This window comes from Sparus aurata, chromosome 16, assembly GCF_900880675.1.
Source record: "Sparus aurata chromosome 16, fSpaAur1.1, whole genome shotgun sequence".
Lineage (NCBI taxonomy): Eukaryota > Metazoa > Chordata > Actinopteri > Spariformes > Sparidae > Sparus > Sparus aurata.
The window spans coordinates 18,424,945-18,551,323 of record NC_044202.1 but is presented as its reverse complement, the minus strand read 5'-3'; the positions used below and the strand labels follow the sequence as shown (position 1 = coordinate 18,551,323).

The 126,379-nt window shown below is 44.7% G+C and overlaps 3 protein-coding genes across 8 annotated transcripts; 2 read left to right on the top strand and 1 right to left on the bottom strand.

Moving 5' to 3' along the window:
* The first annotated feature begins 17,164 nt into the window (after positions 1-17,164).
* tiam2a (TIAM Rac1 associated GEF 2a) lies at positions 17,165-91,932 on the top strand. Of its 5 annotated transcripts, none has more exons than XM_030443375.1 (27): positions 17,165-17,358; positions 40,103-40,203; positions 41,431-42,603; positions 46,619-47,072; positions 47,591-47,763; positions 48,671-48,895; positions 52,805-52,990; positions 53,259-53,402; positions 57,138-57,194; positions 62,633-62,809; positions 63,367-63,471; positions 63,565-63,643; positions 63,791-63,880; positions 63,976-64,194; positions 67,545-67,639; positions 79,532-79,753; positions 81,279-81,347; positions 82,368-82,493; positions 83,002-83,110; positions 85,390-85,569; positions 85,840-85,958; positions 86,524-86,632; positions 87,367-87,425; positions 87,543-87,645; positions 87,986-88,079; positions 89,362-89,516; positions 89,828-90,510. In XM_030443375.1, exons 3-27 carry the CDS (start codon positions 41,437-41,439, stop codon positions 90,508-90,510), a joined length of 5,199 nt encoding a protein of 1,732 aa, XP_030299235.1. In that variant the 5' UTR covers positions 17,165-17,358; positions 40,103-40,203; positions 41,431-41,436. The 5 variants fall into 5 exon arrangements, with proteins under 5 accessions (XP_030299235.1, XP_030299237.1, XP_030299236.1 ...); XM_030443377.1 differs by lacking the exon at positions 17,165-17,358 and adding an exon at positions 36,065-36,085; XM_030443376.1 differs by lacking the exon at positions 17,165-17,358 and adding an exon at positions 36,102-36,245.
* A 3,053-nt stretch (positions 91,933-94,985) lies between these two features.
* tfb1m (transcription factor B1, mitochondrial) lies at positions 94,986-122,295 on the bottom strand. Its single transcript, XM_030443386.1, has 8 exons — positions 122,171-122,295; positions 120,852-120,998; positions 120,142-120,293; positions 119,824-119,932; positions 119,587-119,738; positions 118,471-118,590; positions 97,005-97,132; positions 94,986-95,985 (listed from the first exon to the last, which is right to left on the bottom strand). The coding sequence occupies exons 2-8, from the start codon at positions 120,982-120,984 to the stop codon at positions 95,709-95,711; spliced, it is 1,071 nt and encodes a 356-aa protein (XP_030299246.1). The 5' UTR covers positions 120,985-120,998; positions 122,171-122,295; the 3' UTR covers positions 94,986-95,708.
* On the top strand, positions 104,341-109,424 carry LOC115597466 (claudin-20). Of its 2 annotated transcripts, none has more exons than XM_030443388.1 (2): positions 104,341-104,622; positions 105,344-109,424. In XM_030443388.1, exon 2 carries the CDS (start codon positions 105,529-105,531, stop codon positions 106,258-106,260), a length of 732 nt encoding a protein of 243 aa, XP_030299248.1. In that variant the 5' UTR covers positions 104,341-104,622; positions 105,344-105,528; the 3' UTR covers positions 106,261-109,424. The 2 variants fall into 2 exon arrangements, with proteins under 2 accessions (XP_030299248.1, XP_030299249.1); XM_030443389.1 differs by lacking the exon at positions 104,341-104,622 and adding an exon at positions 104,652-104,942.
* Positions 122,296-126,379: the final 4,084 nt, after the last annotated feature.

Genomic DNA, 126,379 nt, shown 5'->3' with positions numbered 1-126,379 from the left:
CGTATTAGCTGCTTACATGGCTACAAATAACAATTGTAAATTCTATGTGGTTCATTGTCACATCAGATGACCACAATGCACAAGATCTCACAAACAGACTTAAAGGCACAGTTCGCTCCAAATTTAAGGTTCTCGTTATCATCTACCCAGCCTCATGCTGACGGAAAGTCAGGCAAAGTTTCCTCACAGGAGCTTCACGGCAGAATAGTGTCGCAACCCTGAGATCCCAAATATAAAAATGTTATTTACACCATTTTTTAAACCAAAATTTGCAATGTAGCTACTCGGCTAAAAGTGCTAGCGTCCAGTCCATTTGAAGCGGGTGCAGAAGTTCGGCTGGTCATAGTTGGTGTAAATAACGTCCTTTAGTTTGGGATTCGGGAGACTTGGATCTCCATCTCAGCATCTACGTCGGTTGTCAAGAGTATGTGTGTTTTATTATATAGCCAATTATAATGTTTACTTCATCACAAAGGCTAAACATTGAAACTGAATTTTGTACCACAGCTTTTGCTTTAATAGTTTGGTCTTCTGCTAGCCTGGATGTAGTCCTCTTATCATTTGCGTCAATCTGAGGCACACCAGCGATGGTATCGGGTTCATCAGATCCAGACTCGTTTCTAGATAATGCTGCAGAGTGGCGCTCCACTTTCGTTTTGTTTTTGAAGGTGGCAACTTGGCTCATTTTGTCCTCAACTTTCATGAGCATATTTCACTGCTTCCTCTCTTGGGGCGGAAAGAAAAAAATTGGATGGCAAGTGCTTTTCTTTTTTACTCCATGCCAGGAGCAGGAGGAGAAAGAGCCTGTGTTTGCCAAGTCAGTGTGTATTTGCATACTGAGGAGGTGTTTGCGTGTGTTATCAGTGGTTTACATGCCTGTCACTGGATATCTTTTCCTACACACAACTAACTGTGTGTATGTGTGTGTGTATTGGCAGCGTGTCAGCAGCGCCACAATGCAACTAGAATTAAACCCATTAGAGCAAACATGGTTTACACAGGCAGAGACATTCACAATTTCAGAATTGATGTCTACAACTCTTGTCTCTGTTAACATGGTAACATTGTCCCTAATCTTCCCCCGTTAGTGGCCCCATTTTCAAATCACAAACATCGGCAAACATGCATCATCTGTTTACACGCGACTATCTGCGCAGAAACGTCTTGTTTTCCCAAAAGCGGGCTGCCTCAGTCTCATTAGATAAACTCTGCCGGTGCTCCTGCTCCTCGTCTCGAAACCTGTCTTTCGCTCGCTGCGGGTTGAGCGCGGGGTCACGGGAGGTCTAAGGTCACGCGGGGAGAGAGCCATGGAGAGGGTAGTCAAGGTGACGACGACGAGCAGGCAAACACCTGTCCTGATTTTTCCGCGAGGAACCCAGTCGTGATTTGCAGCAGGGGCAGGGCGGGTGTTGTGTGTTTGTGTGTAATCTGGGTGACAGGGGAGCTTATTAAATCTGCCAACACAAAACGAGGAGTGTGTGTGTGTGTGTGTGTGTGTGTGTGTGTGTGTGTGTGTGTGTGTGTGTGTGTTTGGGGGTGGGGGGCGATGCTGAGCAAGCAATGTGGGCGATTGACAGCGCAGCACTTTGTGCCTGCAAATGGGGGTGGGGGGGGGCTGGACATGAAATGTATCAGTAAAGACAGGCAGGTACAGGCTGCAGCCCCCCGCTGTCTGACTTCAAATCAGCCCTTTGCTCATTACAGTGGCCACGTGCACACACTGCAGTCATACACACTCAATTTTCCCTGATTATGAAGTCCCTCATTCTCTGCAGTCACAGAGGGTGTGTGATAAAGCCTCACACACACACACACACACACACACACTCACTCACACATTCACACAGCCTTATTACGTAGCAGACATTTTATATCCCCTTTGTTTCTCATGCGGTCTGTGTCGCCTCCATTCACATGTCTGTCATCGTTTGGAAAGAAGACCTTATAAAAAAAAAAAAAAAAAAGCGTGTTATTAAAGGCTGAGTCAGCGCCTTCCTGCAGATGTGACACCTGGTTTCATCAACCCGGCAAAACAAGCCTCATTGTTTCCATTAGGTGCCACAGTGAGTGTGCGTCTACCTGCCCACACTTGAGACTCCATTTGCACCCCTCCCACCCTCCAAAAAAAAAGCAGTTTCCTTTGCTCCCCCCTCTTTGCAGCTAGCTGGTAATTAGCCCCGAAGCCCTCCTCGCTGTCTGCCTGTTTGTTTACGGTGGTGAGAGGCAGATTCCCCTCCTGAGAGTTGAAGGCGTCGCTGCGCTCAAGAGACGGAGCAGACGATGTCAAATTAAAAAAGATAGGAAATTCCTGACTCACCAGAATCATGCAGGAACGGAGGAGGAGGAGGGTAATAGGAGGAAGTTGACAGATTTGTAGGGATCAAGGTACTCTGATCAAACCCGGTGGTGTCTTTTACTGATGCTTGTTTTTTTCCTAACCGTGTTTACCACTCCATATCAGCCGTTTGAAATAGACTTGACTGACTTGGACTCCCAGAATTGAGAGAGAGAGAAAAAAAAAAGACTTTTTAAAAAATTCAACAGCATCGTCTATTTCCAGACACAATGTTCCATTTTACTGTGGGTTATCCACAGAACACACTGTCAACTGCTTCCACAGACTATTTAAGTGTAAATGAGCTCTAATGAAAGCAAAAATGTTGATTTTATTTTATGCAAATTGGCCCAAAGAATTAGACAGGATAATAAGAAAGCCTCTGGAACAGAAGGGAGGCGGTATAATGTAAGACAGATGTCAAAGTGGAGAAATTGTTTTAGACTTTTTTTTTAATTATTTTTTTGCCGTTCTACATTTTAAAGTTAATGACACTGTGTTGTGTTTAAGGTTAGGGAGACTGGCATCATGCCGCAGTGCTCTAATTGCAGGAGTCGGAACAAAAACTTGCGGAAGACTCTTTTCTAAAGACACGCTGGTTTTGACCTTGATAACTTATAATGTAGTGTTAATGTATTTGTATGTTAATATAACGTATATGTTAATTTTTCCGTGAAAAAGTACACATTCTCTGATTCCAGGTTCTTAAATGTGAATATATTTTGGTGTCTTTCCTCCTGTTTGACAGTAAACTGAATGTCTCGGGGTTGAGGATGAAACACTGATCAACATTTTTCACCATTTTCTGACATTTTATAGACCAAACATCTTATCGATTAGTGGAGAAAAATAATCGACAGCTTAACTGACAGTGAAAATAATCATTTGCAGCCCTAGTATTAATCTGGAAGAACCCCTAATTTTAGAATTGTTTAGCACACAACAAACAGTTTGTGTATTTTCTTAAAACTGTTTTCTTTCTGTCGGCTCCGACTCCAACAGACTGTCCATTACAGTACAGAAGAGAGGCCCTCGTCAAAATGCTGTTTCCGACATCCGTCCTATCAGTGGCTAATATTAACATTTTTGGATACAAGAGAAAGGCTGGAAATGAATATATAATCCCCCTAATTCTTACCGTAGCTTTGAAGAAAATAATTGCAGAGCAAAATATCACAATCTTATCTTTATATTTTATTGAGTCCCAGAAATCAAGTTTTTTGTTTCTTGCAAAAATTTAAGACAATTTTTAAATGAGTCAAGTTAATCTCTGCAGTTTGAGTACAAATAAACTCGTCTCCTGAAGTTAAATCAAACAAGTATAGTTTTTTTTTTATTCAAGTGTAGAGTTGTACTTTATTCTGTCTTGTCTCAAGATGCTTATTCTTGGAAAAGTCCTGAAATAAAGCAAAACGTAGCCATGAATGAGCGGAGTCATCCCCCAGTCAGACCCACTCACACAATGTATTCCTGTTTCCTCAAGGAAAATGAGGCCCTACAGCGAAATCTGACTGTTAATCATGCTTTTTTTTGGTTATAAATACATTCTTTTTCAGTTGGACACCATCTTTAGACACACAGGAAGTCCTTAAAAGTGACATTAAATTGAAGTTTTTCTGTAAAACATATTAAAGAGGAAACCCCTCGTCTTCCCTCACAGAAGAGTAGAGCCAGTGTCCTGCTCACAAGTAGTTAACCCCGCGTCAAGCGTCTTAGACCTCCCTCCTGCCGCTCATACAATCTGTCGAGTGTGTGTGTGTGTGTAACAGTGTGTGTGTGTGTGACTTTGTCAATATCACCCATGAGGGTTCCCCTGCTACCCCGCTGAAGCGGATTAAACATTCATGATCATGTTTATTAATGACCAGCAGGCATTAGGGATCTCCGGGCTGTCACACACATATACACACATAAGCAAACGCACTTCACACACATTTGCACTTTCTCTTACAATCTTCCTTCCTATTCTCACACAACCCCTGTGTTATTATCCCACCCACGCGTATCGGATACGCCGGCACGCTTTCTCTCTTGATCTCATACACCTACACACTCTCACACAGAGAGATAACACATTTCTTTAATTCGGTAATAAGGCCTGAAGTTTTGTGTGTGTGTGCGTGTATGTAATATGGATCCGCTGGCTAGTTGAATAGAAACAGAACAGATTTCCTGTCTCCGCGTCTCTCTGGACTGCCGTTCTGAGCTCTCCCGGGGGTGGAGGGATGGACTGAGGACCTCGCTGAGAACATCTGTGACGGCTGGCCCCAGCAGAGACCGCAGTGTGACAGGGCCTATCCACAGCAGATGTCCACCAGTGTGAGTGTGAGAGAGACAGTGTGTGTGTGTGTGTGTGTGTCGTGTAATCAGGGTTGAGAAAGTCCATGACCCAGAGAAATTGTAGAGGAAATGCTCTCACAGTCTCTTCCTTCCTGTCGCTTCTTTTCCTTTCCTGTCGTGGTGGTAAATGAACAGGTGGGTAAGAGGTGACCGACAGCAGCTGATCATCCTATAATTATTATAAAATCAAATATTTCCAACCTCGTCTCCTTCGTCTCCTTTCCCCTCCACCCCCACGGCCCCTTCAAGTCAGGGACCATTTGTCGTCTTTTCCGAATGATATAAAAACTATACATGCTTTGCCCCGCAGCCCCTGCAAATGAAATGACAAATGAGTGATGAGCAGAGGAGCGCTGATGCTGCACTCCTCACGTCGCCCCCTCTGACTCTCTACATCTCTCTTTCCCCCCTTCTTCCTATCCTTACATGCTTTCTCCCTCATTATTCTTCCGCACTGCTTCCTCCCCTTATCCTTTCTTATTCCTCTGGCCTCCCACCTCTCTGCTCCGCTCTCCATCCTCCCCTCCTGTTTTTTCGTACTCCTTTCCCAGTGAAGCGTGTCGTAGTCTGCTCAGATTCCCTGGTAACTGAGCCCTCTCAGTGGGAGCTGCAGCCTGGTTCATGAAACTAAACTAAAAATGCAGTTTAAAAAAAGAAGTCGAAGGCTATTTTTAGGTCTTATTTCCGTCTTGAGCAGAGAGGTTATAGAGGGCAGTGAATTACCCTTCAAACTGGAGGGGAATTAACCTGAATTCAACCTTTAAGGAGGGAAATCGCAATCATCTTCACAAAATGACAGCATGTTCTTGGTCGGACTACTCCGAACACACTTTTTATGTTGTGTTTAAAAATCAAAAAGTTCAAAACAGAGAGGTTTTAGTAATTTTTGAGCAATTTTGTGGTGATGATGTCAACCTCGCATTGCTTTAAAGGGGCAATATGTAAGAGTTGGCCACCAGTTCATACTCCAAACAAGCAGAGGGCAGCATATCACTGTAGCTGCCGTTAGCTAATTAGCTTGATGAGCCATGCATTCGGTGGGCCAGACTGGGAGCTTGGAGCACCGGGGAGCTGTTGGTGATTACATTGCAAACGCGGGACTGTTGGGCTGGAACTGGCTGTTGCTAGCTGGTTAGCATGCTAACTTCAGAATATATCTCTAACATAACACATAGACGTTGTAACCAAACCAAATCCAAACTATTATTTCTTCACATTCGGTTGATAATTTTCTTTTGTGTTTTTAACTAGAGTTCATACATATTGTCCCTTTGACCTCCTTTCTTGAAGACTGTGTACTTCTACATGCGAGGTTGTATCTGAGATAGTCTTGCTTTTTTTTTTATTTGGAGAAAAAACAGAAACAGCACTTCACTGTGAAAATGTCAGTCCTCTCACTTTGGATAATGATGCATTCGCAGCACAGTGTGTGCTAAAGAGAAAGAGAATGCCAGGGCTAATGACATGTCAGAGAGACATGGATGAGTTTAGAATGTGCACTGATGTCAGACAATAGACACAACGAGAGCTCTGCCTGTACAGCATAATGCAGTACAGCATCCCTGCTGCCTTTGTGGAGCTATTTAGGGTTTGAAGAAGAGAAGCAGCGCAACATTGATATTGGAGTTAGATGTCAAACCAAACTTGGTGCCATTGAACACTGGAAACAAATGCCACTACAAAAAAATAAGCATAACAAGATTGTATACAAAGTGTTTTTTGTTTGCAAAAGTGAACATTTGCTGCTTTGATTTCTAGAAATAAGACGTGCCAAAAAAAAACTCCCTATGTCTCACTGAAATGTGAGGTGATTTTGTTTTATAGTTTTATAGAGTGTTATTATGCACATATTTGATATTCAACTATTAAATCAGTATAAAGGCTTGATATAGATGCTGAGTATTTGAAAATTAGGGCTGTAGTGATATCAGATCTTCACTAAATGGTTATGGTGGACAAACAAATTCACAAAAACAAGAAAATTGCTATATATTCGTCTTTAACTTTGGTTGCTGTGTGGTTTTTTTTGTATTTTGGAAAATAGATTACCCTTAAATATGAGTGTAGGGATGTGCAGAGTCTGTAGTTGTAACTTCAAAAAACAAAGTACAAAAACAAACATTCAATGACTAATGGAAAGGCAAACCAAACACTCAACATCTATCATCTGCACTGGATTATTCACACAATATTATAATATGAGAGTTATCAACACAATATCAATATTTCATTTTTTAAATATCCCGGTCAATTTGAATATCATGACACCGCAACACCTCTATCCATAAAATGAAAGCTAAATTCAGAGCAGGAACGGTGAATAATGATGTCGGTGGGGGAGAGCAGAGGAGTGTCAGAGGGGTAAGTGCAGAGGATTTGACAGGGTGAAGGAGGGCAATTGAAGCTAATGAGTAAGCACACAGTCTGCTCCAACCTGTTTGGCCTCCACCCTTTCTCTTTCTCTACCCCGTCTTATTCCTCCCCCAATGCTTGGAGTGTCACGAGGGACACCGGGGAGAAAATGAGAAACATGAATCTGGCACTCTCGAGCGTGTGAGCAAGGTGGACCCGGTCAGACCAGACCATTCTTGGCCGGGGTGGGGGGGGGGATAAAGTGGAGAGGGCGGAGAGGGTAGTCGGGGAGTAGACAGAGGATGTGGGAGTGGGAAGAGTAATAGAGTTGTCTGGTGAACAGACATTCATTTAAAAATAATTTAATGGATAATTCCTCTTAATTTCAACTTGGACCTTATTTTCATAGTTTTGGTGCCATGCCAACACTGAGCAGGTATGAGTGAGTGCAAATATACATAACAACCCAGGAGGTGGACAAAATAAGACAAACACTTCATATGAAACAACTTTCATCATCACATATATATCATCACATCATCGTAATTACTAGGCTGGATACACAGCAAAGTAACCAATGTACCAATTAGTGGTGCACATCAGCTGTTTAAGAGGTCTGACAATCGCTTTTTAATGGATGCTTTGTGGCTAATATTATATGGGATGTGGATTCATACGTTTTTAAAATTGAATAGGAGCCTTATATAGCTGATGCAGCCACCATTTATATTTGGAGCCGGTTCAGTTGAGTAGCTGTGTTTTAATCTGCTGTTCGGTTCAACCGATGAAAACACAATTTGCATCTACGCGAGACTCATCTGCCGCTAGAAAGCCTAATTTCGTTCACTGTTAAGATGTATCCACCTACACGCATTCATTTGACACAGTGTGATCTATGCTGCGTTAATGTGGAGTCCCAGATACATATGATTTGACTGGTAAATTAACTCTGCCAAACGTCAAACTGCTAAATAAAGATCCACTGACACAAGTCAAACTTTGTCAGCGGGAACAAATACTTTGAATAAAAAATGTAAATCTGTAGTAGAGCGCTAGAAAGCTATTAGTTCAAAATAATGCAGGCCCAGAGCCACAGTGAGAAAAAGGATGAGTCGGATTAACCTGCTGTGAGGTCTGAGGGCTCAATAATGAGCTGGTGGGCTCCTTAAAACCCCTGTTCCTTCCCCTCTTTGCATTTAATATATAAATTTGTATATGCTATAACACTTGCCCCAGGTTAACTGTGTGTGTAAACTTACTTGAATTACATTAATTAAGAAAAATGCTAAATATAGGGAGCTTGAAAGAAGAACTTTTAGTTTATTTAGCACAAACTAGTCGTCTGAAGCTTTCAGGGTTGAGGTTCTGGGTGCTGCAGCAGTTGCCCACGTTGCTTCCCATGACCCTCCCAAATAACCAGACCTTAACAACATTAAATGTGGAGCCTTTCCTTCGAATCGAAAGCTCCAATATCCTGTTACCCCGCAGTTCAGGATTTGTACACTACAAGGCACCACAAGTCGACACAAAGCTCCTTTAAACCGGAACTCTATTAGTGTTTCAGTTATTTTGTCCACCACCTGTACATGCAAAAAAAACCCAAAACACTGCAAGTTGCCCGCTGAGTAATAGATGCTCTGCCCTTTTCTGTGGAGCGGTTACCCTCATGCGCACAGTTCGATGTCGAATCCAGCCCACATGCGCGCAGGCACACACACACACACACACACACACATACACACACACAGAGCGCAGGAGAGCACACAGGAGAACTAATCCGATTTCACAGCCCAAATGAAAAGAGTCTCACATGCACACATCCATTAGCTATTATTAGCTAAATAGGCTAATAGGTAAACACACACACACAAAGGGGCTGCTGTCGAAAGACACAAACACCAGGGGAGACCAGCTGCTACAAAATGGAAACGTGTTGAGTGCTTTTTTCTTTTGTTCGCAGCTCTCCCACATGTCCAGGAAGCAAGGCTTGTAAAATGGGTTTAAATATTAATCTCACTTTAACTCAATAGCTTAGAATTGATGCTCGATGGATATGGGACATTTTGAGTCTGGTCAAATTGACCAGTTGTCTCAAAGGTCTGCTTGAAAAACGGAACATAACAACATTTGTATGTATGTATGTATGAAACTTTTCACGATGGACTAACTGAGGCGTTTGGACAGTGTTGTGCTGTCAGTTCAATTAAGATCAGGACAAGGCTGTTCATGTCAGCACTGACTCTGAGCCTGTTTACACCTGGTGTAACATGCACATGCGTTTTGAGCGGCCACTTGAGATCGTATTTCACTTCCCCGCTCTATATGCAAATAAACAAGCTCATCTGTTTTTGTTTTGCAAAACCATGCAGTGGTGTATTTAGAACTGGCGGCCCAACGGCTTTAGTTATATCAGACCGCCCCCAAAACATGTGTTTTCTAAGGGACATTCACATCTTTACTTAAAGTTCCTTTCATTTGCCTCAGAAGTCAGAGCTGGGAATCATGTCGAGTTGACTGTGTTCCAGTACGAGTGAGAATACCAGTTCACGCCGGGGTAGCCGTTGTAAGTCCTTGTTAGCTATACCAGTTGATAACAATGGTCCCCTTGTGATTGGATATCCATAGACGCATGTCAATGCTCGTTGTAGACAGCTTCTTTGGTAGCATCCAGTACGAGATTCCACACATTGAACCTGCTGCCCCACAGACTGATGTAGTTAGCTAATGGTGTCCTCCTTGGCCCTGCAAGTAATGTTTGGTTACAGGTAGTAAGCTAGTTAGCCAGACATGCTAACAACTGTGGCACACGTTTGCCATTTTTATCCATTCCTTATTCTTTTGCTCTTGTTTTTTTAAGACTAAAGAAGACACCTGCCCGACTGCACACCACTTCACGTCAGAAAAAGTCAAAAACTTGACAGATCTGCGCTAATAACTTAAGTTCATTCCAAAGGAGACCTTGAGATCCGCTTAAGAGCCTCAAACACAGACACACACTTGGAAATATAAGCTTACCAGTACACAAACTAATCCATTGTTACCAGGCTAGCTTCTACAGCCCCTGTAAACAAACCAGTCCAGACAGTTTGAGGGGGAAGTATCAGCTTTCCACTAACAGCTCCAGGTCATTCAATTTCCTACTTCGTTTAAAAACCTGAGCTTCCAGACGGACAACCGCCTCGCTTGGGTTTGGGTGGTGGTGCTCTGCGTCGCACTGGTAGGCGATGATTTTGTGGGAAACTGCATGGTGAGTGTTTCTAATTAAGAAAGTGAAATGAGCAGATTTTAACAAGGTGATTTTAACAGCACGGCGCTCTGCTCCCTTCACATGGGTGTGAAAGTGCTTCTCAGCGGGGAGCGAGGAGGTAATGGGTGTGGGAACGTTACTTTAGTGGGCTGGCGGAGGGACAGTCGCGGTTTCTAATGAAGCAATAGGCCTATTTGTTTCTAACGCATTGGGGTTACCCTGGGGGTCCTTATGGGCCAGAAATATCACTGCCGCAGCTACATGAAGTGGTGAAAAAAGAAATTACGTGGTTGCAATTAAAAGAATGTAATTAACATGTCTGTTATTCCCAGCCTTTAGCTTTCTTCTCCAAGTTGAACTGTGTGGCTTGTTTTCAGTTTGTGTGTTGGCCCCTTATTGAATTAGAATAAGGAGAGTTTAGCCTCTGCACGGCCCAATACAAATCACATGGCACTTCAGAGTGAATGATTGCATTTGCCTCATTGGAATCAGCCCTCGCCATTTGTTACTGAATAGAGCTTTTGAGTTTCAACGTACGTTTGTTGCCTTGTAATACGTTATTCTCGTTTGACTCAATTCAAGCGTATGATAACTCAATTAGGTGTCCTTGTGTTTGCTCCGGATTCCCCTCCGCTGGCCTCTGGCTGTGAGGCTGCGGTTGAAGTCATTTGACCAGGAGTGAAGAGATTTGAAGCGGCTTAAACTGTCTGTCCAGCCCAGAGCTACAGGCCTCTTCCTTATTCTCTGTCTGTGAGTCTATAAAAGACGGCGCTTGTCCGGTCCTGATCTTTCTTTCATGGAGTAATCTCCCCACAGTCACTCAATCATTTATATCCTTTTTTCCTCTCTCATGTGGGATATATTTGGCAACTTACATTCTCTCAACTTTGTCATTGTCAAATCTGCCCTACATTCACGTAAAAAAAAAAAGATGTAAAAATGGGCGCACTGGTGTTTTCTTGGGAGCATTTTTAGACTGTGGTCTGATGTCATGCTGACCACACATCCAGCTGTCCAACATCGGCCCATCAGTCATATTTTCTCTCCCCGTGTTTGACGTGGTACGGTGCAACTGTGTGCCATTCTTGACAAGGCATGGTGGGAAGACAAACCTGTTTTTTCTTGTCAGTCGCTGCAGATTCACCAGAGAGAAGATCTAGGCAGATGGATGTTTCGGAGCTAATGTCGGTGGGCAATGGTGCCTGAGAGGAATTGGTAAAAGCTGGAAATTCCGTGCAGATAAAACATAGGGGGCTTAAAGAGATAAAGAAAAGACTGTTGTTCACTGAGATGTATGTGTGTAGCACTGGAGCCTAAAGGGATCTATAGAACAGATTTCACTATTTCGCACAACAGATGCTCACATGTACCAACGAAGCTTCTCTGAGTGAGCAAGCATTAGGTTAGACCGTCGACTGCACGTACTGTATGTTCAGTGAACATGTTGGGTTGATGGAGTGCACATACTGTTCTGCATGAAACATGAAAAATGACAGATGGGCAAGGTTTATATATATACACACATAGACCCCGAAGGAGCTAAATCATCATCATCATCCTTTATTTAAAGCAACATTATGTAGGAATTTTGTGCAATTTTCATCGTTTTTGAGTGTAGCACAACTGTCGGGAATACAAATCTTGCGTTTTGTAATTTGTAAGACATAACGTAGCATTTTGTGCCAGCTACAAACAAAACTCAGCATGTCGTTACTGTGTTACGTCTTTATAACTTTGCGTCTTGGAGTAAACATTCATGCTCATGCACATTTTTGCCACGTGGCGGTCAAAGTATGCACAAGTGTTGCACACAGCTCAGAACAGTAACAGCACGCCAAGCTGATGTAACCTAAACTAGAGACAATAACACCTGGCTATAACATGCCACTAGTTAAACCCCTGTAAAAATGGGCTGACTTTTCTCATGATCAGCGTCTTTGCTCTTCACCGCTGTCACGATAACCATAGACGTGCTGTGTGTTTTACGCACTGTGATGCTTCCTGCTCACAGAAGTTACATAGAACTGGAACAAGCAATAGATGGTTGGAGTGGCAGAGACTGATACACCAGTAACGCAAGTCACTGATACATTACATATGATCAAATATGTGTTCAATACATGCATAATATATACACAACACGGACCATCCACAACAGAACCAGCTGAAGAAGGATTGTAGAGTCATGGCCAAATCTACCATTGTGATTGTATTCTTGTTGCATTGTTCTCTGTGGGTTGTAACCACTTCAGCCAAAGGCAGTTTTTCCATTGTCAAGATTTAACTTCTATTGGTAACAACAACAAAAACAAAGATTATGAAAGAGAAATCAAAATATTGTGTTGCGCAAAATCATCTCTGCTTTGTCATCTTGTCAAATTCTGCGTGATCCCCCCCAGAGGTCTAGGAACTGCTTACGGTCTATTTTTGTTTGATCCAATTCTCCTTAATTGCTGCACAATTTGGTAACAATTTTGTTTTTGTTTTAGATTTTTTTTGCGTTCATCTTTCAGCAATCCTGCACAATGTGGGATCATTTACACCGAACCTGTGTGGGATTCATCTCCAGAAGCGATCGTGCTGACTGACTGATGTAGTCTTGTTAATCCCTGGTTTATTTGTTAGTGAGGTGCGGATATCCTCTAACGACCGCGTTGAGCTTACCTTGAAATTAATCAATTGAGAGTAATGATCGTCAGTAGATGGAACAGGCAATCAGTCAGAGAGGGGAAAATGGCCTTCTCCGACATGATTTTCAACACCTCATGCAGACACGGTGGCCTCGGGTGCCAGTGTGGTCTTTTAATTTACCAGCGCCGGGGCTTATTTTCCACAGGTGCAGCCCCACTTTCCCATTTTTCTAGCTTTATCCTTGTTTTACAGTCCCATCCTCCCATTCATCAAATGGCTGTCTCAATCCTTTCTCCACACACAGGGACACAAAACCCTAATTCAAGTCCCCAATCGGTCACACCCATGTGATAGTTTCTTCACCTCGGGCTCAAGCAATCAACAGCTCAGGCACACCGAGTCCCCCACCTGCTTGTCTTCCCCTCTCTCAGTAATGACATATCTGTGTGGCAGACAAGGCAGTCAGACAGACAGATGATGCCGCGCGTGGGGGACAGATCTATCACGTATGTGGTTTCCCACTCTAATACATCCATACAGGTTTATTTATCCTCTGATAGCAGACACAGGCCGCTCTATCAAACATCCATCTGCTCGGTCAGACGGATTTATTTCTGCACATTACAAAAACTATGGATGACGCTGCTACTGAGTAGTTTTCACAGGTCTACAGTGCAGGGAATTCATTCGGAAAGCGGGTCGGTCTTTTTTGCCTTATACTAATGAAATCACTTGTACAGGAAGGTAAATCAGGGGCTTTAAGTGCTCAGTCCGTCCTTTAAAGACCCCGCACAATGCCGGCGCGAGAGGTCGGCTGCTGTGGCGCGCTGTTCACTCGTTGTCGTCATTGATTTCTCATTAGTTAGGCCCTCAGGAGTCTGCGAGCTATCACTTGGATCAGATCTGTCGCGTTCAATTAAAAGCCTTTTTTCCAAAATGGCCTGGCTTTTTCATGCCGTATCACCACTCTATCGCCTTTTTGTCTATTGCGTGGGCTGCTTGCTGTCGACTCTTTGTGGACGTGGATGCTTTTAACGTCGGCTGCTGTATTTAGAAACAAGTAAGGAGTTGTTTCAGGGTGTGGTTGGAGTGTCTGATTATAGCTCTCCCTTGTTTCTCCCTCACGCACACACCTTACGATAACCCTTTCCTTTTGTATTCTGGACGCACGAAAACCATCCTCCCCTCCAGACAGACCGCAGAGCGCCTTCCACACCAGCCTGCCAGCCTTTGCAACAACAGTATGAGACAATTTTCTCCCAGCCACAGTGAGCCATAGGACTACATGACAAATGAGCGTGGTAATAGCATGTGGACACTGGACAGGACGACGCTCACACAGGGGTAATAATGGCTGCATCGCACTGTATGATGAAATAGTGAGCGAACCACTTAGCAGGGAATCTCACCTTCCATCTCCAACTCTCACACACACATAGAACCACTATCAGGACCCTATTAGAGTGGTCCCAGACAAGATTGCTGGACTGCGGGTGCTGAGAAGGCTCTCGGGTGCTAATGAGTGTGTGCACACGTGTGTGAGCCCGAAACTGCCTGACTATGTATAGAATATTTGTTTTGCGTCAGCAGGAAAAAAAAAAAAAGAAAGAAAAGAAAATGCTGGCTGAGCTTGCTGTTTCTCTACCCCCGGTTGTGTTTTAAAGCAAAAAAAAAAAAAAAAGAAAAAAAAATGGCAATACCGATGCCAACGCCATCACTGATCCTCGACCAGTTCGTCTGTGAGTTCATGGGAAAGCCCTGGCGGGGTTGTTGTCCTGTGTCAGGCCGACAGACAGACAGCCAGAGATGATGGGTGGCAGGATGTCTGTCAGAGCCAATTATGTTTAATGAGATGCGGAGTGACCAGAGCCCCTGAAAACTGCCAGATGACACAGGGAGCCTCTATGTGGTCTGAATATATCCAGAATGCTGCAGTGAACAACATTACATACTGGGTGGGGATGCGAAGCACGTCACCGGTAACACTGATGACATTCTCTCGGTGGATTACTGCAGTAATTGTAGTCCAACATTTTTTGTTTTTCTGGACAAATAATCTGATCTACATCCTGGGTTACATCTCCATTTTTCATGTCCTCTCACAGCCACATTTCCCCGTATTCCGTTACACTCCTGAAGACGCATAACATGATTTCAAAACAATATCCTCGGCTTACCGGAGCTGAATACCCTGCGGCTAGCTAAAAGTAAAGGGGCACGAGAGGCTGCTTGTTGTGTAGACAGATATAAATTGATGTACGGTCAAAGCAGCAGCGCAGCACAGAAATAGGCAGAAGGGAAACAGGAACGTCTCCATTCGGACCACACCGCAGCAGCTGTAAACGGGCTGATATGCAGATTAGACCGGTCTGGCCTGGGCCGACACGCCCGGGCCAAAGAGCCACGTTACGAAACACGAGGCCGGATTATGGTTCTCGGGCGTTGCGAGGGAGATTGCGGTAAAGGAAGGGCCGGTTATCGCGACTGTCTTATCAGGGAGGGGGAGCATTTGGATGCGGGCGACTGAGAACGTCAGAGATGGATGAATACTCGAAATGTGAGGTCCAAGAACAACAATGACAGTTCTCGTCTGAGGAAAACAAACCTGTTTGCTATCACCGCTGCTTATCAGCTCATTAGTCCATGCGACAGACAGGGTTGTCGATGTTATGCAAAATATGCTCACCTTGTTCCCCCTTCCGAGCGAACCAGCTGGCTGAGAAGCAAAGGGAAGGAAGCTTTACAGGTCAAGGGCCAAAAACACAAATAGACTCCCACAGGACACAGATCCAAATTCAATAGTAGTTTATCGCAAGGACGCCTAATTAATACTGAATTATAAGTGGTTAAAACTCCACTTAGATATACTGTCTGTGCAAACTTTAAGTGAGTAAAGAAGTGGAGTTGAACTTTTTTCTGTAACAATTAAAATACAAACCTTATTGGGTGCTATTAAATCGATGATGCCATTCAGAACCTTGTCTGAAGCTCCAATTATAGTTTTCCATGTCTGTCTTTGCATGTTCCGCATGTACTGACAAATATAATGTGAACTTGTACTCGTAGCACACATCAGTTTAGTGTTTATAAAACCACTGTCTGTTGGCGAAATCCACGCCTCGATCCAGGTACTTCAGCTTTTAGTATTGCCCATAAATTCTGGAGACGCACAAGAGACAGATTACAAAAAAAAAGGTTAAACTCGAAGCAGCATAGGTTGAGATATCCTGACTTTAAGACCCTGTTACGGCTCGAGCTCCAAAAACACAGCATTTCCCGCAATCCTTCCTCATAAATGTGTACTTCATTTAAAACCTGAAGCCTCAGTTTGTAAAGCAGACTTTCTCCTAAAATATGAAAAGCACAGTTTCTGCCGCCAAAACAAACAAAAGACATAGTTTGATAATGTCGCGAAGTAGCGTGGGATCACGGAAGTTGTTGCCTTCATCGTAAAACAACCAGAACTGCCAGTGAAAGACCAACCTAGGCGACTCCGGCCAGGTGAGGTCATGCGTTAAAGTTTTATTCACGTTACTGACAGTCACATGCAATGGCGAATATTTCACTTCACCGTTGGGGCGGGGGGCAATAAACAGAAAAACATCTCAAGAGTAATTCTTGAAGGGGTGAGCCCTGAACCTGGGGAATTTTCTAATTGTCGCAACGAAACCAGGTGTTTTTACCGAGACCTTGACACATCTACAGCTGTGCTTGCGGCGACTGACACAGGGAGCTACTTTAAGTCGAAAACACTTTTTGTGCTTGAACCCAAAACACTGTGACAAGAGAAAAATAGTTGTATAAAGTTAACATTTGCAAAATATACTTACCATGCTCCACAGAGACAGGTGTGTCAGGTGCAGGTTGATTGGCAGCGGACCAAACCACTGTGAGTCATATGAGGGGGAATGACTTAAAAACTCATCATTCTGCATCTTTAATCAGCACAAGTGTTTTAATCGCATTGTAAATACACACGTTAGAATGTAGAAACGTTTCATATAAAATATTTCAAGTGAAACACGCACAAACTTTATCTCATTTCCCCGAGGACCCTCTCATCCCCGCAAGGGACCTCCTACAGGTCCACGAACCAGTGTTTGGGAACCCCCGGTTCACCCGTGTTTTAGCGTACATTTAGGTATACTTTAACTAATCTCCCACTATAATCCTTGCTGTGGTAAAGAACACGGCCATCCCCCCCCTCTGTGTGTCCGTCGGAAGGAGGAGTTTATTAACCCCACAGTGTCTGGGAGGAGCCCGCAGTCTCTTGGCGCTCCGTCCCAGGAACGTACTGTGTGGAGACAGCGGAACCGTGGAAGTACGCTCCCAGAAAATCCGATTTATTGTATGTTTCTGTCAAACACAATACCCTTGCGATCAGCGGCCGCGAAGAGGGGAGGGAAACGCGAACACCGCGCGAAGTATGTGTTACCAGAGGAAACAGTAGCCGGTAAGTTACAAGCGAACTTATACCTCAAGTCACGTTGCATTTAAAGGTCTCCGTTCGTTCCTGTGCGCGCGCTTTGTCCGCCGCGACACCTAAACGCATCACTAATAAGGATATCTGCCTGAAAAGTTTGTCTGTGTGAAACAAAAGTTTGTGGATGTGTGCGCATTCATCGCTCCAGCGACTTTCTCATTGGTTGTTGTGAGTAGTAAATCTGAGTAGTGCAGCAGCTGTGACTGGAATCTTTTCCCTGCGAAGACATGTGATTGTCGTGTTGTCGGTGATTATAATTGCTTTCACTGAGAGAGTACACACCAGGGGCAACTGTGTTAAAAGTGGTGATTCATCCGTGTGTGTTTTCCCAGAGAGACAGAGAGTGACCTCGCCCTTTATCTTTATTATAATCAGATATTAAAAACTGTCTGTTCCCTCATTAGAATGCAGTACCCTTTTTATGAAGCCTTTTGTGCAAAGTAACACCTAATTTGGTGTGATAAATAAAATTAAATTGCACCCTGTCACCATGCTCAGCCTTTAGGAATTAATTAAAACTCCATGCCAAAGGTATTCGGGTGTCGTTCCACGGACACAATGGATCACTTGAGTGTGTGGATGTTGGACATGTAGCCCACAGCAGTGTCACACACGCTGCTTATTGCCTCTCTTTCTTCCTCCTGATTTATGAACTGAGCGATTGGGAGCATAGGCCATTCCACTAAATGCCCGATCATGTTCGGCTGTTGTGTTGAGAGTGTGATTTACCATCAGATTGTATTGTTGTTTGGCCGTGTGCTGGGGTGGAAGGGCTGGGAGGGTGACAAAAGGGTCCCGGGACCCCTGGAGTGAGGGGGCAAACAGAGCAAATGTACCCATGGAGCAGGAGGGGAAGGGCCCCGGCATGCCTTTTGGGATCTCTGTCATGGAAACCCACACGCGAAGGTGTCTGTCTGACTGTCCTGCTACCTTTGCACACTGCTGAGGAGGGCTGTAATAATAAAAACACGGGCTAATGTTTGACTCACAGAGGCTGGCTGGTCTGCTCATTGATCTGTCTGAGGGCTCTTGGTGAAGTTCAACCTCGAGGAAGTGTATATTTTACTGCTAATGAATGTGACTAATGATTATTTAATGATGGATTAGAAAGGAGTAAACCGTTTCTAATCATTTACTTGGATCATTTTCAACCAGGAAATAGACTGAGCCCAACATGAGTGCAAGAGAAAAGAATGCCTTCCGGTTATTTTCCTGGAGAGGGAGCATGCCCTGAGATTGGTTTATACTTCGTCCTCCTGCCTGTTTAGTAGACTATACAGGAATAGTAACTTAGGTAATTGCTGTTGCTCTCATGTGTGAACCCTGCTTTTCTTTTCTTTTTCTTTTTTTTTGTCTTTTTTTGGTAATCAGCAACAGAATCGCAGGGTCAGAAACCGTGGCACCACATACATATTTTCGCTCTTGTGGTTCAAATTTTTGTGGCGGAAAAATCCTCGACCACGAGGAACGTTATGTTTTTACTATTCTGTTTTTCCCCGGGCTGGGACGGGGTCTCGACCCAGAGTGACGCTGATTGAGTGTGACCTGTAATTTCCTTTTAATGAAAAAAAAAAAAACGTGTGATTTTGCCTGTTCAGTCTTTCTCCTTTCTGATACAAGTTGAGAGTTATGCCTCTCAGCTGGCAGGACTGTCAGTTGTCAGTTGTTTACCAGTGACAAAAGGGAAATGTAATGCTCTCTCCTGGGTGGCTCAGAGTTGCTTCACAGGGCTCATCGCCTCTCTGATTTAAGTCGAAGGGCTCATGAGGCGGTGACATCATTACCACAGGAACCTCCCAGCTCCACGAAACAATGTGTTTTGAAGTCAGATAAACAGTGTGTAACTTTGCGGCGTTATGTAAAAAAAAAAAAAGAACAATTGACTGTTGTGGAAAAATGACTCATCTTGTCATTGATGCTCTGTGAGAACAGCAACTTTTCCACAAGTGAGAAACTCTGCTCTCTGGAGCCCGTTTGGACGGCTGTGTGTGTGAGTGCCCGTCGCCGTTAATTCTGAAGTGCTCGCCGAGAAACGCCAATGTTTCATGTCCTCTCCGCTGCACATTTTTCTCCATATAAGGTGGCGTGCATGTGACTTATCAGGCATGGGTAACATCTGTGCTTATTGTCACACGGGGATGAAGGCCTTTTACTGTCTCTAGGTAGAGAGGCACTGCAGGGGGAAAACCACAGGAGCTCCACATGACTGGTGCATCTCCTAGACAGGAGGATTTGAAGTGGATCAAATTGAGATCAGCGAAAACCTACTCTCTGTGAAATGAAATGTCCTTTTCGAGGCCTTTCTGTTTCAGCGCAGGCCAGTCCAGTCAGGCGGGCATAATGGTGGCCTGTATGTTTCTATTTCTTACTTCTGTGGTTGAGATTATATTTGGCTTTCAAAGTGTTTGCTGGTAGCGTACGGCCAGCAGTGTCTGGAGTGGTTGCTATAAAAAGCAGGTGAACTAAAAGCTGGTGTTGACAGCATCTTGGCGGAGACCTCTCATTTGCTCCCAGCACTCACCGAGACGCCAACTGAAAGAGACATGACTGACTTTGACCTAAACCTACGTCTAACCCTTCCGGGTGCACAGAACTACAGGTCGAAGAGCGATCGCCAACAGAAGAGGGACATACCCATCCTGAGTTTTAAAAATAATGTCTACTCTGTGGCTAAAAAAAAACAGCCAAAAAGAGTCGCCTCGTCTTGCATTATTCAGACATTCTGAATTTAAGTTATTTTGCCGTGGCCACTGCGCTGGTGGACACACACACACACACACACAAACACAGACACACACACACTCTCATCCAGTACAAGGGATTTGTTCAGTCAGCTCCACTTTGTGTATCGGCTCCAACACGAGATCCCTTTGCTCGACTGCACAAGCAGGAACCTCCTGTCCAGCGCAGCAGAGCGACGTGGTGAACCGATGGCGCCCATTCATGCTATCCTTCACAGCCAAGACTCCTGGGCCTTTGAGGAGATTAATGCATAAGTCTAAATTGAATTGCACTCATTCTGGGTCACCTGCAAAGAATGACCTGTAAGCTTTGCGAAGAAAATGAAGATTTAACTGTTGGCGGCTGCTTTAGCAATGTATCAAATGAGGTATCTGATTAAGAGTTACCGTGCAGATGGTCAGGGTGTTGTGATGGTGAAGAAGGGAGCGAGGTGGCTCTTAAACAGCACCGGACGACTTTCCTTGTGATCAAGACTTTCATTTAACTCCAACGAAAAAACTGCAAGACATGCCATTACCACTATTTTATTGATGGTCATATAAATCGTAGGGCGAGTGGTGCACATAAGGCAAAAAGCCCCCAGGGCGGCACTTGAGTAGCAGTGCATGTAATTCCTGTAAGCTTACCAGACGGGGTACAGTACTTCAGTCTGGAGCAGGTGCTGCCTCAGCAATTCGAACTCGAACGAGTGATTTACAAGCCGTGAAAATACAAGAAGAGGTTTGATTATCAAAATGTATGAACAATGAGGTGTAGGGGACAAGGAGTATTGGATACAGAAGCTGTATGCTGCTGTATTGATCTGCATGCGGGACTTGATTTCTTGAATCCAGCTGCTGCAGAGAACCCTGTTGGGTGTGTGTGATCTTTTATGCTCAAAGCGTATTCTTTCAGCACGTTGCTGCTGAGTAAAATTCAGCCTTTTGATTATGAATCCATGCTGGAAAAAGTCATGTTGCATCATGTCTCTGCTCTGTGCCCTAGTCTGTATGTATTATTTGAGTTTCTGATATCTTCTTCCGAGATGAAGAGGCATGTGTTGCCACAACCAACAGCCCCGTTCATATGGAAATACCTCATCCTGCACCCCCTCTCATTATATCTAAGCCTGCTCACCGGTCAATCCTCATAACAATACAAATTGTGATTGATCTGACCTACCTTGGTCCGGTAGCCAAAAGGTCTCAGACGATCCTTGCCCTATTGGAAGTGCAAACACAGCTGGTGCTACAGGCCAAAGTGCTCGCTGCTTGGATGTTCCGTTGGCGCCATGTGTCTTGCGTCGTCCCCATGATGGATGGAGCAAATTCTGGGTACACATTTACTCCAGCACATCCCACCTGCTCGTCAGTGGGTGGAGATTGACTCTCTCATTGTCTCAGATGAAAGCTAGAAGGCCCAACCTCTTCTGATGTGTTTTTCTAAAGCACCCTAAGCTAGGCAATTGATTCTGCTAATATATTCAGCGTGATCTGTTAAATAATCAAAGCTGTGCTCATCTCTTTGAACTGTGCGGTATTAATTGTGTCAGATCCCTTTGCTTATAATTTAGATAACAAATTTCTCCACAGCCGTAGCCTTATCCATACTCTGTCACGATAGGACTCTTTTGAAAGACGATAAATCTTAATACCACACAGTTACAAAAAGCAGATGGCAAAGAGAGTCGGGATGTGCATAAATCCACCACCGACCACATATGGATCTGACTCAGCAATAAGACCATTCATCATTGTCTACCTTTACCAATCATATATCACTCATCACAACACAAAATTGCTATAACTTTGCAGTCTTGCAAGATATTGCTGTTGTTTCCCGTCTTTTGCGTCCCAGGTAGCTCGCTCCACTGAGCTGTGTTAGACACGACGCACCCTTATCTGCACCCTTTCCTGGGCTTTGTGACAGACGCGAAGTGCTTTGGAGGGTCTTTGGCAGCCGTTGTGTTCGTGTTATGTTGAGGAACATTTTCAGGCTCATTAGCACTCCTTCCCCTATCCAGCCCCCTCCCTGCTCCAACAGTCGGTGGGTTTGATCTCCGAGCAAGATAAGCTCTTTTCTCCACTTCTCAGTCTCCGGGCCTTGTCATGTTGGTTCAGTCATTTGGCATCCGGCCAGTGTAAACAGAGACCAGGTCCTGATTGTTTTAGGTCGCTGGCAATCCTGGCATCCACTCAGTGAACATGCTCAATTAAAGCTTTCGTGAAAATCCTTTTCTCCAAAGAGGTAAATGTATCCAAGTAACCTCTTTCCTTGGGTGATATCATCGTTGAGGCATATCTGGCTGACGGGCCCTTGGCAGTCAGAAGGAAAAGCTACTGAGCGAAGGAACTAATTGTAAAGAATGTCAAGAAAAGAGCAAAGAAACAATAGTTGTTGGGACATTTTATCAGTTTCATCTGTTTTTGCAGTCTACGCCTTTTGTAAAAGCAGCAAAATAGTACAATATGCTTTACATCCTCAATGTAAGGAAGCCAAGGGGTCTATTGGCCAGCCTGCAGTCTGTGTGTGGCCTTGCTTATTTTTACGGCACCCTCTGGATGCCCAGGGATCGACTAGCCCCTCTCCATTTCTCAGTATGGTCAACTTGGGTTTCCTCATCGCACAGAAACTTCCAACTTCTCTGCTCTGCTAGCGCCAAGACATGATCTGTTCTTGGCTGTTACATAAGAGCTATTTAACCCAGGGTTCGCTCTGTTTCTGGCCCAGGGGGAACAACTTGCTCACTCTGCCTGGCCAGCGCTCCATGCCACCCTGACTGTAAAGTCCACGCCTCGATCGGTTTTCACAGTTTATGGGCGCAGGTGCAAAGGCAGGTGCGAAGGACTTTCTAGAAATTTCTACCCGGCAGGTCTTGGCCAAACGAACATTGAGAATGGAAACCTTTTTTAGACCAATGTGTGTCTTACTAATTTCCGTTGCCTTCCAGTTCTAGCACATTTTTTCCACCGACTCTGGGCCAACAAAATTACACATGGGCAAAGCCTTTTATACAAAGTCAGGAAGGTCAGTCTTATCGCTGGAAGGTTCCCTCATTGGGCTGATGTTAAGTCAAGCAGATAACACAGAGTGCAGGTCGCTGCTCAGCTTGTTGCAACCTGGGAGAGTCCTGCAATATTAATGCGTCTTCTTCCTCCAATGGGGTTCCTGCAGATGCCACCAGACTCTCATATGTCCCACTTTTTAAAATGTTTAGCAGTCTTGTCGAGGTGGGTTTACCTAGCTGTCAGAGGATGATTAAAACTCGACACTCTCAGAGGCTCAACGCAATGTTACTGAATCTTTGAACCCGATGGTATCATATTAGAGCGCAGGTGGAGGAGTCTGCCAGGCTGCTGTGAACACCGCAACAGACACATGTGAGCTGTGGGTACAGAGGATTCCAGAGGCTATTAATGGTATTCGACATTCAACTGTCATTGGAGGAGACGACTCCTAATTTGTGTCCTGCTCAAACCTAATGTTATTAAATGTGCCGGAGCCGAGACAGTGAATCTCATGGTTTATAGACTCCCACGGTAGTGGAGCTGGTTCGTCTGTCCAAGCACTACTACTTTGATCCAGAAAAGGTTATCAGGGGGTGAACAGTACAATAAGATTAAGCGATGCAGCCAGACAGAGTTGTTTTTAACCTTGTGAGAGAGCCAGGCTAGCTGTTTCCTCGTGTTGTTAGTCTTAATGCTAAGCTAAGTTAGCATTTCAGAGTATTTGGAGTATTTCCAAAAAAATGTTGTGAACACACATTTTCTTATTAAATCACACAAATGGGTTTAGATATTCTGAGAACTACAACACCAAAGCAGCCATCAGATGATCACGACTTGGACTGTGGTGAGACTTTGTGACCTCGCCTTTCCCTATGTCCTACACGTGATCCTTTACACCACGGCTAGGGCAGTATTGGTCACCTCACCCAGCCTCTCAAACCTCCCTGGTGGCGTGAAACACTCAACGGGACCATTGTTGGCGTTTCCACGTGGATCTCCTTGGATGTGGGTGATGTGAACGATGTGTGAGCGTGCAGTGTCTACAGTTTAGACTGGCGCTCTGTGGTATAAAGGGGGAACGACTGACTCACAACTACAAGGGATGTGCGTATCCTGTGTGTGCGCTTACTAGAAAATCACTGCTGAAGCATGCAAGACCACTGTGGCACACATGTCGAAAAGCAGCACCTTTTCTTGCATTCTTTCTTGCTGAATAACAACAACTCACAGTGTGTTACACGGCGTAACCCCTTGAAAGCCTTCATCCTCCATGTTGATGGAGTAGCTGTGTGTGAACCGCCTGTTGGTCTTGATCTTATCTGCTTTCATGGCAGGATTCCTGCTACCTAATCAAAGGGGGGGGGGGGGGGGGGGAAGAACCTTCCCAGAGATGTTGCTTTTTTCTACATCCATTGCCCTTTTATATACTCATTGATATTCGCCTCACATTTGACAGGATCTGGTGTAAAGTGAATGCGTACAGTGGTGGTGAAGTCATTCATTATAAATCATTCCCCCTTTGGAGGGTGAAATCATTTATTCACAGTCTCATGAGGTTAGTGATCCAAGGAGCACGCCCTGACTGGTGACTAATATGTTGTGTCACTCAGCCCGCTGACATGAACTGGATACACTTTGGTGTCTAGGTTTATTGCAATTCATCTCCTCTGTGAATACAAACAAGCACTAGAAAGCTTAATTCCCGCTCTGCCTTTCGGTGTCTACGCGCAGCTTGGACACTGAATGGCGGCTTTCATCTCGGATTGCCAATTTCCTCACTCCAAATGTCTGTTTCTGCAAAAGAATGACTTTAATAACTGGAGCTATTTTCCAAAAGTTATTTTGAAAACCATCCCTGTCTCTTTAGGCGCTCGTCCTGCTCCTCGGTAGTAATTTTCTGTGTGTGTGAGCGAGCGGTTTGTCTCCAGCGGCAAGCCCTGTGGTCTGCTCGCGTGGAGAAATCGGCCTCACTGGAAACTCGTGGTTGCCTTTTTTTTTTTTTTTTTTATTCTAATAACAATATTATACAGTGCATAGGTTCATGCTGGCATGCCCAGGCTTATACTAATAATAACAATGTCGAGAAGTGCCAGGAACTGGGGTTTCCTGACAGTTGGGATGATTTTTACAGTTCAAGGAGCCCGAGTAAAAGCTCTACTTATGCAGTCATGTTGTATTATTAGCCTCATGCATCATTTCTCTCTGCGTTTTTTTTTATCCCTTTCACTCGATGAATCATATGTTCTGGTCATGAAATTTTGAATTAACAAGTGGTAATTAACACACATCAACCTTTTGTTTTTCATTGGCCTGCACAGCACTTAATTGGCCCCTAAGAGAAACTTAGCCATTAGTGTGTGTGTGTGTGTTTAAGGGTGGGTGGGGGGGGTGTCAGCTAAGTGCTCATGTTTGGTCCCAGACATGCATGCTGCTTTTGCTAATCATGCTATCATACAGTGCCACAGGCTTCTTTCTCAAAGCCAACAAATATTTTAACAAGCTGGAGGAAGACTGCACTCATTCTTTCCGATGTTTTACCAGCACGCATATCATCATCGCTTAATGTCTGGGCTTTTTTGGCAAGCTGCGCAGTAAGCTCTGGCTAGCCACAGGAGTCCATGGCCAAGATACATTAACATACAGCATGAAAAATGTTTAAAAAAAAAAACAAAACAGTTCTCTATATGCTGTGTGCAGGGGAACATCCGGGCCACTTTGATGTGACACAAAATAGCCTCACAGTCTCTGCAGACAAGTCGGATCAGGTCGGGTGGTTTAAACCACCATGCCTCTGTGGTCATTATTGTTGTTGAAAGTGGGCCGCAGTGCAAGAGTCTTTGCACAGTCAGATTGACAGAAGGACACCACGTTCCTTATTATCCATCCGGGGTGGCGCCGTGTTCTCTTCATCCTCCAGCAGTCGGATATACTGTGAAATTTCTCGCTTTCCCCGGCAACTTCCTTTGCGCCTTTCTTATCATACCTTCCTCCCAGTGGGTGCGGGTGAGAACAGTTGCCGCATCGCAACCCGTAATGAGAGAAACAGTGGATGGTTTGTAGTCAGCCGTTTGCCTCAAGGGTTAAGTATCCATCTTCATTCCCTCTAAGCCCACCCCTGCTTAGGAGGAGAAGGCTGTGAATAAATACCACCCTTGTCCGCTCATAATGGAACAGCTTGACCTCCCGTGACCTCTGCTGGTTGGAGCATCTGCCTGTCGATTTCACCAGCCCGTCCTGTGGGACATCGCCGGGCTGTCGCATCTGCCCATGGGCTGTAATTCAATTGGTCGAGAAATTTATTTTTAAGGAATGAAAAAATTAAGCACTGGCCTATAATTTTTCGGAGAGACAAAAGAAGCCTGTCAGCTGGAATATGCTGTTGATTTATGGTTTGTAATTGTGCGAAAGTACTTGTTTCTTTTCCGGGCACCGTGCATGACGACTGCATAATGAGCGCCGTCCTCATTGGCATTCTTGGGCCTCCCTATATGGATGGGATAATAACGAGGTTGGCAGAGGCCTTAATTTAATCGTGTCGGTAAAGGCGGTGCACATGTGGCACAGCTGCTAGCGCTTAACCGAGGCTTGCCATGCCCTTAGATGAGGTGCCATTCGGTGTCCGCGCTGGCTTGTTTCTGCTCTATCAGTCTGCATGAGCCGCATTCCACAGTGAAAAGGCTCCGCAGAGCTGGACAAAGGAGTTTGTTCTGCGAAGATTTGCCTGTGACTTTTCTACCACAATCGAATAAGCTCACGTGCCTCCGCGTGACTAGAGAAACTGGTTTAGGTGTTTTCCTTGCAGCCGGCACAGGTCAGCCTTTGTTGTTGCGCTTATTTAACTTTCCCACTTAAACAGTGTGCTGCCCGAGCGCTTTGTACAGCACCTGTTCTGGATTACAGGTCGATAACGGCTCCCGGCTAATTTCTTGTGATAATTCAACGGTGAAATCTAATCTCGCCTCTGCCATTTGGGCTCCGGGAAATACACGCCACAATGTCAAGAGTCAGAATCTCTTTCTACCTCAAATGGAAAAATCATGTACATACTTCGACGTGTGCATCACCGAGGACATTTTCACACAACATTCTGCTTATTCCAGTGAATTGCATTTTTAACCTATGACACAGTTTGGCGACAGGAACTAGGTCATGTGTTGTGAATTGTCTGAGCATCTGCTGGGAAAAGAGGCAGAAGACATGCAAAGCGGTGTTGACACATGTGCACCGCAGGTATTGAACCTGCAGCGCCTGTGTTAAACCTGTTTGTGGTTGTTGCGCTCCCCTCTGCGTGATTTGTCCGTCCAGTGTGGCCTAATTTCTCACTCTTAAAGGAGCACTATGTAGTTTTTGAAGAAATTTTAATCAAGAAAGATTTTTTTTAATGTCTGAAAGTAAAAAAAACAAACTCAAACTGTTGTTTTCATGACTTAAAGGCCTACATAATTTCATACTATTTTGACTTTTTAAATATTTGGCGGACCCTGCCACCTTTCGAGCTTCAAACATTGTTCTGGGGACCTTATTTTCCCCTGAGAGCAACTTGTTTTTTTCAGTTATGGGAAAAATAAATATATGGAGTTTGTATTATTATCGTAAATATTATTAGTTTGAATTTCTTCTACAAAACGACACAGTGCCATTTTATTATCAAGACTGGTCCAGATATGTGACATGATGTATGAAGTGGATCAAGGGCTCAGGGAACCCAGAAAAAAAATCACATCATCATTTCTGTATTTTTTTCAGTGAATTAAGTGGATTGCAGAAATTCCCATTCCCACTAAAATCATCCCTTTATCACAATATTTGTCAAAACAATTGCGGTCCTATATTTTGCATTATGGTTCTGCCCTTCTGTGTGTGTGCATAGTTGCCATCCTGCGCATCCTACGCAGTTATTCAAAAAGCCTGCAGAATGCACACATCCACAACCAGTAGCTGTAGCGCTGAGTAAAACTTCTGTGTGTACGTCCTACTGTGTCCGTGTGTGTTTGCGCCTGGCTCCTCACCAGCTGTCTCACCCATCATCAGCTCTCTCAGGATTCTGAGCAGACGGTCCAGCTCATATTTCCCGTCTCCTATCTGCGCTGTAAGTCAGCTCTGGACAGTAACAGATACTGTATATTAAGCCAGCGGGGCTTGAAGCCGCAATAAAACAAATTGTTTTGGTTAATGATAACAGGGGCGATAGTTTCTCCTGCTTTTCCTGTAAAAGTGCGATTGCACTGAGCTGGTCTTATTTCATAACTTGTTTATTGCTCCGGGAATTTGCCCACCTTTGATCAGCAGCCAGCTCAGTAGAGAATATTACTTACTCTCCCTCCTTCATGGAGAGCCAGTAGCTGTGAGCGGCTTTACGTCAGAGGATGGTTACTTTATGTGGAGATTTACATGAGCTCGCTCTGCCTGTGAGCTCAGAAGTGAGTTTACGAAAGCTGTGCTATAAGTGGAAAGATTCCTCTTTCATGCACTACATGTATGTAAACATGTATATAGGCCTCAGGTAGAGCAGGACTCGTCTAAACAGCGGCGATTTCCCCTGATGGATGGTTTATTCAGGCGTCCAGACTGTGGCCCTGTGTTTACAGGGCTCTGATGTAGGTCCACGACCTCATGCTGACAACCCCACCGCCTTTATCCTACCATCTACAGCTTGGTCGCCTGGCTCCACTCGGCTCAGCCTGGGACGAGGATGTATGCTTGTCTCACACAGACCCAACAGTGCGAGCAGAATACTAAAGCCTCTCTGGTGAATCATCACTTTAATTTTCATTTTAAACAGAAACAAACTGCATTCCTGCGATGTAAAATGCATTTGTGATGCAGTTTGGAAAAGAAAGGTCATTCCTGAAGAGGAAAGCGGTGCTGAAATGGGTTTTTAACAAGTTAATCCACTGTTCTGGTAGAGAGGGATAATCCTGATTGTTCATAGTTTAGTCTCACTTTTTTGATTTCCTTGAGTGTCAGCATTTAAAGCATGTTGTCACTGAGTTATCTCCTGCTAACAAGGAAGCTTTAGATGGTATTCTCACCAGGTAAAAGCCATCCTGAGCACTTAACAGAGGCCATTTCTCAGACCTGCCAGTGTGGTAAAAGAATGGCTTTAATATAGACTGTAATTACCTCAGGTAATGGCCTCTAAAGGCTAAGTGAGCATCAGCTCTTTTGTTAACCTTGAACAAGATGAACAAAACCACCAGACAGGCCCAGACTGGTCTGACCAGCTCTAACAGAGTTAAAGGGGGAGTGCATAGTTTTGAGGTAATGATAAAAACTCGGAAATATTCATGTTTCCCATCACTGAATAAACGAGCTGTTCTCAGAGGAAAATAAGGTCCCCAGAAAACGGTTTAAAACTAGAAAGGTGGCAGGGTCCGCCACATGTAAACAAACAACCAAAAGAAAAACGGTATGAAACTGTGTTGTCTTTTTAAGATCAGGTTGTTTTATGCAGTTTATTCAGCCATGAAAACAATAGAGTTTGTATATTTAGTTTGTTTAGACTCATAAAGATCTTTCTCTTCTAATTAAAGTTTCATCCCCAAAATTACATGGAGCACCTTTTAAAGCATTATTGTGGCTTTCGCCTGTCCGTTTGTAACAGTGTACTTCAGCTTCAGCAAACATGTCCGTGATGTGCACAATGTGGAGAAAGTGTTGAGCCAATACCAGCAAGCACTATGACCCCCGTCCTTGCCTAATTTCGTCATTCTCACCTGCTTATCATGGTCATTGTTTACTCCTGCTATCCGTCAGATGGTGTCCCGACCTGCGCCGTCAACAGAGTAGCGCTCATGAATCCAATCAGAGCGAGCTGACTGATTCATGTTCTGTTTGGCCTGACTGTGATCTACACTTTGGCCCTTAATAGGCTATAAAAGCAGAGACATTGCCAGTTGGAGCTCTAGTTTACCATGAACATATGGCTCGCCTTGGCTTGGGGAGATAACATTTAAATTACCATATCCATTAGCGTCAACCTGTCCTGATCCATCAGCATGGACGGTGCCAACAGATTTCTGGGTAAAGTTTTATTCATGCAGCGGGCAGAAGTGGCTGCGGGGCTTGTGAGGAGTGGGGCTCTACACCCGGGGTTGGGGGTGGGGTGGGGGGCCACAAGGGCAAGCTCCCTCTGGCGTCAGAGCTCCTCAAGAATGCAGAGAGGGATTAATGCTCGTCTGCGGCAGTGATGGATGAGACCTGGAGCCACACACACACACACAGACATACATACATATATATATACACCCACAGGGCTGCATCTGGATGCAGACTGTTTAGCCCTCCCCTGCAGCAGTACCTGCCAGCTTAGCAGGTGTGTGTGTGGTTTGGGTGTGTTGTCTGCTGGGATAAAGCCAGACTTGGTTGTTTGCCCTACTACCCCAGATAGACCTGTATTCACCAGCCGGATGTCATTTTGAGTGGAAGGCGCAGCTTTTCATCACACTAGTTCACGTCTGGGGCACTCTGATTTGGTTTTGTCCTTTTCGAATCGCAGATGAATCAATTTCTGCTCCCTCAATAGATTTCTTTCCTTCCTGTTGAGTCCAGTGATTGATGCCGCGTTGTGTGTTTTGCGGTTTCCACCGTGTACGTGCGACTTCTTCTTTCTTTTCGAGCCCATCGATTACTCCACACGCACGCGTCTCCCCGCTCCCGAATCCCCAGTTACCTCATTGTTTCACTGAAAAACCTCTGGTGCTTCTGCGTGACCTCCAGCAGCTGGCTCGTGTGACTGATATTGCACTGCAATGGTCAATGATCTCTGATGGATCACCTTAGGGAGGCTGGAGTGTGTCTCACATGACTTGCCGCAGTACACTACAGTGGCTATTGCTATGGTAATAAGTGAGCGAGTCGCTAGCTGATCGTATTAATCACCAGAGCTCACGCCGCCGAGCATGTGACAGATTATCCTGCAGCTAACAAAGGACAGCCGCAGTCACTTCCAGTGGCGATAATACAGTTTGCAGATGGGTTTAATGCCGGTGTATTATGCAGGCGTTTGCACAAAACTACACAAAGTCACTGTGAGCGATGCAACAATAGTTGAGGAGGAGGAAAAAGGTTTTGTCTTTACGGTACAGACGCCCTGAAGGTTAACAGCAAAAGTCGTCGTTCTTTTCTCTTCTCCCCCTCTCAAAGGCACTTTCCTCTCCGTATCTCTTATCGGTCGTGAGATAATTAGGTGCATCTCCTTCCCCTTTTGTGCGTGGAAGTGGCCGTGCTTCGCCCCGTCTTCCTGGGCAGGGCTCGACGTGTGCTTGTTCTCCCCGCAGCCTTGGGTTGTCTTATCTGTGCCCGTGGCTGTTAAAGACACTCGGCATTATTCTTACGCACTGCCTGTCACTCATTCGATTACTTCTACTCTCACCTCCAGGCGTTTTCTTTGCAACTCTGCGGCTTGAATACTGAGGCTCTGTTTGCATTAGCTCTGCTTTGATTAGACTAAGTGACAATGGTAAGACGCTGAGAAACACTAGGCTGAGATGCAGCACAGATGTTGAAGTGTGTGTGGGTGTGTGTGAGAGATGATTGCACCAGGAAATAAATCCAGCTAATTTGTGGGAATATCAGTCAATCTGAAAGACAGATAGTGTCGCTCTGAAGTTCTGAACCACATGCTGAGTGAGTGTGTGTGTATGTGTGTGTGTGTGTGTGTGTGTGTGTATTGCCTTTGTTTCTTCACAGGTTTAACCCTCAAAACGACCTTCTTCTGTCTATTAAGCAGCTTAATTAGCAGAGAAGCTGATGAAAAGCTGATTCGCACCTGCAGTCTTCCAGCTGTTTGCTGGATCTCTCACACACACACACACACACACACACACACACACATACACACACACACACACGCATCTTTTTTTTTTGAGAGAGCTGTTAACCTATTCCGCCGTCCACCATTCAAAAAAAAAAAAAGCTTGTGCACATTCAGTCACATACACACTCTCAGGCAGCAGATGGATGCTGACACCCCCTTGAGGATGTTTGGAGTCGGTGTCTGCGCTAAACAAAGCAACAGAACACGTTGGCACCACATTTCTCATTTTCATTTTTTTTCTTTTTCGCTTGCTGCTGTCAGCACAGAACGAACCCTCTGGTGCTGTCCTGTCGCGCACACACACGCACACACCACCCTCCTTTTGTTTGCAGCAGAGAGCCTGCACGCGCCTTGACATATCCCGGTTCATTTAAAGTCGTGTCGGACTTTCCGCGTATCGGTCTGCCTTGTCTGACAGGAGCTCCAATCTGTAGAAAATGAACTGAACTGACAGCAGCGGGGGGCTTGCAGAAAATAGAGATTTCACTGTATGGGACAGAGGGATGAGGAGGCGGAGACGGAGGAAGGAGGATGGATGGTGGGAGGGATAACCTTTTGAATGATTTGAATGTCACAGAACGCAAGAGAGACATTTCCAATATTTGAATTTCACTTTTGTAATTTAGATCTGTGTATTTTGCGTTCTTCGTTTTTGGAAAGACACCTTCAAATGTAAACTTTTTAATCATTTGACCGATTTTTATAATGCAGAGACTGTTCAGTTTAAAAAAATATTTGGGTTCCTCCACAATATAACCCCCTGGTAATTGAAATGTTGAAGAGGTGGCGCGGGTTCAAGGGTGAGACCAACGAACAAAGGACGTGACCTTTCACCCCCACTTAAAGCGTCCCAGCTTAAGTGAATTCCATCAGTCCACGCCCCCACTCCCTCCGACCATCTCGTTATCATTTTCTAATTTCGAAGCCCTTGATATTTAAATCCATGTTCATGTATGAGGCACTGTACTAATGTCTGCTAAAATGTGCAATTAAGAGCAATTTATTTCCCTCCGACAGACGTTTTCATTCTCAAATTGCCGCAGACTGCAGTCCCCAGTGAGCGGGATAATCAATGGCATCAAACCATAAGCGGCCTCCAGCTATGAGAGTGGCTCCATCATGCTGTTTAGGAGGGGGACAAGAAATATTAGCATGCCGACTGAAAACCCATATTTCTCCCCCTGACTCTTCCCAGACTCCTTTTCTCCACCACATTCATCAGCCCAGTCCCATGAGTATCACTCGACTAGTTTTTCATTGGGAATGGATAATTGCAAGTAATCCGTCTGAGATTAAGTGTGACATAAATTATGTACTTTATGTGAAAAAAAGGAATAATTTACAAGGAAAGTTAAGGTGTCAACTGTACCACTTTCAGGTTAACACATAAATGGAATGCATCTATCTGAGACGCCTGAAGACAGAAAGTGCTGTGCTCACACCGTTCAAAAGTGCAGTATGCAACGGTGAAAGGAAAAAAAGTCTATAGAGTCTCATTCCCCAGGTCTTTGACGAGACTCAACTATCAAATATCACTCTCCAGAATAGCTGATACCCTGAAACACCCCAGAGCAACACGAAAATTAATAGAAAACAAGAAAAAACTGCCAAAGTGCAGGGTTTTTGCAGATACAGACAACTCCACACTCTTCAAGGGGGTCATAAGTGCTGATATAGTATTTTCCTTTGGAGTCTATGCATTGTTTTTTCAACTAAATCTGGCATGGTATAGTTTAAAAAGATCGCTTTAAAAAAGGACAATGAAAAGTAAGATGAATCTTTTAATTAAAAATTAGAATTTTTATTTTTACAAATTATATGTGTGTGTGTGTGTATATATATATGTATATATATATATATATATATATATAAACTCACATTATTTTATATCAGTTGTCAAAAGTGTAGTAGATAGTTTGGCTGTGAATCGTCCAATCGCTAACTTGACTTATCGTTCTAGCACATGAAGTCTATCACCATAGTTCATCCTTAGGGGAACATGAATTTGTGCAAGAAAACGTTATGCTAATTTTATTACAATTGTTGAGACGTTTTGTGAAAAACTACTAATGTGACTCTCTTGGTGGCACTTGGTGGAAAAATTGTGATCACCAAAGTCGGTAAGATTCATCCTCTGGAGATCATAAACGACTTTCTTGAAAATGCCCAGAAATGCAGAAGTGCTGTGGGCCTTGTACACTCTTTTATCTTTTACTTTCAGCCATTATGGGAGTTGCTTTATTAACTAATGTGGGTTTCCCGGCAGTATTTCTTTAATAGACTTGGATTTTGTCACACTGCCATTATTGGGCAGAGAGGCCATCGGGGATCATCTCGACTTCTGTATCAGTTGGAATTCTTGTTGTTTGAAAGCTTTATCCCAAAGCAAAGCTCTGCTGATAACCTCTTTGAAACCTTAGTCGCCGCACACACAACAGTAGTACTCCCATTTTCCCAGCCTGTTTAATATGCCTATCCCTGGTATTTCCTGTGCGTTCCTGTGTAAGGTACACCCGCGCATTATGACATATCAGCACCAATAATTATCATGATGTAATGTGATGCGACCTTCAGCTTTCCACTTTCCCGTTCGGGCATCAGTTCAGCAGTTGAAGCCAAATGACTTTGAGTTGTGTGGATGAGTCAGCTGCCCAAAGCCTGGATGTAGAGGGATTTAATTTGGCTCCTGAGAGCTTGTTTGGGCCTTAATTGATCTTAATTAGGGGTCAGATCATTTGGCCGTGTGGAATTAGACTCAGCACCTGCTCCGTATGAATATGCATCATGGCGACCCGCCCACCCTGCCTCCTTCTCCTTTTTCCAGCGCCTCACTCTTTTCAGTGTGTTGTTGACCAACCTTTTAGCTGCCTCCATCTAAAGCCAGACAAAGGGCTTTGAGAGGAGCTCAGGCTAGCCCACGATGACTATTGTGTTGTTAACAATGTTGTTTAGCCCCAGTGAACGCCGCTAATGTTGTGTCCTGGGGCTGATGTCTCTGTCAAGCACCAGCAGGCTGATGGAAGACTATTCTACAGCTGCTCATACAGCACGGCATGGTCATGACTTTGAATAGCCATTCAGACCGAGATGAATTTCTAGAGAAGAACTAATTCGAGCATTCTAGTTTCATCGGCATTCATCTTTTCCATTTGTAGGAGTGGTAATAATGTTCGCTCAGTTCCTCTGGGATAAACAACTGGCTCGCGATGAGAGTTGGGAGCAGCTTTAGAAGCAGCCTCGTCCAGTTCTGATGCCGTGCTGTGTTCTGGTGTGGCTTTCTGAATGGGTCCAGTTCGACTGCGCGACCACAGTTATGTGAACCATAGTCAAATGGAGGCATGCATGTGTTTTTAGACCGACGGCGGTCTCAAGTTCGTCTCCGCCGGGATGAGGCTTAGTCACAACACTTTTTTCAGAATTGTTTCTAATTCCAGGGAAGGTTTTTGACTCATTTTCTTTTAATTTGCTGCTCAAAATGAGCTGCACATTTGCTCCCGCTGGCACCGAGAAACTTTCAAACAGCTTAGCTATGTCCCTAACTCTGCTCCTCCTGAGTAATTTCCTCTGTGGCCCTGCTCTTTTTCACACAACGCCTCTGTCTTCACTCAATGGACTTTTTTCTTCCTTTCTGGCTCGCACGCTTACTCGTGCATACACATATATACACACACACTTTCTCTCTCTTTCTTCCTATCTCCCCAGTAGCTGTCTGCCTCCCCGGCCTCCTCCTTGGGTCATTGTGGTATTTAGGGTCAGACAAGAGCCCCAGTCATTGCGCCCTCCCCTGTGCCTCCCAGGCAGCGCTGCAGCCAACTTACGCCAGCTTGTCTGGCCCAATCGCCTCAAACAGCTATGGAAAACCGCCTTGGCTGCACCGGAGCCCCTGCATCCTCCTCCTAGCCAACGGAAAAGCAGGATATAGGAAAAACAACACGGTGGAGTAGTGGAGCTTTTTTCTTTTTGCAAGGGAGACGTTCCTTAATGGATGAGAGCTATAAAACATCTTTACTTCTCTTTTTGAGAGAGCTCCTCTGTGGAGAACTTTTTCCTCTCGGCGCTCCGTTACCTAGGGTTACCCCAGGAGGATTTTGATTTGCTGCTGCTACTGAAAGCCAGGCGGGAGTTTCCACGTGTCCTCCAGTGCGTCTGGGTGCGTGAGTCAGATTGCCGGCGTGTCTGTGTGTGTATGTTGCTTTAAGACACAACTAGCCTTCACAGGGAGAATCCACTCTGAGATCAGAGAACTCCAGCTCGATTTCTCCTGTGCACGCTGTTCAAAGAGCTCTTAGATTAAAGCCGGGGCCACAGAGGTAAGGGCTCTGTGTTTTATCTTCCTCTGCCTTTGTTTCCCCTATTTACTGGATTAAGAGGAGGCTTCGGGTGAAGAGCATTGTGTTTCCCATTGTCCAGATCCACAGGTGTGAGTTACACTCTGTGTTTGCATGCGTGAGTGCTGAGATGTTTCCATCTGCGTCTGTTAGATAGCAGTTAGTGTTTTTAGTTTTTATCTCAAGTGCTGTAAAAGCCTGCCGCATGTAGTCCTGTGAATGAAGACACAACAAAGTGACCTCTTTACAATCACAGCCTTTACCACTCCTGCTGCTGTGCCTCAGCATTTTATGCATGTCTCGTGTTCACTCATGAGAATAACTCAGTTTGACTAACTTCACCGCTTTTGTCTAAACTTTGTCTCACATGTTAAAGTTGCTGGATGCGTCCTCGCTCAGTGGGCGCGCATTTTATGAAAGTGTTTTGTGAAACATTTTCCTGGCATCGCTCTGGAATGACAGTGGCATACGTGTATAAATCTTTCAAGAAGGCTGCCATGTCATTTTTGGTCCGGAGCCAGGCGCGGAGCTTCTAAATGTATAATGAAAAAGTCCGAAAGACACTTAACAAGCACTGTGATGGATGTTTGGTGGCTTTGGCTGAATCCGCCACACAGTAATATGGGCTTTCAGCGGGTGATTCATGGAACGACATTTCTCCTCATAAGCAAACAACCGCAGGATGCTTTAAATCTGGTTCATATGACAAAAGCTCAGCAGGAGACGGCCTACTCTTTGACTCCACTGCTGTCTTTTTCTTCACTTCCTGTTGTTGTTTTTGTATCGCAGAAGAACTTGTGGGGTTGCTTTGCATTAGTTTGAATTGAAAGCCCCGTCCACGAGAGGGAAACTTTAAGCCCGCTGCTCCTTTAAGAGCTCAGTTGTCACAGGGCCAGAGGAAAGTGATAAGAGACAAGTCCCATGGGCTGTGATTTGACAGGAGGAAGGCTGTGTGATAGTGTTAACAGTCACTACCAATAACAAATGAGCTCATGGTTCCTAAATCACAGCAGGATTGAAAAGGCACGAAACGCGTTGGCACTTTATTTATGGAGGAGATTATTATAGCCACTTTTATTTATTTTGCGTTGTTGATGTATGAAGTCTTCCATCAGAACCACACAGAGCATTGTTCCACACGTCGGCCTATATTCTTAAACAGTGTCGCTCTACTAAATGCACTCTCCTGGGAAATCAGTGTAAAAAAAGTCCTGCAAGATTTCCTGTATCTCGAAGATTTTATGGCAGAGTAGACTTAAAAACTGCACCAGCAGCATCATGGTAGTACTGTGTTGGTTCTCTGGGGGATCGCCCTGCATTTTCACACTGCTGTGTCAATAGTTTGTTCATGGGCATGTGGGTCAGAGTAGCAAATGTAGTTCTTCAGCCTCTTGTAGCTTCTCTTCAACAAATGCACGGCGGTCTTCATGTAGGAAAAAGTAACTTCCTTAACATGCTGCCGTCATGTAACTACTGTGTTTATACCAATGTCGAGGTGTGGCCCATTCCTCAAGATCCAGACCCGAGACGTACAGGGTGCCAGACTAAACATGAAGCTTGAGTGGGAGTCATCCAGGGGCAGCCGGAGAAGAATGCCAGGTCACGGGGTGTGTCGAGGAGTGTTGGGGTGGCAGTGGTCCCTTGGCCCCTCAGCAGATGGCCTGTAGGAAACCTATTGACGAGAACAGAGGACTGAAGGGGAAGAGGGAGGGGAGAGTTCAGACCGGGCGCAGTGGTTCGCAGCTAAAAGGAAGACTTGTCTTGTTGTTCTCCCGAAAACAGTCGCACAATACTCCAGTTCAAGTCTCGGCAGAAGGCAAACGTGTGTGTCTTTAGGTTTGTGTGTTGGCACGCCTTTGAGCCTTTCATACCCGCGGTCTCGCTCTGTGTGAATAAACGTCTGCGAGAAAAGCGTCAGTGGTGGCGTTTTAAAAGGACGCAGTCACGGTGACATGTTCGACAAGCGGCTTTATGCTGACTCCGAGTGTTGTCGGCAGCTGCTTCCTTGGCCTTTACTCAACAGAGAGCATTGTTTAGTAGCTATTCATTCACGTAGAGGGACCTACAATCATTTTAGATTCCACTTTATAGCTTCTGGATGCGAGAGGAACTTCAAAACATACCTCTCTGCTTGCTAGTCTTACAGGGATGCCAACATATCCCAAGTGTCAGGTGGTGTAAGCATAGTAAGAATTGTAGACATGGATGTGAAGGGAAAATGGGGAATTGAGTGAGAAAATGTATCAGTTTTCCAACAGATTTTGAGGGCGAAAGAAGGCGAGTTTGAGTCGGACCAGGCTTGGCTTTGGAAGCCCCAGCCGAACTGGAATGACAAAGCTGGAAATTATTTGTGCGGTGATATCGGCAGGAAACTGCTTGGAAAGGTGCATTCAGAGTCATTTCTCTCAGTAGCACTACTGCATCTATTCAGTATTGTCTCCATCTGCTTCACTCTTTAGCTCATGAGGACTGAAGCCAGTGTTTAGTTAATCCTCTGATCAGCTCGGAGTGATGGTTCAAGTTCATTACCAGGCCTGCATGTCTGCGGCCAAGTTTCCACTGTACTTTTCAAGTGCTACTTTTTTACACACAGTTTAAACAAGGAGAGAATAATTTCCTTGTGTGGCTCCTTGTCATGTTTGATTTTCTTTTGGTAGCATTAGTCTGGATCCTCGCCCTGCTCGTGAACTTTGGGATCCAGCGCCTCGTGTGCTTTAAAATATTTAAGCTCCCAGGAATTTCCGTCCCAACCCTATGCATTAAACACACTCGTTTACAGTAGTCCATTTACTCAGTCAGCCAACACTGTTTAATCTCACCTTACAGTCAAGGTGCATCCAAGCAAGAGCAGATAAACTCTTAATGCTGCAGATCACTTAATCCTGAAGGTTAGGCCTCTTGGCAGGCGGGGGTTGGTGGTTACACTGTAACCTTACACATGCTCTACGTGTGCTGCAGGGCTTAGTGGAGTTAGCACTATTTGAAAGTCTCCCTGGAGTGTGCGCTACACGCATGTAAGTGGGTTATATTACATACACAGGACAGAGTCACGCTGCTTCTCAGAAGATGCCCGGTGCCTCCGTAAAGAGCCCTCCTCAGCCGTTTCTGGTTTTGGATCCTGCCCCCGGACAAATTTGGCAGCGAGTAGTGAAAAAAAAAGGAGCAAGCTGGGATTCCAAGGTTCAAAAATAAACAGACGGGTAAACTGTAGCCGGCTTTCAAAAACTTTCCCAACACGGATCAAAGACGACGTCATTTACTTGTGGGGAGGTGGAAAAATGCTACTAATGTTTGGTTTGGATGCTCGATTGAGGAGAGCTGGACTTCGGAGGTGGAGCAAATTTTTTAAGCTAGTCATAGTGTAACGCCAGGGTGGCACTACTGTACTGAGCCGTCTTGTGTCGCACGGAGCTCGGTTGATGTGATTCTACAGGGGACTATGCTGGAGTGAAGCTCGTTGGAATTATTCAATACTTTATGGCCGCATAGTTGTTGAGCGGAAATGTTTTCATCCCCGGCATGTTGGCTGATGAATTTTTTTGCAAACCTGCCAGTAAGAACGGTACTAGTTTTGTGTTTTTCCAGATACAGAAAATCTCAAACTACCACAAGTAAGACAGTCACAGATGCTGTCTCAGTGTTGCACTCGCTCTGTTAATCCCAGTGAGAAACAAGTAGTGCTGCCTTTCAAACAGTGTCCTCCCCGAAAAGCTTGGGATTAGGTATCCTTCATAACAGGCCCACCTGTTGCCAAACATGGAACTCATTACACGTGGTAAAATTACAGTCTTTGTCGAAAGAGACCAAGCACTAAATCAACTTCCCTCTGTGTGTTTCAGATGAGCGAGGCAACGACGGAATCACTGGTTTATTTTTGAGAAATGAGGCGGAGGGAATCTCGCACATAGAAACTCCAATCTGAGAAGAGACGTTCAGACAGGTGAGTCAAAGAACGCTGGCCTTTATGTCTGTGTTATTATACCATGTTGATGATGATTAACCCTGAATTCAAAATGTGTGTGATGTGAGACTTGTCATAGATTTGGGATATTGTGACATGGCATCAGTGTTGCCTTTTCCTAGGTTTTAAGGTCTGCATTACATAAAAGTGATGCAATTTTCGGAACTTACCAGACTGTTCGACCCACGTAGTCATTTTATCCACATTTTTGAAGATAATTAATCAAAAGTCTCCCAATATTATCATAATATCAATATTGAGGTGGTCGAAAAAACTGTAATATTTTATTTTATTGCCAGTTCTAGGGGAATTCAGCATATCAAGATATTACATTATTTAGTTATTACCTAAAAATAATCATATTTTAAGACCACACTTACTTACTAAAGGTGGATGTAACCTCAAATATATTGGTCCATTTTAAAATGCTCATTATTTAAACCTTGATTTTTTTTCCTTACAGCACCTTTACTAGTTCATTAAAGCACATTTAAAGGTTAGTTTTAGTTCCTAATCTACTTGCTGGGTTTATTCAAAGACTTGAAGATCGAAGGTATTTAGTCTGACCTATTATGTAAGGTCATCACAGACTGCAGCAGATACATTACTGTCTCTAACAGTCCCAACTGTGTGTGTGTGTGTGTGTGTGTGTGTGTGTGTGTGTGTGTGTCTGTGTGTGTGTGTGTGTGTGTATGTGCGTGCTGTAACGTCAACCCTGTAATAAAATGTCCGTCTGGTCACGGCTCTCCTCCGTTACTAATGTAAGAGTGTTGTGGACAGTCTGGAAATGATTTTTCATTGTCCTAAACTCTGTCACACGTAACAGCCATGACAGACTAAAGCCTGTTCATCACACTTGACTTTCCTATAGAGAGTATGGAAGAATGTAGTAAAGAGGGGGGGTCGAGCATACAGGTTAATGACCAGATGTGAAAGAATTTGTGATACTGCTATTCCCTTTGAAAAACATGAGGAAGATATTAGCCCTGCTGCTGTTTTTACTCTGAATGCAGCCCCAACAATTACATGTATGCTATGTCTTAATGGGGAGTGGAGTCATTATTGTTTATGAGTAATAAGTTCATTTTATGTCTCTGATGAGCTGGCATCATGTCATACCATGTTATTTCTGTTATACTGCCTTATGTCTGAGTGCTGTGAATTTTCCAGTAGCAGAATGCTAGTAACATTGTGTTTTGTTTCCAGGCAGCAATGGGAAATTCAGAGAGCCAGTACAGCATCCAGGGCCCCAAGGGCACCAGCTTTGTCTTCCCTGGGAAACAAAGGCCATGCTCACTGAAGCTCCGATCAGCAAAAGACGATGCTCTGTCTCCCCACACATGGTGGAAGAGCGCCCCAGTAGGCTCAGGGTACAAGGCAAGGTGCGTTGGCCGTGGCTGTCTGTCCCCCCCTAAAAGCCGGCAGCCTTACTCGCCGAGGCACTATGACTATGTCTCAAGGGGAGCAAGAGGCAGCCCAAGCTTTCATCGATCACCTGGATGTGGTATACGAAGGCGACACGTATCACATGATTACGAAGATAATCCATATGGGGCTGAACTCAATGGACACGCCCTGAATGGACACAGTGATGAGCATGAGGCTTTGGAGGAACAGAGCAGTCCACGGGTGGTGATCAAGAAAGATGGCAGTCTTAGGGTGGAGTTCACCAACACGTCAGGCAACCCCCTCCTCTTGGATGAAGCTTCCGGCCCCGTGCAACTTCTCAAGTTCTCTCCCAACCTGGAGTCTGCCTCCACTCCCAGTCTGCCTGGTTCAAGTGGTAGCAGGCAGGACGGCCACTGCAGTGCTCCACCGCCAGCCTCTACCTCCTCCACGGCCAGGACCAGCAAAGGAAGCTCACTGAGCTCTGATGGTTCCTGGTATGACTCTCCCTGGGGGCCCAGCACAGAACTCTGTGAGCAGGACCAACCCTGTTCTGCCAGCAGGACCCTAGTCAGCTCCCCCCTGCACCAACTGGACTCCTTCACCGAACAGTCTCCGCCGATGTCCATCACAGACCTCTACAAAAACTCCACCATGGCTGTTACCTTTCCCACAGCCAGGGACCTGTCCTCCCAGTTACAAGAGCCTCCATCAGGCCAGAGGCCACACCGAGCCTCGTTTGCATCAGTCCTGGATGTTCCATTGGAAGAAGAATGCCCCGAGGTCCGCCAGTACTCATCATACACCCTGCCATGTCGCAGGCCCAAAGCCCACACCATGAGCGAGGATCTTGACCAGTATCCTGAACAGGACCAGCACCAGGAGAACGTGGAACCTGATTTCGTCTTCCATAAGAAAGACTCCATCAAAAACCGCATCAGACGCCTCAGTGACTGGACGGGCAGCCTCAGCCGCAAGAAGAGGAAGTCTCAGGTGAGCTTGCACCCTTTTATTACTCACTCAACAGGGTTAATACATGGATATTATCTACATTGTATGTAAAAAAAAAGTAAGTTGCATAAAACCCTGACCCCCAAAAAGTTTTTGTAAATATGTGCATACTCTGAATTTGATGGCAGCATGAGTATCAAAGAAGTTGTGACAGGGACAACAAAAGACTGAGAAATTTGTGAAGTGCTCCCAAAAAAAACGGTTTGGAACATTCCACAGGTAAACAGGCTCATTGGTAACAGGTGACTGTATCATGGTTGGGTATGAAAGGGGCATCCTCAAAAAGCCCTCTGGTTGACAAGCAGGGATTAAGGCGGTTCACCACTTTGTGGAACACATTTGCATAAAGGATAATACTATATGGGGAAAGGAATAGCCCTCATAGTTTAAGCACACAGTAAGTAAATCTTTCATCATCTTCTTCTGGTGTTGTATTCACTTCTAGTGGTAGAGCTACCGCTTAGTTACAGCCACACACAGACACTTTCCTGTCTGGCAAGCTTTATTTGATCGTGAGCCACAGCGGTGGTCCTTGCATAGCCAAGAACCAACCACCGTCCTCTGGTCCTTAGCAGCACAACACCAGCTGTCTGAGGACAGGGCACAGTGGGGCAGCACGAAATGAAATTTGTAAGGCGGCCAGTGCTGGGTCCTGTCTTGTTGCTTTAGTGAGGATGGAACGAGGATGAGAGGTACCTCTTATTACAATGTAAGACATGGATGATCCTGCGTGGAAGAGAAGTTGGGGGCTGATGTGCAGATGGCATAATGACTGTATTTGGGTGGGTACATCTGAAGTATTCTGTATTCTCGTGTACTGAATGTGATTTAGCTGTTGAACGTTCAAGACTTGTCGCAAATTAATCTTTTTAGCTCTGTAGTTTGTTGTCAGATGCAATAAGGCTGAGCTGGTGTTGATCTGACTAAATGGTATGAAATCTTTTTAGTCATCGTGATCATTAGCCCAAGAATTGTATTTTATTAAAAGGTTTTAATATATATTATGTCTGATGGGAGTGCCCAGAAATTTGGGAATTGAGCCAGCTGATACGATGAACTACTAGCATATAGACTCAGAGCAGACAGCTGATACATTTTCCTGGTAGTAAAACGATACGTATACCATACACAGGCAGGGGTCAGAGGAAAGGTTTGAAATAACCTCAACTTCTCTTGTATGTTGCCTGCGTATGATTTTAAGAACCATGTGATTTCCGTCCTGCAAACACTCCATTCTTAATAGCTTTAATTTGACATAAAACATTTGTTGGAACTGAGCCTGAACTTGTGTCCCTCTCTGTCTTTGAGGCTTGAAAGCAATTGTTTCAGCATTAATTCAGTTAGCTTTGCCTTGTAAAAGTTTTGAGAACGCTGTTTGGGCACTGCCAAGAGAATAGCTGTAAGCCTTTTGAGAGGCTCTGTTAGAGTGAAACTAAATCCTAGCTGAAGATTGAACCCAACCCCTCCTCTCATGTTAATGAATGACTTATGGTTGCTCTAGCTGTTGTGTGGTGCAGATTTTCTGGGCTCCCCTCGCGGTCCTTAGAGAGTAAATCTGCTAATAGGGATTGGTATTCAGTCATTTGGGGCAGCAAAACAGAACAATCGTTGTATTCAGTTTTCTTCTTTGCTAGAGTAAGAATTAGTGAGCCTCTCCCTGTGCTCAGACAGCAGACAATGCTGAGTGAAATCTATGAGATGCTTTGCCTTGACACCATCACTTGATCCTGTTGTGACAAATACGCAGCAGACTGGCAGGATTCGTTATAAGTGTCACAGCTTTCACTTTACATTAGTAATGTCTGCCTCTTAGTCTCCTGCTTGTCATAATACCACGCTGATCTATCATGTGTTGATGATTTATTATTTTAGTGGACAGATAAGCACCTACAGATTTTAGTCCTTGTTATCGAGAAATCGAGAAAGCTGATAGGAGGCTGATGTTGCTGCAGAAATCTTCAAGAAGCCTTTAAATTGAGGTGTGGTTACTCAAAGAAATACATAATCCATTGCCAGCAGCAGGTAGCAGTAATGCATTTTAACAAGCTGGGCTCTGTTTGAAGAGATAAAAGCAAAGAAGAATAAAGTTCCATCAAAGCTTGACAGTTTAATTGGGACAAGTCAGGCAAATTAAAATTAAAAAAAAAAAGTGATTGATGTGTGGGATTATCTGCTTTAGTGAGAGCTTCATGTTAAAATCACAGAGGTGCTTCAAACTCTTTATGGAACTGACAACTCCACTGGACATGGGAACTTTTGCAGTATGTTTGATACTAGCTCGCCTCCTGAGGAGTCGTGATGTTTACACCACTAGCACAGGAGCTTTGGACGGTGACCGGCCAGGCGTGCTATCTTGAGTAGATTCCTCCGCAAAAATTCTTAATGTCACAACATCAAAACAGTAATATTTTTTTTTTCACATTCTGTCAATAATTTTTGTTATTAAGTTTTATGTTTTCAAAAAAATAGTGTTGTCGACAAAGACCAGCAATGCCTCTGATGTATTATCCATGTTGAATTAACAGCTGGTAGTCAAGACCCATGTCAAGGATGATGTTTTGTACTGGGACTGGGCAACATGTTGGTGGCATGATGAATCAGGGAAGGACAAATTATGACTTATGAGACCCAATCAGGAAGCAGACCTGGGCTGTTTTTCAGTTTCGGCATGTCCACATTAAAATGCAAAACTGCACATTTCAAAATTAAACGGGGCCAGCGCTTTTAAAAGTCTTCTTTGTAGAGTCCTAAAATGCCAGAATAGTGTGGACACTAGACCTAAACACAACAGAAGTTATGCATTTTGATAGGTAAACTGTATTGGTGTGGATGTAGCCTGAATTTTCTTCTCCTTCAGACACCATTTTGTTGACTGCCAGACCTTCCGTGGCATTCACTCCAAGGTCACGTTGCCTCCTTTCAGCGGGTCAGTCAAAATAAGGAGCACCCCCAGCTCCGGTTCCCCTCCACCTGGAATCCAGGGCTCTGTTGTGGGTTTAAAGGTCACACCGCAACCCTAATGCCAAAGGCCAAGAACCTGCTCGTAATGAAAAGCAGCTGGAAGACAACTGGTAGAGAGGTGGACACACGCGGAAACTGGGGAAAGCTGAAAAAGACCTACGCTGTGCTGCTCTGTGCACATTTTCCTACGGCTGTTTTATACAAATGCTGTGGTGGCAGGTGGATGAAATGGTTATACAAAGGCTGCCTTCAGTTGAACGCTGTGGGTTCAAAGGGTTCATCGCTGGCCTGTAGCTGAACATGAGCTCTGAGCTTCTGAAGAAGATCCCCATTTAGAAAATAGATAAGGCATTACTTTGTTATTTTAAATATAAGCATACGATTTGTACATCATTTGAGCACTATTCCAATATTTTACTGAAGATTTAGGCAAATTCTGATTGTTTGCTTAATATCAACAAGAGGATGGAGACAACATGGAAGACGCTGAGTGAGACAAAGACGGAGGATGAGCTCCATCATGACGGCCCACTCTATGTGTCTGCATGTCGAGAGCACTCCACTCTTGTTGCCAGGGGCAGAATCAATGCTGCAATCTAGTCGAGTGTAGGGATGCTGTCATTAGGCTTGAAAGAGTGCAATTCCATCAAGTGTTCATTTGGGGAATTGGGAAGCCACAGCAGACCTCAAATGACGTGAAATTGTCTGAGCCTGGGGGGTTCCAACCTCCCAGGTGCCATCACGGGAAATTTGTCCCACTTTCTCAGCCGAGTGAAAGATTTAGAGACTGTAATGCAGACTTTGAAGTAGGTGCGAGTGGTTTGACTAGATTTTTCAAAAGTTTCTCCTTCAGTTTTGCACTGCCTCGGGCTAATTAAAAAGAAGTACAGTTTGATTTTTTTTGTCCCAGTGTAATCCTTGCTGTAGGTGCATAGGTGTTGACGTGAGATTTTACCTAAATGTAGGCGAGAGCAGTAGTTCTGGTAGCTAATTTGGCAACCTCTCACCTTTTCTCCCCTTTTTTGTGCCTCATCAGGAGACCAGGTACAAGGACCTGAGCGATGCTTTCGACAGTGGGGTTGATGGCCTGACTGCAGACACCAGCTCCCCTTCCCAGGTCTCCAGTCTCGTCTGGTTCCCAGGAGCCTCCAGGGCCCAATCATCGGGAGCCATTCACCAAACAACCAGTGATGCCGTCCGGCAGAATATCTATGAGAACTTCATGAGAGAGCTGGAGACGGGCACTGGACAGGGAGGAGGGGGAAGCGGTGAGAGAAGAGAGCCGTCCACCGGCACCGAAGAGGGGGAGAGCAGCAGCGAGTCGGCCGAGGGCTCCATGGAGCAGCTGGATCAGCTGTTTGAAAAGGAGCAGGGGGTGGTCAGGCGGGCTGGCTGGCTTTCTTTCAAACCCCTTGTCACCCTGCACAAGGACAGGAAGCTGGAGCTGGTGACCCGCCGCAAGTGGAAGCAGTACTGGGTGACCCTGAAAGGTGAGCTTGAATGTGGGAGGAGGTGGGATGCACCTTGGAATCGAGTAAAAAAATGTGCTGACGTGTTTTTTTTCCCAGAGTTAAGTTGATTATCCAGATCGTTGCTCTATATAATTCAGTTTTGAGGAGCATGTAGGTTTTTTATGTCTGTGTTCTCAGCAGTCTTGTCCTTGACCAACGTATCACACCTGACATTGAGTCATTGTGCTTTCCTCACTTTTACTTCTGGCCAAATGAACATTTATGTACACATACTGCTTTTGTGACTCTGCTTTTAAGTATTTCCTGAAGAGCCCATCTTGCAAGTTGTACTCCAGTCCTGCAGAACTTCTTTTTTACAAGGGTATTTTATCTATAAAACGTTATGTGACAGCTGTAAAACCCCACGCTCTTACAATCTAGAGAAACCTGACCTAGTGATGTACTGTATACTCGCCTGCTTTCTTGCATCGCTTACTCATCCATGATTGTGTCCACCTGTCTGTCTCCGTGTCTGTCCTTCTACTCTCTTTTTCCAGGATGTACACTGCTGTTCTATGAGACTTACGGCAAAGGCTCTCCAGAGCAGGAGCTGTCGCCTCGCTACGCTCTCCTGGCCGAGGACAGCATCGTCCAGGCGGTTCCCGAGCACCCCAAAAAGGAGAACGTTTTCTGCCTCAGCAACTCGTACGGAGACGTTTACCTCTTCCAGGTAGAGAACGTCAGTTACTCCTTACAGAACATATCTCTGAAATGTGTTTGGGGAGTCAGGGCTAATGAATGAATGGACAATAGACAATAAAAAGTGTTTTTTTTCCCACAAAACTTTTCCTGCTGTTCAGTCAAATTGTCAGAATTTACATTCAAGCAGAGAGTCAAAAAATGCCAGTGTGACCTTGTGAATTATGCCAGACATACACTTTTCTAGCTTCCTTTCACAAGTGTCGTATATGAAATGAATTTTGGCCCAAAATTGTGCCCAAACTTTCCAGCCAAGGGGTCTGACAGCACATCCTATTTGCCCATTGTGCATACTGACCTACATATCACCACTAAAGTCAGGCCCAGCCTCGGTTCACTCCGTGCAGCCTCCCCCACTTGAGATTACAAGCTCCTCAGACTGCAGTGTGTCGCGGTGTCCAGACCTACATCTAATAAAATAGTGTGAGGCTGACATGGCCCCAGAGGCAAGCGGAGAGAGAATCAGCTCTGGAACAGGAAGGCAGCGTGGGTTTCATTTTTTGTTTCCACTCACATGGCCTGTTGAACATCATGAGTCATTTTCAATCTAAAAGGGGTTTCTCAACCAGTCTGCCGCTTCCGAGTGAATCACCTTCTAGAGACGGAGTGAATTTCATGAAACAGATTGTTAACAAGTAAAACGTATGTGTGATGTTCAGTGGCTTCTCATAGAGGCAACATTAATCAACTTTTCTCTTATTGATCCGGCTCGCCACGCAAAGATCTTATTGTGATATATGACAGAATAATACAATAGCAGTGAATAGCAATCCGAGCCGATTTATCAGCTGTCCCATCTCTGAATCCAGCTTGTTAAGGGAAATATTGGCCTGGCTACTTCATCAAATCGAACTTTCTATCTCTCTTTGCTCCTCAAGGCCAGCAACCAGACCGACCTAGAGAACTGGGTGACAGCCATCCATTCTGCCAGTGCCTCCCTGCTGGCCAAGCGCCAGGGGAAGGAGGACACTGTGCGCCTGCTGCGGAGCCAGGTCCGAGGCCTGCTGCAGAAGATCGACATGGACGGGAAGATGAAGAAGATGGCTGAGCTGCAGCTGACAGTGGTCAGCGATCCGAAGAACCGCAAGGCCATTGAGAACCAGGTGATGATGATACTGACACTGATATTAGCTGGGATTGATAGCAGCGTCAATGAAAATATGGGATGCCTCTGTCGCATTTTCCACTGCATTATACATTTCATCCCTCGGGGAGAAATTTCACAGAAAATCTGGTGGATTACTTTACAGCATTGATAGATCAGGGGGTGTAACGTATGCTCTTTTCATGCTAAATTATGATCCTTAGACTCCTCTGTGTTCCGTTCCACGTGGTGCGTGCAGCATCCACACGATGTGCCCTACTTAATTTCCCTGTTTTTGTGACTGCGGTGACAAGCGTGTGCTTTATTTTTGTCTGTGGGTGGGTGAAGTGGCCTAAATGCATCAGTCCCCAAATGCATTGCGAGGGGCTCGGGGGAGCAGCTTGCTCCCCAAGCGTCAGATTGGGATTCCAGATGTTTCCTAGTAATGGGCTCTCAACATGCATTATCCTCTTCCTCCTCCTCCTCACAGCCTGGGGGGGAATCCGCAGCACCCGGCGCTGTGCTGTAGCCCACATACAGCAGATTACTGATTACTGGTATAAAAAGCCCGTAACCTATGGCTGCGTAAGAACACGGATACTTTTACAAGGAATTGGTGCTGGAATGTGGGAATTTTATCTATTTTTTTTAACCTGCAACTCAGGTGGCCAGAGACTTGAAGTGCCTCTTAAAGTAAATGTATACTTCCTGCATCTGTGTAGCCACAAGGGATTACATGCTGTCAGCTGCTAATGTCCATGTGCGCTGACTTCTTATGCACTTTATAAGCAAAATAGACACTTAAAGGTGCAGTTTGTAAAAATGTTAGTTTAAACCATTCAAAACTGAACAACAAATATCAACAAGAATGTGAAGAAATTAAAATGTTGAGGTAAAAATTGGCTAATAGCCAATGACCGCTAGCTGTCCAGGTAACTGAGCAAAGTAGCTAACAGCAGCAATGTTAGCAGCTGTATGCGTTACTCTGGAGATATGCTGCCCCCTATTTGTTTGGAGTATGAATTTGACATGTGGCCAGTTCTTACATATTGCTGTCTGTTTTTGAAGGGATGTTATTTGGTCTGTAGTTAGTTCCCTGAGTCAAAAAATGAGTCTGTTATTATGAAGAACCAGCGAGATAGAAGCTGGACAGCTTACCGCAGTAATGACCAATGGAGATGTCACTGCCTGGCTGCGAGACTGACTGACTGTGTGCTTGTATCTGTTTCCAATTAGCCAGCGTGCCACCTCAGAGTAGACAAAGAGACAGCCGGGGCTGGAGTCAATGATAGGGTCAGAGGGGTATGGGACACGACTCTGATACAGGCGCCCCGAGGCTGATGATAGATTTAAGGTTTCGGTGGGGTTGTCTAGCACCAACAGGGCACCACTTTGATGTACACCACCCCCACCCATGTCTACTGAAATCAGTGCCAGGAGACCTCTTTTAAAGACTGCCTTTGCCCCCTTTCTCACACAGGAGCTCACGTACACACACAGCGATCATGTTGCACTGAAGGACTTATTATGCATTAGGGCTTTTACAGAGGGCCAGGGGCAGATGTTAAAGAGGGCAAATAAGAAAAGATGAGAATCTCTTCAAAGAAAGGCTCATTTCTGCCAAGCTTAATGGCTCCGAAATGGATGTAAATAAATTGTGCACGCAGGCCAGATGGGCCCAAACATGCCTTGCTTTCTACTGATGGTGGTCGATTGTCTCACCGCGCTGATTCAAGCGGGCTCGGTGCGTGAAGCGACAGACTGCACATACAGGGCTTTATTAAAACATTCTGTTCATCAGTGCTGCACCCTGCATGAATCATCAAATCGAATTTTATGCGCGGGACTATTTTAGAACATCCCTGAATGAACACGCTGTGTTAGATATTTGACTGTTGACAAACAGATCCAGATGGCGTGTGAATCAGGAGCATGGTAGGAGCTTGTGTGACAGTTATACATAGACACGAGTTTTTCCCAAAGCAGCAACCCTAAATTTGTATTTGCTTTTGAGGAAGGAGCTTATCTGATTTAGTCAGTAATACCTCCCTCTCCATCTAAAGTCATCTTCAAACTACTCAGTGGAATTAATTTGCGGCTCCTCCAGAACACCGTGTTATGTATAATGACCCAAGAAAAGCAGGGTGAAAAATGTGCTTTGATTACTTGCGTACCTACTTACTTAACAGAGGATTCATGTACAAGGTCTTTGAGTTCAGGTTCAGCAGAGTAATGGCAAGAATTAAACGGGAAGGTGTTTATACAAAGGAAGACACAAAAGTCAATGATTTGTCCCTGTAAAATTGTAAGCTCCTGTGCTCCATTCTGACATGTTAAAGATAATATGTGACTAGAATTATCCAAAGAAGAAAAATTACAGGGTAAGTTGTGACTATTTGTTGGCAAGTAATTATAGTACTGCACTAAAATAAGACTGCAACTTTTGCTAACTTGTGGCAACGTTGACCACAAGCGACAATTCAAGTAATACGCTAAGTGCTAAGTAGAGAACAGTCACCACATTAGCAGAGCAATATCTCTCTAAAGTTTGTGGATTTTAGCTAATGTTATCCACTAAAGCTAAAGGCTGCCAAACCTAAAATGAGCAGACCAAGGGTGTATTTTATTGCTTTGGAATTAAATGTTTAATTTGTAAGAGGAGTGTTCCACTCATTCACTCAAAAAAATAAATGTGTTCAAGATGTGCGATGATAGTTTAGAGTTAACTTATCCTTATCGTATCGTGTAGCATTGTAAAATCAAAATGTTAGCCTGGAAGTGGTTGAATGCTAACATTAGCTGTTGTCTAAAAGGGGCTAAGGGTTTTAACAGGAAAATGGAAATTGAGTTAAACAGATGGGCATGATTACAAATGCATTGTTTCCAGGTCCACTGTTTTCTACTAATAAGTGGCAAATAACATCTTTGAAGTTCATGTAAATTGCAACTAAATAATTGTATAATTACATTGTATTTCTCTTGCTTTGGGAAGGACTAATGCCTCACTGTTGTGTTTGATCATTTTTCCAGTTAATTAAATAACTTGCATGCCAAATGCAAGGTCATTCTTTAACAAAAGCATGTGGATTCCTCGCATTTGTTCTCATTGTCCAAGTCTGGAATGGGAATAATGGCTGAATATCATTGACTCAAGGTTTCTTTACTCAGGCCACCTGCACGTATAAAGACGTTTCATAGGTTGAGTTGATGACATAGCCCAGCATGGTCCCATGGTGATTCCTGTGCAGCTTCTTTGTTTAAGATGTTTTAAAAATCAGAGGTTCCTAAAACGCCAACCTCCTGTCCCTCCGCAGTTTGTTCCTAATTCTAAAGAATGCCATTAACGTGAATGCGAGCTAATTGGATGACGCCATAGGGTGCGTTTATTGTAAATGAACTCACAGTGCAGAGGAGAGCTATTAAGGTCAGTTGTTACAGCGGGGTTGTTTAACTTGAGTGTTCTCATTAAACTGGTCTCCAGCCAACAAAATAAGCACTTTCATAGCTTACATGGTGCAAACAAGGATAGAGGGAATGCAACTTTAAGCTGTGTGTGTGTAGCGGGTAGAGGTTTAACGGGTGGTCTGTGCAACATCACCACTCTCTCTAGACTTACATAAAAAAAAGGGCATTAGGATTTACTGCGCTCACGCCCACTCCTCTGCTAGATATGCACTCCCTCCTCACTATCAAACCCCCACCAATTTGTGCCCTCATCATCCACCAACATCTGCAAGCAATTGCAGCGTGATGGAAAACACTCCGCTGACCCTGGATCCCCCTCTTTGACTCTCTCTTTTCTACCTCCCCTGCTTTACCTCCCCTCGACTCTCTTTTCTCAGCCACCACCCAAAAACAGTCACAAAAGTCACATACAGAACCTCTACCAAAACCCACCGAATATTAACAAAACCTCCTCCTCCTTCAGATCCAGCAGTGGGAGCAGAACCTGGAGAGGTTTAACATGGATCTGTTCAGGATGCGCTGCTACCTGGCCAGTCTACAGGGCGGGGAGCTGCCCAACCCCAAGAGCCTGCTGGCAATAGCGAGCCGCCCAACCAAAACGACCCTGGGACGCCTGGGGATCTTCTCTGTCTCCTCCTTCCATGCACTGGTGAGGAAGCCCGGGACAAGGGACAGATAAATGACAAATGAATGCATGCACTGTCTCCTGTTTAGATGCCTTTGAACATTTGTTTTTGTATGCAATACTTCAGTTTTAATTTAATTGTTGTCTCACAGTAACCTTGAAAAACTTTTAATCACTTGAAACTGAAAAGCACCCTGCAAGCTTTGTCTTTCATGAGGAATGTAAACCTAAGTAAGACAAAAAATGTTTTCGAGCTCAGTGATTGCAGTCCTGACTGTGTGTATCTGTTCAGATCTGTTCCAGAGATGAGGCCACGCTCAGGAGGCGCTCACTGTCCCTGACATACAGACAACGCAAAAGAGGCCTTTTTTCGTCACTCAAAGGCCTTGACAACCTTACAAAGAGAGGCCGGGACAAGAGGCCCTCTGCATCACAGGTATTACTGAAGACACACTGACAGATCTGGGTGTTATGGGTTAGGGTTAGAAAACATTGTGTCGGACATTAATGTGGATACCGCTTGATAGAAAACTCTTACCCGTTGGTGTTGGCAATGGCAACCCCCGATAGCAGTGGCTCGCCCGGTAGGACAATGTGCCCTGCCACAATGCAATAAACTGTTTAGTAATGGCCTGAGGATCCTAACAAAGAGCACAAGGTGTTGCCCTGGCCTCAGAATGTCAAAGATCCCAATCCAATCTAGCATCGCTGGGTTGTGCCTGAATAAGTCAAATCTATAGAAACCCCACCCTGCAAACCAAAGGATCCGAAGAATCCGCCACCAACGCCCTCGGGCCAGACACCAAAGGACACCCCCACAGGTCCTGTATCCAGGCCTCTGTGGACCAGAGCCAAGTCTGATCCATGTTGGGGCATCCATTAATCTGACTTGTTCGAGGATGTCCCATGAGTGCTCGATCAGATTGGGATCTGGGGAATTTAGAGGCCAGGTCAACGCCTCGAGGTGTTTGTCACATTCCTCAGGCCATTCCTGAGGCGTTTTTGATTTGCTGCGGGGCTCATTGTCCTTCTGTGGGTGGGCTGTAGTATTTATCTGTCAGTAGTTTTAAAATCATGGCTGCTCAGTGTATATTGTAGCTCCTATGTGTAAAACTTAAAGGTATTGATCAGCTTTTTTATGTTATCGGTTTAAAGGATTTAGCAAAATGGTCTTTACTTTGTGTTGTTGTCAGCGTTCAAAATACTTAGACCTTGAACTGACAGTGGATAATCTCTCTCGAATCCCAGAGTAATGAAACTCTTCAGGTGGTCTGGATTAACGGATTCCTAATGCAGGATCATCCACTGCATGTATTCAGCAGGGGAAACTACCCACACACATAACTTGAGCATGCCGAATTCATAAGCATGTGTGCACGGAGGCACACTGCACACGCATGAGCACATCCGGTCTCATGAGACCCACTGCCAAGAAAAGCTGCGTGTTGATATTTGTTAATGAAACGACCTGAGAACGCGCTGCCTTACTGGTTACTCGCATGTACGATGTCTGCGTCGACACCAAATAAAGAAAGAGATTGGTACAGTCATGCAGCTCTTTCAGCACATTTCCCCCCTGATTTAATTAATTAGAAGCACACAAGCTCAAGCCCCCCCCCGCATCCTGCTAAGTTTCAGTGCACACCTCTCATCAACATAAACACAGAGGAGCATTCCTCACCCAGGTGCAGAGGGAGACATCTAAATGCTCTCGGTTTAGTAATTAGAGTCCCGCAAGCTGGTTATTTATTGATACAGAAATCCACCACGGTGTACCCTGAAGGTACGTCCCTGGAGAATACTCTACTCTTGGTGGTCTATTTTCAGAATCGCCACAGGAAACACTCATTTGCTCAAGTCTTTTATAGACCCCTGTTCATTAGTAGGGAGAGGAGTGCGGGTCGTGATTAACCACAATCCCCCGTCATGTTTCGTCCCGCTGTGAAGTCAATATGGAGTCGCATTGTTTTGGAGCGGGCACAGCTAAGAGCCAGTCATGTTCTTCCGTAGGTGAGCTCTGACTCCTGACTGCTTACAAAACGTTCCCTGTCCTGTTTCTCGTCTCTCTCACCCATCCCGCCACCTGCTCTGTGATATTTATGTTTGTGCGTGTGTGCCCCTCCGTCAGCAGCTAGGTATGTGCGAAGCGCGCGTGTTGTTATTTTTCCGGGGGAACTCCAGCCAGCCGGCCTAATGAGGCCCAGTTACATTTTGCGGTGTGGAAGGTCGAGGTGGCGCTGCAGCACACACATGAATTATTGAAAGCCATATGTGGTAGATGGCATTCTCCTCTCTTTCCTCAGCCCCGCAGACACCAGCAGATGGTTGGTGTAAAAGACGCTAAATATTAAACAGCCTCCCTTTATTTTTCTTTCCCAGTTCCCCCTTCTCTTGTTTTAGCGCCTTTCTCATTATTTTCCTCTTTACATTAGAGGCTAATAAGGAACAGAAAATGGCTGGTAATTTGCTTCTAGGGACTTTCAGAGTGCTGGGCTTTCCTTGACATCTGCTGTTTTTGTTTTGAGTGAAAGATCATTTGTAGTGTTCGTTTCGGGTTGTTCTCAGTCCTGGCCATTTTAAGTGACATCATCAGCTCCTTGGCTGTTCTTTTATGTGGTGCTGGCGGGGACACGTGTTTGTCGGAGAGGGATTTGGACCGCGAGGCCGTCTGAGGAGCCAAACTTTCCTCCATGCACTTAATCTGTTGTTACCCTCTCAGGTTCTCAGATTATGCTTTCTCAAATAATTACGAGATATCCTCCTTTGGTGCTCTCCATTTATCCACGTTCCTCTAAACTTTTTCCCAGCTTATTTGATCTCTTAAACCTAGAGTTTCATCTCACTCTCTCCCCCGATTTCTCCTGCCATTTGTCTTTCCTTTTTTTCTTTTCAGCCGCATCCTCGCTCTCTCAAACCCCCCTTTTTCTCAGAGCATAAACATCAGAGCGTCAGCCGGCGGTCCTTCTCCCCACAGTTTCCATACTGACTCATCTGTGTTGACTAAGCCCAAATCTAATTCACCATCGCGACGCCGCGCTCGACAACCTTGCCCCAAAGTCGTGTCCCCCTCCCCCAACATCTCCTTCCCTCTCGTTTTCTCATGTCTCATCCGTCTTAGGGGAGCTATGTATACAGTAAGGAGCTGCTGGCCGGCAGTCGGCTATGGGAAGTAGGCCAGAAAGGTCTGAGGATTTGTGGGAGAGTTGGTAAAGCTTTCTAAAATTAGTCAGTTTACGGCGAAGCGGCACTGTTTACAGCCACTTTATAAATGTACTCACGTTGGGGAGGAAGAGTTACTGTACTCTGCTGCTCGGAGGTCAGACACGGGCTCTTACTACCATAACAGGAGACAAAGAGTTCCTCAGATTGTCTAGGAAACTTCTTGGGATTATTTTTTTGTTTGAAGAATCCTGATCCTGAGAAAAGGCGATCGCGGCTGCACGTCTGTTCGTACTGCCGCTCCTGTGTGCAATCTGCATACAGCCACGCCACACTCACAGTCGAGTCCAAGCACCATTGAGCTTTTCTCATGCCCATTTTGAGAACAAAACGCCCCATTTCTGTCACCAGCCTTGCCGCCTTATCATGTCTCCCCTGCCCGGTGACAAACTATCCCAACAAAACCTGATAACTGCAGCCCGTTTGAGCGAGGAACTGGTGTTACACCTCCACATAACGGATGACTGTGTGTCGCTGCTGTATTATAGAGTTGTTAAAGCCCTCTGAGGCTGCAGAGTCACCTCTAACGGCGAGCTTAACCTGACACAACAAGCTTTACAATCAAGAGGAGCAATAGAACGGATCAAGACTGGAGAGATTTTGACACAGAGGATGTGGAGAAGGGGGGGAGGGGGCCATGTCCTCCATCTCATCTGTAACCGGACTGTGTGCCCCTTTCATCTCTCAGCTTCACAGAAACCACTGAGCGTCCATACACACCCCCTCCTCTCAGAGTTCACTTCCACCATTGCACCTTCAAAGGCTGCAGACCCCGTTTGGAAGCGGTATCAAAGCCATGCCTTCGCCGCACGTAGTTTTTAATTAACTACATAATAGCACCGCATGTGTCTAATATTGTGTTGCCGAAGTGGCTGGGCACTTAATCGCTCATGAGTCAATCAGCGCGGTTCCCCTGCGTCTGTGCTTCTAACTGTCTGTCCCTTGATTTCAGATCTTTGAGAGCGACGCTGGAGGTCAAACTTACGCCCTGCCTCCCCGGAGCACCGAGGTGAGTCACAGCGTTCAGTAACTCCTTTTACAGTTTGTGGATCTTTTTGATATATCTTTTTAAAAAATTCCACCACCATCTGTCACATCCATCCTGCTGTACCGTTTTACGGGCCAAATGATCGGTTTCAGCGTGAAATAGCTGTGGCAGAAGCGAGTCCGCTGTTACTTTGACCTCCGCTGTCTTTCACCGCTTTGATAGGGGGCTGTGTATAGATATTTTTACACATGGGGTGTGCGCGTGTGTGTATGTGTGTGTGTGTCTGTTATTACTGGTCCAGCATCAAAGCAGAGATTCCTTTTCATGTTGATTCGCAGGTGTCTGGAAGATAAATAGACAGCATATCCAAGAAGATCTAAGAAGATTTTAATACAGCAGGGCCCTGTTAAACTCTGGTGTGGACAGGGCTCGGGTACTGGATAATTGAGTTAATAGAGAGTGTTGAGTTGACCGGCAGCGCTGATTGGAAGTGTGACTGTATGGGTTTGTGTTAAAAGTGTTGAACGATTGAGTGTGAATTTTGGCCGTCTGAGCAGCCAGACGTTGGCGCCGCAGCGCTCACAGGTTACCTCAGCCTCCAAACCTCGCTGTCCTCAAGCCTCCACCTCTTTCTCCTCTTGGTCAGACTTTCTTCTTCAAGGTGCAATATGCAAGAATTTATTTTAAACCATTCCAAAATTGACTAAAAATAAAAAACAGAATGAGAAGAAAATAACATGTTTGACATAGTAGTGTCAATGTATTCTGTTGCAGAGATGTATACTGAAGTTAGCATGCCATCCAGCTAAGTCCAGGCTGTCCCGGCCTAAAGACTACCCTGTGCTAGCGGTGTAAACACATTCACTTCCCTGGTGCTCCGAGCTCCCAGTCTGGGCCACTAGCTGTACGGCTAAATGAGCTAACGAGCTAATGGCAAGTGCAGGAAGCAGCAGTAGTATGCGTTTAACAGATGGCCAATTCTTACATATTACACCTTTCAACTAGGGGTGTGCCAAAATATTGATACTACGATATATCGCGATATTTCGTCTTGAGGCACGTTTCGATACACTGGTGCCAAATATCGATATTTAAAAATGTAAAAAGAAAATACATTTTTTTTATTTTTATTTTTTTGGCCCACCACTCCTCTTCGGAGGACAGCTTTATCTTTATTCAAACATAGGTATACAACCAAATAAAATGTATTGGTTTAAGTAGCTCTGAAACCCACACATATAGATATTTAATGATAGTTGTAGTCAGTGTGTGTGTTAAGAAGAGTCACTGTGCAATATACTCTTTGTTTACTTGGCTTTCACGTGAAATTGATGACAATGTTTTTTAATTCCTGTGAAATGGATTCAGTGCAGTCAATAAATTCTGAATTTCTTCAGTGACACAGATATCGTGATGTATCGTGGATGACATTTCTTGCAATATATCGATTATCGTGCTATGCTGTATCGTGATATTATTGTTATTGTGGGCAAAATAACGTGATAGTATCGTATCGCAAGGTGCGTGGTGATACCCAGCCCTACTTTCAACAGCAGGGTGCTCTGAGTTAATGAGACTTCCCTTTAAGATGTAATTCTCCTTAATCACAAGTTCCTATCCTTGGAATGTTTATTACTTGTACCAAAAATTTTTTTTTATGTAATACTTGATCAGTAATTGCTGAGATTTCTGAGCGCAGCTACAGAATACACTTCCCTTCCCTGCTTTCCCCTTACTCAACAATTGTCTTGCGGAACAAAATCCGCCAACCAGCGCCTACAACACTCGCTAATTAAGACGCTAAATCTTGTTTGTCTGGTCCGTATAAAAACTGAAGTGTCCAAAACAGTAATTTGCTGCTTAACAGGGGTTTTGTCTAGACTTTTCTAGAAAGGGCTTGAATAAACTCACTGCGCTGGTAGGACTATATTCCAGCACATATCCCCACCTTAAACTACAAATGTGTTGTACCAGTCAAGTATCAAGTCTATATGCTAAGATAAAACTGCCTTTGGACATGATTTCATATTTAACGGACTGACGTGAGCGTTATATTAATCTTCTCACCTAACTCTCTGTGATGATACGGATACGAGTCTTTTCTAAACCAGCGGATCATTTATTTTATGGAGAATGGTTTTGGTTGAAGTGCACCTGTTGACAAGGCTCTGATGGGTCTTTTGAGCAAATAACTAAACTTAACTTCAAATAGAGCTGCTCTGTAGCTAAGCCTGTGTTCAGTCCTCCATGTGAATAGGAAGCAGGACAATATGTATCTCTAAATATCTTTAGCTGTTTGTCCCTTCCAATAAAATCTTCAAATCATCAAAAGCCCTCCTCTTGACGAACAGATGAACTTGGGCATTGACAGAGCATAATGGTCACTTTTAGACAGAGCTGGACGGGTGTTGGGAAGATCGCTGTTCCACAGGATGCAATGATTCATAATATGGGTCTGTGGTGAATGTGGCGAGTGTTAAAACTGGCCCCATTAAGGACTTTGAAATGGACTCGGAACAGGAAGTGGTCAGAGGAAACAATAATGGCCTTCACTGGGTCGACGCTTTAATGTCACTTAAAAATGCGGTCAAGCGTTTCGATCTTTCCTAGATTTGGACGTGGAAAACAGTTTGATTTAGTGGGGATGAAGACTCTTCAGGCTGGGAAGCAGAGACGGAGAGAGACGGGGAGGAAAGCACAGCTCCATTGATTTTTGTCAACACATAAAGCTCTCCATCTCTGTCTTATGGCTTCTCGCCTGTTGTCCTCAGATATCTTGAATTACTCTAATAAGCATCATCTTCCACTAATCTTCCGACCTGGAGTGTCTATATGTGTGAGCCTAAGCTTTGCCGGAGTTTTATGACTCGTGTGCACTTTTGCACAGTGTCTGTCAGACGCTATTTTAACCAACCATCTTTATCCACTAAGAGGATGAAGATGTGCTGACACTGCCTAGCTGTAGGTTGTGTCTGTTGCATATAGAAGAGAGACACGAACATCTTTATGGGATGGACTTGTCAGTTATCTGGAGGCTGTCATGGCCTTCATAGAGGTTAAAAAAAGAGTTCACATTGACACCACCTACGCAGGCTCGAAAAGATGACACGACTAGAGACTTTATGTTACTTAAACATTGATTTTTTCTAACCTCACACTCGGGAATTTCACATATTTGAAAATACACACAAATGTGTGCTGCTGTTGACTAAATTCCATAGCACGGTTATGTAAAATGATTAAGGGTTAAGAGAATCAAGGTTTGCTCCATCTCCTTTCACGCTCCTCTTCTCTGGAAATGAAATAACACCTTAGACAAGTGTTTCTACCTTTTTACACGATTTTACCGTCTGGTGGTTATGATCCCAGCACTCCCTGTCCCTGGCATATTGATTCCCCTTTCTGTGTCACCACCTCTCCTCACAGATACTCACCTCAGCTTTGACTTTGAGGTCATTTCTGAGGAACAGCCAACAGTGGGCGCCTGTTAGGGTGGTCATGATTGCCACCTTGTCGTTTGTGTGTGTGTGTAGAAAGATGTGTCACTGCTGTGGAAAGAGGAACCTTGGGTGGAGCGCTGAGGAAATGTAGAGTAATACCCTTTTAATAGATGAAATTGTCTTCAACTACATTTCTGTGTCTTATTCACGGTCATATTTGTGTCGTCCAGTTGCTAAGTGGAACAGAAACTGTCCGTTGCTTCCATCTTTAGAAGCTCCAGGGTGGAGGACAGCTCGCTTGGAAATAATTTCCACACTTGACAAGGAAAGTCTGAAGTATTGGATTTAATTATTTGGCTGAATGCAAACGTAAATAGCCCACGCATCTCACCACACAGAGCCGTTGTTGAAGTCCGGCGCGTGCCTGGGCCGGACTCTTGGCAGTTGTTCACGGAACGTTGACCAGGCAACCGTCGGCACGTTGCAACCCTCCCCGAACATGAATGAGTGTACAGTGTTAGTCAGCCGCTGGTCAGGTTGGCGTAGGCAACCAAATCTTAGTTTTCCGGTCACACAAACAGGACGGTTATGCAACCAGTTGCCATGACGGCTTGTTTTTTCATCCTTTTGCGAGCATGACCTCACATCCCCAAAGAGGTAGAGGAATGGGTGGTTGTTGAAGTGGCACCTTGTGTTCCTCCATCCCTACAGGTTGGGGAAAACATTTTCGTAAGAACATTGGTTGGCTTTATTTTGGCACTAATCAGTCAGGGAACGTTTAGAGGGAAAATGAGGCAAATGTTTGTGTGTTTTTCTGAGCTACACTGAGCACTTGTGTGTATGCCGAGCTAAGTGATGCTCTGAATCAGAGGTCTTTGCTTGTCCCTTTTGGCTTTTTGTCTGGCAGGGAAAAAGGTCTTTTTCCTCTTGAGGTGATGCATCAACAGCAGGCAGCAGCCAAAAAAGCTCACACACGCACATCAGACAGAAAGCCTCAGACACACACATAACACACACCCACACACACACACACACACACACAAACCACTCTCACTTTTGATGATCTTGTAATTCATTTCAAACGTTGCTGTATATATCCAGACCTATTCACTCATGCAATTATCCCTCTCGGTCCCGTGTCTCAGTTTAACCGAGAAGTCATATCGTCTTTGTCAGAAGTGCTGAATCACTCTCTTCTTCAGCCCGTGAGTTTCAGTGCATTTGGTGTGATTGAGCCTTTCCTCAAGACTGAGGGCCTTGATAATTGCGGTCCTAGGCTGCACTGTGGCGTATCCCACAGCCCCTCAACGCAGCAGTTGCGCTTTTCCCTCCAGAGACACAGAGTCGCAACCAAAACCCCTAAATGACTGCCTTGGAGGCCGAGCGTTGGGCTAACCCCCCCCACCCCAACTGCGCCTTAATACCCAGCTCAAACCTCACTCCTAATGCCACCAACAGACGATAACCTTCGAATGGCGGATCTGAAAGTTTGACTGACGTTTAAATAAATTGTCCCGATACATCACTCTCCTCAAAATGACTCTTGTGGCTTTTCAAACCCAATTAGTCCTTGGGAGCCACGCGGATCCCATCCAGACGTCTGGACCTGTCAGTCGACCCTTGCCAATCGTCTTGTGTACACGGTCATTATGATGACTATTATGTGGAGCAACTGCCGTCTATGTTGTCAAATGAATTTCTGAGAGGCTAATTGTATGACATCTCTGATCCGCCGCTTGATCCACTGCCAAGTATTTAAACTAATGGAAGTGTATTGATTTGTGTGCCGTTACTCAAAGTCTCCCGCTCTCTCTCTCTCTCTCTCTCTCTCTCTCTCTCTCTCTCTCTCTCTCTCTCTCTCTCTCTCTCTCTCTCCTCTCTCTCTCTCTCTCTCTCTCTCTCACCAACTCTCTCTGTTTACCTCCTCCTTTTCTCCTCTCTCTCTCCTCCTTTGAACACCGCTCCCCCTCCTCCTCTTATCTATCCTCACCCTCCCTTCTTGCCCTCTCTCCCACACAGAGGCTGGATGTGCTGACCAACATCTACTCCATGTCGCCCCCCGAGGGTGGTGTGTGGGACAGCATCAGCGGTGCCACAGACGTGCTGACGTGTGTCCACATGCCAGACGGCCTGACAGTCCAAGTTCCCGTCAGGAGAGACGAGACAGCCACCGACCTTCTCTCTGCAGCCTGCAAGGTTGGGATAGCGGGCCGGTTGCGGGGAAATGATGACACCACAACTGTTGTGACATATTCCTAACAAAGAAGATCAGTGATGTCATTTGGATTCAGTTGACTTGTAGAATTTGACACTTTCCTGGCGTTCAGACTTGGTGGCGAGAAAGCGCGCTTTCCAGTAATGTTGAGGTCGATCACGTGCGTAGAAGATAACGCTCTAGAAATTTCTCAGCTGCGTCAGGTGTGATCTTTTTGACGATCTTTGTTGAAGCATCTGTAGCAGCGCATCCTGTTGTGTTATGCTCCCAAGGGTTTGAAATAACACACCTATTCATCCAATGTCCCCTTACAATGATTGCATAGATGGACGCACACACAGACGCACAAACACCACGGTCCCTTGGGCGAAGCTTTTTCCTGTTTACCTCAAATTTCTCATCACTAAGTGTAAAGCCGGTGAATAATTCACGCCTCGGCCGCACAGCAGCTGTCGGATTAAGCGCCGGTCCATGAAATATGCCGGATGGTTTTTGTGCATAGGGCGCGCTGAACATTAAGGGACTCTTGTGTACGCAGGTGAAACAGCTGGACCCGGGCCTCCACTTCCTCCGCCTGCACAGACGAGTGGGACAGAACACGGAGGTGCGACTCGTGGCCCCCGGAGAGCTCCTCCGTGATGTGGTGAGGAGGGCAGAAATCACACGTAGATACACAGTGCTCTTCATTATCCGTGTTTATTTAATGTGTGTCGATTTGTTTAATATCGCCCTGTAGGTCAATGATCAGCTGGAGGTGGTCCCGGTTAATGTGTTTACGCTGCACATGAGTCGACAGAGCAGCAGTGGAGACTATGGTGAGTCGGCCATACATGTGGACTGATTTGTGTGTTGGTGTGTGTGGTTTGTACACTTCATTAGCAACACTTGTAATGTTACCCCTCTTTGTTGGTCTTACACTCGTTTGCATTTGTCACCATCTTTGTTTCTCTTCCGTCCACCAGGTTTTGCAGTAACAGGGCACATAGACAGCCAGAGAAATAGCAGGATTTTTGTCAGCGAAGTACTCCCCGACGGACTGGCATTCAACGAAGGTACCCACTCACTTGAGAACGACAAACAAACCCGGAGCCACCAATGACAGTATCACATACTCTTTTTCTCACAATACATTCGCCTGTGCTCCCAGGTCTGCGTCCTGGCGACGAGATCCTGGTGCTGAACGGCCGCTCCGTGTCGAGCCTGGACCTGGCGCTGATCCAGACGCTGTTTGCTGAACAAACCCTGCACTTGAGCCTGAGACGGGACGGACCCCCGCCACCAACCGCCGCCTACAACCACCCGGCCCCTCCTCTCATACAAAACCAGGAGGTTCGCAGCAAGCACCACCGAGCCAAATCCTCCTCAGGTGCTTAAAAGAACAGCTAAAACATGTGTAGATCTAGGTCTTGGTGTCTGTATATTAGTACTACTAGTAAGAAAAACAATCTTCTAGAAAAACAGAACAGTAAATAGTCATAGTCAAGAATAGTCATCCAGCCTCTAGTTTCAGTTTGTTAACGTCCCTTGTGTGTGACAGATGGTGAGAGAGACACACAAAGAGAGAGGGAAATTTTAGCTGCTGTGAAATGCTTGGCACACCCATCAGGGTAGCACTTTCTCAGATCTGTGTACAATATGAAGGCACCAGTTTAACAGTTTTCTCTGTAAGCAAGCCGTGTCAGTCTACCTGTGAAAAGCCTGGATCTGCCACTGATCCAACTTACTGTAAGGCCCAGTTTACCCGCGTTTCTGTGTTGTTGTGTCACATTGCTATGTGTACTGTATTCTTTCGCTGTATGATCGGTTTTGAAATGTGTTACATCTAGGAAGGTCCACCTATTGGATATCCTAAGCGGTTAGGGTTGAGGACATTGGTTGTCTCATCCTGGCTTGTAACGCCATGAAGTGGGAAACACCATCTACAAGGGTTTCAATAAGGTGGATACACTGTTTCAAAAAGTTATATAATGCATTTGACTTGATGAAATTAAATAGAAATGAGTTTAAACATTTTTTTTTAATTCACCTACTTTATAAAGCAGACTGAAATGAAATAATCGATACAAAACAAAAGTAGTAAAACACGTATAGAGTGAAGGTCGGTGGTATTGCGTAGTGGTACACAGTGGTAGTGTAGGTTGTGCTTGAGTGGTGATATTGTGTGATGATCAGCAAAGTAAAGGGAAGAATGGAAGAGGTTCCAAAGCTGCAACATATCCAAACAAACTATTTTCCATGTCAGAAAAACTCCGGATGTTCTACTGCATCGAGTTGCATTTTTCAGTATGCAAACCAGCGTGCATCTCGACATCAAAAATCCTTTGCGAAGTGGACTATCCGTCCCTTTGACTGAGCCAGTGAGAGAGCACAGACAATAAATACTTTGCACTATGATCTGCGGTGTTTGTATAAACAAGAGGGTCACGGCGCAGTGATGAGAGGGAGTAGCATGTCTTAATTGGATGCATACTTCATGCTACCATACATACTTTGCAAGGGCAACTCCAGTGTGTTCTAAAAGTATGAACTTTTAGTGTCACTTTGTTTGTTTCTGTCATGTTCAAGCAGGCTGCACTGCCGAGGGTTCGCTTGTGCATACACTTGCCTGAAAGACATAATTTTGTTGTGGTCAGCCGAGTTCTTTTGTGAACTTTTGGCTGACCCTAACCCTGAAACCAGGAAATTGTGACACCGACTGATGATGCAATAATAACAGCCAGACCTTTTGTAAATTTGGAGCATTAGGCCTCGGCCTTTCCAGATAGCACTCATCATCGCCTGCCCCATCCGACAAAAACAGGTGGACAAAAGGCAAATTGGCAGGGGTCGTCACGGAGCTCTCTGAAGAAAGTGGTGTCCATCTCAACTTGAAGAGTTACTCCTGCTGCTCACACAAGCAGAATTTGCTGATAAAACAGTAGTTTTATCACCTAAACCACAAAACTGCAACCACACTTCCGTTACAGTTAAGCCCTCGTTCAGATCTCTACTTCCTCAAAAGAGAGAAGAGACTCGTTCACTCTTTTGCTGTCAGAAGAAGAAAAGCAGCAGGAGAAAGCGCCAGATGCAGCTTCACAGCTCTGTGCATCCTGGAGGATAGCAGAGGCCTGAGGGGGCTTTTGACCACACAGGGCTCATTATCACCGTGGATGTATAGTATCCTGTCAGCTCGGTTTAAACTCACCACAGATTCGAGGTGTCACGACTGAGCAGTAAGGTCGCGCATGACGCTTGGACAGACGCAGCTGATACCCAGCTGATAAAGATACATTCGTCTGTTTGTTACGCTGAAAGGTAAGGGGACTTAAACTCTGAGAAGAAAATTATGTCTGGCATTAACTAGTTTTAATATCTGGTATGGTCGTTATTTGTATTAATTTGATACGGTCTCTGATTTGATTAGATTAGAACAACAATTTTAAACTACAATCATGGAAAATTGTCTCATTGTCTGTGGTGTTTATGAGGAAGTCACAGTCAGCAGAGCACTGTAAATTGAGTAAAAGACTATGACTTGCAGACAGGATGCTGGAAGTTCATCATATGCACTGCGCCTCGCTGGATTTCTTTCGAAACAACTTTGCTCTAATTAAATATATCAAAGTTTACCAAAAATCGCGATACTGACATTCTCCTTCAAAATCTGCAGAACATATTGCGTGCCTTTTTTTTTATTGACTCTTCTCCAAACAACGGTCCAAACAAACAGCAAATTTCATTTCGGGTATCATCATAATGATAGTAATTCATTAGTGTTTCCTCCACTACAGCCATAATTGGACACAAAGGGATTAATGACTTGAAGTCCTCATTACAGTAAGTGGTGTGATCAAAGCGCCTGCAGTTTCCGTCTCCGTCTCTAGAGGGCGTATGATCCCAGGCAGGCTGACGGGGAGGCAGGGAGGTAAACGCCAACAGTGGGGAATTAACACTTGTCTGCCTTTCATGATGGCGTTCCTGGAGGAAAAAAAACGTCTGTCATGTTGATTCATTCAGCCTGACGCCAACGTTTGAGACAAGAGATTCAGATACAGATGACTTGATGTCTTTTGTATCTCTGCCTCAGCAGTCTGACATTTGGTTGACGATGATTGTTGGGTTAAGAAGGAGGCGTTCTGCAGCTCCGCAGGATGTCCATAAGTTTTTTTTCTTTTGTTTCTCGCTGCCATGTTGGCCCGCCTCCCAGGCTACAATCAGGAATAAAGTCTTTTCATGTGCCGACTGCTAGAAAGTTTGACCTTGAACAGCGACGTTTTATTATGCAAATGTACGTTTGATGAGGTGGGATTTTCAGGAAAATCCAGCGCTGAACTTCTATCTACAAGACCATTTTTGGGTTGTTTTTTGAACAAGGAAAGAGATAACAGTCTTTAATTAGGATTTGTCTTTTTTTGGGACGACTGAATGCCATTGCCATTTTTAGACTGGAGACATATTTAAAAGTTCTATGCGACTGGCAGGCGCCCATGAGTTGTTTTAGACTAAAACTAGCCTGCATTGTGTGTGTGTGTGCGCGCTTTGTGGTCAGTGGAAAGATGTGCTTCAGCGGAAACCACTACAGTACAGATGCGGCGATGGGTGGCATGAGCTTTAAACGCTACCACACACACACACACACACACACACACACACACACACACACACACACACACACACACACACACACACACACAAAGGTAAAAACTGTCCCCACTCTTTCTCTCTGTCTTTCTCCAGATGTGTGCTCTGCAGCTGACGGAGAAGCCTCCTTGTGTGTAGGACTGGAGGATGGTCACTCCCACTGCGCACACAGGCCTATACAGCACAGCAAGGTAGGAGGAGCAAGAGTGTGTGTGTCTTTGTATGTCTATTGTCTCTACTTCCACACATGGTACCCCTCTCTCCTCCTAGGTTTTAAATAAAAGTGTGCACGTTGCCTTGTGTGTGTCTGCGTGAGTGTGTGTGTGTGTGTGTGTTTGTTGTGTGTGTGTGTTTGCGCCCACTCACTGTGGCAGCTGTGGGGCTGTCAGAATCCAGACTGGCACCAATCCTTTGCATTACCATAATTAGGAAACTCCGTCATAGCCACAGGTATAAACAAAGCTTATTACTGTCATGTGGACTGGAGGGGAGAGGCTGTGTCACACTCCTACAGACACACATGAAAATAAGCATGCTGAGGGGGGGGGGGGTAAAGTCAAATCTCTCAGAAGAAACAGTCGTCTAAAATACTCCTGGCGTCCTCATCTTCACTCAAAAACACATGCCCGTGATTCTTCTAAAAGCTACAGTAGTTTGTTTGGGGGATTATATTCAACACAGGCATTTTCTAGCTTGGTACCAGTGGTGGCACCCCATCATTGAGTAGGTGAAGAGGGCATGATACCTGTATTGTGTCTACCCTGCAATCAATAAAATTGCCTCTCAAATCAGTCGTAGAAAAATATCTCCTCTATAAATACGGCAAATTGTCGGCCCTCATGGTTTATGGCAGATTGCAGTCCTATGCCTGTCCCGTCTGTTGTCCAATATCCAGTCAGGTTTTTGATATGTAAACCAACTTTACTGAAGTCATTAAACTGAGCGTGAGCCTGGCCTGCCGGAAGTTACGCCTCAGCGCCGTGTTAATGTAATACGGCCGAGTGTGTATGCTGATCGGGAGCGGTAATGAGTGTGTGTGTGGTCATCAGTAAAAAGCAATGTGTTAATGATGTAGACATGGCTGGAAGCGTGTGAGCCAATGTGTGTACATATTTACCTTCTCTTGCATCGTTTGGCAAATTTTTGGCAACCGACCTGCTCATTATATAATATAGGCTGAGTGAAAATGAGAATAGGCTGTCGTGTTGCGCTCAATTCATTAATGATTCATCAACAGCAAATCCAGACTAAATATCCAGAAACCATCTCTAATTGCCCTGGCTGTTCTGGCTTATTCTAATTGCCTGTGTCAGAAGATGATGCGCAGCATTTGACCCGAGGTCAGCCGGGAGGTGGATTAGAGAGGACAACTTGCCCTCTTCTCCGCTCTCTATTCTGGCTCTATTCGCCTCTCTTTTTGTTTGCCTGGCGACATGAGTCAGTCCCACTGCGCCGGGATCTGCACTGCACCACTGCTGCTGATGCTCAGCTCCCTGCCGTTTGTCTTTTACTGAGGAATGAATGGAAGAATGGAAGATAGGTGTGTGTGTATGTGTGTGAGGTTTATGAATGTGTGTGCCTATGTCACTGCGTACGTGCACATTTGAGGCACAGAAGGAGGAAAAAGCTATCTGCTTCCATCAGGGAGAATCAGCCACTGTGAAGGCGGCAAAGAAATAAATAAAAATACGGGGTGAGATATTTGTGCTGGTACATCAGATTTTTTCTGTCGCAAAGAGCAGGATTTAATCACCTCACAGCCATCAGTTTGTTCTTTGGGGCGGAGAGAAAGAAATCGAGTCACCGGGTAGAAAATCAGCCATGTATCAGTATATAGGCGCACGCATGCGTGCACACGGCTGCTCTGAAAGTCAATAGAGATGGATGGAAGGGAAGGACTAATTTCAAGCCTCTTGTCACACATTGTAATCGGCCGCCTCACTAGACCGACTACCTTTGATTAATTGGTCCGTTGCATTCCAATTTACGCTTATTACACAAGAGAGATGCGTGCGTTGGAGGGTGTTTTCGGGAAAAAGTGCTTACTAAGCACACAGTTAACAATTCTCTTTACCATCTGGATTCTGATCGTGGATCCAGTGCCTGTGAGTTACTTTATGATACTTTTGACTATTAAGTACCATAGCAATTGGTTTAACGCAAAGTTGTAGTACCATTATGAGCTTAACCAATCAATTGCAGAAGACAACTGAATTGGTTGTGGATAACTTCCACGAGGAACCTCCAATTGAACTGATTTGACATGCGTTGCACTGGTGTAGTGATGTACTGCAGGCATAAGGATGTGTATAGGCAAAATCCGAATAGCTGTATCCATTTTACCCACCTAATCTCAATTAGTTTAACAACTGGAAGGCCTCAGTACAGACTTGATGGGGATTTGCAGTGGGGCAGATCATCAACACACCCTCACGCACACATGTGAACACAAGCATCTATATTGCATCAGCTGATCCCAGTAGACAGACGGAACTATGTGGGAAGTAATCTGGCATGGTCTGGTTTCACCACATGGCTCCAGGCGACTGTAGGGACCTCGCACACCAGGATGCATTAAAGAACCATATCATATAAAATGCAAAAGATTTCAGTAGTTCCAGCCACTGGGAATATTTGCTAGTTTGCTTAGTCTGCTATGATAGTAACAGTTTATCTATGTGGGTCAACCAACCTTTTTAAGATGGTCTTTAAAATATCTGCATAAAAGGTATTATTCTCCTGATTGCAAGTGAAGTGAGCAGGAATTTCTTTTTTTTTAATCATTTCTACTCTCTGTCTTCTCCTATGCAGCTGTTTTCCGCAGGCGTGCAAAAGCTTTGTTCTGTGAACCTGGAAATTAGGAAATTGCGTTGGCGTTTTCTTTTTTCCCCCATGATGATAAGAAATAATAGATTAACCAATGATGAAAATAAACTTTAGTTGCTGCCCAACTTTGATGCAACCAGTTAAAAATGTTCATGTGAAATTATTACTCAATTAATTAATCAGGAGATTGAATATAACTGTAAATAATTTGTAAAGCAGCCAGTCTGTTATTAAACCAAAGGTTATGAAGTGGACAGACATTAAGCCTCTTTGCTTTTGTCTGGACTGGACTTTTCAGTAAGAGCATTTAAATGGACTTATGAGGAGGGCTATGACTGGAGCTGTCCTCTGTCTGGCTGTCAGTACAGGGAGATTCGTCTGGATGCACTTCATTATAAGTCGTCATGTTACTTTGCCTCTCTGAATTAGAATAAGGCAGATGCTTTGGTAGACTCCAACATTTGTGCCGAGTCTCTGTCTCTTTTCTCAACCTTCCCTTTTTTTTTGCTCGTCTCAGTGGACGAAGAGGCTGAGAGGTGTTTTAACACTTTTTAAAAATGTGTGACTAACAGAAAGTTGAATTATTCAGTTTCGATTCTCCTCTCTTATCACGGGCCCTAGACTTCAAAAAGATTCTCTAGATGCCTACGGATATTGGGTTGTATCATCTTCAAACATGATCCTGTCTTCCTTGGAGCTACATCCATCTCCTTCCCAAACTTTAGAGAATGTATTTTACCCGCCTGGTGTGTCTGTCTGTGGGATGGGGGTAATTTAGGGAGAGGTGTGTGTGTGTGTGTGTGTGTATGTGTATGCATTATGACTAAGCTCATCAGCCGCCATCTGGCCGTGAGCAGGCTAATAATCTGGGCTTACTGCTGTCAGCGCAGTTAAAGCTAGCCTGCTCCTGTCAGTCTGCTTCACCGTAAACATGTTGAGAAGAAGGAGCTGGAGATAAAAACTTTGAAGGAAGTTGCGATGGAGGGAATAACAGGAACCTAGATCCAACATGACCCAAATCTGGCCGGAATGACCACACCAGGAGAACCTGGTGCGGACATGGAGGTAGCCATACCAATCGTAGCCCCAATGGTGGATGATGAAGATCCTAGACCGTGCCTCTATCTCACCACCTTAATCGAGCTCTTTATGCGGGACCAATCGCCTGCCCAGGCCCTCTGCTCCCTCTTGGCCATGTGCTGGTTCTGGCCATCCGGCTGCGAGGCTGAGGAGAAGGACCTGTTCCTGGGGTCCGTGCTGCTCACTTTGGGACGGTTCCTCAAAGACAAGCTGGCCTGCCTGGCTAAGGAGATGGCAGCCTGCCTCTCCTGCCAGAGAGACGCCAAAGGGGACAAACAGCCGGTAACTATGGACTCATGTGCCTCTTGCTCGTGGGAGGTTTTAACTGAGGTAACTGCTACTATGAGGCTTCACACTTGTGCTGTAAACTTTCACACACCTCCCACAGCCTTCTGTGTGTGTTTGGTAAAAGAAATCTCTGCAAATGCAAGTCTGGTCTAGTTTCACAGTCGGATAATTCATACAGTATGCCTTTCATTTACATTTTATTAGCATTTTAGCTTGTGAATTAGATCATGCAATTACAGTATCATGTGCAGTGTATATGAATTATTTGCTACGTTGTCAGCCATGTTTGTGGTGTTGCTTTAGGGATAGCAATGTCCCCACTTTGGTCTCGATTGAAATTATCTCATGAAGGGAAGATCCCCGAAGAACATCATTGATCAATTTGAATGTGTCCAGTATTTTGGTTTATGACCAAATACCTCTATATTCCTTTAAGCCAAAGCTGTACTTTGTGTTTAGTTCTAATTAGCGAATGTTGGCACGCTAACACACCAAACTAAGATTGTGAACATGGTAAACAGCACCTGTTAGACATCACCATGTTAGCATTGTCTTTATGAGAATGTTAGCATGCTGGCTTTTACATTAACAGAGCTGCTAGCTGGCTGTAGGCTCTTTTCTCTACCTGTTTGTCTCAGCAGGCCCTCTCTACTCAACACTGTCCTGGTGATCATTAATACAACCGTTGACTTGTAAGATTTATAGTGGAGGCAGGTGGAAGCAGGTCAAAAGGTCATGGTGTTACTTTTTGCTCTGTCTGTCCTGCCTTTATTGCATCCTATGATGTTATCTCAGCAGTATAGGCTGTATTAGAATTAATTGTATTGGTTTGACCAGCAGTTAGAGTCTTTTATGGGCGTCTATCCGCTCTCAATCCGACACCTTGTGTGCCTAGCGGGTCTGTTATCTGTTAGTATCATGTCATCGCTAGAAGGTGTATGGTGTGGATAGTTCGGGGTGCTTCAGTTGTTTCTAAATCACCCAGACTAAATTGTCCAGGTCAGGAAAGCGGACTGGGCACAGCACATGGGTTGCCATTAGTTATTCCATGGACTTGTTTGTCATCAGACCATGTTTAACGTTGGCAACAAGCATTTCCACTTAACCTTTAATGTAGTTTTAGGCATTTCGATGGAGTAAGAATAGTGTATAATGCTAGCATTACATTGCCTTTGTAGTGGCAGTCATGCAGTGGAGTGGATCTGAGTAGCCTAGGGGACTCAGTAGAATGGGTGCTTTAATCTGAAGCTGGCTTCATTATTAAAACACACTCCTCTCCCAAAGTCCTCCGAGACTAGGCTGAATAATATTTGTTTAGGATGAATAATAAAAGGCGTAAATGGGCTTGAGTGGAGCGCGACGGGACCAGCCCTCCCTCTCATCTTCCTCTCTCCTCCCTTCCACTCTGTTTGATTTATGGGCATGCGTCTTCTTTTATTGAGCTTTGAAAAGAAGATGGCATCGTGGCACTATAGCACACTAACATGGCAAATGAATCACTGGCCTGCCCACTGGCCACCAGGTCTCCTCTCACTCTCTGTCTCTCTCGCTGACTCTCTCGCCCTCTCTCGCTCCGTCACTGTGACATGACAAGGCTGTTTTATATGAGAGATGGGTAAAGCCAGCCCCAGGGACATACCTGTATTTTATCCCCTCTTCTTTGCCCTCTCCCTCCCCACGATTTGTTTATTTCAGCTAAGATGCGGCCTCTCCGCTGGTAAAGCACAAGGCTTCTCCTTTGATTTGTGCAGCGTTTCATCTGCAAAGCAGACTGAGCTCTGTACATAATGACTCCATTGGAGCGTTAAAGGGAGATGGAGACAGTGTTTAGTGTTTGTCTAGCAACCTCCCAGTTTGACAGAGTGTTTTTATGTGTGAGTGTTTACACCCAACACTGGAAATACTATTGGTTTTGACACAAATGAGGTTGAACACAATGTAGTGTTTGCAAGTGCCAAAAAGGGGGGGCTAAAATCCTGAATGCCTGCTAAGTGCATGTGAATCCAGCCAACGGTGAGGATCGTGGGCATGGAGGCCTCATATATCAGTATGATTCAAACAAAATGCTTGTTGGGTCGTCTTACAGGGTCTGAAACCTCCATGTCCAGTTTAGACAGCGTTTGGCCAGTTGTTTGATTGGGACTTCTCATTTGTTGAATCTTTAATCACTTTTCGTGTGTACGATCAACTGCAACCCCATACATGTCTTGGAGAGACCGTCTGAAAGTGTTCTCCTTGATCCATATGTATGATTCATGGCATCAACACTAAGAAGATGATTAAGACGCAAAATTCTTGGTGAGAGATCAGGGATCTTTCAAGTGCGTCTCTTTGAAATGGGTATAGACACAGTTGCTTTTATACGTAGTTGAATGACAAATTGTAGTTTGTTCGTCTGAATGTAAAAAAAACCTCCTGACTGAGAATCCTGGTGGTTTAGAATTAAGATGTTTGCCATAAATGAACCAACTGCCCTGGTTCGCCTCCAGTTGGGGACTGATGGTGCATTTCACTCCCGCTCTCTCTTTTGGTCCTGTTGCCTGTCTTCTTTATACCTTGTCTTTCTGACAAAAGGCATGAAATACCCACAAAGTATCTGTTATCTTATCTAAATATAGGGGGGGAATGTAGAGGAACAGTGGAAGGAACCTTGACACAACATTGTCAGTACCCGATCCATCCGTTTTATGCATCTGCTTAGGTCAGGTTCTAACATGTGATTGATGGCTAACTAATCCCCAACTACTTGTACATGCATAGAACAAACAGGGTTTCTAGTGAGGGTTCTAGTCTCGCCGGGAGTGCCGAATCATTATCCCTTCAATGAATTGGCCAACTTTACATTGAATTAGCTTAATCATTAAGGTCAAATCATTCCAGTTCGGAAACAAGTAAAGTTGTCATGGGCAGAGTCTGTTTATTTATTCCCTGTGGAAGTTCTCTGTGCAATGAGCGATACATGTCACGTTTTAGTCTTGTGCGAGCCAGTAGTTAACATTCCTGCCCTGTTACCCCAACTGGCTCCGAGCCTCCCAGTTTTGAGTCAGCCATTCCTCTGTGTGTTGAGGTAACAAGCCAGAACAGTCTGCATTGTACTGCTGCTATTGAAAGACTGGACACTGATGCAGCCCCCGGCCTCTCCATTCAACTCTCTGGAAATTACACCGAGGTCACATGGAGCTGAAAAGGAGGGGAACAGCCAGAGGAAGAGGAAGGAGGAATGGGGATGTCTGGAGGCAAATGGACAGAGGGAAGTAGGATTGATGGCGGGATGTGCAAGTAGAGATGTAGGAAGACCAGGGCCGATGGAAAGAGATGGACGGTGAGAGAGGAAATAGTTGCCAGTTGAAGAACTCCCCTCTATTTGCGCAAGTGGCCAGACCATCTCTACTGATTGATATGCAAAACAAGCCAGCGGCAAGCACTTTTTCCCTGCCTACGCTCACAGAATGGCAGGACGCAGGATCAATGGCTCGATCCCCATCAAAGCCGCTTCTGCCTCAGAGGCATAGGTGTACTCGAGAGTGAGGCTTCTGACCCGGGCCTAGCAGAGAGACTGGCAGCAGGGGACACTAATGAGAGAGCGTGGGAGGAGGAGGAGGAGGGTGAGAAAAATTGAAGAGGGGATTGACCGACCATCAGATGAAAATCGGGGGTTGACGGAGCAGGAAGATAGACATCTCTGAGGCGGTAAAGCCAAACTTTGGAGTTCCGTCGTGGCTGTTTTTCTCTCCTGTTCGGACAAGTCGTATCACCAGACGCCATTTGTTGACCTGCCATGCCAACGTCCAGGGGAGGCAGGCTGCGTAGGAAGGGCTGCTCACTGGCCCGAAGGACCCAGCGGCAGGCCACGGCAGCATGGAGGCTGCTCTACAGACTGCTTTTCATGGTGAGCAGACCATTGGTAGAGCAAAGAGATGAAAAATGTGAATGCTGTAATATTTGATGCAGTATTTGAGGGGGCCTCATTAAAAGAGACGACAGAGAGTCATCATCGTGCACTCCACTGTTTTTTCAAGCATTGCTGCTCTTGAAAGTGAGTGGGTAAAAAAAAAAGGCTTTCTGGATTAATGTTGATATAGATGTGTGGAGTGAGGAGAAGGTTGTCGTAAGTGTTTGACTTGTGTGCCATGGTTAATCTTTGGATCAGTTCGGACTGAGAATGCGAGTGGCTTTATAAAAAATGAGGAATCGCACCAGACGTGAAAGAAGCATTTTGTAGTGAAACCTTTTTCTTTGACACCATAGCTAGACATAAAACAGATGTTTGTATGGGAGTTGACGGAAAATGAAAGCGAAATGCTGCTGGATGCCGTCAGAAGGAAACCAGGTAGACAGACACAAATGATTCAGCCACCTCTCACTTCATTTTCTTCACATGCAGGTTGGCAAAGACCTCTTTTCTAAATTGACTAAAGGGCAGACATGGCGGGTGGAGGTAGAAACATGATCCAGAGCTGTCAGCCGTCAGCGAGAAAAACCTGAATAGGAATTCACGGCAGCGCTGTCGGATCCACTTGCCTTCACTGGCCCTCTCGGGCTTCTCTCCCGCCTCTGCTGGCTCCCGTCCTCAGCTCTTAATTGGTTATTTGGGCGAGCTGTCAGGCTGTGTTGGTGGGCTTGTTGTGAAGCAATCACGATTCCTAAGTCATGACGGCAAGCAGGTTCCCTCCACCCTCCTCTCTTTCTGCTTTCCTTTTGCCCACCTCTTTCTGTCACGCTCCGATGCAGGTGCCTGCCATTTAGTGTTGATGAAAATCGTAACTTAGTTAGGAAGCTGTGTGAGAGGTAAAAGTGTGTTTCCGTGTGCACATGTTCCCAAGCGTCTTATCAGGCATATACGCTCCTCCATCAACTCATTTAATTGTGTGAGAGACGAACATGAGCCCATATCCTTTCAGTGTGTGGGTGTGATGAGAATTAACTCAGCACTATGTGTGTGTGTGTGTGTGTGTGTGTGTGTTACCAGATGCACACACACATTTGTAGAGTCCTCAACAGGCCTCCTTTCCTCTGGGTGCCTGTAGCTGAAATAAACAGCAGATACGACTGTTATCTGTCTCCACAAGGCTGCCCTCCCTGTCTGGGGCCTACCGGTGGGCTATTTGATGAATATGTCCCTCTGATATCCTTCAACCTCTGGTTTCCTTCTGGCAATCTGGTCCTACGCGCCTGCCTGGCAGAAATTTGGAGTATTCCCAGAGTGTGTATCAGTGAACGAAGGCTGACTAGCGCTGTGCTTGGCTGCATCGTGAGTGTGGAAGTGTATTTCATGTTCTTTAATGGGATAGTGTGTCAACAGCTGTGGTTAGGTGGGTGAATCCTTATGAGCTCCTTTTCGATTGAGAAGCGTTATACGTGCTTCATGAATGTCAACATGGAGGATTAGCAAGTAGTGAAACAAGTGTCCGACGATAGCGTTAAGAGTAGGAGTATAATCCGAGTGAACATCTCTACTCTTGATAAGGGAAAGTCCTCATTGGGTGGCTGACTGAATTTTATTCATTCAAGTTTATAAAAGACTACTGTTCATTGATCTGAAGCCAAATTCTGAGGCAGTTCTGTAAAAAAAACAACCTCTGATCAACACATCAATTTCAGGCTTAAACTATGAACTGCCAGTTAGTCATGCCCACTTCCTGTTTTAGCACCACCCATTCCTGGATTTAGACTCATCTATTCTGAGTACGTAGTTGAGCAGTAATGGATACAGATGACGGCATACTTGGTTGACGTGCAGTCAGTATCTATGTTTAGTGCCATTTAGCAAATGCTATCATGCTAGCACACCAAACTAAAGTGGTGAAACATCATACCATCATCATCATGTTAGCACTGTCACTGTTAGAATGTCAGCATGTTGCTGTTTGCATTTAGCTGTGCCTAAGCACAGCTGAGCAAAGCTCTAACCATTAATGGATCATGGCATTTCTTGTCAACCCAGTCAGTGTGTGTGTTAACAGGTATAGGTATGTCCATTTGCGGTCTATGTGTGTGTCCTGTGTTCGCCAGTGAGAACGCTGGTACCCCCACCAGTGCAGAGGGAGACATTAAGTCCCTTCATAATTATCATCCCACATTCGAGGAGCTCCGGAGTGGAGCGCTGCCGTGGGTGGTGGATCACTTGAAAGAGGCTTAGCCCAGACATACATGGAGGACACGGAGAGGCATTTTTTCCCCTTCTGTCTCTTTCTTTTCTCTCCCTCACACAGTCTATATTAAAGAATTGGAGGGGCCGTCTCTGGAGTGACCATGCCCATAATGAGCTAGCTGATGAGTTGCAGGTTTATTAATGCAAGCCTTGATTGTCTGTGGGCTCTTTTGGAGTGGTGTGTGTGTGTGTGTGTGTGTGTGTGTGTGTGTGTGTGTGTGTGTGTGTGTGCGCGCGTGCATGTGCGTGCGTGTCAGGGGGGTTATGGGTGGTAGCTCACACCAGTTTCACAGCAGAATGACTCAGACAAGCTTTCACACACTGCTCGTGAAGTGCGTACGTGTGCGTATCGATGCCTGCAGTGTCACAATGAAGGGTGTATTGATCCATGCGTGTTGCTGTACCGTCTTTAGCAGTGGTCTGCAGTTAAATGCTTGCTCATGGGATACACACATACACACACACACACCCACACATACACAGGAAGGCACAGAGTGCTGAGCAGCTGTTTTGCCTGGCATCTTGGCCGTCCCACCGTGCTGTGTTGCTGTGCAGCGGATTGGAACCTGCTATTACTGGCACTTATCATCCGCCTGCTGATGCTAGCGACTGGCCACAGATTATAATGCTACATCATGTAATTCACTTTGAATAAGGCAGGCCGGTCATCATGAGGCTATTTTTAGCAAGGAGAAATCGCACAATTAATGGCTTGCAATGTACTGTCTAGCAGGGCTTGCTGCAGTGTTGTGCTTGAGTAGCTTGTCCAATTCTTAATAAGTGTACGTATTTACTGTGGTGCTTGAGAGGCGTATTCTATGCAGTGACAGCCACAGTGTAACATAGTGAGATGGGGAGGTTTTTCTTTCGCGGCTCCTTTTTCATTTTTTTCTATATATCCTAGGGAATAGAACAGAGAAGCAGATAATGGTTCGTTTTTTTTCCCCACAGTTGCTCACAGACTACAAAATCCTCCCCGCCACAGGCACCGCTTCTCAGTGTGTTGCCTACAGCTGATGTTAATTTCCCAATCCCGGGGCAATCCAGTCCAGAGTAAAGTAATGCGGATTATCTGCTTCCGTCTATAAACGGTGTGGCGCTGACTTCTTCGTAAGGTCCCCACTTATTAAACAGTACAAAGCAGGCTGGAAGAAATGATTGGTTTTTGTGAATGAGCAGATGTATAAAATGAGATTCTTCTCAGCCCCTCCCCCACATCCTCTAATACAAACAAATACATATCCACTTAGGATGCCCTGGCATTACATACTGATGTGACACAAAGCTGCACAACTGTCCATTATGGATTCAAAAGAATTATGTAATGCGGTGTAAAGCTATCTGCTGGTCTATCCAGTTAGTCTTTCAAGATGCACTGTAAAGTCTTTGATGCAAAGCCAATTAGCATAGAGTGCATAACTAAATCTGTAGTTCTCACTCTCAGTATACCCAGGGGAAACACAGGCCATGTACAGTGTAGAATTGTATACATCATTATTTGATACAGCTGTGGAGCTGATATCATTAGTGGGGAAAAGTTAGATGTAGGAGGTAAATGACTGAGATTTTTCCATTGAATAAGTCCTTGAGAAAATCTTTCTGTGCACATGCATGTCTTTCCGTGTGTGCGTGCCGTGCAGTTACTTATAACGAGTGATCCTCCTTTCATCTAGCTGGCTGATATAATCCCTGAGCTGCCTAACCTAAATACACCCCTTTCTCTCTGTCAACCCCACAGAGCGTGGACACAGTGTGCACTCTCTACCAGTCCTTCCAGGAAGGGACGGGCTCAGGCCCAAGGGATTTGATGGACGACACCAAGGAAGCTCTGCCGAGGCAGGGAGGGGGCACCACAGGAGAGGCCACCCTGCTCCGACCCTGTCCAAAGCACATGAGCGCCACTGAGAGGTTACGCAAGGTCATCCAGGAGCTGGTGGACACGGAAAAGTCCTATGTGAAGGTGACACATCAACGCTTTGACTTCTGTCTTATGAGAATATCTTGTAGGAAGCTAATATGAATATTTAATTAAACTCGTCCTCGCACTTTCTTAAGATTTATAAATCTGTTCCACTGTCACATTTTTCACTCCTTGATTATGAAATTATAGACTTTTTTTTCTATAAAAAAGCAATTCCTGCCAGAAATCCTCCACATTATCAGATAAAATGAACTATAACTGAGAGCCGCAACGTCCTAATTGAAAGTTTTTGCATTTTTGGAACTTTTTCGCTTGATACCTCTGTCTTATCTGTACTGTAAGTAGCAGGAGCCAGCAGCTTGTTAGCTTAGCTTGGCATTAAGACTGGAAACTGGGAAACGGCTTGCCTGGCTCTGTCCTGAGGTAACAAAAAGTGCCTATCAGCACCTCTGCAGCTCACTAATTAGCAAGTTTTATCTTGTAGAAAAAGAACAGCGTAAAAACAACGACAAGTTGTGTATTAATGGAGCGGTTATTTGGCCTGGGGGCAGTTGCTACTACAGGAAGCTACTGCTATGAAACAATATAGCACACAACCCGGCTGTGAAATGGTGAATTGTTAATTAAAGATTTTAGAATACAAAAAAAAGAAAAAGAGAGATCACAAAGCAATTATTGCGGCTTATTGTGCTTGTACATGGATTTTGTAATCTTGGGATTCATCCTTTTTCCAGACTTTATGCTAAGCTAAGCTAACCAGCTGCTAGCTCCTGCTACATATTTACTGTACATACATGAGTGTTCTCATCTAACTCTCAGCGATAGGGAAAATGTGCATATTCCCCCGAATGTTTAATTTTTGCTTTTGATATAGAATATTCGTAACATGGGACTTTAATATAAACAAAGAACAGAAAGAGAAGCTGTTTCCTGTGACAGCTTTAGAGCTCCTCCTCCTCCTCCTCCACCTGTCTAGCCTTATTTATCTTCCTCCCGCCCAATCATTTTGCTGCCCTCATGTTTTCCAATTCGACCTTTTCCTCCCTGGCGCACATTAATGAGCCGCATTCATGATCTTCTTGGCTCGACACTTGTCATTGCCGGCACTTTCTTTTTCTTCATCTCCTCATTTTTTCACGAATTCCCTTTTCCCGTGCACTCCTCTGCCTCAGCCGGCTGTTTATTTGTAATTGAGGGAGGAGATTGTCTTCCCAGAGTGCCTTGATGCGGGCCTGCTCGTCCGTATCCATTCACCGCCAGCGACTGGTTGGGGAGGGGACGGAGCGGAGGAGGAGGAAGCTCATAAATCAACCTAATGAGAATATCCCTGCTGATACCAAGACAAGCTACAGCCACATTAAAGTAGGGGGGGGGGAAGAGAGAGATAAGGGAAGATAGTGGGAGAAGATGGAGGAATGAGGTGAGGGACTGTGGGAGAGAGGCAGTTGGAGGTTGTAAAGGAATGATCTGATGATGAAAGGGATGTGAAAGGACTCGCAGGCTAAGGGAAATGTTTACGTTTGACTCCTCATCACTGACCTTCATCTGTCTCTTTTGTGTGCAGGACCTGACCTGTTTGTTCGAAATCTACCTGAAACCCCTGCAGAATGAAACCTTCCTCACACTGGATGAGGTGGGTGGTGTGTGTGTGTGTGTGTGTGTGTGTGTCTGTGTGTCTGTGAAGCATGGTAAACATGAGAGGTGTTGTGTCCAGAGGCGTTCCTGGGAGGTGTTGAAACTGTATAGGAACGTCAGATTCATTGAGCGTCTATTACCCAGAGGTGACGTCGATGAACTCCGCTAGGCTATATCTCCCTCATTACCACTGTGACTGGCTGGAGGACAAATTAGCATTCCCCTACAGTGACCTTCTCGCATCCCACGGGGACACACTGATAAAGGCTAGCTTAAGAGTAAAACCACCCTTTAAGCATTCACCTCGGATTAATTCACATCACAGGATAGCTGTCCGCTGATTTCAGAGCGCCTTTTTCGCTAAGGAAGTGTGGGTTTTGTTTTTTTTCGTTTCGAAGCACATCAATTAACATGTTGATGTGTGTTCCTGTGACAACAAACGGCAGTAGCTGCAGCATGCTAATGACCTTAGCGTTGCCGTTTTCCAGCCCTGTGTGCAGCGGCATGCCAGGCGTGACCTCAAACACAGGACGTCCCTCCCAAGACACACTGGTCGATAGGCCACTGAGCACTAGGGCAAATTAAAAGGCCATTATGGGACAGTGGGACGTGTCCAGACACAAAATGGACGGGGGCGTGCTGGCCCGCGAACTGCTTTTAATGAAGGGACGGGTTGACTCTGTGTCAAAGAGGGTGTGTGAGACAGAAGAAGTTTGCAGGTGTGTGTGCTGTACTTGCAGCAAGGCTATATTGGCTCCCTAAGTGCCTTTGTCAGAGATGGAGCCATCAGAGTGGAGGTTTTATAACACTCCAGGGTGTCTGACTGACTGTTATGAATTACAACCTGCCCTGGCTCTTTTTTTTTCTTCTTAGTAACTTCTTATTCCTCCACTCTCTCCCTCCTTCCCCTCCTTTCTCTGCCATTTTCCTCTCATACATCCTTATCCATCACCTTGCCACAATTCCATACTACCTGTCCTTTCCTCCCCTCTTTCCATCCATTCTTTCTCCTTCTCAGATGGAGAGTCTGTTTGGCAGCCTGCCTGAGATGTTGGACTTCCAAAGGGTCTTTCTGCAGACCCTTGAAGAGAGGATCGCCTCTTCACCTGACTTCAGCACACTGGAGACCCCCTCACAGTTTAAGGTGAGTTGTACACACAAGTAACAGATTGTTGATCGCATGTCCAAAGATTCAGTGTAGATTCCGTGAGCATGAGGATACAAAACAATGGCATTCTCAAACCAGGTGATTTTAGCGACTATTCCAAAGACGGGCGTGATCTTTGAGATCTTGAGGTTTATAAATAATCGAGGTGGTGTGACAGGAGCGTCGCCGGCTGATATATAGGCTTGTCATGACAAGGTGTGGGGTCTATTGATCGACTCGGCAGTTCACTGGTTGGATTGTGAGCTGCTGAAAGCCAGTGTACTCTAGAGGGTTAGGCGAGAGGGAGAGAACAGAGGGGGGGCACTTGAATAGACTCTCAAGAGAGGGAGGACAGAGTCGTCCGGTCATGACTTCACATGTTCGCACTCTTTCATCCTTCCATCTCTGTACCCTTTTTACCTTTGCGTGGCATTACTCTCTCTCTCTGTCTGTGTGTGACACTCATCCCGGTCTTTGTTTTCCCCCTCGCATCGTCTGTTCACAGAAGCTCCTGTTTTCTCTCGGGGGTTCCTTCCTCTACTACGCGGACCACTTCAAGCTCTACAGCGGCTTCTGTGCAAACCACATCAAGGTCCAGAAGGTCCTGGAGAGAGGTACGTCGCACATCTAAACGCACGAAGAACACACGACAGCCGACTCGTACTGCATGACGCGAGGCTGAGAAGTAGAATATGATAAAAATATCTGCAGCCGCGTACTTATCCAAAATGCCCCACACCCATGTTAAATTCATCTTCCTTGCACGTACGTTGCATCAGAGACACCTCTCAGCACTCTCTGTTGAAGGTTTGGCCTCTTCTCTTGGGAGACAAATCCATTATGTACGAAAGCAAATGTCCCACAGTGAGACAGCAGATGAAAGTGAGGTGAGTGATGCCTCCTCCACTTTACTGCAAACCCTGTTCCACCTCAAATATTATGAACAGACTTGCTCAAGATAAAGTCGGGAGAAACAAAATCCTCCACTTCCATTTTCTGTTCCACGGTTTTCTAAACATTCAAAGCTATCGCCTGTTTCAAAAACAGATGAATTTTTAAAACAAATATGTTTATTAATACGCACAGTTTGGATAACCTTGTCCACAAACGGCAGATTTGCGACCATGACAACCCCAGAGCCCCAATAACTCCTTGCGTCCCCCTCAGCATGTGACAGAGTAGAAATTTTAAGTTGATTTATGCCCGATGAGACGCCGGCCTTTCTGCCACTATTTGGGAACGCTGCCCAGCACCGAGAGAAATGTAAGAAGATTGGCTCCCTTCGCCGACGTGGAGGGGGAAGGGGGCGGGCAAATTGCCCCCTCGTGCTGCTTAAATCTGCCCCATTACTAGGATTGTGTGGGATATTCCTCGAAGTAAGCGGCGGGATGGATTTTTAATAGGATTAGGAAAGAAACACTCAGGAAAAGTCTGCGATGGGTCAGAATTACCTTGAGGAGAATAAAGTGTGGTAAACAATGTCAGGAGAGCAACACTGATGCATGATGGAGTAGTCTGCAGTGTTAGATATTTTTGAAAAGTGCTGAAGATTATGTTTAGGGATATATCATGCCACCGTCAGGCTATGGAAATATATGATGCTGCAGTACTTAAGGAGGAAGGAAAGCCTACTATTGTTTTTATAGATGCACTGTTAAAAAAAAAAAAAAAAAAAAAAATCAAATACTATATGCTTCCATCGCCAAAAATATTGAGATATTTTCAGGGTGTGGCTTTTTAAATTTAGTATTATATGGTCAAAAATGACTGACTGTCCTTCTCAGGGAGATCTTGGCATAGTGATTATTCTTAAGTCCTTCAGTCTGCGGGCAATGCCAGCTCGGCACAAAATGGCTCCAAACGCCTGAGTCGAGGGAAAAGATGCCAGGTTCAAGGTACTCCACTTACGGGGCTCAGACACCGTGTGCTTTAACCAAAGCTTCAAATGGTACGGTGCAAATTATTATTATTGCTGGTGCGCGCAAACTAATATGAGGACATGTAGCAGAATAATTGCACCGTACAGATAAGGGTGGCCAAGTATAACAAGCTGATGGCTGCGCTGAGCACACAGTTGGCTCAGCGGGAGGCAGAAACACCCAGTGCAGTCTGGTCACAACCAGCTGATCCAAGGACAGGCAGAAGAAATCTGTGGGAGTCTGTCAACCCTTTAAGTAATTATATGCCCATCTCTGCCATCTTCATTACCCTCCTCCGTTTCCCCCATCATGCCAAGGGCCCTGGGTTGCCTTAGTTTCTCTGTTTATTTGTCGACTTGTTAATTGCCTGCCAATTACTCTGGGAGGTGTCGATGCTGCTGCCTGTCTGAGGCTGGGAGTGCTATAATTAATACTTTAATGGCCCCCCTCAGTAAGCGCCGTGGAAGCATACTGCTCAGGGAAAATGTCATCACCTTTACAGAGGGCTCACTCTGTATTATACCTGACATTTCGCAGCACACTAAACTGGAGAGTCCCGACTCGATCATCACCGTGTCGTAAATTAGAAATGTTTACTATTTGAGTAACAGTCCCTGTTCTGCTCATTTCTCTTTTTAATGATGCCCTGTGAAAACACCTCGTCTTCAGTTTATTGTGAACCTCAGAGGTGATGGCACTGAGTAAATAAATGCACATTTACCTAAATACTGCAGTGGTCATGGTACGTTAAGGGGAAGCCCACACTACCCCCTGCTGGAGACAGCTTATTGCACTATGATTCTGCACTGCTCAGCACAGCACGGTGTCGGACTGAGTTCGGCATGTATGAATGAATGAATGAGGCCGTCAAAGTACATCAGGAAACACAACCACCAAAAGCAAAGAGGGTTAACTGCTGAATGATTCATACGGACTAATTTGCTCAATGAATACAAATGGTTTGTGTTTTCCAGCTAAGACGGATCAGGCCTTCAAGGAATTCCTGGATGCGAGGAACCCCACCAAGCAGCACTCCTCCACCCTAGAGTCCTACCTAATCAAACCGGTGCAGAGGGTACTCAAGTACCCCCTGCTGCTCAGGGAGCTGGTCTCCCTCACTGACGCTGACAGCGAGGAGCACTACCACCTCACCGGTAGGGAGAGAATACATAAACATTCACAGATAAAACATACACGCCCACACACACGGAGAGGATGTGCTAAAAATACGCACTATGTTCACACTTCTGTGTCACGTGGTCATGCCATCATGCATTGGAATGGAAGTGATGGCTTTTTGCTTTATGAGGAAAAACTCGTCCTGCACACAGCGATCAAAACAAATCTGCTACTGTAATGTAAAACACATATACATCCAAGAACTGTCCCCTGTTAACGCTTGGTTTTCTTCTTCGCTCCTGCAGAGGCTCTGAAAGCCATGGAGAAGGTCGCCAGCCACATCAATGAGATGCAGAAGATCTACGAGGACTACGGCTCCGTGTTTGATCAGCTAGTTGCCGAGCAGACCGGCCACGATAAAGAGGTAGAAACAGATTTCGTAATCAGATTTCTGATCACCGAGCAAAGTAAATATTTTTAAAGTTCCTTTTGGGTGACATCTGTCATGCACAGACTTTCACAGGACACCTGCTATAGTACACAAATACTCGACGCTTACCACATTAAAACAACATCAGTCCAGTTAACTATGAGTACATCAGAGTGGAGCTGTTGAGTCCGTGTTGTTTACGCCGTCTTCTGTGCGTCGCCTCCAGGGACCGAATACATTTGCAAATTGATGGAATATTTAGTTGGTAACCACGGCATAAAACATTCAAAGTGAATGCTAAATAATGTTGTCTAGGGTACTGTATGTTTTCAACGCAAAGAAGACCCTCTCGAATACGAAACAGATTAAGGTTTGCTTGGAAAATCAGCTTTCTTTGCATGCACAGACACTAGTCTGTAGTGTCTGTAGAGTTCCATTCATGCACGTAGTAGTTAGTATGTATCTCACACAGCAGTAAAAAGCCAAAAGTCAGGCTTATTTTTCTTCTCCCTCTGCCATCGCTCTTATAAACTCTCCACTGTCTCTCTCTCTCTCTCAGGTCACAGAGATCTCTATGGGAGAGTTTCTCATGCATTCCTCTGTGGTTTGGCTGAATCCGCATCCATCGCTGGGCCGCATGAGAAAAGACCCCGAAATGACTGTGTTTGGTGAGTCTGCACCATTGACTGTATAAATAGTGGACGCTGCCTCAGGGTCTTAAAAGTGAAGCCAGTGCTGAAGTGCTTAAAACCTGCATCCTTTCAAATGGCCAGTAGTGGGCGACTAGTGGTTTCAAAATGAAGCCTTGTTATATATCAGTTTATGAGAAAATGACCCTGCTTGATTTACTACCTAAGTAAACGGTTAACTAATCAATTAATAGCGTCAGTTGGAAGTTTCCATTTTTTTTCAATAAAGCATAACGTTAATGTAAAATAGACAATAAACTTGTAACTCATGAGTCGCTACAATGAGTGGTCCTCTGATTCTCCCTGGTCGAAATTAGTTCCATTCCCACAAGTTCCTACCCTTGATAGTTTCCAACCACTATTCCTATGAAATCCACATTGTTTTATCTCTTAGGGGCTTAGGGCTTAGGATATACATGACCAAATGGAAGACAATTTTTAATATATAATCAATTTTTAAATGTCATCCATGGATGGTTGCAGTCAAAGTTGAATCAGTCCAGACATTATTTTATTGGGTTTGCTGTACAGCCACACATAATTGTGTTTGTGGTAGCACTATTTCAATATTCGTAGCTGTAGCGCTGATGTATGCTTTAAGGCTTCAAGCTGGCAGCTAAAATGCTTCTGTGGGTTGCTCTCCTTCAGTCGGGCTTTCCCCCAGGAGGCAATCGCAGTCAAAACTAAGACGCCGATATGTTCTCTCTCACCAGTGTTCAAGAAAGCGGTGATATTGGTGTACAGGGAAAACAACAAGCTGAAGAAGAAGATGGTAAGTCTAGTGTCTGTTTCGCTCATTTACATCTCATGTGCCACAAACGGTGTCTCTGGTGTGAAACGTGGCATTTTTCCTCTTCCCTCCATGCGCGACATTCTCTGTGACGACCAGACAAACCCCCGCTCGGCACTTTCTCACGGAGATCCGGACCCCTTTAAATTCCGCTGGCTCATCCCGCTCTCTGCGCTGCAGGTCAGATTGGGAAATACTGCAGGTACGAGGCCGGCACACTGCCACATTATCCACACTAAATCACTCACAAAGTACATCCACTAAATCTTTTGTTCCTTCTCCCCCCTCATATTTCCCCACACACACCCCTAAGCTTATTCTCCTCGCCCACACACACACACACACACACACGCACACACACACACACACACACACACACACACACACACACACACACACACACACACACACACACACACTCACGCACATCCTCTGGCATTTCTAGTCAGCTCCCACCCTCCCTCCTTATCGCCTTCTGAAACCATAAACCATATTTGGACTGCGTGATTAAAAGCCTCTCCTTTATTTCCTCGCTCTCCCAGGAACAGGCACAGAAAGCAGCTGCATCTGGGAGCTGATTCACTCCAGGTCTGAAGTGGAAGGCAGACCAGAGACGGTCTTCCAGCTGTGTAGCAGGTCAGAGATTAAACTTTCAGGTGGAATCAGCAATGAGTTATTGTAGTGTGCACTCATGGATTCCAAAGTCTTTTTCTTTTTCACCTGTAACACATAGCAGAATTAAGTATTTCTTTTTTTTTATAGGAAAAGCAATGTTGATTACAACTGTAGTCTTATTTTTTGCAGTTGTGGCTACTGTTTCTATTGGACCACATTTTCCACACCAATGTAACTGCTGAGATCTGGGAATGTGGGGATTCAACAGAAAGAATTACAAGCAGACAAGCTGATCATAAACAAGCCAACAGTTTAGCCAGTAATAATCATCATCGGACAGAAAACTTTACAGCTTTGACCTGCACAGAAGTGTAGAAGTGTCAAAGTTGGTCTATAAATTGTGGTGGATACTTGGAACACATTTTTCCTTTTTCCAAATACATTTTGCTGACCTCTGTTTTATAACCTGTCTGATCATCTGACTGAATGACTCCTCCAGTCTTCTCTTCAGCAATGGTTTTCATAGATCTTGAAGTTGTTAGTGGACAGTTGGTCTATGTTACAAGATGGAGAACCAAGGTGTGATAAATTGGCAACATCTTGCAAGTTTTTCAAACCTACTTGAAATGTCGTTGGTACATTCAGGTCCAACCTCGCTGAAGTAAAGCAGAATGAAAAAAAGGTGGAGGCGACGTGGAAAATATGCCATTTCTGTTTGTGCTGTCGATACCACTCGTATCTGTCTGTCTGACATGAAGCTGCAGCTGGTTAGCCTAACATAATAGAGACAGGCTCTGTCCACAGTCCTCATATTCCCCAAAGTTTCAAAGTAAACCTTTAATGATGATTCATAATACCTGTGAGAGAAAAACAAAAACATATTCTCTAGAAAATAGAAATGTTTCATTGTCTTTTTATGTTCATGTTGCATGTTTTTATATTTTATTCAATAATTGAATAAAGCCATTTTTGTTTTCAAATCATGGCCCCAATAGAAGACATGTTATAACTATCTGCTAGGCATTTCTTCTCATGGATCCTATTTTTTATGTTGTATTCACATTTGACAGTATACACTGCCTATATGGGGACAGTGGCGAGAGTGAAGCCTGTGACCAAACTGGTAAATTCTCATTACACACTGTGAAATTGGGATCACTCCTAATGAATTAAATCATCCATTTCACCAGGGACACAATTGAACTCTCTCAACAATCCCCTTAATCTATATTTAGCTTTGGATTTCAAGCTTAATATACCGTGTGCTCATGTTACGATGCTACCTCTGCTGTGTCCTCCTCAGTGTGCCAGAGAGCAAGGTCAATATCATCAAGGTGATCCGCTCCATCCTCAGGGAGAACGTGAGGAGGAACATGAGGAGCGAGGGGACATTAGAGAGGGGCTGTAAGGAGCGCATGGCACCCCTTCGCAGCACCCTGCCCTCCTCTGCTAGGCTGGGTGAGTGTTCAGAATCATGGCGGAGAATGTTTCTGTCAATTAAAAAGTAAGAGTACCAGGCACTGTTTTCTGGGAAAGTTTCCCATAAAAAGGTCCACATAAGGCATAGGAGTGATTCCTGCCTACTGGTATTTAGCCTTTAAGGTCATTCAGCATTCAGCTCAAAACTCAACTGTGCAACTCGTGTACTTTAGAGATGATCGTATCTTACACTTAAGGTCATCAAATGCTAAAGGGGGCTTATGGTGCAAGTGTTGTGCTCAGATAAGAGGGGCATTTCTGACTCCCATCTCTCCCACATTTGTTACCAGGTTCCTCCCGGGCTTCCTGGTTGTGTAAGCAGCCGCTTGGAGATCTCTCGGCCCAGGCCGGGAATCCCAAGCTGGGGCCGGACTCAGACGAGGGAAGCCTGAGCAGCGGAACCTACAGCTTGTCCGGGGCTCCTCCACCTAGCGCCTCCGACTCGCAGAACTGGTCTCAGGCACCCGGATCCAACTCGCAGCCCCGCTCCGCCTCTGCTGTGAAAGAGTCTGACATTTTAAGTGACGAGGACGATGACGGCTTTAGCGAGGGGGGAACGAGGAGAGACAGTGGAGACAGCAGTTCTCCAACTAGCGCCATTGAGGCTCAGTTCCTTCAACTCCAACTGTCAGAGGACGCTGTGTCGAAATGTGCGCCAGCTCCCTGTGTTCAGCCTGAGGGAGCGGGGGACACTCCAGAGACGCAACACAAACTGCTGCGAGGACACTTCAACGCTGTAAAGAGGAAGCCCAGCAGTTTCAGGCGGAGCCAGGGTGCCCTGTTGAACATGAAGGCGCACAGCAGGTCACTGGACAGCCAGGCGGATGCGGCGTCACCGTCGGCTGTAGTGGACTTCAACACGTTGCTGGAGAGGGAGTTCAGCGTCCAAAGTCTGACTTCTGTCGTGAATGAAGACTGTTTCTACGACCAGACTGAGAGCTGTGCCACGGACTCTGCTGACACCACCTCCTAGTTGGGGGGCTGGATGGACAGAGCAGAACTTTATCGTGCCCAAGTCAAAAAGTTGGAGATGCTGAGCCCCCGTGGCTCTCTGCAGGCTCTCCCAGGGCGGCGGTGAAGCCTTGCCTCAACTCGGAAGTGGGTTTAGTAAGCCACACACCTGCCTGCTAAAAGTCGAGATTTAAATGAGCTGGACTGATGGAAGCCTATTGGCTCACAGGCCCAGTTTCTCCCCTCAGAGAGGCGCAGAGAAGTAATTTCTGTCCCAATGATAATGACTGCAATGAATCTGCCAAGCACTGATGCGTTCCTGCGGTCTCCTCAGCTCTCTGCGCTTTGCCTCGTCCCGACAAACTGTTTGAGTGACGTATTCCATCCTAGTTTCCCCTTGCAGCTTTTTAAATTGGTTTTTGACCCTTTCTATGAGGAACAGGAGAATGTCATTCAGCTTCTGTCCATACGGAGTTTGTTGAGTCCTTACTGTGCTCCACGTCGTTTCCCAGTTTGCTGGACAGTAGAGGTCCAGTGTTCAGGCTTTGCTAAATATTAATTTGTGTTTGGTTTCAGAGAACTGAACCTCTTATTACATATTGCATATTGATGCAAATAAGCAGGCACTGAGTGAAGGCTTTCAGACGAGATCCACCCGAAGAGCCCCGGCGGTCAAGTCAGACTTTCCCGGGCAGAGATGACTTTGGCCTAAATGAAACACTTTCGCAACTAAGCCTTTTTGCTGTATTTTGTGCACTAAAGTACACTGTTTGCCTATATATTTTAAATATTTTTAATCTGTACAGGTTTTATGTAATTAATGTTTTTATTTATTTATAGGTTTGATTATGTATATATTAGCAAAGTAACTTTTTTTTGGGTGAAGGCTTGAACTGCTTACCTAAAGATTTGGTCTGTTTAGTAAATATATTAGAAAAAAAAAAATAAGAGGCAATACAGCTTGACATTTTTTTCCCACTTCAGTTTAAACAGAGCCTACTGGTTTTTTTTGGTTGTCTTTCGCTGAAGATTGTAATTTCCAGTGTGTGCATTGGAAGGTGTTTTCTTGAGATCTGGCTGCTTAATTGAACGATTTAAACCTGCAATAATGTTCAAACACCAGTGTTTCTCTCTGTTTATCTGTCTGTGTATATAATCTTTTCTATCTTGGAAGCATTTATGTATTCTCTCATACATACTTGACACTGTACAGGTAAGAAACGAGGCAGGAATTTGCAATAAATGCAGACGCTATTTTTGTATAACGCTTTTGTTTGCCATAGCAGAAAGTACATGTTAAGGTACTATAAAAAAAGGCCACTAGTACACTCTTTACCTTTTTTTTCTCAGCTCAACTTTACATGCCTTTAATGCTAGCATACCAATGAATGTGAATGCCCTATTCTTATGGAATTGTTTTATAAATAAAAGTTTTATCTGTGAATGACGCCTGGAGAACAGTGCTTTAAACTTTCAGTTCAGCTGTCAGTTCGGTTTCATACATCCTTTCTGTTCAACTGACGGGTAGCGCAGAGCTGGGGAGTAAAGTGTCTTATCTCAGGCTCGGTCCCTTGACTAGACTTGCCACCGGTCCCTGATTAACTGTCATAAAGAAACGCGGAAGTCTGTATCCTGTTATTGGAAGAAAAAGGTATATCCTCAATAGAGTACATAATTATCTGACAGAAGTGGGGCACGGTTACGTGAAGAGAGGAAAGCTTTGCCGTGGTGCTTGGACTTTATACATGTTCATGTGTGAAATTAACCAAGTTATATGTTTGGGAAAATTGGCTGAGCACATTTAGTGCAATAAATTAGTTTTTCCTATTCCTTATTCTCTTTGATTTTTAAGCCAGCGGACTTGAAAACACCCAAATTATGAATAAAATTATGTCTTGTAAGTATCATTCATTTTTCCCCACTTAGCCCCTGGTATTATCTGCATGGCTAGACAGTTTCAGCTGCATTTTGAGACAGTACTGACATTTTGGCACTAACCAAATAGGAGTTAAATGGAATTAAATTATGGCGCTTAAAGTGAGTCTTCTATAGCATTCTCTGTACAATGGTCACTGTCCATAAGTGATAATTATGTGACACTCTTTCACTCTAAAATCGATGAACAGACTAAATAATATCAGCCAAGATGGCTACATATAGCTAAGTCACTGCTCAAGTACAGCTGTAGCAGCAAAAGCAAAAGCCTGCGTATCAAATCCAATGCTTTTTATTATGTCTGCAACTAACAATTATTTTCATTGTCGATTAAGCTTTTATTTTGAAAGATTAACCGTGTAGTCTATAAAATGTGTAAAAAGCATTGCAATATCTCAAGCTGATGTCTTCCAGTTGCCTCTTCTGTCCAGCCAACAGTCCAAAACCCAAGACCCCCCCTAAAAAATACATTCATTCAAGAAGCTGGAACCAGCAAACGTTTGACATTGTTGCTTAAAAAAAATGACTTCCTGAAATCATGATCAAAATAGTTGCGAATTAATTTTCTTCCAATTGACCAATCAGCACTGGTCTACTTCTTATTGCTAAGAGGAATTATGAGATATTTCGTACTTTAAATGTTCTATACTGTCACGTACAAAAAAAAGTTAGCTGAAAAAGATAGAGAACAGTACAATTGTTTGTTGGGACAGCTTTTTTTTGTTGTTCTTGTAAATTACCCTTTAACACACCATTTACAACCTGCTCCCAACCCACCACCCATTCACTTCACATTCAGCCTCTACTGGGCTACACAAGGAAAGCTATATGTTTACACTGAGCCACACAGGATTATTTCCTGACATGGCGTACTACTATTCTGGAGTCACAGCATTTCACGATCTGTGACAAATCACTTGGCGTGAAAGTGTCATGATGGCGTCTGGGTAAGCAGCTACACCGCCAGCTGTCAACCGGTGACAAGGATAACGCTGCGTTTGCGTCAAGTCTGGTGTAATTCATCAGGTTACCATGCAATGACGGACAGCTGTGGCAGTTTTATGGTTTTGAAAAACACTAAGAGCTATCCAGGTTAATACTAAAGAGTGGTGTGCTGAGGATCATTATTTTAAATTAATGCAATGTTTTGTCACAATGATTTGTGCTGATTTTCGTCTAGACTATGGCAGGTTAGAGGTGATTGGAGGGTTTATTTATTTTTATTTTTACAGTTTGTCATTTCCAGACACCTCTGCATCAGACTGGTCAGACCACTAATAGCTGACCATTGTCATGAAGCACTGTGGTGGCAGCATCATGTATCATGCTTTGCTGCAGGATTCCAAATGGACAATGGATTTAAACATATTACCAAAGTACCAAGGACAAGAAAGCCAAGGTGTCACAAATTCCCAAAGAAAATCTTTGAGCAGAACTGAAAAAAACATTTGATTACATAGATTCTTACAAACCTGACTCAGTTACACCAGTTCTGTCTGGAGGAATGGAAGTGAGGAGCTCATAGAAAGGTTTCTTGATGCATGTGAACTTCTTGAAATACTCGAAACTTGGAATAAATGCCAAAATGAATAAATCGCTCTAAAATTATTCCGACATTTCACGTTCTTATATATCGATTTTACCTGACCTCAGACATGGCATGTTCACTCAGATTAGGTTCTAGGAATTGTGAAAAGCTGAGCTCAGATGTATTTGGCTCAGATCAGCGTAAACTTCTGACCTCAGCTGTAGATAATGTTATCATATAGCACATGTGATAGCATTTTTGTTATCTAGCAATTGTGAAAAGCGGAGCTCAAATGTATTTGGCTCAGATCAACGTAAACTTCTGACCTTAACTGTAGATAATAACATGCTTTGTTGCACGTGATGCCAATTCATTCCTCACTATATTTCAGTGGGGCATGTTGTAGGCCAACTTTGCATCTACTGTATACTGCTTTTTTATACAAAACATATCTTAATATAACCCACTGATAACATAAATGTATTTATTTAACAAACATTTTCACCTATTTCCTGATATATTTAGCTGAAAATACTTACTTAACCCTTGCACAGCCACTAGAGTTGAAGCAAGGATATAGTTTTAACTTGGCTACCACACACACGTATATAAATGTTGTATAAGCTGGGGCAGCTATGGAATGGGGTTAGGGTTAATGTTGAGGTCAAATATTTAAGTATATCATACAGGTGTATCTCATCAGCGGTTAATTCCTTTCTCCTGATGCGTGACGTCAGTTTTCACCTTCCAATCTCTTCTTACAACTTCCGAAATAAAAGCTCACGATAACAGAAAACCACATCATCTTTGGATAACACACAGCATCAGGTCTAGCAGCATGGCAGCCATGCAAAGCTATCCGCCATGAAGATCTGATGGAATCCCGATTGTGGTTGGAGATTAACACCAAGCAATCATCAAAACTGAGTGCATTTCAGTCTCTTGGCGAGCCAGCCATGGCATGCCATCTGCCACACTGGCAGGCAACAGCCCTGCCATGTTCCATCCATAATAATCTGCTCTCTGCAACAAGGAATATTTAAAACACTTTTATTGACACAGAATAATAAATAACTACACCAGGGTCCGATTTATTCAACAACGTGTCACAACAATAACAGATCTTGCTTCCAGAAACATTCATTATGGTAAATTTGCCATTTTTTCTTTTTCATATATAGGCATCAATTCCTCTTCCTTTAATACAACAAGAGTCTTTCTGGAGCCGACAAATTCCCACCACTTTCCTCTTCCTTTTAAGCTCTCCCTCCCAAGTGACTCAGAAATACAGTACACAGTGGAAGGGAAAAATGGCCTGGATATGGTGCTGCCATGTTGTTTCCGTTCCCTAAACCGCCCCTGAAACAACTCCGACATTTCTTTCAGGTCCCACAGGACCGGATGTTATGCAAGAAGTAAGAACTGTGACATAAAGGAGATTCCCACTCAAGAACTACTGGGGTTACCAGCAGGCTTTCTTTGTTCTCCCCCAAGACACACGACTCGGCTTTCAGTGTCCCATCCTGGAGAAAACTGGTCCAAACTACCCAGGATCTTTATGTTCCTTGTGGTGCTCCTCTCTGTCCCAGGATTTCATGTACCACGTTACCGATTGCTTGCCAGGTGCAGGGAAAAACATTTTAAAAATGCATGCATAAGCCAGGTGGAAATGTCAAGGCTAAGAGCAGTCTGTTGTCTCCCTGTGCTAACAGATGCTATTAAAGGCCTTGTTTTGGCTTCCGTGCTTTTCTCCTCTTTCAGCAGGGTTGTTGAGGACTTGGTGTGCCAGTTGCCATGTCAATAAATGTGTCCACTGGTGTGTTCCTTCGCCCGGCGAGGTGCTTCCGTCTGAGCTCCTCTCGGAAGTCATAGCTGAGGAGGCTGGGCTCTTGGGTGCAGAGATGAGCGTAGGCATCCGCTAAAGCCCTGAAATGGGGTATGGTGAGCTCTGTTGGGCGCAGAATGGGGTCCACATCTGCCTTCTGCATCATCTCCTGTGTCAGCTCGATACGACAAGCCTCGGGGAACAACTTCCTGAAGGGGGGGGGAAAAACAGTGAAGAAATGATACACTACATGATAAGTACAGATTCCTACACTCAGGTCCCTTTGATATATTAATGATCATGCAAGTTTAATGGCATTATAAAGTTCAAACAGAAAGAAATTATCCCTCAGCAATTATTTCAAATCTGTGAAGTTAATTGAAATCACACAAAGGGCTAGAACAGCTCATGAATTGTTAATTTGCTCCACTGCCAAGCTCCATGGTCGAGGGATGTAGATACTGTCACACAACTCACACAGACACAAACTTCTCTAACATAGAAAGGGCAGATTTCATTTAAATGTCCAATTTTCATTTATTCAGTTTTCTCTCTCTTTCAGAATATTCAAAACAGAGTGGTAGCCATTTATTTTTTAAGACATTTTCCTGCCTGAGATGTTTTTTTTTTTCTGTATTCTTTCTTTGCAGGATGGTGAGCGTTAGCCAATTTAACACACTCTGGTGTACAGATGCTTTTTAGGCGCTTCAGCGCTGGTGCCTCCTCTCCAATTTGGTGCTGCTGCCACCAGCCCACTGTAGTTACATAAAATATGCGGCCTCGTCTTCCTATGCCACCTCAATGACTCATAATTGCTGCTCTCTTTCGCACAGCCAGTGTTCTTTTGTTATCCGGGCCTACACACACTTTCCTAACAGGCACGGGGGCTATGGGCAGCCTCTGCACATGCATGTGGGTGTGTGGGTTTGCTGCAAGTGGTTTTGAACAGAGCTCTGAGTGCGCTCTGATGTTCAGACTTCAGTTAGTGACAGCCTCGAAAGTTGTGTCTGTGTCAGAGTGGTGTGTGTGTGTGTGCGACCAAGGAAAGCAAATCAAAAACCGTTCTAATTAATGATGAGATGAAGATGCAGCTGTCAGAAAACAGAGAATGAAAAATGTAGAGAGGGAATGATAGATGAGGATGAGACAAGATTAAAAAGTAAAAGGGAGGGAGGAAAGAGGGGGGAGATGCTTCACAAGCTACATCAAGTTGTATAATAGTGCTCACCCTACGCCTTTATGGCAGTACTTCCTGCGAAACTGGAAAACGTTCCTGACGACTTTCTCCACCAGTTGGAACGGCTGCTGGATCTGAGGCTGAACCAGAGGGGTGAAGTGAACTATTCCCACGTCAACCTACACAGGAAAGACAGAGGAATCGAAACAGCAGGAGGTCAGCACAGCTTCAAACTAGATTGCAAAGTGTGTGTTCATGGGAATGACAAAAAAAAAAGTGTCAAAAAAACATCAGGTATGTGTGAGGAGGACGGGGAAGAATGCCAAGTATAGAGAAAAAAAATGCCGGAGAGAAAGGTTCCCTGACAAATGGTCAGAGAGATACAAAAGCTGGTCAAAGAGAGAGAGAGAAGTAGAGGGATCAACACAATGGGATAGAAGAAAAGAAGCAAAGGCACAAAATAAGATGACACAGCATGGCTGGCTGGCGAGCCGGTTCCAGTTGCCACAGTAACACCTGTGCTACGGACCATAGAAACTGAGCCTCTCTCTATCTTTCCCCGCCTCTCTTCCAGTCACTGCATCACCGCGGAGTTTTCTTAATACCCATGAGCCTGACTCACTCTTAACTCCCGCCATCCCATTGTCTTAATCTACCCAGCGCTCGCATTGCGACTGAGCGTGAGGCCCATGGAGCATGAACACATAGATCCAGTGGCAGGTATGTCAGGCAGCCAAAGAGCTCCAAGTCCTGCTTTAAGGGAGACTCGGTGGACGTACACCATTAGATTAAGCTAGCGAGGCTACGTCAAGCATCTACGCCTTACTTTAAGCCAACAGTGTTACCGTTACAGCTATCCCCTCTGCTCACTTGCTAGCTTGTCTCCATACACTTTCAATCACAACATGTTGTGTTCAGTGTCACAGCTGACTTAATAAATGGTTCCGTTTTCCATTCCAAACATAGATCCTATTTGACTTGAACTACAATCTCGCCACATAACCCTAGCAACTACTGATGTATCCACTGTGGTAGGCTACAATTACCCCTGGTTGGGAGTCGTTGCATTACAGTGGAGGACTGGTGATGGTGGTGGTGGTGGTGGTGGTGGTGATAACCTTGGCTCCAGTTCCTCACTAACTGCTGTCCTCCTGGTCCTTCCTATGTCAGCCCTAAGCTGACATGACACCCTGTTAAAGTAATTGTGCCAGACTCAGCAGAGCCTAACTCTTGCTCATAGATCGTTTCCTCTTTAACTTTCAAGTGCATATACATTGGCATGTTCTCTCCACGCTCTATTGCTTGTTCACCTTCAATGGAACACCTCCCGTCTTCATCTTCTGAATCCATGAAAAGATCAGAAAAACCAAAATACTTCAGACTATCATTTCAGAATCTCTCGTTTGCGGGTTTGCAGCAATAAGAGGGCCGTCGTATTTCAAGGGCGTTTCACATGATGCCATGATGCAAGTTAGAGCTTGAGGGTCTGCTGAACAATCAGAGATTCTCTACAGTGCGCAGACCACTGACACAGCCAGACAGCGGGCAGCAGAGTGGAGTAGTCTCCTCCTGTCTGTCTTTCCATGGTTGGTAATAGCCTTACTTCCCAAGTTAGGGAGCACTGAGAGGGACTGTACTCTGACTAGCTGAGCAGACCGAAGAATGGTCACCAGCATCGTTAGTCTTAATAATAATATATTTCAAGTGTGTTTCTTGTTTTCAAGTGTCTTTCAAGGGGAGGACTCTTTATATAGCAAGAAAAAACAATAATGAAATAAAATAATAATATCAGTATAAGTACCCCCCTTTCCATCTGAATGGAACATAATCTGAGACCTGACAGTGCTACAAGATACACAAGCTAAGAAGACACACAAGGTAGAAGACAGATATTGCACACATGTGCAGGTATGTAGATCGGAGAAGACAAAAGTGTTTCGGTGCCGGTGCATGAATGACAATGTTACACAGCATGATAATGTTTAGATGCAAGCCAAGCATGCCGAAAAACACACACCCGCAGATCACCCGTCTTACTCACACAAACACATACAGAGAGGTAAAATTAAAAGACATCAAATGCAGCTCCGACTGTAAAGCCCTGCAGAGCTCCTCCATCCTTGAAGCTTGTATTCCTGGATTGTGTGACTCACACTCATTCACAGCCGCCTTTTGCTTTCCTGGGCTAGGGGGCTGGCGTTGATGATTAGGGGAGGAAAAGTAAAGTGGTCCAAGGACGCGCAAAAGGATTTCTAATGAGCTGTTTAGATCCTCCGTTTGTGCAAACAACCGAGGTAGCGCTCTGGAGCACTTGTAAACCGCAGCACTATCTTTTATCAGATCTATAGATCCCCGCGTAGAGATGCCAGGCTGCTGCTGAGCTTCCTGCCGCAGTGGTGTTTAATGGGACAGCAGTGGTAGAGACAGTGGAGGCTCTCTACAGCCCTGAAGGCTAGGTGCAATAATAGCGCAGAGAACGATTCAAACTACTGGGTTCAACATTAGATGGTCGACGGCGAGTATGAAAGGAAGGTTGCTTTGAGTTGAGGCTTTAAGTGCATGTAATGCACAGCTGTTAGGTCGGTCTCATGTTCACTTTTAATGTCCATTTTTCTCGCGTTAAACACGTCTAACATTGAATGATGACTTCATGGTTTATTTGCGCCAGTAATGGGCTTGGCTTCTTCTTGATATGTTCATTATTAATACACTAAACCCTTTTAGTTCAGAGGATGCATTTTAAATAAAAAGGCCATGTGGCAGGCGAAGCCAAGGGCATTGAGAACTGTCGCTGCATCACTTAGTTTAGAACAGAGGCGTCTTTTATTATGAGAATCAATTCCTCCACCTGTCACGTCGACATGCAAGGATTTTTTGGGGGGGTCGGGATTTTGTATCCGGATTGCACAAAATGGCTCTATCAGTGCTTTTGGTGATGCAAGATCAGACCACCATCTGTTAGGGAGAAGCAATAAAAAGGGAATGTCTTTAATTTCACTCTCTGCTGGAATAATTAGGCCATTTATATTCCGCACTTCATGATTTAGGAGAGGAGCACGGGGAAAAGTCGATATTGGGACTATACAGGCAGCGGCATTTCAGCCATCAGCTTGTCCAAGTCACTTTGCTGTTATGATTTATGTATGGCCTTGCAACACGGCTTCACTAGGTAGCACCGCTGGAATCTATCCTGCTCCCTGCCATTAATCCTTCCCCTGATAACCTCAACATGCAAGGAAACTCCATCTTAAATCATGCCCCGTCACCTAGACCCTTGACTGAGGTGCTATGAACATGCCTCCCCCCCCCCGAAACCCCTAAAATACTTTGCATCTGCCGGGAGATTCTGAACTGGGGTAGCAGACTGACTTATTGACCCTATCTGACAAGCTTAATATCTCTCCCATGCTCAGGTTCTCCTCCCTCTCCCCTTAGACATGTGGTGGCATGGATCATACATACAGAGAGAGACTGCAAATGCTCCGACTGTAATCGTCTTTTGTAGGCTGGAGCAAACCGTCGTACTTAGCGGGGAAACAACAAGTAGATCATTCCGACCAATTTGGCTTTTAAAATCACATCATTACGTAAGGTTCTATATTAAAGCTCATTAAAGAAATTCCTCTTGCTATGTCTGGCTCCATCCGGCTAATTTGATCAGACCTTTCGAACACAAAGACTGTAAACATTTTCATAGACCTTGAACCTTCATCTTCGCATATACTAGAATAAATCAGATAAACCTTGCATTTCTATTGTGAACAGAAGGTTTTATGCCGCTGATTCCCCTGAGAGAACGTTTGAAAAGAGCAAAATATTAGAGATCTCTTTCTAAAAGTCGCGATTTGACCGCTACTCAGGACCTTTTCTGACCTACCTGAGTACAATAGTCCCACATCCATATTAACATACTTCTGTGCTACTGTATTTCATGCGTTTGACCTTCTCAAAGCTCAGCAGGGAACCTCATTACTCCAGCTTCGCCCTGTGGTTCTCCAGCTCCCCTTTCCCCATTTCCACCTCTCACGTCTCTTTCTTGGTCAGTTCTCGCCCATTGGTGTGTGAGCAGTAATTTGTCATGTCCCTCTGAGCGTAACCAAGATGAGATGGCAGGGGCCCTGGGGCACCAGCCACCGTGCTACCTGAACCACCAACACTTGCGCTTACATAATGGCAGGCGGGTCACTGAGAAAGAGCAGGGGGGATGGAAGAAAGCTATATACAGCAAAGGGGAGGCAAGAGAGGGAAGCTCGCAGAGATCCTGCAACCAAAGGGAGAAGAGCTGCATTAATCATGACAATACCTTTGGAAGACAACCTCAATTACATCAGTGGAGGGAGACAGCCTCTCAGAGAGGAGAAGGCAGCAGTCAATGCTGCTGAATATACAAGGCTGATGTTGCTTGAGGGGTCTGGGGAGGAAGGGCTTTGGCTTCCTGTGTAGGCAGCCCAGCGCACTTCCCATGAAATCGCCCATGGCATGCACGCAGGACACTGAAAACCGTAGCCCTGCTCTTTTACAAGATCAGCCCCTTGGAGAGAAGCTTTCGTCATAGAAAAGCTTGAACTTTGCTCAAAAATGTGAAATTTACTGGACCAGTGGAACAGTGAATGGAGACAACATGGGAAAAACAGTTTGGTTGATGAGATATTTACGTTCTAAATGCGATGCTGCATTCTTTGCTCAAGACAGTCTTAATAGACTAAGCTCTAGAGACTCATTAATCAGGACAATGCCGGTAATTTTGCAACATGTCACAAGTGATTTGCCTCAGACAGGTTTCCACGTATTATAGATGGTGAAACTGGACCAGGGCCCTGCTCTGCAACAAGATTGCATTGACAGCGACATCACAGCGATCACACAACACCTTGCATCTCTGCTGTGAACAGACCGCCTTTGCAAGACGATGCACGCAAAAAAACCAATTACGCAAGGGAGGACATAAAAGGGGAAAAAATGCAAATTGAACGATAAAAGCCCCTTATGTGGGCAAAAGGGTGCATGGCTGGTCCGGCTGTGCCTCGGTGCCTGTGCTGCAGAAAAGGCTGGAGAACTCTGCCGTGAGGTGATAAAATAAAAGGGGACCCCACTTATAATAGCCCGCAATATCTTCACACATCACAGCTTCATACATCCGCACTCATCGGGTGCATGTTAACCGGCTTTTGCTCTCCTCTCCTTCCATCTTTTTCTCCCCTTTCATCTGCTCCCTCTCTAATCTGTTTACTTATTTATCTCGCTCCCCACAGAACAACACCAGCATCAGCACTTAGGATCTCATCGGTTACAAGGAGACAGGTCCCACACGTCATACTGTAGCGTGTCTGTGGAAAACTGGAAGAAATGGCTCTTCCTGCTGCGGTGGGTTCCCGCGAGGAGTTCCGAGGATGTAGTGTCGACACCAACCTCACACCGGAGGCAATGTGGTGTGCACTGTCCCCGCACGCTGGCCAGATCTCATTTTAGGAAAAAGGTCTCATAGGGGTAGTTTGTGGGAATAACAATGGTGGCTGGAGAGAACGGGCCATATTAAACAAACAGATCAATAGCTTAACAAATCAATTGCTACCAACCTATCTGCACCTAATGGCTTTGGTCAATGCTCGGTCCTTATGCTATAAGCGGAGGCAAAGTAATTTCCCACAGCTGGCTCGATTTTGCTGTTTTGCCCATGCAGCAAAATAATAGCAACACACATCTGCGTTTCCAAGGGTATGGGGCCAACTGCTCCTGTCTGATTTTTTTTTTTCCCCCTCTCATTTTGTCCTCTTTGTCATTCATGAATCAAGGCCGTCCTAGCCACTCCCACCCTTGTTGTGCGTCCTCTACAGAGAGGAGAGGAGAGACAAGCGAAAGATAGGGGAGCAGCTGTGAGTTTTAGGCTCCTGCTGACTGATGCTTGATGAAAATGATGCCCCAGGGAGGGTCAGTTTTGGCATGGTGGGGTACACATGCTGCCCCGGCCTGTGGACCAACGCGTCGACAAACAAAGCCTTTCGGAGAACACGGTATCTGCTCAGCTCACGTGGTCATAACGAGAGCAGATTTTTCTTCCGTCTTAATTAGATTAACCTTCCCAGTTGTGTGTTGGGCCGATGTTTGGAAATCTTATCTCCACTTTGCATCTCGGCAATTTCTTATCTTTCAACAACAGCGGTGTTGCATTATGATTACCGAGCAGCTCAGAGCAGGAATGGCATGATTCAATTTTAATTTGTTGGTTAATTTACATTACACAGCAGGACGAGTTTCTCCATCCAGAATCAATTCTGAACAGAAAAAACAGTGTCATGTTTGAGCGACAACTCTCATTGTGCAAAGCTTCATAATTTATATCATATTAGATTAAAAAAAGCTGCCATCTTTGTCGCTCGTATTACGTCTGCCAAAGAGGTTATGTTTTCCACTGTGTCTGTTTGTTTGTTGCTTGCTTGGTTTTGTGAATGTATTTTCACAAAACTTTCCAGACAGAACGGGTCTCAGCCGAGAAAACAGACCCCTGTGACTTTTGTTCCAGATCCTTGTAGAGAGATAGATCCAGACATTTTATACTTTAACTTGGCAAGACTGAGCGTTATTTTCAAACATTTGTGTCCATTTCTCTAGAAATAATGCATTGCTCTTGATAAAATAATGAAAAAAAAAATCTGGCATATCTAGGTGGCTGGTATTTATGAGTAAATACAATTAGATGTAGTCCCTGGATCTTGTGAGTTTATTGATAGAGGATCAAACTCAATATTGGATCAGGCTTGATTGAATTAAAGGGGGCTATTGGGCCTCGGTGGAGGTACAGTCTTTCATAATACCCTGTACTGAGTCTTTACTTGCGATATATAAAATATAACTTTCCATGTGTGATCCATGGCACAACTCACGGGATCAAAAAATTATTTCTCTCTCTCCATTCACTATCATACATATTTTGTCCCCGAATTAAAGTCCCAGGAGGGAAACCAGAAAGGCGTGACTTTGGCTCTCTATACTATTTTACTTTGTTTAATATTTGGCGGACCCTGCCACCTTCTTAGGCTTCACTTTTCTGAAGTCCTTCTGGGAAACGGCTTGTTTATTCAGTTGAAAAAAAAAAAGTCTGAGTTAATATTTTTACCCCATTAATATTGGGGAAATATTAAAACGACATAATGCCCCTTTAAACTGATAGCATGGAAGGTAGTTGATCATTGGTTGTTGGGCAGGTAAAGGTGGTACGAGGTTTTGCCGCTTGGAAAAGTTGTTGTGGGGCAGACACTCCAGCGCGCGCGCACACACACACTCACACACAATAACCGGCGAGAGAGAGAGAGAGAGAGAGAGAGAGAGAGAGAGAGAGAGAGAGAGAGAGAGAGAGAGAGAGAGAGAGAGAGAGAGAGAGAGAGAGGAGGAGAGCGAGAGAGAGAGAGAGAGAGAGAGACAGTCACACACACACACAGGCAGAGCGCTACGGTTATTTCTCGCAGGCTCCGTCCAAGGCTGTGTGCTCCGACAGAGCGGGGATGTCCTCTGATACAGTGTCTCAAAGGAAATGGATGGCTTGAATGGATCCGCGGTCCGGGCTCGGTTCTGCTCCTCGCCCCCTCAGCAGCCCGCTGTCTGTCAGTGTGTGTGTTTACAGGAATCGCTGCGAACAACGTGACGCGGCAGCGCCAGCTCTGCACCAGCCGGGGTAAGGGATTATTTCAACATCGCTTTTTTTTTTTTTTTTTTTTCTTTCCTCCAGCCCCCCTTCTCGGATCAAAAACAACAGCAAGTCTGAGCTTCAAGATTTATTTTTGATTTTATTTATTTTTTTAAACTCAGAGCCGGAACGACCTATTTAATTGCGATGAGAGGGAACACAATGCGCCGGCAAGGAAGTCCGACAAAATAGTGGTAAAAAAAAAAAAAAAGAACTGGTACATGGCACGAAGTTTAATTCCAGCGGCTAATTGAATGGAATGAACTGCCACTTCACCTGAGGACTACATTGTGTGTCTGTTTTTAAAGGTAGGCTCAGTTCATTAGAGTAAACAGCACTGGAATCAAAGTGGTAGAAAATACAGTATATCAGTGGGGTGAGGGCACTGCAGCTTTAAGTCCACATAGCTATTGAGCATTGCAAATACCACAAACTCATTTCTCCCTCTCCAGTAACAGCTCTATGGGGCTCCGGTGAGGAAAAAAGGGAGAAGGCAGCGCTTAGAAAATGAGTGCATGCACACCAACAGCCCACAGTGTTTTGCCTACCTACAGCACAGTCAGCCGGAGCCTGCCGTTAGCGCGCACGCTTCACGCTGCCCTTTGTTTCCAGCCAGAAAAGTCTGTTTGTGTGAGGTGAATGAGGGGAGGAAGAAAGGAGGGGGGACCAAACACAGTTCAATTTCTCATTTCCATCTCTTCTCCTCCAGTCCGGTGGAGCCGCAGCCGAGGAGCTGAGGAGCTGGAGATTTGACTGGCAGCTGGTACACCATCAAGGGAGGGGAGAGAGGCGACTGGGCAGTGGGGTCGACGAGCCTGGCTGGCGCTGGGTGAATGCTGCCTGGCGAGGACGAGGGCTGAGGCGGCGGCAACAGCATCAATTGGAAAAAGGAGCATGGCATCCACGGGCATGCAGATATTCGGATTTGTCCTGGCGTTGCTGGGCATCATGGGTGCCATGGTCGCCACACTGCTGCCCAACTGGAAGGTCAGCGCAGATGTGGGCTCCAACATCATCACGGCGATTTCCCAGATGCAGGGTCTGTGGATGGACTGCACATGGTACAGCACAGGCATGTTCAGCTGCACACTAAAGTATTCCGTGCTCTCACTACCTGCGTACTTGCAGACTGCCCGCACCACTATGGTGCTCTGCTGCGTACTGGCTGCCATGGGCCTCTGTCTCGCATCCCTGGGACTAAAATGCACGCGTTGGGGAGGTGGACGGCGCTCCAAGCGGCATGCCGCTATCGCCAGCGGCGGCTGCTTTGTCGCTGCAGGCTTTCTGTGTCTGGTGCCTGCTTCCTGGTTTACCAACGAGGTCATCACCAACTTCCTGGACTCCAGCGTGCCCGAGAGCAATAAGTTTGAGCCCGGGGGTGCTGTGTACGTGGCCTTTGTTTCCGCAGGATTCCTCTTCATGGGGGGCTTCATCTTCTGTATGTCCTGCTCGGGGAAGAGACATGGCCCCCAGGACCTGGTCCTGCTCCCTCCCCCTGACAAATTGCTGCTCCAGCAGCAGCAACAGCAACAGCTGCTCCAGCAGCAGCAAGAGCTCCAGCACCAGTACTGCTCTCTCTCCCCATTAGACAATAAGACGGGCTACAGCCTGCAGGACTACGTGTAATAAAGCAGTGCTGTGTGCGCTACGGCTAAAGGGAGATGAGCCTGAGGGGAAACCATCGTGGCTTATGCTACGCACTCGGCTCTACTCCAGATGGAGGTGGAGAAAAAATGAGAAAGGAGGGCAACAACTTTGAATTCATTTTCCCTTCTCCTCTATCTCGCTCTTCTACCTTTTTCTGTTTTGCAAGCACAAGCAGTGGAGGTATTCCCTAAGCAGCGCCTTGGAACAGTGAATGTGTAAGGAGCCAGGATAAGGTGCTGCAGCGTCGGAGGCAGCCGCTAACCAAATGCAGACATTCTTCATCAGTAAATCACAGAAAGAGTTCCCTGGGGAATGGATTAAGCAAATAAGGAAGCCTTCCATGTAGATTTTTTTTTTTTTCCCTCGCCAAAGGTTTGAATTGAAAGAAAAAAAGCAATCATTTAGCTGCTATTTACAATCGTTTGGTACCCTTTCAATTGACATAGTAGGCAATATAATGTCTGAGGACAGAAGGTGGAAACCCTTTCATAGCAAGCCATTGTAGTCTTTCGTATACTTATCCACTAGAATGCTACGTGGAACTGATTGATATAAATGGTCATATTTTTGTTAGCTACTAGAATGATGTTGATATTTTTGCCTATAAAGCATGCTGTGTGGAGCCTGTCTGTGTATTAATACAGCGGAATGCCTGGTAGAAGACTGAGACATAGCCACATAATGCCTGTGCCTGAAAAGCTGTAGAAACATTACCCTGCTGTAACTGTTCAAAGAGAACTGTTAGGAGGAGTCGATTGGTGGCTGCTGGGCTGGATTCGAGACGGAAAATGCAGACAAAACAGTTGCTTGCCTCGGTCTCTGCAGGTGGACGTTTGAGAGAGAGATGGAGAGAAGATGAATAGGGAGGGATTTGATCCTTCAGCGGAGTGGACTCTTCTGAGATGCTGTTTTTTTTTTTTTTTGTATTTCCACCCAGACGAAAACATACTGCCCACCCATCCCTTCACACCCACACGCTCACTCACGCTCTTGTGTGTCTTTGTGTACACACAGTAAACACTCAGACACGCCGGCTTTTTTGCATGTGCTTTTCACTCCTGCCGTCCTCCTCCACACTGCCATGGTAACAGAATTCGCCATTCAATTGTCTTTTATTGTCTGGGGGCATGTGCATGTCAGTCAGTGATCTGAAGTTGTTTAGGGGGCATATTCCCCTCTCGCCACTGCTCCATAAGCTTTAATCAGAGGGCTCTGCTCACACTTCTTTCACTAATCCCCTTTATTAGCCGGTGACATGAGGCAGCATCCCTGTTACGTGGTCAGAGGTTTTGGGGAAAAAAAACGCTCATCCTCGCCGCGTTGGTGTCTATACCATTGCGAGTAGTCTCACAGGGATGAACGAATGTTTAATGGCGCAGTGGCGGAGGGAAGCGGAGAAGAGGAAGCTTCTCGAGTCATGGTCGACTGGGTAGCTGTGTGGCAGGCAGCTAGAAAAAGGTTTGAGTCATTCTCCATATGTGACTTGTTTTCCAAGTGCGTCAGCAGTGCGCATATGTTACCAGCCTGCACCTGCAGACGGTCTCGGTGTCTTAAATTGCAGCCACTTGACTATGCCACCATTCCTCATTTCCCTACCTGTCACTTTCATCCCTCCCCGCCCCCACGCCGTCTGTCCTGCTCGAGTCACACCACTTCATATGGACGTGATCGCTGACAAGAGAAGGCTGATGCATGTTGAAGGCATGGCCGCTCCAACACATGCGCACACATCAACAAAAAGTCCCACCTACTCATATGTCAGTAGCGCTGTTACGCTTTAACACAGTCATGTTTCAGAGCTTGTTCTCTAAACTGGGGGAGGGATATAGGTGGAATATTGTTTTCGTGCTGGAGAAAAGCCTTGGCAGTGATGTATGGAACAGCACATTCTCTCCTTCTCTCTCATAAACATGCAGCTTCCTGGGGGAGAGCAGATGGCTAAGCCCAGCTCGCCACCTGCAGGCTGCTGCCGGCACGCCATGGGCATCTCTGTGGGCACCACTGCTGGCCCTGGCAGCCCTTTAGGGGCCAGGTTTCTACCCCACCCTGACTTAGCCATCTTGCCCGGCACGGACTGTAGCCGACGGATCGGCCTCCTGACAATAACTCACTGCCCAGGCACCATAACCAATGCAATAAACAAAGTAAAGAATGTGCCATGTCATCAACCAATACCGACACGTTATGCGTTTCGAGAATGTGCCAAAATCGTTCATGATGACACGTTTTAATACTATCTGGAGTTCTTTCTGTTTATTTTTTTATTGCGTTGTTTGTACATGAATTATACATTAGCAAATGTTTTATGGATTTGTGATTTGTTCTGCCAGACTAAGTCTCAAGTCAACTAGATGCTTGTGTACAGTCCAGTGCAGCTTTCGAGGGTTATTTTAAATCCTCTCTATTCCTCATTTCCCAAAGCACAGCAAGACTTTACAGGGCATGAGAGTTGCATTGGAAAGACATGAGTGTAGTATTTATAAATGAAAAATATGATATTCGTTTCAGGAATTCTGCGTCAAGTCTGTGACAACTGTACACAAGTATCTAGGCTTTAAAAAGGTGTTTGTTTATACTGAGGGATCACGACTCTCTCCGATTGTTTCAATATAAAATACAATGTCATGTTCATACCATATCTTCTTTATAAGAAGACAACTCAATGCACCTTTGCTTGTGTTACTTTACTTGACAGCAGTTTGTTTCAAGTGGCTGAGCATACCAAGCTCCCCCGGACCAGTACAAACACATAACACAACTGGCACTCTGGAATACAAAAAAAGGGAAGGATTTCTGTCTGATAGGATTCAGCAGGGACATACGAGCTAGAGATTTCTCTTTTTTTGTGGCTGTGCAGCTTGATCATTGGCACGCAATTTCATTAGCTTATAAATGGCCAGAGTGCAAAGTGACTAGGTCCTAAAAAGTCTAAAGAGTTACAACTCTCCTGCATATACTGTAACAAGACATTGATTTATCATTTTGATAACTGCAGCTTATTTTTGTGGATGCTTTAGCACTTCTTACTTTGCCAGAGCATATTTGTGATGATGAACAGTTCACAAGTTCTGATACAGTTGTCTCAATGTGCTTGTGCAAGTAGTTCTATTTTTTACCAATAAAACTATTTTGTGAAAGCAACACACCTGCTGTATGTAGTCTCTCGTGTGCGTGGCTGATGAGGATGGAAACAGCGCTCGTCCTCCTGCCAAATGTACAGATTGTTGCATGGTGCAGGCTGTGCTTCGTGTAGGCAGGCGGGCCGCTCGTACACAGCGCAGGAATGCAGCAGTGTCAGTCGATACGCTTCCACGAAACATTACTATGGGGGTTCTGAAAGGGAAATTCTTCGTTCAATAACGTACCTAGGCTCCTCCAGTCATTCCTTGGTGAGATGATAGGCTCACGATGAGCGAAATAAAAACAACACCTCAGGGAGGTTAAGGGATCGGGAGTTGTCTCGCTGTCTGCTGTGTCTGACACAGTGTTGTGAATTTACCGACGACACGTAGAGCAGCTGCTGGTAATCATTAGTGAACCACAAAAGAAAGATAACACGTACAGTAGGAGGTTATGTACGGCAGACTTTCACATAAAGAGCCAAACGGATGACAGCTGCAATTTATCACCTGACATAAATCTACACAAACGTATCTTTAACAAGCAGATATCGGCTTATTCCAGGTGCATTGGCGTTTATGCTGCCTGACAAATTCTTACAAATGCCATGAAACAATGACAATTACTTGATTATTTTTATTATAATAACAGATGAAAATATAAATATTGAATATATTAGGGTTTCAGGCTAAAACATAAGCAATCTGATATTAGTTTGTGCTTAAGGGAATTGTGAAGTTCCTTTTTCTAAATTTTCTGACATTTTCCAGGATATAAACAAAAATTAAATAGGCAGATCGATGATGAAAAAATGAAATGGCTCACCCAGAACAATTCTTAGTCATAGTTGTTAATAACTAAATTCAAGTGACTGATATTGTTATTCAGAGATTAAAGATAAAACTGCTATAGTGATCTTATTTTTATTTTTATTTTCTTATTAAGATTAGTGTTAAATGTTCTACATTCCAACAGTAACCACTGTTATAGTGTTTGGTCAGTATCCCATGTCTCTCCTCCCTCTGCTCTTGCAGTAAAGGAGAATAAATGTTCTGGTATCCTGGCCCACTCAATCCAGTCAGGACAGAGAACTCTGTGAAGAGGTGGTCCTGTCTGTTACCGTCGCAGGATCCTCCTGTTTGCTGCTGTATCTGGTGATTACTGCTCCAAGGTCATGCAGCGACGTATTGTCAGTATTGGCATGAAGTTCCATGTATGGGTTATGATTTAATGTACGCATTATAAAAGTTGATACATGAAAATGCAAATGCAAGTGATCTATTACAGGGCCGTCTAAAGTGGGGCCTGCGGGCCAAATCCAGCCTGACATAAATTTCAAATTAGCCCGCCAGATCTTTCTATTGACATTTTTTTTTTTTAAATGATTAATTTCAAATTAATTGGAGACGTAAAAATCTAAGGCAATCTTACAACCACATCCCTCCCTGCAAAGGTGTTTGATGATATTGTATTTCCCTGTTCAGACAAGAAGAATACCAAAACACAAAATATAAATGCTAAAACCACGACTTCTCCACATTTAAATGCACAACTTGCTAAATGTTGATGTCTTTAGCCTCAAGGAGAGCTTGCAATCACAATACTGTACAGTGAGTTCCTTAACTTTTAACACCTGACCATATAGTGTAGCCTATTTCTTTCCAGGAGGATCTGGACTGTCACTACAGCTGACTGGAGCTTCCTCGACACCGACTGAGTGAGAATCCTCTTTCCCGAAACAAACATGGATTATTCAACCCTCTCCATCTCTCTCTCTCTCTCTCTCATTCTCCCACTCCTCTTGGTTATGCAACAAGAGTGCAGATCAAATAACGACTCCTCTCATGGGGAAACGCTAATAAGATCTGCTCCTCTGTGTATTTAACCTACATTTTCCATCAAAGGCTCTCACCCCAAGTTGCCACTATGACAGATCTGGAATATGAGCTTAGCTGAGGCGAGGTGATCGCTTGTCAATTAGAGGCAGGGAGGGGTTAATCATGCTTCAGGCTCCTCCTCTTTGAACTTCCCTGCCACGTCAGATTCGCAGATTATTTTATTGACCTTCTTGACCGGCAAATAACCTTTCCAAAGATCAACCGCAAGAAAAGAAATGTGGAAAACAATGAATCAATGACTGAGTTAACGCTCCCCACCATTCATGCTGGCAGACACAAAGAGTGAGACGGATATCAGAGCATGTTAAGGCGCCGTCATGCCATCCCTCACCAAAACTTCATTAGCAATCGCCACATTGCTCAAAACACAGTCAGCACCCAAATTGCTCCAGTCTGTCACAGCATGCTTAATGTGCTGCTCTTTGTTTTGGACAGCCGTTATGCTCGCTGAGGTTCATATTGGAGATATAATGCGGTCATCAACGCTGAGGGGAAATGACCTTCCTTTGTTGGAGCCGCTCTCCTCTGGTCCCAGCGCCCATGTGAGGCTGGGGGAATAATAGCAATGACCTTGGCTGAGCAGTTAACTGCTGAGAAAGGCAATAAAAGCTGTGGAGATGACAAAAGGAGCGCTTGTAGGAAAACAATACACTCTGACAGTTCAAAGGAGGCCCTTTAATATTTCAGCTTTGAGCACGGGGTGGGACGCGTGCACTCCGACGAGTCAGTGAGCTGAGGCTAAATGGTTCAAAGGTGCGGGAACATCGGGTTTTCTTACAATCTGTATATCTCTTGACGAAAATGATCACTGCAGATGTTGTTATAAAAAGACTACATGGTATTAGTGAGAGGAATAAAACAGCAAGGTAGTAGCATATTTGTCAGTTGCTGAAACAACTGCAATGAAAACACCCAATAAATCCAACCCACAGTCCCTCCAATAAGCCTAAAATGAAGTCATGAAAATCACAGTGCATGAAGTTGAAATTAGCGCGTTAAAAAAGCCCTTCAAGTTAATAGTTTATAGATTAATGCCTCCCCCGTTGTGGTGCAGCTTTTTTTCCCACCGACTTTATTAGTCGTCAGTGTATCGTAGCACCGCTCGCGATATACTATTATTATACTATTTGAAGCTGACCTTCTTTATAGCATTATTCCTCAAACTACCTGCATATTCTCTTGGTATGTTCACTGACTAAACAGAGCTGAATGTGCTAAACCCCGAGCACCGACTCTCAGCGAACCCGGCACAGTTTCCTGTTAGGAGGAGCAATAGATCTCTGGTGGATGTTCATAAGCAAACTCTGCCAACCTCTGCATTTTGTTTAAGGAGAGGGAGGATGAGGAGGGGAGTATTTTTAGCTTTTCTTTACCTTGGCTCCTTGATGTATTGAGACCAGGCCCTCCGGCGTTTACCGCGCCGGCACGAGTCATTGAAATAACTTTCCCTGATACTCCTGATACCACGCTTGACCCCGTTTTGCGAGATGGGAACAGGCCTGGATGAATTGTGTGCCTGTAGACTGTGTGGCAGGAGGTGAGAAAGCGGCACGGTCCCTCTGAGTTGATTTTCACTCCAACCGGTGAGGCGAGAGCTGGGCCACTTCAGGTCACAGAGAGGATATCCATCACCGAGTCTGCCACATCTCAGTGGACTGAGGTGGGTCACATTCAACTGAAACGCTCTCTGAATTCAAAAGGAAATTATAAAATTGAGTCTTGAAGCAGGTGCAGACGACCTAACCATTGAGGAACGTTTGAACGCGTGTATGTGTCTGTTCCAAACTCTCCCTGACAACTGTGGGCCATAATGAATGTTTAATGCAGCGTCAACAGATTTAATTTGGGCACTGCTCATCTGGCCTGTGCTCTTGGACGCCGATTGTGTACAAGGCGAACATCTGTAGGGCTCTCCTCCTGTGAGGCTCAGTTAGTTGGTGGGTGATGTCTGATGCAGCCATTACTCAGAGCGGGGCTGTCGACTGGCCCAGACAACCATCTGCTGGAGGTACGCCTCACTCTCCTCTCAGATCCGTCTCTGTCATGAATGTGTCTTCCAGCGCTCTGTACTCTCCGCGTGGAGGACGATATGCTGTTTTTAGATGCTTTTCCAGGCTTTTGTTTCATTTCACATCAAGACCACACCGCGCTTTCATTTCCCCACCATTCGGTAAGACTCGACTGCCATCTCTTTTTGCCTTTATGCTTTTATCTCACTGTGCTTTTAGTCCGTTTCCAGTGTTTCCTCTCCATCCACCTTTTTTTCTTATCCTCTCCCACTAAGTTTTTTTCTCCTGCCTGATATTTTCTAACTCATCTTCTTTTGCCTTTTTTTTTCTTTTGACCTCAATCATTTAGTATTTTAGCGCCACTACTAGAAGTACAACAATAAGTCCATTATTTCGATTGAAAGGGAATTAAGTACCAACTATTGTGTCGTTTCATCACTTAGGTCATTTTTCAAGCAAAAATGTCCAACATTTGATGGCTGCAGCGCCTTAAATATGAGGATTTGCTGCTTTTCTTTGTCAATTATGATCATTTGTGTTTTGGACTGTTGGTTGGACATCCAGGTTGGCTCGACATCCAGGTTGGCTCATGCCCCAAGCGAAGGAGTTTAAGTATCTTGCGGAAAGTGGAACGCGAGATGGACAGGCGGTTAGGTGAGGCGTCAGCAGTACTGCAGGTGTTCAGGTGTCAAAGAAAGCTGAGCTGGAAGGCAAAGTTGATTTACCAGTCCAACCCTCACCTATAGTCATGAGCTGCCGGGAGTGACCGAAAGAATGAGATCACAGATGAAATTAGTTTCCTCTGTAGGATGGCTTGGTTCAGCCTTAGAGATAGGGTGAGGAGCTCTGGAAGGAGAGCCCAGGGCAGACCCAGAACTCGCTGGAGAGATTATATAGCTAATTTGGCCCGGGGATCCCCCAGAAGGAGGTGGAGTGTTGCTATGGAAAGGGGCTCTGGAATACCCTGCTGAGGCTGCTGCCACCACAACCCCACCCAGGATAAGCAGACAATGGATGGATGGATGGATGGATGGATGGATGGTCAAAAAGCAATATGAAGACGCCACTTTGGGCTCTGGAAAAATGTGCAATTTTTGGACATTTCTGGACTAAACAAGTAACCGGTAATGAAAATACACGTCAATTGCACCTCTACCCACTTCGGCTCCCAGTACCTCCTTCTAAAAGCACTCATTCTAATGAATAACGCAGTTGTTAGCAAGATCCAGATCTCTGTCAGGAGCTCTACAGAAGAGACAGCAGGTTGCTCGTGATGGAGCATCCGTTGCACGACTTATAGACCCGCCTGTGATGGACAGAAGATGATTTTAATCACATCCTGCTGAGGAGGAGAAGAGGCAGGGGAGGAGAGATGAGGGAGTCAACCCACACTCTTTACTCTTCGCAAATCAGCTCTTTTCCACGTAAAGAGGCAAGTGAAGATGAAAGTGGCTGCCTGGATGTCCGCATTGAAGACGTAGACGCTTGATGGCAGTGAGCGCTCTGAAACTCCTTGAACCCTGAGCAGAATACAAATTAGAAATATGTATAACGATTAAAGCAACAGCAGAAGAGCAGTTTCTATTCTGTTTCTTCCTTGAAAGAGATTGTTCAGGTATTTGTGTTGCTCTGAATGACATACAATTTAGAGATCACTCCGTCTGTCTGTCTGTGTGAGAATTAACAGAAGGAGCGCGCCTAGTAAGGAAAGGGAGGCAGGTGTGATCCGTCGCAGGACAAACCTAGGGCATTTAGAGCCTGGGGGAACACCATCAAAGCAGCCAATCACTGTTCTCAGAAAACCTTCAAGGACAATCTCAGTCCCTCAACGTGACACAAGAGAGGTGCAGTCCGGGGGCGAGAAGAACAAGACAGGCAATTGAACAGCGAGGATAAGAAGCTATCTGCCCGGCCCACGTCAATATGGACCCCAGCAGCTGCTAATGTAAAATGGATTCAACATTTCCCTTCTCATTATCCCATTATCCTGCACTGGACAGATCGTATAGGTTCAGTTCATCCAGCCAATCCACCCGCACTTCCCCTTCCCCCCCCCTTTAACTGTAGCTATTTTCTCATCATGACTATTTGGTAAGGTTCAGTGATGCCGTTGCTTTTTCTGTGGCTCTCTGCGGCTCGTTGTTTCGTTTGATTGCACAGTAAATAAGCCACTTCAGATGTTGTTCCACGCTCACAGGTGTAGCATAGCACCTGCTGCTGCTGCTGCCTTCTTTATTTACAGCAGTGCAGGAGAGGAGGACATCTAAAACCGCTGACCAGCCGTTGACATTTTGTCTTGACAGAAATGTTCAGAAATATCTCATCAATAAATGACTGAGAGGAACTGTTCCAGGATGGCCATGACTCACTCACAGCAGCCCACAGTCTCAGGTTCAGATTAGGACTGCACGATATGGTAAAAAAAAAAAGAAAAAAGAAAAAAATAATTATTGAAGCCCAGTTGTGCTTCACTTCACAACAAGGTAATACCAACAAATAGACCCAAGAGCTGATTTATTGGCTATTTTTATAGATATGAGGTACAGTCACACACACTACCTGAGCGTAACTGCTCCATTAGAATTACATTCTGCCCACAAACCAGGTAGTTTACCCATTATCGTTATTTTAATTTGCTTCAGCATTTTCACCAGGTCACTACTGCGTAGGAATGTTAATGATTAATCATGAATTGATTCATTAAAAACTGAGGTTGGATTTTGTTGGGCCAGTCGTTAGATACAATTAAGATAAGATCCACAATTAAATGACATCATTATTTTGTGTTATTTTGGTTTCTGGAAGTATCTGCATCGGAAAGGAAAAATGTAATGAATAGTATACAGTACCAACACCCAAGAAGGTATCAATAAGAGCTTTTTTACTACATGTAATACAATATTTTCATGTATCTTTTTTTGCATTCTGAGGATATATAGGTCAGTTTTCCAGACAAACCCTGCTGAGGCTAAAAGTCTTTATTCACGTGTCACAACCCCACCCCCCGTTCCCAGCCCTTGATGATGTCCTGTAAATCAGGCAGGACATTTTTACTGTTCATGCACATTCTGCGTAATTACTCTGGTGTGCACCAGTAAACAATACCGAGCCATAGAGCTTTTTATGAATTATACTACGTGACAGACCGGTAAAAAGCGGCCTGCACAATGCAGAGAGTATGATAGCATTAATATCCTCTATGTGTGCTTTGTGATCTTTTATAGGACATATCAAACAGCCATCATCTCTTCTAATGATATCAATTCGACCAAGTGGCCATTAAAACATTTAGTGGGGATAGATGGCCTATGTGGGCATGTGGGAGGCGCCGATTCATCCGCACTGCACTCGCATGTGTGCACTGCAAGGCCACTCTGCTCATTTTTATACATTAACGCACATATACACGTGTGCACATTTACCAGCTCAGACAAGCATGCTGAAATCCATTAAGCTACAGTTTGACATACACACAAAAATAAGACACTCAGGAGTAAAAAAAAAAAAAAAAATGGAAAAAAAAAAAAAAAGCAGAGAAAAGCAGCCGAGTGTGATGAAATAATCATTGGGAGCCATCTCTTCTAAGAGAATGAACAATCAGCGATGGTCCCATTCACTCTGCTGCATTTTGCTCCACACAGGAGATTAAATATTTACCAAAAGTGGCTCTCCTAAAGAGCCACGACATCTTCAATGGACCAACTGTCCATCCCTGACATCCACCTAACACCTTTCCTTTAATACAGGAAAAGAAAAACATGGTTTAATTTGTACAGAGGTGTAAGAGAGCTCCTGAGTCTTACAAAAGACTTAGAGTGCTGTATTTGCTAACAGTGATGTTTCAAATTTTGTCTCAGGACTTTTATTTTTTAATGTGCCCTCTAGTCCTACTATAAACCCCAAGAATAAAGAAACCTGGCATCCTCATATTCTGATATTATGTAAGATTGAACGTCTTTCTTTTGCCACTGTTACACGCACCCGGCTGAAAGGCACAGAGAGAGAAATTGGTCCTAAAAAAGAACCAGGGCTTCATTACAAGGCGCAATGTGATCGTGCCACATCTCAAATACCCACCAGGCATCATTACAACCTAGAAAGGGTCCAAAGACAGAACAGAGACAACACTGATTCCACACAGTCTTAATGAAGCCTTAAAGCAAGAAGAGCGAGGGGGGGATGAGTGATGGTGACGTGAAGAGAGACTCAGAAGGGACCAGACGGGGAGCAGAGATTAGGAGATGTGAGAGGATCCCACTGTTATTCCTACAGTGGGGTAAGAACTGCGATATAGCACTGTGTCCATCTGACAGCCTCTGTTTCAACACTGGCACTAAAGGCTGAAATGAAAAGTAAACTTTCTGCACAAAGCATAACATAAAGTTGAAATTCTACTTCAGCATCATCCCCAGAGGGAGTACATGTGTGGATTTGACTATGATGGGCAAACAAGAGAGGAGAGGAAAATATGGTATAGATAGCAATAAGTCTCGTCGGGTCACTGCCAAAATGAGCATTAAATTAAATTCATATGATCTGCCACATAGAACAGAAGCCCAGTTAATGAAACTAGTTCTAGGAATAATATTACCAACTATTTCTCTTCGCTCCATTCACTTTACACTTTCACACTCTGATTGCTTTTAGACACGGTAGTACTAAATGTAGATATATTAAAGATATCCTTCACAGATGTGCATGTATGAAGGCATGCAACAAATCTCAATGTATATCTGAAACACCTCATCCCTTTTTTCATTTACAATTCCAGTATATATAAATATGCTAATATATATATATAAAAAAAAAGCCTAAGCCTTAAAAAGCCTTCTAGTGTCAAACATACACAAACCTACACAGTGAAGCTCAAACAGTCAACTTTAGGAAAAAGAAGAGGACACTTTAAAAGGGGCTCTACGTAACAGTTTGTTGCAATTTACATGTATAAATCATTTTTCTATTGGCCAGATGAGAGAAGATTGTAATGTGAAGATCCTGTGGAACCTCGTCTCAGAGGCTCTCTCTGCTCCACTAACAGAGAGCAACAACAGCTAACGGTAGCTTAGAAATAGAGCCATTAACAAAAACCACAACCGGCTTCAAGCTCCACACACAAGCTCCACACAGCCCCTTTCAGTATTATCATCAAAGTTAAATCTTACGTCTGGTTTAGGTACGAAGGCCCGTCCAGGGATGGTGAAGCAGTTGCGGACTGTGCAGAGATACTGAGCCATAATGGACAGACGGCTCCTCTGTTTGCTGTTTGTGCTGGCTGTCAACCTCTGGATGGAGAAGGACAATTACAAATAAGTGACAGACATTCAGTAAGCCCCGGATAATGTTGAGCTTGTATTCATGTTGCTTTTAGTGGGAATCAAACATGTTTGGTAAACATATACATAACGACCATAAACTGTACAAAATGACTATTCAAGTTGAGCTCAATTCTGTTTTAATATGTAATTAATAGAAGAAAAATGAAGCGATCATTATAAACCCTGCTCTGAATGATTTACCAGGCCCAAATCATAAAAGCACCCCAGATTACTTTATTTTGGGTGCAAATTCGGATTAATTATGGATCAAGAAATTAATATTTGATCATAACCATATAATAACTAATTTATTACACAGCATTTTCATATAGGGGCGGTGACCTGGCCACGTGTAGACTTCAAACTACAAGTATATTTAAGCTTTGTTCAATTTTACTTTTTAAAAACACACAACAGCTAGGTTCTCATCCAAATGTAACATACATTTCAACCAACTAATGCTTGTTTTCATCCATGATTGTTAAGTGATACTTAGGAGTTGGTGTATCGAGATAAGGGAAAGAGAAGAGGTCACAGCAGTTTTCCAGATGGGAGGCAGACGAGGGGTTCTAATAATTAAAAGAGCACCAATTGTACTTCAAACAGGGAAAAAGAATGTCAGAACCACAATCATGTATTAACGCGTGGAAGGATACATCAGATCTGTGTGGAGCGATGAGAGGACTGTTTTTCATCTGCCGCTATTTTGGTCCCTTCAGCGTTACAGAAGCTATAAGCGCATTAAATCTTTTTTGAAATAGGCGAAAAATCACCACTTTGTAAACATCCTCCCAAAATGTGCCATTTCCATCAACATTTTCCGATTCAATACTTCAAAAAGCACACAAAAATGGATGGAAACACAGATAATTTATAGGTTTTTAATTCAATGACTGATCTGGCAGCTGGACATGAAAGCAGCATCCTGACAAGCACATACACTGAAAACCGGTTTTCACCCACCTCTGCGACCTCTTTCTGGAAAGTGAGTGTGAGTCTGGTGCGTCCGTAAGCGAAGGGCCCTGTTCTGTTGGCCATGTTCTCCAGCCACTTGATGATGAGGAGGGTTGACACGTTGAACGGGAGATTCCCTATGACATGAAGGTTTGGTGGCTCTGCGGAGCAACACAAACGCTCATAAGCTCCATGGATTTACTACACATGACCACCGGAAGCTTTTCGGAAATTGCATAAACTCACCTCCCTCCCACGGCTTGGAGATATTCACAGGGAATCCTCGGTCCATTCTGTAGGTGAGTATGTCGCCGTGGACGATCCTCATCCTCCCCGGCGCTGCCTCAGACAACAGCTGTGAAAAAACGGATGTGATGTTCAAAGAGATGAATGAAAATGTGTTGAGATAAACGAAATAATCGTCAGTCACTCTGTGGGTGGTTAATTATGCTGCAGTTTCTAAATAGTTTAACTAGTTTCGTGCGGCTGACAGGTTGCAGAGCAGAGCCTTTTTCTGCTCTGTGACCTAATGACTTTGATAACCATTGTTGCTGCTCCGCCTACCTTCAGCCCTGGGATGAAGCGTGAATCCTTTTCCACCACAAGCAAGTCCGCCGCCCCGGCATTGAGGATGGAGCGGGTGAGACCCCCGGGACCAGGACCCACCTCGCACACGTGGGCATCCTTCAAACTGCCTGCCTGACGCACAAGTTTGTCTGAAAACAGACAAGATGGATGACCAACGGAATGGTGCGTTACATGTTTTTGCATACAGTGAGTGAATTATTACTAACTTAGTTCAACTCATGCATCATATAAATGACACAATAGTCTCCAACCAAATGTCCTCATCAGACTCCTGGGTGTCTAAATTGAGATGTATAGCGTGCTATGTTGCAATACCTGTCAGCCTCTGCGTGATGAAGATGAGATGCATTAATCTAACAAGTCACCTTGTCCAAGGACAGGAGAGCAGATCAGACCTGCACTGCATCACTGATAATTATATTAAGGCTAGAGCTCTGCAAGGACCGCAAACAATCGACTCGGGCCGTTCACATTAACGGGAGATCTACTCAACCTCACACATACTGAGAAGCCTGTCGCTTTCAATGCCTTGATACAAGGCTGCGCGGAGCTGTGCAATCAAGTGCACTGACAAAACACACCATTGAGCGCCCGCTGTAGACACAGTAACAGGCGCAAGCAGGTATTGGTGCACTGCAGATAGAGTGAAAGAAAAGACAAAGAGCGAGTGAGTGAGGCAGACTAACCTGTGAGCCTCAAGTCCAACAGAAAGTTCTGGGACAGCTGCTTCTCGGCTCTCAGGTTGTACAGCTTTATAAGCTCACCTACAGTGGGCAAGGGAGGCAGGCGGAAGGATGCCAGCTTCCCTGAGGCAGCCATCAGTCAGGTTGAACCTGAGAAACACAAACACACAGAAAAAGGTTAGAGGAACTATGACCAGCTTCTTCTGCAGCAAAGCGATTCAGCAGCTGAGAGGCATGAAAGTCTAAAAATACACAAAAGGGCAACATGTGAGGCATTAATGGTAATAATAACCTGTCAGGGATAGAATTCTTACATAGATGTGAAAACTATGTTAAGTCAGGATTGACCTTTAGAATGCAAAGTGTATATGCTTTTTTGAAGATTGTATTTTGTCTTTATTGCCTTTATTGACTGGACAGCTTAGAGAGTGACAGGACACAAGGGAGAGAGTGGGAGGAAGACATGCAAGCCAAGGGTCACGGGCTCAGGTCGCCCAATGTGCAAATAGTTGAGTGTTTTTTTTTATTGTTATATTGTGTCCTTTTACAATTGTGATTCTGCAATGTGATTGGGTGGGCTTTATTTTAACCTTCTACTTGCATTTCAAACACACAGTACGCTGATCAGACAGTGTTCATCTACGATTTCCTGTCAATTCGTGCAAATTGTTATCAATTCCAATTACTCCATTATCAGGTCATGGAATTGATTTCCAATGTCTAGCCTTCAGCCGTGGTGCTGGGGAGCCGACTGGGTTCATGTTAGTGCGTCTCGTCACAAAATCTCGTGCTCCACCTAGTGGTGTTAAACCAGAAGACTAACTGGCCAATGAAGAAATGCACAAAATACATGATGCCCCTTCTTTGAAAACACGTTCATATATGATCATTTCTACATTTTGACTGCAGATATCAGTCAGTCTAATCAGCAATGAAGACATTTGCATAATTCCAATTTGTGCACTATTACGCATAAATAAAGTTGGCAGCAAAATACTTTCTATATTTAATTAATCAGAAACAAGTCGGGACGATAGTGGTATACAATTCAGCGACTTCAAAACGTAAAAATCCACGTTAAACTCTTGGTGACACTGACATTACACTGAGATATGTGAGTGAGACTGCTGTTATAGAGCTGTTAGCATTTGCGGCTAATGTTAGCTTTGCACCGAATGCCTTGAGCAGAGCCAGTGGTCAGTGGCTCTAAATGTAAACTAAACACTTCACGGGAGTTTCTAGAAACCGAGGTAAAGACTACGAACGAACTACAAACAACACAACGAGCACACATAGCTTAAAGCACACAAGAGTTCACCCACGTTTCACACCGGCGTCGTTTTCCTCTCTCAGATATCCGCATTCGTCACTGAATTGATGTCCAAGTGTCCAATGAGCTTGCGAGAATGGCGACATGGACTAATCAGATGGAAGTAGGCGGGATTTTACGTTGCCCTTGAAGATTTGTTGATTGTTGGTGCAATGATACGTCCCAGCCACGAGATGGAGACAATTCGGTGATGGTGGACAGCATTTATTTATAATAAAACTGCAAATTAGATTGGCTGATGTAGTCCTTGAATACAGCATCAAAGCGTCATTATTTATTCTTGCAACATTGAATTAATACATCCATGTAACAGATAAGGGCTGCCCTCCTCTGACATTGTAGATTATGCCCTTGCATTTACATTAAATGAGTCAAGAATACAACTATTAATTAAAATTATATAATACAGAGATTAGAACTAAAGCTATTATTAAGCATCGGGCTTGTATACACACAACATCCCCTGGTTCAATTGTCATCATTAAATCCAGCCCTTGACATCTCCATAATGTTGAACTAATTGAAACCTCTCAGCTCAAACTGATGAGCAGTCTACGTGCCTACAGCAAAGCAGAAATCCATTGTGTAAGTGTTCTGTCATGCTGGTCTGGATGATTCACAGCTGTTGTTTGGAACGGACCCCGTGGCTCTGCCGTCTCCCGGCTCTGCTCACGACCCACGCTGGGTCGTGGGTGTCAGAGCTTGAGATGGAAATACTCGTCCCCTGCAGGGTTCAGCAGATGAGTGGCAGCTCCGTCTCCTGCCGTGGCTGACCTTGGAGGAGCGCCTCCGACCCGAGAGGGAGGATAAAGAAGTCGCTGGTGGTGGTGGAAGGGTAGGGGTCATGCTCTGTCTGCTGCCATGGCGAGGATTGTGCAAAGTCACTTCCTTGACAGTTTGACAGTAGTGTAAAAAAAAACAGCAATGAGAACAAGTTATTGATGCAGTCAAGAGACTTGTGGGTAGATGATCTGAATTACAAAATTCATCACCTGTGCATATAACAGCCTACTCATGTAAGCAGTATCTGGATTGAACAGGCTAACAAATGGTGGCCCTATTGGCCTGATGAAACACTGAATGTTTCTAAATTATCTTAAGGCATCTGTGGCTTCTCCAAAAAAGATGATTAGAAGGAAAGAGGAACAAAGGAAAAAGAAAGAACTTTTGAACTTGGGTGGGACATTTTGAGTCACGGTTAGTCTAGAGTTGGAGTTAAATCACATGTGGAAACACATGTGCTCCATTTTTTAAATTAACTGTTAAAGTCACGTGTCTTTTACTGGCCTGAGAAGCCTGACAAGTGGAAAGGTTCTGTTGAGTTTCTTGGGAGATAAACCTATTGTATCATCTGAACACAGGATGGTGTCAGAGAGTCACTTCCTCCGAGCAACTCTATAGTATGTGATCAGAAAAAAAAAACAGGAAATGAAACATAAGTAATTAACATTTCTGAGATGGTAAGTCATCTCTTTAAATGAAACATCAGAAGAAAAACAAGGACAGAAATACTTAAGAGTATATAATTTCCAAGCCAATTTAGACGAACAGACTTACATCAATAAACGCAGAAACCACAAGAGATGAGATGTCTACAGTAAGTTCAACAATAATCTGCTGTGAGAATGTTTCAATGTTGAGTCAGTATAATGTTTGAGCTGGATGTGTTACGCTGTAATAAGTTCAACAGGGTTAACAGCCCAAAACGTTAAACCAGATGTAAACTGTTATGAACCTCTTTTGGATAACTTGGTTCAAGTGTTTATTGTGTAATATTGTATTCCACTGAATACAAGACCAGGTAAAATAAACTACATGTATTTGCACTAATCAGTAATTTGGAGGGAGATGGCAGACTGGTGATCTCTTGAATAGGGCTCAGCAAGTCTCAGGATAAGCTTGTTGAGGATAGTTTGACTTAAACTGTTGTATGATGTCATTTAAATTCTTTTTCTAAACACAGAATGAAGTAGATTTTTCATTTTGGACAGCAGGCAGTGTTTGGAAGTGGAAAACCCAAACCATAATTAGACGTACTCGTGTGTCAAATGTTGTCCGGTAAAAAACATCCCACGTTACAGCTCCACATAAAAAAGAAACTGTGGGACCTAAACACTGAAATTCCTGTGGCAATCATCGTGTTCCTGTGATACATGTGTTGTGGTATTTTTGTGGTATTCAGAGTTTTGTCTGACTCTGTAGGACAACTTACCCTGAAAACATTTGGTGTTCTCAGCTCTAACGTTGTAGTTTCTTGTTGTTTGGTGGAGCACATAAAAAATCAGCATCTCTTGATTGCTAGTCACTCCAAAACAACATGTTGCACAAAATATCAATTTTTGCATTATGTTGCTTCATGTCAACATTTCACATGCGACATGAATTGCGGTACCTTGGTGAACGGTGCATTCGACCCATCCACCCACCCTCACCTTCTCCTGATGCAGACTTTACTCTATAGGCCTATACCGCCTCACCTGACTTCCTCCTTTGCTCCCGTCATAATATCTACAGCCACTTGAGGTCAACAACAAATGTAAATATGGCATAAAAAGCTGCTTGTACTGATGACCTATACGACCGTTTATCTGGTAATGATGGGCTGATCTGTAGGCGGCAGCAGCCAGTTAACTTAACACAAAGACTGGAAACAGTTAGCCTAGCTCTGTCTCAATAATTAATGCATTGTTCAGCCATGCTAAATTATGTTAGCTAGCTGTTGCCTCTGGCTTAATGCCACAATACAGACATCTGAATGGTGTCAGTCCTCTTATCTTGCTCTCTGCAAGAACGCAAATTCCCAAAATGCCTTTAAAACAACACACTACATACCACAAGCTTGAACATCGCTATAACCACGGGCACTCGAATTTACAAATCCCTGACTTTTTCCTCCAATTTTTTCTTTGGCCTACATCCCTTTTGCTAAAAACCTCTTTAGTCCCCTTATGGCTTATGGCTTGAGGCCAGGAACACCATGTTCCCTGTTGTCTCGGCCTGGTCTAATCTCTCTCTGCTTGGACAGCTCATTAGCATTTGTCAGCCCGCCCGAAACTAAAAAAAATGACCCGGGAGAGCTGAGGTGATGTCTGCACCGAGGAAGTGGAGCAAACAGAGAGTTACTAATGTTGCAGTGTTTTGACGACAGACACGACTGTTGGGATGGGACCTCAGCCATTGCATTGCTGGGGGTAGCGAGTGACGACAGGGCAGCGCTGAGAGACCCGTATGAAAAATTAAGGAATACAAATGTTTGTGCTCGCCGACGAAAAGAGAACAAAGGTGACGTGTGTTACATCACCAGTTGACAAGACTGGTTTATGACATAATGATTTAATTTGCCCGACATCTCGCTGCTTCCTTCTCCCATGTTTCCTTTGACGAAACCTTCGACGAAGATTTACGCCGCAGCTCCCTTGCAGCTGGGCGACTGAGCTCAATTCTCACAACAACACTTAATCACCCATCTTGCATTAATTAAACCAGAGCGCTGTTGATTTGGAGCACATCATATAAGTGTGGGAATGGCAGCTGCTTCAACCAGCCAACATTTCTACTATGATTCATAACAACCGCAGCCACAGTGGGCCCAGACAGGACCACCGTCCTGTGGGCATTATATACACAGAGTGAAATCATAACAAACCTCTTCCTTGCTGAATCCCACCACATGACTTCATTTTGGGTGTGGGAATTATGGCGTTCAATCAAAATACACTTCTCATGACCTCAGTTTGGATAGATCTTCCTCTTCGATACCACATGTAGGGGGATGACTTAACATGTGGGGAGGAAGGCGTCTGTCAAACAAATGTGCTTTGTTTCGTTGAGTTTTTCTTCGGTCTGATACACTTTAAATGTCACATACAGGAACGAAAACAAAAAGGTAAAGATGTCTTTGAGGTTCCCCAAGAGCTGGTGAACTCTCAGGTGAACTCTTGTATCTCCAGGTATCAGGTGGCGCTTGGGAGAGTAAAGGAATGTAAGGAGTTACCAACCAGAAAAATCGCATGCTCATTTCTGCCTGTTCAATTGCCTATATGTTTCTACTGAAGAGTGTTTTCTTTTCATCGAAAAAACAAAACATTACATCAGCCCCACACCCACTTCATCCACTAATGGCTTCGTGTGAACAAAACCACTGCTCGGTCAGAGCTGCATTGCAACACAAGCGGAACTGACAGCGAGGGAGTCAATGTGT

Coding starts and splice junctions, on each gene's coding strand:
- tiam2a (XM_030443378.1), top strand. CDS start 41,437: ATGGGAAATTCAGAGAGCCAGTACAGCATCCAGGGCCCCAAGGGCACC. Junction 42,604..46,618: donor GCAAGAAGAGGAAGTCTCAG/GTGAGCTTGCAC, acceptor GTGCCTCATCAG/GAGACCAGGTACAAGGACCT. Junction 81,348..82,367: donor CCTTCCTCACACTGGATGAG/GTGGGTGGTGTG, acceptor TCTCCTTCTCAG/ATGGAGAGTCTGTTTGGCAG.
- LOC115597466 (XM_030443388.1), top strand. CDS start 105,529: ATGGCATCCACGGGCATGCAGATATTCGGATTTGTCCTGGCGTTGCTG.
- tfb1m (XM_030443386.1), bottom strand. CDS start 120,984: ATGGCTGCCTCAGGGAAGCTGGCATCCTTCCGCCTGCCTCCCTTGCCC. Junction 120,294..120,851: donor GTTGGACTTGAGGCTCACAG/GTTAGTCTGCCT, acceptor GTCTGTTTTCAG/ACAAACTTGTGCGTCAGGCA. Junction 119,739..119,823: donor CTCCAAGCCGTGGGAGGGAG/GTGAGTTTATGC, acceptor GTTGCTCCGCAG/AGCCACCAAACCTTCATGTC.